General features: G+C 32.2%; 1 pseudogene; it reads left to right on the forward strand.

The window, feature by feature from the left end:
• The first annotated feature begins 3,866 nt into the window (after window positions 1-3,866).
• LOC138705731 (DNA-directed RNA polymerase I subunit RPA1-like) lies at window positions 3,867-109,654 on the forward strand (annotated as a pseudogene).
• The last annotated feature ends 34,525 nt before the right edge of the window (window positions 109,655-144,179 follow it).

Consider the following 144,179-nt stretch of genomic DNA (forward strand, 5'->3'; position numbering starts at 1 on the left):
ACTTACACATACACTCACCCAAGTACACGACATAACTCTGCACAGATACACATCAAGTACATTGTGGCCCGCCAAAGTGGTGTACAACTAGGGTAAATGGATCACAGTCCTGCCATCTATCCGCAACATGCGGAACCCATATCACGTAAAGTGAAGTGGATAGGCATTGGATACATACATACATACATACATACATACATACATACATACATACAATTTCTATCGCTAAACTGATGCGATAGCTTTACTGGTTCTTTAGGGCTAAAGATGCTTGGTGAGCTATAAAAATAATTTAATGAGTCATTAAAAACATAGTAAAGCTTGATGAAATCGGCTATAAGTCTTATATTCCCTATTTTTCCATTTTTGGCGTAAATTGTTCATGGTCATCAATTGCCTTTTTTACTTTGTGTACTTATTTGGAAAACACTTGTTGATAAATTGGGAACACTCAGTTATTGTGAAGTTGTGAAGAAATATAATTCTAGGATGACTCAGCTATAACCAGGGTGCGAATTAATAGGGGAGGGGGGGATGGTGGGGATTTCCGTCCCTGTTGGAAAGTTATCGCCCTCTCATAAATTTATATTTACATCCCTGCCAAAGATAACTTCTATCCCCCCCCTCACAGAATATAATTATTTTAATACGAGTATACTTTATAAAGTACAGTATAAAATAAGCAAAAAAATAATATTGATGTATTTATCATCACTTACAAGCTGACAACAATAAATAACTTAGGAATTACACATCTTATCTTAAACCTGCTCATGAATATAATTATTATTATTATTATTATTATTATTATTATTATTATTATTATTATTATTATTATTATTATTATTATTATTATTATTATTATGATCAAGATGCAAGACAAGCAACTCAGTGCGACCAAACGTTGAGCCATATCGAATGAGGATAATACTAATACTAGGATATTTTCTATCTAGGATTCTATCCCCCCCTCATTTGAAGTCTTAATTCGCACCCTGACTATAGTTGATGTCCATTTGGCTGCTTGCTTAATACCTGTAAGTTCCCCCATGTTGATAGCAAAGAATCCAGTAAATTATGCCTTACAGGAAAAAGCAAGGACAGGAATTAGTGTAAGGTTATTTTGGCTCTCAAATTTTCAATTTGATTTTAAAATTTCAAGCCAACCTACCACTTTTCAAGGGGCCACATAGCATTGAGTGTTTATGATTGGTGGAACTTATTTGTCACTATATTCACCAATGTGATAGAACAATCTGAAAAAGATGTAAGTTTTCAATTTTATTTGGTAACAATCATTGCATCATCAACAGTGTGGAATAGTACATTATGCAACGAGCCTATATTGGTAGTAATTAAGACGCGAGTATGTTTATGAAACAAGTGCAAGCGAGTTTCATAATTTTCATACGACCGTCTTAATTATCATTATAAGCAAGTTTCATACGACTTTTTATGCTCGACTATATTTCTAACTTGAAATTATTCATAAGTATTCATGTTATTCTTATCTGACTGGGGAGCAGAACCGACCTTGTGTAATATCTCGTAAATTGTGAGATGTGCGCAGACGTGAAAGTATTGATTTTTTCCGAGGAACAAATGTCATTGACCTTGATATAATCTAGAGAGTAAAATGAACATTAATCTTGATATAACCTTGAAATTGATTTAGACATTGAAAAACGAGATGACAAATTGAATTTATTTGAATATTATTTACAATTAACGCTAATTGTTATAGTAACAGAACATAACCTTCTGCGACAGTATTGGATTTCCAGCCTCCATAATGTTTCACTAGTTGTCTTTCGATTGCATATCCAAGAATAATCGATACTTGCACTTTCATATTGCTACAATGGTGTTTTCTGATTGGTGGAACACCTGAACTTTAATGAATAGGTGTACTTTAATGAGGTCCATTAAAGGGCTGCTACCAGGTGTATAATTACTACATTTCGGCCTGGTCGAGCATAAAGAATTTTACGACATTTTGAATAGTGCACTCAAAACTTAAACTAGGCCTAAATTAAGGACAGAAAAAGCATTCAGATTGGTAATTCTAAGGAAATGTTATACACAATGTGATATGCTCTTTTGATTAATTTTTTTGCAGTAGTAATAATAATAATAATAATAATAATAATAATGATAATGATAATAATCTATCTAAATAGTTTAATTTTTTTATAGAATAACAATTTAACTTTAGATAATATCTTGCTCAGAGCTAAGCTAATAACGTGATACAAGTATTAATGTATGAAGGATAGTTTATTATTGCTGTAACTTTAATTGTATATAAACATAGTGAAGACATATTTTAAGCAATGTTATTAGTCTGTGAAACTTTCTAGAGTTAAAACGTTAAAATTGTTACAATTTTTTTAAAAGGTAATGTACCTTTATGACAGACAGGCCCCATTTCAACACTGGTGTGGTGTCATCTTCAGTGTCCTGACACTGTTTTATTCAAGTGTTAAAGTGAATGATAAAAACAATGAACGTTGTTAGTATTTAAAATAGCACATTTAGAAATATAGGGATATGTACTACCTAATGCATATGTTAACTTCATTAGAAAAGTGCCAGAACATTTTTAATAATCAAATCTGTTTTAAATAAAAAATAATTTATTTAATTTTGTACAGGTTACCGATTCTGTTGTATTTGCTGCTTCAACAATAAAAGGTTCTTACTTGTTACTTTCAGCATGTTCCTCCTACAATAAAATTCAACCTATGGCAATAAAAATTAACTAGTTATTAATAGCTTTAAAATTCGCTGGCACTAATAGTGTGTGCTGTAGAAGGTTGTAAAATTTTAATGTTTTTTTTTTTTTTTTTTTTTTAAAGTGAAACCTGTTTTTTAGCCTCTAAACATTCGATGTCTAATTAACATAAGGCTGCACAAAACACAGTGTTCAGAAAATCTCAGGTTATTATTTTATATTCGTTTTTTGAAAGAAATTATATTAGCTGCTGTAATATGTATTAAAAAGCCTTTTTCCAGTAATGGTAGAGAGACATTTAAACGAAATATTGCTGAAATCCAATTTTGTGTCCAGGTGAATTTTATTAACAATAAGATAATAGAACATCCACAAAGTAAGACGCTCAAAGCCATTCTTCAAGATTCCATAATTGTCCAACATGTGATGAAGGCAGTGCGAGATGGCAACACAGAAAACTTAACAGGAGAAGGACAGGTAAAAGCTCTTTTTTCTCCTTTTGTTTTGCTACTGTTTTTCTCTTTTTTTTTTCCCTGCCTCCTTCCTCCTTCACTCAATTCCTTTTTCTATTCCTGCTGTTTCCTTCTTATTTTACTACCCTGTCTGCTCCCAGCACCACCCCCACCGCCACATTTGTTATGTGTCAAGTTTTTTTATAAAATTTTTATGGAGTCATGTACCATTGAGTTTATCCACATGGCATTGACTGATCACAAACTATTCCGACATAGAAGCCACTTGGTAGCTGAATATTCACTTCGCATTCTGTTAGGCAGAGTTCTTCTGAATCTGATTTTCTCTATATCACACTTTAAAATTCATTTTTCGTAATTGATTAACTAGTGGAACTTACTCGTGTTAATTATGGAAGTCTGTGCGGCTTACAGCTGTTTCAGTGTATCATCACACCATCTTACACGAGTAAGTTCCACTAGTTAATCAATTACTTATATGCAGGTGTTAAAAGTAGTATACGCAAGATTCAAAATGGATCATTTTTCGTATTTTTATATTGCACTTCTTCAGATATACAGTACATTTTATCGAATGTAATTGTATTTTTTTTTTTTTTTTTTTTTTTTTTTTACTGATATTCTGTTTGATTTGACTCAATACTTGATCAGAGCGGAGTGGAAGATCTCTGTGGCACCACCTTGCAAGAGAAGCTGCATTTTGCTTGGGATGTCTTACAAATTGATGTGAACAATCTTATGGATAATGACATGGATAAGGCAGCAAATAGATTGAAAATTCCTCCTGGTTTAAAACAGGTAAAACATTACAACAAGTTTGCTTTTATTATGCCCACACCCAGAAATCTGTGGTTCCAAGGCAAATATGTTAATTTTTGACGAAAATGATATTTTACGATATGTTGTGCATCCTGACGATAACTTTATTGTGACAGAAGATGGTATGCATATATCTATTATTTTTCTTTGTAACTCTTTGTTATGAAACATGATTACAATGATTTCATGCAGTTGTTCAAACTTTAAATGCTCGCTCCTGAAGAACTGCAAGAAATGATACCTGCATCACATTTTGCCTTACATCACATTTTGCCTTTGAGGCACAGAATTATTAATTAATTGACAAGAACTGTTATGACTCCATCAGTTCATTGCTGTTGCTGGCTGTAAGTTGTTGTTATTTAGATTTTTCAGTTATTTTATCTTAATTGAAATCATATTTGTAATCCTTTTCTAGTAAGCCTCTTTTGCATGACACATTTCATTTTCTTTTGTTGTGGGGTGCTTTTATCATATGTTTCATTGCTTTATTTTAGATAGCACAGCTTATTGTTGATGTTAGTATTGTAAATTTAGTCATTTATTGTAGTTCTCCATTGACTAATAGAGTCTTTTAAGTATAAATATTTTCATTAACAAATAATTGACTCTGGTGATAGAGTGCTCACTGGATTTGCACATAATCCAAGGTACAGCTGTCAAAAAAAAAGTGGCCGCACTCGTGAACAGCGAATATTTTCAAAGTCTACTTTGGGTCGCGGCGATGTTACACGATGCATGTGCTTGTACAAGCAGTTCCGGAACTATGGAAGTGTTCCATATCTGCTCCTCGCAGACCAGCGGTAGAGTGCTTGTTTAATGATTCAAAGGTTGTGGGTTCGCGCCTTCTTCAAGTTTTCATTTTATTTTTTAATCGTTCTTTAGCGATGTAAATGATATTCAAATTATCATTTATATCCAGTTATCGTTCTTGATGGATATCACGTTATTTATATTTTGTTATCGTTCTTTAGGGATATGAATAAAATTCAAGTCATCATTTGTATTCTGTTATCGTTTTATAACGATGTGAATAATAATAATAATAATTATTATTATTATTGTATCTCCAGTGGGGGTTAGCCCTATTTTACATATGTATGTTAGGGCTATAGTTTTATACACAAAACAGATAAGCATAAAGAGAAATGGAAAAGAAAATTAAATTAGCTTACGCGATGTAAACAAAACATAAACAATCTGTAAATTAGGCATTGCGATTGCAAAACAAATATCAGTTATCAATTTGAAACATACAAAAACATTAACAACACACATACGTAACACTTCTATAACACAAATATGCAGCTTTCCATACCATACATCATAAATTAATACACAATAGTCACACAAACACAATCAAACTATAATTACGACATTGCGACGACATCAAGCATCCCATAACTGACTCACATACATAACAAATCAAGCATCCCATAACTGACTCACATACATAACAAATCAAGCATCCGTTGCAACACATACACTTCAACATAGTAACCACACTTTTAAAAGTTACAAATTTGGCTCCAAGAAGAATAAATAGGACACTGTTACTAATTACTTTTCTTCTACAATTTCTTAAATACATCTGTAATAAATCTGTGAAATTCCGATATGAATAATATTCACGTTTTTTATATTGTTATCGTTCTTTAGCGATATAAACAATATTCAAGTTATCATTTACCCTATATTCTGTTTTCCTTCATTAGCATTATAAAATAATATTCAAGTTATTTATATTGTTATTGTCCTTTCGCAATATAAATAATCTGTATTTTATGTAGGTAATTATTATAACACAAACATCTTTCTTTGTAAAATAGGTTACTTTATTTAGATAATTAAACACGTATTATATAATATCTTATATTAATTAAACAAACCGATATTTATCATTTATATTGTGTTATCACTCTTTAGTGATACTGTATAAATAATATTCAAGTTATTTATATTGTAATCGTTCTTTAGCGATATAAATAACATAAATTTAATATTAGGTTTGGAAAAATCCAGTTGCATAATACTGCTATTAGTTTTTCTTTTTGTATTATTACATTATACTATCTTGAACCACAATAAAATGAAAAGGAGTAACGAGGAATTGAACCTGAGATCGCTAATATGTTTTCGCGGGATATCAGCCGAGTTAAGATTTTGGAATGCTCCAAGCTTTCGACTGCTATCTCTGCAGCCATCTTCAGGGAAGTGATGTCCGAACAGAAAGTCGAAAGGTTATATAGATGTGGCTGTCTCAGGTGAAACGGGATTGGTTGGCGGATCGGCCAATCCCGTTTCACCTGAGACAGCCACATCTATATAACCTTTCGACTTTCTGTTCGGACATCACTTCCCTGAAGATGGCTGCAGAGATAGCAGTCGAAAGCTTGGAGCATTCCAAAATCTTAACTCGGCTGATATCCCGCGAAAACATATTAGCGAACCAACGCCGAGAAAGCCTCAAATCATACATGAACCTGAGATGTTGACATCTAAATTCCGACGTTCGTCCGCTGAGCTACGAGGGCAAAAGTGTGGAAACATTTTCGGAAAAATTGGCCCAATCACACTCTAAGATTTTCTGATGATTCGTAGAAGCTAGTCCAGGATGCGGGGGGCAAAGGCTAATTGAGATTTCCCGATCTCTGATAGGGTCAAACATCCTGATAGAATTAATATTTAACCCTTGCCGTGACTTTTGGTGAAGTCCGGAGGGCCCAATTAGTCAAATCCACTCTCCTCATCTCCACGCTTGGGTCCCCTGGAATTTAATAAGATGCGAAAGAGATAGTGGTGTGCGGAAAGCAACGGGATGTTACCGCATTTAGGCCTATCCTTCCCAAGAATAACTGCAAACATGAACAAAGGAAGCTTTAAATAGAAGAAGAAGCATCTTCTGCGGACCTCTGGAAAAAGAACTAAGGAAGAGACTAGTGAAGTGCTTTGTGTGGAGTGTGGCATTGTATGGGGAAGGAACATGGACATTACGACGAAATGAAGAGAAACGAATTGAAGCATTTGAAATGCGGATGTGGAGAAGAACGGTGCATGTGAAGTGGACAGATAGAATAAGAAATAAAATTGTGTTTGAAAAAGTGAGTGAAGAAAGAATGATGCTGAAACTGATTAGAAAGATAAGAAGTAACTGGTTGGGTCTCTGGTTGAAAAGAATAATAGACGACATTAGGATATGTGGATCATATGCGGAGACCAAGAGGAAGGCAGAAAATAGGAAAGATTGGAGATTGCTGGGTTTGCAATGAAAGACCTGCCCATGGACAGAACACTTATGTATGTATGTTCAGAATGCCTGGAATATCGTGTCTAAAAACAGTCGCTATTTGCATAGACTAGTCAATTCCATGCCCACTCGACTGCAAGATGATCGAGATAAGAGGAAGATAGACTAAATATTGAATTGTGGCTTTTTGTTTTGTTTTTTGAACGCTTAATTGTTTGAATGTTTTAAGGCCGACACCAGTAAATTTGTTATGTTTATGCCACGAAAGATATTTTTATTGAGAATAAAATCTTTTTTCTTTCCATTTGCAGCCACAATATCATAATGATAAAGTCATGGCATAATATATTAATGAACCTGATGTTAATTACTAAAATAATCGTAAAAGAAAAAGGAGCCATTATGTATAGTTTGTCTCTCTCAAAAACAGAACAAAAAAGAACATAAAAAGCACGTGGTTGTAGTCGAACGCAAGACCTCATGAATAAGAGGCCTGAACGCTACCATTATGCTATCGATAACACACAGAATACTTCAATTATAACTGTAGATATCAGGCAACGTGGTCCAACAACATGTAACATCGCCTGTCTCCGAATTGTAGTGAAGATACCCGAAGGGAACTTTGTTCCAGGAGAGCGGCCACTTTTTCTTTTGACAGCTGTACATTGATTAAATATCAGTTGAGGGCCATAGAGCTTTAGGCAGAAAAATTCTTTTAAGTGCGACTTGACTTCCATCAAAGGAAAAATAAATAAATTTGTTGTAAAAGTACGGAATGAAATGTATGTGAGCTCAGCAGCTGGGTTGCCTTCTTGCATCCCAATAGTGTGTTGTCAATTGTTGATAGCTGCTTCCTTCTGTCTTCTTCATGGCTGGATATTGGAAGGGATATTTTTTATCCATTGTATGGTACTGATTGGTTCTTTACATCGATGCAGTCAGATGAATAGATGGATAGCCTTTGTAAATGTTTTGCATGATAGATATTACCTGTATGTAACCTGAAGAAAGTCACTGCTTGTGATCTTCGGAAGTCTGGGTGGAAACTTGTTGCTTTATGGCGCCCCCCCACTGTTTTTCCACACTGTTGACATTTAGATGTTGCCTGATTTCTTATTTTATATAATTCTTATCAATTTGAAAGATACGTACGAAAGTTTAGCATTTGATAACTGACAGATTTCTGTTCCTTTTTAGCCTGTTCATTTCCATTGATCCCACAATGTGAAGGTGTCACCTTCCAGTGGGTTTTATTGCTCATACTAAGAGTCCCAGTGCTTCATTTTGCACTATTCTGTCCAGTTGATAATCTGCTGAGATGCAGTTAACAAAATCCCACAGTTGTACAGTGAGATGGATTTAATAAATGTTTTGTAGGTTACATTGAGTGTACTTCCGGAGCTACCCCACTTGATGCTCGCTAATCTTTTAAGCATTGTGGGTCTTATCTTTGCCTTGTCAGTGATAACTTTAACGTGCTGGTTGCAGCCGAGTTCCCTATCAAAATGGATATTTCATACTTATTACATTCTAGCCAATGTTTAGTGTGATCTCAGGTGGCTTGTTACAACATAGTGTTAACCCGTACACCCTAGTCGTGAACACCCAGGCAGATATTACGGAGCTCGTAACTATATATTCTGTAAGCCTGTACAGTGAAACCTCTCATTTACGGACATCGAAGGGACGTAACAATCTGTCCACATTTGGGAGGCGTCCTTTAATGGGAGGGACGTTCCCCAATCTAACAGTAAACTTATAATATGCATTATGTATCCCTTCACACTTTAAATAAAATGTATTATTGTAGTTTAATTCTGAATACAGCATACTGCAGTAAATTCTTTATAACTTTGAACTACAGTAGATAAGGCCGAAAAAGGAAAATACAGTACTATATTATGCAATTTTATTCTAGGTCTACAGTTATGCGTACTGTAATTTACAGTTTTCAACTTAACCTTTACGTTCAGGTGCCATGTCTCTCGAAACAGAACAACTGATTGAAGTGAAGAGAATAATCCTACTAACCCTATTATGTGTCGAATACAATTTCACGATCGCGGAAACTTTGAACCCATCAGACAGGTTAAATTTTATGACTTTGTTTATCCACCCGCTTCCAGCTAACAAGGGGTAGCTGGCTGGGCTTGTGGTACCCTATCAGACCCTTATGTTATGTTTCATGTTAAGGTATTTCTGTACAGTTCTCAAAACTAAATTTTCCATTTTTGTAACACATTAGGTCTTGAAATCCAAGTTCTGTCCGCAGTCCGGAGGTAAAGCAAGCTTTAGGACTGTGAAACAGCTGTCCGTGTCTCAGAGTGTCCGTAAACGAGAGTTAAATTTATCATTATTTCTATATTATTTCAGTTGGGACATAAAATTCTGTCCGTATATGAGGAGTGTCCGTAAGGAGAGGTTTCACTGTACTTCTGAAACTTTCAGTACCTTTATTGGAATTGGTAAGGCAACAGTAACCATGAACATTTTTGAAATTGGAATCCGCATACTCGAGATAACAGTTTAAGTAGGTAGGCTGGTTAAGGGTTAGAGTCTGGTAGTTGAAGGACTTTATTTCCTTTTTTTATTTAGATTGTTGAGGTGGTTTTGTGGTGATGAAGTCCGCTCTCCGTATGTATGGGATTTCTTGAATTTTACTGGAAAGTAATTTTCCAGCATGTTAAACAAACAGTGCTTGAAACAGAGTTCTGGGATGAACCAATGTGGAATTGCCTGAATTTTGAGCAGGTTTCTCATACCTTATAGCAGAGAAACGTTATATGAGAAAGTTGTAGTACTATTTCAACATTTTGCTAGAGAATTGGAATCCTGTCTGCTTCAAATTGTTTGTTGTGTTCTCAAGAAGAAGAAATGGATATGAACCATTTAACACACTGTTCAACAAAATGGTAGCCTAAGTGCTGGGATGCAAATCTATTGAAATGAAGAGCATTAGGTACCTACCAACAACAGAATTATTTCAAATTTCATAAGATTTACTCACAACAAAAAGACCTAGCCATGGGAGATCCTCTATCAGGCTTACTGGCAGATATATTCTTACAGAATCTTGAAAAAATACATATTAGTTCTCTATCCAATAAATTCAATATTTCTACCTGCGTTCGATATGTAGATGACACCCTTATAATATACGAAAATAACACGCACTTTACCGAATCCATTACCAACGAATATAATAAATTACGTCTGAACATAAAATTCACACATGACTCTGGTATAGATGACACACTAAACTTTTTGGATTTAAAAATTACATTGACTCCCCCTTATATAACGTTTGATATATACAGAAAACCCACATCAGCAACCCATTCAATAACAAGACCTCAAGTCTATAAAACTGAATATTAGATTTTCATTCCTTGCAGACAGTACACTCTTATATCCCTTTGTCAAAGGATTTTTTGAATTAAGGACATCAAATAGCTTGTCAAAGAACAAACAGAATTCTGCAGTTGCTTGTCCCCTGAAATTCTTTAGTTTTAAGTCTGAACATAGGAGTAGCAGAGCATTTCCAACAGATGCACCTGGCACTTGTACTGCTAATTTCAGTTTCATTTTTTGGTTTTTGAAATGGACGTGACACTTTGAAAGTTTATTTGCAATAGTAATGGTTTAATTTGTTTGTATTTGTTCTAATTTGTCTATAAACTTCCACTCAATAACATTGTCATTTAGAACTTTTAAAACTTTCATGTCGCCAAACAAATTCTTCATTAATTTAATCATATGACATGCATCTAACACCAGTTGTATACCGTAGCCACCTATGTCGAAAGATGTGTCTAGGTCTTCTGCATTGAAATTGCAACCTAACTTGTTTCCCATAACAATATCATCACAGGTCACTGAAACAGCAGTTAGTTTGATACTTTGCAAGCGACTTACGCACTTTTTAATTAAATTGGCTGTCAAATCTGCTGTTAGACCATTAATTAAAAAATAGCCCACAGGAATTTTCCAGGCTACATTAATTCCCACTACCATTATTACAAAAACCTCTTTTGCCTCTTTCATTTCACTTTGACATACACCATTGCCTAAATCAACATAGCCTGTAAATGCACTACCATTCTATTCAATGCATTTTCGAGTAGACATCTCTTCAAAATTAAGTGCTACATAAAGAGGGTGAGATGAAAGTGCTACTCGATCTTCTAAAGCTAAGAAGGCTTCAGGTGTAAATCCAGGATTTTCATCTATTGTGTTCCGCCAATTTCTTAGTGTGTTAACATAGGGTAGAGCCCTATTTAAGCTGTCTAACATATTCGTTTGCAGCTGGTGAATAGAAATTAAGTGTTAATACAAATTTTTTTAAAGTATCTGAATGTTCTCCATTTTTTTTTCGCCCCAGATCTCTTAATTAAATCAAACTTTCAGAAAAATTGTTCTGTAGAACCCCTTGTGTATGGTCATTAATTAGATTCTTTTTCTTTAGATCTTTGATAAAGGTTTTAAGGGTGGATATCACTTCACTTTGCCTGTCACATTTTCTCTTGCAGTTAATATTTTTCTTTTTCAATGCTCGTAACTGTTCATTCTTCTTTTCTAACATATTTTCAAGTGATTTAATACGTTTTCTAAGACTCGATAATGCTATAATTGTGCTCCAAATATACATCATCATATGTTTAAAAGAATTACTGTCGGGATCAATTTATTTGTTTCATGTGGAATTGTTGCTTCCATTTTTCTTTTCAGAACTCTCCGAGATGCTTTTTCAATCTGCTAGAATAATATTATACTAAGTCTATTAAGAATTTATAAAAAGCGAAAATCATTTATTCATATTATAAAGCAAAGTTATTAAATTATAGATTAGAAATGTACATGTATGTATTTATTTACACTGCAAGTGGGCAAGCACCCGGTGGCAGTGGTATATACAATATTAACAATACACAATAAAATGATAACCAATACATAATAAAATTTACAATATACAATACAATTTTACAACACGTATACAATTTTACACACAATACAATAATAATACATAATACAATTTAACACAATAATAATAAAACATAAAATAAAATACCTCATTTTACAATACAACCTACGTAATTATCTATAGGTCCTACATAAGTTTCAATAGTCTTTCACTTTACTCTCATCTCATTCCCTGTAGTGGCACTATGACGCATTTCACTGACACTTTAGCACACATTTCACTGACACTATAGAACACATTTCATTGACGCTATAAATTATCACTGATCGGAACTGTTCACTGCACTGTAAAACCATAACTTCACTGACTCACCTCACTTCACTGATACAACAGTTCAAATAAGTCAAATAATTACACCCTTATGCATACTTATAAACAGAACTACATTTAAACTAAACATTTCTAGTCTAAGGCCCTAGTTTTAAATAATTTACAATTCAAACCAAGGAAGTAAACTCGTCAGCCTAGATAAATACATGTCACCTTAAAAAATTAAATGTTGAATGCCACCTTAATTTTAATTTTCACTTTATATACAACTTTTTAAATTATTCTTGAATCTCCTTAAGGAAGGACAGCCCTCAAAGACCGCTGCAGGTAGGTCATTCCAATCATTTATAGTTCTATTTAAAAATGAGAATTTACCTACATCCGTTTTCTGTAAGCTATTAATATAACAGTGTTCAGCAGTTTACCTTTTGTAGATGGCTTGGGAAGTTAAACAGAGACGGAACTACGTCATCTTTCAAAATTTGATTTCCTAAGGATATCCAGAAACAAGACTTCAAAATGGGCAGAACACAATTTGTGGTTCCGAGTTGGCACGAATTTATCCTGTTTAATTGTTGTCGGCCACTTAGCCAGAAAATCTATCTTATTTAATGGGAACCTGTGATTAATAGCATTAAGTTATAAGTTTAAACAAGTTTATTAGCGGTATTTTGGAAACCTAATATTGGAGAACAACACTTTTTTATGTTAGATATTCGTCTTCGTCTACAGATATTATTTCGGTACATCTCTAACTAGACTAAGCAAGCAAGAAAGAAGTTGTACAGTAATTATAGTATTGTACTTACTTCTGCAGAGAAATTCCAGATCCTTTCTTGTATGTGTATATACAATTAAACACTGCACACGAATTCACCATGGTGAATGGCATCAATCATTCAATTAAATTTGCACACGAATTCACCATGGTGAATGGCATCAATCATTCAATTAAATTTACTACTTAGGCATAGTACTTATTAAATAATAACAAACCTACACATTAGCAATGCGTATCTCTAACTTGTAGGAACACATTCATACTTCGAAGATATTACGCATTTTTGAAATACACTAATTTTATTATGAGAAACGACTATTAATGTACTCCATCAATGCTAAAGACTAAACTTCCAATTAACTTTAACTTTAATGCACTATTAAAAGTAGACAACACAAATCAACACTCTATTGAAAGTAAACAACATAAATGAACACGTGAATCTCCATATGTTGATGCTTGACAAAGTGCTTCTGCCCCCAAAACATGACGTCGCACAAACCTGCGTGAGAGGTTTCAGATTTGTAATGACACCAGCAATTGTGTGTCTAGATACATAACTACAACGTCTTTGATCCAGATAAATAAAACATAAATTTCGTCGTCCTTAGTGGTTTTGCAGTTGCCATAGTAGTAGTTGGATCCAAGATTCGTAGGTTCTAATCCAGCCAAGGGCAATGGATTTTAAAAGGCAATAAAATCCTTAGTGCAGCTTCCTCCTAGAGGAAATGGACTATGTCATAGATTTACGTACAACATACAAGAAAATTCTTTCCCTAATACAGGGTTCTGGCAAAATTTATAGGCTATTTCTCTCTCAATTGAACTTTAATGCTGAATAGTCTCTGGAATTGGAAGTATCGTTAAGTAAAATGCTACTACTCCTGTTGCTGCTGCTAATATCTCCATCGATGATGACAGTTTTCATGGATGAATTTGCTATGTGAATGATGACTTTATGAAAGTGTCAGAAGTGCTTATTGTGTCTGTTAGTCAGGCTTAGACAGTTAGCATTTATGGGACAGTCAAAAAACTGTTGACTATGAGGTGGCGAAATCAAGAGAGAAACTTCAATTTTTGTGTGTGGGCAGGTGTGCGTGTGTTTTTTTCTAACACATCAATTCAAAATAAAGTGTTCTACAGATATGTTGTTTATTTTTTTATACAGATTATTGAGAAAAAAAGAAGGTATTATTCGTATGCATATGATGGGGAAGCGAGTAAATTATGCGGCTCGCTCTGTTATAACTCCAGATCCATGTTTAAACATTGATAAAATTGGTCTCCCCGAGGAATTTGCTAAATGTCTGACATATCCTGTGCCTGTAACAGGATGGAATGTTGCAGAGTTGCAGAACATGGTGCTGAATGGGCCAAATAAGCATCCAGGGTAAGATAAATAACATGTCACAGGTAATTTTGTTTCTTTTGTATGGCCTTCAAAATTTTGTCTTTGTTAGAAGAGAACCAATTTTATTATTGTTTCATACATTTATGGCGGCTCAGTTGGTAGAGCAGCTGGCTACGAACTGAAAGGTCCGGGGTTCAATCCCAGGTGGTAACAGGATTTTTTCTCGTTGCCAAACTTTCAGAACGGCCCCGAGGTTCACTCAGCCTCCTATAAAATTGAGTACCGGGTCTTTCCTGGGGGTAAAAGGCGGTCAGAGCATGGTGCCGACCACACCACCTCATTCTAGTGCTGAGGTCATGGAAAGCATGGGGCTCTACCTCCATGCCCCCCAAGTGCCTTCATGGCATGTTACAGGGATACCATTACCTTTACCATACATTTATAAAATGAGAGTCGATTGAAGTAAAGATACTGGATAAAGGTACTGTTCGCAAAGGTCTTGGCTACAAATGCATTGCATGTTATGCAGTTTTATCAACTTACCACAGTAGCTAGGTATCCATTGAAATAATATTTCTTTTTGGAGATTCTTGAGTTTACTTACTTTTTCTTAATAAAGTAATGAGTTTGTGGAAAATCTGTTGTGAAGCAAATTGAAATACATATAATTAACTCAGTGTAATTATGAAAGAGTGCCTTACATGATGCTCCTTTTTAGAGCTGTGATGGTCCAAAATGAAGATGGTTCTGTGATAAGATTGTCTGCTTTCAACTCTAACCAGCGAGAAAGTGTTGCAAAACGCCTCTTGACACCGAGTGATTCAACTCACAACTCCCAGAGGTTGAAAGTGGTGTGTATAGTGTTCTGGAGCAAATTTACCTCTTCTCACACTTTAGAAATGTCACTTGTGGTTGCACGAAATTCATTAAATCCAATTTATAAACACTAAATTGTACAGGAAAACTCTTTTATACTTTTCATACTCAAATGTTTTTTATTCCTCAAGTCCCAGCAAAATTCCTATACTTTTCACGTTAATTTATTTTGGTTACACATTTCTTTTATACAGTTTTTACACTTAAAGTTCGTTCCAACAAGTAGTTTATGTATCAATTCATGTACGAACCTTGTATCACCTTATGCACGTGTGCTGGTTAGGTACCTACTATGGGATTGAAATAGAAATGAATGATGTTGAAACACTTTTTCAGATCATCACATACTAAAACCAGAGCTTCTGTAACTTTTGCCTGAGAATGGGTTGCCTAATTATTATCATGTTGCAGCTAATTCAAATTGCAAAAAATAAAATTTCGATAATTTTATATAAAAAGATAACAAAAAGTATGGAAGATAAGAATTCCGCAAATTGTACTGGGAGACTCTTTCATCTAAAAGAAAAAATAGTTTTTATTTTCCCAATTATTCATTTGTGTACTTTATTTATTATATTTTAAATCAAAGTTGCATGTTGAAAATGTAATTAGCTATTTCATTACCCAAATAACTTTCATTCTCTTTCTTTTTGGTGAAAATTTAAATTAAGTCTTTAATTTTTATTATTTGTTTGCAGTTCATTTTCCATCTTAACCTTTAAGTTGTGATGCGAAAGATATAAACAGTCGATCTTGTCTTTCTTCAGTATCCAGGAGACTTAGTGAGCATGTGCACATGTCCAAGACAGTACATGCCTCAGTGCACCAACTACTTCTGATCGCTCCAGATTCGTGTCAAAAGTTTGTTGGAATGTTCAACTGAAGTACATGTTTCCTGTTCAGAATTGGTTTGGAGTGTGTTGGAATGTCTTTTCTGTACTGCGCATGCTTACAATAGTTACGGATGGTTACTGACTGTTGTTGGAACGAATCTTTATACAACTTAATCGCATTTTAAACCCCAGAAGATAATGAACATCATTTAAACATTCTAAATGAATTTTGTTCGAAATTAGGTTTGCCATAAAAATACAGTGTGTGTTCATTGTTAAGATGCAGAAATTCGAAACTGCCCATGCTTTCCTCCCCCAGTCTTGTGCACCTATGTTACTGCTTTTGAAACAGTGAAATATTTTGTGAACACCATGATGTAATTGAACAAATTATGGAACAGTTATCAAAATTTGAGGATATGGTTTGTTCTTTAGGAGCTAGCAATCCAAAATGATTGACGTGTTTGTAAAATAATCACATGTTATTAAATGGAGATCACACTGGAAGAACGAGGTAAGTCAGTATTGTAAAATTGCCTGGATTGGAGTTGTGGCTCTGAGCAACTAAGATTTCCTACAAATAAATTTATATTATTCGAGAATCGTGTTATAAATTTGAGGATCGTATTATAGACTCAAAGATTTATTTATTTATTTATTTATTTATTTATGTATTTATTTATTTGTTTGTTTATTTATTTATTTATTTATTTATTCTGGTGTAGTAAAAAAATACACTATATACAAAGTAAAGCTACACAAGAAATAGAGAGAGAAAAAAAACACTATAAACAAAGTAAAGCCACACAAAAATATACACAGGTTGCAGTCACACAAACTTTAAATGAGTGATTAAGTATCATAATAAATTGTATCCTAACTAATTAACTAACATACACAAGAAACTTGCAATTTTAATCTAGGTTAAAAAAGAAAATGAAAAAAAAAACACAAATCAATACTTCTAGCAATACCTAAAAAACATTAACTAAGACAAAATTTTCCAATTTAATTTTGAATTGTGATAAAGTCCGGCAGTCCCTGACGTCATTAGGTAACGAATTCCAGAGGCGAGGTATTTCTACAGTATAGGAAGATGTATATAAAGACTTTCTATGATGAGGGATAGAAAGAAGTGCTTGATGTCGGTTTCGAAGAGTTGTAAGACAATGAAAGCATGATAACAGATAATTCAGAGTAGAAGTATGCATGATTCTAAACAGAAGAGACAAGGAATGTATTGTTCTTCGTTCCTTCAGACGCACCCATGAAAGTAACTGGAGGGAAGGTGTTATATGGTCAAATTTACGAGTATTGCAGATGAATCGTATGCACACATTATGAACACATTGTAGTCTCTCAGCTAAGAGTGAACTTACATTAGTTAGCAAGGAATCGCAATAATCAAAATGGGGCATTACAAGCCTCTGAATAAGATTCTTCTTTTAGACTAAGATGGCTTAATTGTGAAGTTCTAAATTCCTTTTATGGAAATTTTACTGAATTGTCTTAACTTGTTTTTCCCATAAAATCTTTAAATGTTATTTCATATGTTATTGAATGTCATTTTAATTATATGTTTTCCTCACATACATTTTTTTTTCTCCAGACCCCATAAAAATGTATAAATGAAGTTTTACTGTGTCAGGTTGTGAAAAATTTCTTAATTGTATACATTTGGTCCTTTATTTAATAGATCTTAATAATACTTTTGCAACTGACTATGGACTGGAAAGTTCTAGGTCCAATTCCAAGTGGTGGCGAGATTTTTCTCGTTGCCTAAACTTGCAGATCAGTCCTGAGGTTCATTCACCCTTCTATCAAATTGAGTACAAGATTTTTTCCAAAAGTGAAGGCAGTTGGAGCATGATTCTGATCACACCACCTCATTCCAGTACCAAGGTCATGAAAGCATCTCGACACGCCCCAAGTAACTTCATGACTGACATACAAAGGGGATACCTTTACCTTTTTACCTAATAATAATTTTAATTGTTGTAATTACTGGTTTGAACCAAAGTATGTTTGGCTTACAATGAGACTCGTTTACTTTATAGATTTCTAATTACTGATTTTATGACTTATTTCACAAAAATAAAAGCAAACAATATGAATTTGTTTTTTCAGAATATTTCTTTTTCTCGTTCTGTGAAGTGTTTCATAATGTTTGAAGAAGTTCAGGGAATAAAATTAAGTAGGTATGTTCCAAATACAAAAATTGAAACAGGTTGGTAATATATAATATAGGCTGTTTTTAACATTGATCTTACTCTTGTTTCCTGATAATAATGTGTTAAATTATCACATGAGGTGTTTGGATCAAAAATACTTATGTGTGCATGTTCCAAATACAAAAATTGAAACAGATTGGTAATATACAGAGCGTTTACCTACGGGTGGGGCCAGGAAAGCGGCCTGCCTGCGGTGTCGCTTGTTGGAATCGTCTATCCGTAAGCTTCCGCTTTCTATACTATAGTCTGTAGGGTTTTAATTTTAAAAGTTTAGCAGCAGTAAAGACTGATGTTTTTGAAACACTAACTTCCTGTGAAACACATCTTAGAGATTTATTAGGAGAGCGTGTAAATTATGCACTGATTTCATCAATTTTTTTCTCCCGTCAGTACTCTTTGTTTTCGCTTAGGAATTGTAGCATTTATCGACCCTGTTGTCCTTCATTTGTTAACAAGACGTCTAACAGTTTCTCTACCCTGAACTGGAGCACCCGGATATTTCACTTCAAATTGCCTACGCACCTCTCTACATGACTCTATTTTCACATATGCATCATACATAAAAACTCTTTGTTCAAGCGTTAATTTTGCGTTTTGCATTGTTAAGAAATTTTACACAATGCTGAATATTTAAGCAACTGTGTCAAGAAACTGCACTGTACGTGTTAAATACTGCAACATCTGGCTCACAACTGATAACTTGTCGACCTTGATGTCCTTGATTGTCGAGCGTGTCTCAACAACTGCGTGCACAAAGCGGCATATCAGTACATGCCGCTTTCCTGGCCTCACCCGTAGGCGAATGCTCTGTATAATATAGGCTATTTTTAACATTGATCTTACTCTCGTTTCCTGATAATAATGTGTTTAATAATGACATGAGGTGTTTGAATCTAAAATACTTTTGTGTGTTCTATAGCATTTGTTTGAACTATATAATCTATTACATTGTTTTTCTGTAGGTTCACAGACATCTGTGGAATGGAGACGTGTTACTTCTAAACAGGCAGCCTACTCTACATAGACCCAGCATCATGGCCCATACTGCACGAATCCTGAAAGGAGAGAAAACTAAACGGTTGCACTATGCAAACTGCAAAGCTTACAACGCTGATTTTGATGGCGATGAAATGAATGCTCATTTTCCCCAGAACGAAGTTGCTCGCAGTGAAGCCTACAATATTTGTATGTATTAATAATCTCATGATTAATTACAGCTTTCCTCTTCATTAATTTTAAATAGCACTGTAGCATTCTGTTATAGATTTAACACTTGCTACTGCCTGTCAAAAGGTGCCACTCTTTAATGCAGGAAATTTTCTTTGTGCTCCAAATAACTCCACTCAAATTTAAAATAATATGTTATCTAAGAAACACAGCTTTCTTGAGTCACATGCAGGCATGAGTAATATAATAGGAATCGTTTATTTGGATGTTCACTAACAGTTTGAGCTGATCCATTAGCTGTCAGTTTTTTCCGGAACACAGAAGTGCTTGTCCTTGACTCACATGGTATGTGTGGACGTCTATGAGTGCAGACATGTGTGACATGGAACCTTATTTGTGACATTTTTTCGGAATATCGGAACATTTTGTCTTTGTTATTTATTTAATTTTTTTGTGCTTGGCTGATTACCGAGTTATTATTCACTCGAATTCCATAAAAGCAAGTACAGGCAATGTGTTGTTGTTATCTATGTTGGCGGGACATAAGGAACCAATCCATGAGTCTTCGGCATGCCAGTACAGTTTTGAGAGGTTCTTCGTCTTCTGGAGAGTGGGATCCAGTTTTCGGCATTGAAGAGATGTTCTCCATTCATTTTAGTGCTCTGGTCCTTGCAGACGGTGCAGTGTTCAGAGTTATAAATTTCCATGCGATATAGATGTGATGCTAGACAGTCATGCTCAGTATAACAAGTTATATCATCATCATACGACTTAGAGGTGGTGGTTTCCCTCACATTTTTGTATACAGTTCACCACTACACTTGATTACATTCCATCATATATTCTAAAATATTTTTCCTCTCATCTATATCTCCCCATATCTTCCATTACCTAAAGTTAAACTCTATTTCAGTCTATTTTCTCCCTCCACCCTTTCTGATATGCTGTACAGTATTTTCAACTCTTCCCTTCTTTATCTTCCTCAGTCCCATTCCCGAATACTATGCAACACTGTCTACCTTACTCTTGTTTACAAACCTTCTATTCATCTGTGTCTATTATCATTGTCATCTTCCATTACTATTATCCCTAATTTTCTGTTTATCTTAAACCCTTTTTTCTCTGACTGATATTCACCAATTTTTCTACTTTCTCATCTACATTACCATATTATATTATTTGTTTAGTTTATTGTTTCAGTGTTCTACTGTTTATAATACTTCCATACTATTACTTGTTCAATGCACATAATTTTTTACGCAAATCAAGCTTTCAGGTATAACTCCCTGTAAAGTTGATTTGAATAATTTCGAGGGAAAAATTGTTCTGGGGCCGGATATCGAACCCGTGACCTTTGGTTAAATGTACCAGTGCTCTACCAACTGAGCTACCTAGGAACTCTACCAGACACCGATCCAACTTTTCCGTCTATATCCACAGACCTCAAAGTGGGCTGACAACCGTCAAGCAACCAAGACTGAGTGCACACTAACTCTGTGTGAGGAGGAGGGGAGGTTGTAAGCTGATTTGGATCAAAATTAACATTTTTTGGTTTTTAGCTGAACTAATAAATTAAGAAAAAGTCGGTAGGTTAAGGAAGATCACAACTACAAGTGTCCAAATTTTCATAGATGCAGATTGAATAGTTTCTGAGATAAGTGTACCTGAAGTTGCTAAATTTAACACAGCGAGGATAGCCCTAGTTCAGCTAAAAACCAAAAAATGTTAATTTTGATCCAAATCAGCTTACAACCTCCCCTTAAACGAACAGTGGCGTGTATTATGCAAATCAAGCTTTCAGGTGTAACTCCCTGTAAAGTTGATTTGAATAATTTCGAGGTTGTGAGCCCACTTTGAAGTCTGTGGATATAGAGGGAAAAGTTGGATCTGTGTCTGGTAGATTTTCCATGTAGCTCAGTTGGTAGAGCAATGGTACATTTAACCAAAGATCCCGGGTTCGATACCTGGCCCTGGAACAATTTTTCCCTCGAAATTAATCATTTTTTCCCCCTTTATTGGATAACTTTTTCCGTTCACTCTCACTACTTTTGCTCACTTTCTACATCCTCCACTCCCCATATTCTTCCTCCCTCAGTTACATGAAACACTCAGTATTATTTTTTCCTAACTCGTATTAGCCTCACTACCGTCATTACTTTTCTTCTCACTGTTTATTCTATTCATTTTCTCCTCAACACTTCACTACTTATTCCTCTATCTTATTCTCAGATCCACTTCAGTTACACTAATTGATCTAATCATCACATCTTTGATGGCATCAATACCTCAGACTAAGTCAGATTTCTCCTCTAGTTCACTTATTACACTTCACACATCCCTGTTTCTTTAACTAATATTCGCTGAACTGTTTTTACAAGTTTCCTCTAGTTTTTCGTACCTATCAATGTCTCCTATGGTCGCTGGACTTGGATCATCTCCGCTCTTCTTCTCTCTTATATTCTCGACTTCTTCTTTCTTCTCTTCATCTCAATCCCTTTCGTAACTTACACTTGGACTTGCACTGGTCAAGATTTCTTCCATTACACTCTACTTATTCTCCTATTATCCCAACCCTGCACTCCTCTCCCTCTCTTTCCTTCTTCTTTCCTCTATCATCCCCTCACTTGACTCATGTCAATCAATAGCTTCCCATTCTTCATACAGATTAAACATATTCCAGAAGTATATTTGGCATTTAATTTTAAAAGAAAACAATCAGATAATTTTTCGAAACACTTTATTTATACATTCAAATAATTTTTCCAAGCACTTTATTTATTATTTGTAATAAATAATATGGATATGGAGGGTAGCTGCGAATATATTGAATAAGCAGTCGTGGGTGGTCCTCCAGCTTGGGGGTTGGGCGAAGGGCTAACAACCCATCACCGTAAGAAACAGCTAGTTACGAAACCTAACAATAAGGTTGAGAAGCTTTTGTCATCTAGTCTGCTGTCAAAAAATCTGAAAGTTAGAATTTATAAAACAGTTATATTACCGGTTGTTCTGTATGGTTGTGAAACTTGGACTCTCACTTCGAGAGAGGAACATAGGTTAAGGGTGTTTGAGAATAAGGTGCTTAGGAAAATATTTGGGGCTAAGAGGGATGAAGTTACAGGAGAATGGAGAAAGTTATACAACACAGAACTACACACATTGTATTCTTCACCTGACATAATTAGAAACATTAAATCCAGACTTTGCGATGGGCAGGGCATGTAGCATGTATGGGCGAATCCAGAAATACATACAGAGTGTTAGTTGGGAGACCAGAGGGGAAAAGACCTTTGGGGAGGCCGAGACGTAGATGGGAAGATAATATTAAAATGGATTTGAGGGAGGTGGGATATGATGATAGAGACTGGATTAATCTTGCTCAGGATAGGGACCAATGGCGGGCTTATGTGAGGGCGGCAATGAGCCTCCGGGTTCCTTAAAAGCCAGTTAGTAAGTAAGTAATAAATAATATGAATCTTCCATAGCCAATAATTTGAGTATTAGAGCCACTACTATATTTCCTCGTGTATTAGACGCACTTTTTTCCATAATTCTTGGTTTAAAAATCCAGGCATAAGTATTATATGCCAGGAAAAAATTTTAGGCGAAAAAAAATCATAACTATCTGACATTCCACGTGATAATCACAGCTGTTTCGACATCGAACATCGAACTGATATTGAAAATCATTGACTTGTGCGACTTCGAAAGCATTGATATATCAAGGAGCAGTAATAATACGAAATGAATACAAAATATAACACCGTATAACGTAGAACTGAATACAAATAAAGGAATATAATGATGTTATAGTATGTACATTCAGACTTCGCGAATAAGTACATCAACACGAAAATATACCCACGCTGAAAAAATTGAACACTGCACAGTAGCCTTCTCCACTAATAGGAATGTAGCGTACTCTATCAACTGCTGCTGAACACTGCTGTGTTGTCAGTTTGCTTCATGTTGTGAAATCCTGCAAAAAAAAGATGTTGTTCAGAGAGTGATGACTCACAGACTAGAATCCTTTGCATAAAGGCAATAGCATCTTACATAGTAAGGCATCAGAATTGTGCAAAGGACTCTTCTGCTGTTGTATGGTGGTCATTGTGACAACGTCGGATCTCTCACTGTCTACATTACACAAAGCTGTCAGGTGCATAGTTACAATTGTATTGTATTTTTTTACATTCCATCGCTTCACAGCTAGAATATGGAATATGTCGAAAGAAAAGTCGTGATAGTACTACAAAGACTTACTCCATAGTGACAGTCTAGTGAAATACTAAGGCATTCAGTAATGGCAACAATGCTGTAAATCAGCACTCCTAGCAGTGAGCATCGGAATCTTTTAGTATGTAATAAAGGAGCGATTGTTGCATAAATGTGGAATATTAAAAGTCTATAAGTAACCATATTTTGTGAATACAGGGACTGTTTCTGATTTGTATTAAGTAATAACGCCCTAGAAATGTTAGTAAGGTATGAACAAAGTTGCATCATAAAAATACAAGTTACAAGAGGAAAACAATGCAACTCAGAAACTTGTGGGAGAAAAGTCCTACCATACCGAACTGTTGCAAAATGGGTGGAAGCGAGGCATTTGCTTTCAATCAAAAGTTGTCATCCGAACAGCTTTAGATTGATCAGTGAAAAAGAGATCCAGAAATGATGCTGCAGATGGAGTCCATCATCTTCCAAGGGTTTGTCAATGTACTGTTGACTGGCAGGGGTCTTTATTTGAAGTATGTAATGCCAAAAGCAACCTAAATAAATTTAGGGAGAAACACTAACTATGTTGCCATTATTTTTCGAATGCCCTTATATATACAGAAGGGTTTTACATTATACTAATACAACACAAGGGGTTAGTATCAATACTTAATACAAGATAAAAATATACATTCAGCATTGTTGAATGTCATGAATTCATCTACAGAATAGAAGGTGTGAGAATTTAGGTACCTGTTTAATTTGACCCTAAATATTCGTAAGTTATATTTTTTTATATCCACAGGAAGGCTATTAAACTGTTCACTGCCATGTCACATACTTGAATACTTGTATATTTGGCATGTTTGCTTCAACTGACAGTAATTTGCAATAACATTCTCTGTGTGCTAATGCAACATCTGTACAAATTCATTTTATATTACGTGTTATGCATTACATTGCTTGTGTCTATATGTGACATTAGATTTTTTTAAAACTTTCTATATTTAATTACCTAAGTATTCATTGAAATTGATCATAAAATGTATTTTAACACTTTTCTTGTTACCAGAATTACCTTTGGACCTATGTATCCTGAGTTCAAACCCATATATAGTAGTTTTTTAAGTGGATAAAATTGCAAAACATAAGTTACTTCCATTGATTAAGACAGTAGAGTTGTTGGTCCCATTTTAAAGATTAACTTATATTGGAGATTTAATTGTTCATAAATAATGACGAATAAAGACAAAATTCTGTATCCAGTTCTATTATTATGCTTCAGTCTCAACTCTTGGTAACATGTATCACCATGATAACTTAAAGATTTACTGTAGGAAAGAGTAAGAGTGTTTAAGATCTCATTAGTACACATCCTTGTGTATACCGATACACAAACTGAAAATACTGCAGATGACACCAGACAAGAGTACTCGTTGATTTAGTTCTCAATTGGATACCAACCAAACTATGCCATTGACTCTGTAGCATGTCCTTGAATGAATCAAGGAAACATGTTTAGTATATTTTGTAATGGTCAATTGAAAGATTAAAAAAGCAAAGTTTGTGCGCAGTAAATAATCTGACCCTGATTGTAAGAAATTATGTTCTTAAAATTTTGCTTGAATTGCACCTGCTCTTTCGTCTCAAACAGATACATTTGGCTTCCATTCCTGAATTTTGTTTCATTTTCAGTGAGTGTAAATAATCAGTACCTGGTTCCAAAAGATGGAACGCCATTGAGTGGCTTGATTCAAGACCATATTGTGGCAGGAGTACTGCTGTCTATTAGAGGACGATTTTTTGTAAAGTGAGTAAACTAATAATTCCCTAGAGTCAGTGTGAAACATATCACTTTTCTCGTTTTCATTTCAAGATCAGTGGCAAATATTCAGAGCATGCCCTATTATTATTTTTAAAAACACAGTACCTATAATTCGAATTATTATTATTATTATTATTATTATTATTATTATTATTATTATTATTATTATTATTATATTTATTTTTCTTGTTTTATTTTCCGCGCAAATATTAAATAATGCTGTATTCACTTTAAATCTAATCAGGTTAGACTGCATGCAATTTATATGGCCTATATCCAGCATTCGACAAAAATTCCTTCTGAAGCCTCAGGGTGTATTACTGTTCACAGATCTCATACAAGCGCTGAGCAGACAAAGAATGTGTTAGGGTGAAATACCTGTCAGTTCGGATGCCGTAAAAGTAGAGTGTAAGTCTGCATGCTATACGACAGTGACGGACTGACACACAGTTTTCTGCCTGCTTGACCATATGTTTTTGTGGTTATTCTGACAGTGATATTTTTCAGCATAACAGCAAATGGACATAGTTTATTCACCATTCAAAGATCCGCACCTTTTACAATTTAGCTTTCAGTGTAGCATGATTTCGTGACAGCTCAAGTGTTCAAGTTTCGTTCAGATCATCGAGAAGATAGAGTTGTATTTTGTTGTTTTGTTTAATGTCAACGTGGGTGACTGTGACAAAGTGTTGTTACATTGGAAAACATAAATTGAAACCTTTCCAACATATGAACTTTGAGGAAAAGCAAATTATAGCCTATTTTCTCAGGACAGACTAGTAGAGTGCTATTCATAGACATTTCGCAGCACGCGCTACGAGCGTACTAAGCTAGCCCCGGCTATCCACTGGTTACTAGTACAGAATTCAAATCATATCCTATCGCTAACACTGGTTTATGAATACGAAAAACGCTGATCATCCACTGGAAACCCGTGCTAAAAATGTCTGTGAATACGGCCCGTAGTGCCTAAATTAACAGCGGGTGGATTTCAAATATAAATATACTGGTAAATCTACAGAATTACATTTTGGAAGTTAAAGAGTAGAACTTTATGCTGTGTAATAATAATAATAATAATAATAATAATATAAGGAATAATGTCTAATCACACCAACTTTCTTGAGAGAAATTAAAACAATTGCATGGCGCATGCATGCTTCGCCACTGTTCAAGATGTCAAACTGTCCTAAACTTACTTTGACTAGGATGTTATCAGTGCATATAATTCATAGCTTTAAGCCTGTTTCTTCCTTCAAGAGAGGTTTAAGCCTGTATCCTATTTCAACAGAATTCAATTTCCATGTGGCCAGAAGGTGCCAGTATCATATGAGTTTGAAATCTAGTAATATTTTGGTGTATCTCTCTGTTGACATTTTTAAAATATTTGTGTACCAGTCTTGTTTCTGTTTGTTTATATACACTCAAGTAAATGGAAAATACGCAATTCTGTTTGTTTTGTATATATAAAAGCGTTATAGGCCTATTCTATCACCTAATTAGCTTTTTCCTTTCTTTGTGTTGCAGCTCACACAAGTCAGCATAGGTATAACATTCTCATTTGTGCTTTTCAAAATGTCTTTATATATTCTTCATATGTTCCACATATTCTTTGATGTATAATTAATTCCATATTAACATCTTGTTTGAGGTGCTGTGATATATTAAAAACCAGATGATGAACATTTGCTGCATGCTCTGTAATGTTATCTTCTATCTTACATGGAGTTTTGCTTCCTTAAAATGTCATTGTTTTCATTTTTTAATCTATATTCGTAAAGGTCTAATTTCTTTTATTCTACAATGCACAATTTCTCTTGCTAATGGTGGAATACTGTTTAATTCTCATATTGATAAAATGTTCATGTAATATAAATTAGTGCTTGGCAGTTGTAATTTTCACGAAAGATTAAATGTAAACCTAAGAACAGTTAAACTTACTGCTAGAGTGTTGTCTGGCGTGACTCCTTGAGATACAGTACAGTAGATAGTTACGTGTTTAAATTTTGTATAATGCGGAAAATAATTCCCCCCCCCCCCCCCTGCTTTGAACAAGTTTTATTGTATTTATTTTTGATGTTATTATTTCAGAAGTTCAACATTAATACGATTGTAGCCTACAGACTAGCAGGCGGAATGTACATTACATACAAACATTGAATCTGTGTTGCAGAGAAGAGTACCAGCAGCTTGTCTTCCAGGGACTGGGGCATCAGAAGGGCGAGATCAAGCTGTTGTCACCAGCCATATTGAAACCAGTTCTTCTTTGGTCTGGGAAACAAATAATTTCTACAATAATTATAAACAATGTGCCTAAGGGACAGCACCCACTGACTCTCACTTCCTCATCAAAAGTCTCAGACCAGGTACGTGTACTGTCCATTGTAAGTGCTCAGTGCACCATCATGTTCTAGTGGTTACTGTACTTGCCCCTGGTTGCCTTTTATTGCTTGACATCAGACGCTTCTGTCACTCCATTGGCCTCATCAAGATTACATTCCCGTATTGCCTTGGCAATTCCTTCTCTTCAGCTGATGCAGGTCTTCGTCTTTCCTGCATCCTTGCTGTGACCAAGACAAGATCTGCGTTGACCATTTCTCTTCTGGCATCCTTTGATACTACTGCAGTGCTTTTCCTTGCAATCATTTAGCTACTGATTCTTTTTGGTTAATTTTTTCTCTTATTACATAATTTCAAATTCATTGTAATGCAGAAACTAGGCAACTCCTTTGCAATCCATCCATTTCCATCAGATATAGTTTTTGCTTGTCTCTGATGTTCACTTTAACACTTATTATAAAATATAAAACTTTATTAAAACTTAAAACTTTAATAATATATCTTATTGACAGATGGTACTGTCACAGTCTACTATATACAGTCGCGAAGCTCAATATGTGGTAAAAATGCAAACACTAGGATCGCTACTATCGCCTCATCATCACAGATCTCTCCTATACTAAAAGCCAGGTTATGAACCGACGAAACAGGAAGTAGTTGGCAGGGCGAGAGGAAAGTGCGGGTTAGAGGAGTAGCCTGTGCAGCGATGACACGTTGAGTGTGGGAGATGGAGGGGAAAACGAGAACGGAGCTTTTCATTGGACCTCGCGTGAAAATGTCGTCTGCTAACGAAAATCTGGCAACAGAATCACGGAGACAGTGTAGCCAGTTCATTTGCAGTACCATGTGCATTACGAGTCGCATTTCGTACCAGCGTCATTAGCTCGTGCTTTCTTAAAACAGTAATTTTAATTACTAATATTGTAGATAGTGTTATCGAGAACTATATACAGTAGTTATTTTAAACATATTGGTGATAAACGCTGAACACGCTTTGAATCTCGCGCCACTATGTAGCAACAGAGCTCAGAAAGAGACCAACAGAACGTTGCTTCCGGTTTAGCTGGTTCATAACCTGGCTTTTAGTATAGCAGATGACAAAATGTTACACTTTCGTTGTCGTGTTCTTTTGGAAAAATTAACACCTTCCTTCCATTATTGAAATATTAAATGGATAAAGTTAATTTATTATTTTAATGAAGTATATTAAATTCCATCATAAACTCGATACCTGCAAGAAATAGGTTAAAATTATTTTTGGTTGTGCAAAACGAACTGAAATTTACTATAATCATTTCACTCATTTGACATTATAGCGATAATGAACTATGAAACCAATAAATATTAATTTGCTTTCCCCTTTACAACAATAATATAATAACAATAATAATGGAAATATGAATTAATGGAGTAACTTATGTGTACTGGTACTTGTAGTGTAGGCTTATGTAGTTAACAAAGTGGGATGAGGTTAAGCAATAATAATCACACCAGAATTGGAAATAAAACGTGATCAATAAATTTTATTGTAACAGACTTACTTTTTCTACGTCTCTAGTAAAATAACAAATAAAAATAACAACAAAATTAACAGCTATAATTAAAAACATATCCTTTGAAAAAAAAAGTAGGCCTAAGTTGTCTGAAAATGTACAATTCTGTGGTGTTCGGGTAAAGGAGTATAAGTTATTTTTTTTGTCCAGGTGGAATTTTGTTTGCCCAGATGAACACACAAGTTAAATTACACAAGTGAGTGTGCAAAAATCAAAGAATAGTAGCAGTTGATGTGTTTTATTTGTGTAGAAAAATTTTTGTAATAAGGGTTCCAAGTTTAATTTTCATTTATCTCCGAACTCATTTTTATGACTTATCTCCCTTTACCCAAACACCACAGAATTATTCAAGGAATCAGCTGATACAGACGTAGAATTAGTGCAAAGCTTTTGTTTCTCAGCTGCAGGTTTATTTGAAACATCAAATAAAGTTGGAACAGCATTCCAGATTAATTTATTTTTGTTTTCATTCATAAATTGTGTGTTTTCGAAATGAAGAGAGCAAAACTTTATATTATTATAAAGATATGCTTCATTCTTTGTCATTAGATCTTCCCTCCTGCTGTTTATTAACCACTTTTTGCATCCAGAAGTAAAATAAGAAATAGATGTTAGGATTTTTCTTCAGGAGCATCAATGCGAAATACGCAACGACCTAGCACTCGATGGAAATACGACTCAGTCCACTCTAAATCCAAAGTCGACCGTGGACAGTCTATTGTTTCTAGTTGCTAACCGCTTGGAGCGCTTTATAGCGAGATTTGCAAAAAATCACCTCAAGCTTCGCGACTGTATTTAGTAGACTGTGGTACTGTCATGTCTGAGACTTTAGCTGGTCTTGCTTTTTAGTGTTCACTGTCGTTTGTGGTTCTTATGGTGGTGGGGATTGTTTGTATTTTGTGTGTTATTAGATCAAATAATGTGTGTTTGTTGAATTGTAATTGCGTATTAAGTATATGTTGTGGATGTGCTATTGTGTGTTTGTAGACACACAAAATTGCAGCTTCATTCAAAAAACTAAAATACAAGATAGCATATAATTTAAAGATAAATAGGAAGATGTTTGGTGTAGAATTCTGTTTGGAAAATTTTAATCATGCAGAGATAGGGACAGATGTTGATGAAATGAAAGAAAGAGACCTGAAAGAGGAGATAAGGAACATTGCAGTAAAATATACGAAGGGAGAACTATTTGAAAAATTAGAAGATGGAGAGGTCATCACACAGGAAAGAATAGCAAGCAATGGAATGAAACAGTCCGTGAATTACAGCGACCAGGAAGAGAGGCCAGCGACCAGCACAGCTGCAGCGGCAAGCAAGGATGACGTCAATAAGCGATCGAGGAAGAAAGAAGAACTTGTACTAAAATAATGATGGTGGCACCAGGTAGACAATAAGGGGATAATCGAATGGCAGTAGGAAAAGGAAACAACTGATTTGTCATTAGAAGAAGAAATGGCCTAGGTAGAAAACCAGATATCTACACTATAGTCAACAATAGTTACTAAAAATACAGGGCAAGAGCTCCATATTAAGGCTACTTTTGCTGTGCAACTTTTGCACTGCAGCTGCAAAAGTTGCGTGTTGTGTTCACACATAAGCCAGAAGTAGCACGCTGCACGCTACTTTTTGTGCTGTGCAATCCGAATACTGCAAAAGTTGCAACTGGATGTTGCGAGTCTGTTCACACATAAGGCGCTACTTTTTCAGCCGCAGTCATGCTGCATGTTTCCATATCCATGTTGACTTTTCAATATGCATTTTGTGAGTATGTTCACATTAGAGTTTTGGATTATGAAACTCATGCAATAGCTTACTTATCTATTATTTGCTTTTCTGTCCTAATTAGTATTCAGAAATTAGCATTATTTTTACTATAAAGCTATTAAAAAAACGCCTATATACTTAAATGAGAACCAACATATTCACGTAATCAATGTTGGCAATCCTCTTGTTTGAAACTACGCTATGAAAAATAAGAAAAAAATTAATTATATCATCAGCAAATATACTCTGACTGTGTTGTACATTTAGTAACTGTTACAAATCATTTATTTACATCACATCTAACATTAAAATATATCCAAACAATAGAAGTATCATTGGCACATTTGGGTGGCAACACTGGTCGCAACCGCTGCAAAAGTTTCAAGAAAACCGATATCAAAAATGCTGCGGCTGCAACCCTGAGAACCCTGTTCACACGTCGCTACTTTTAAGCTATGTACATTATGAAAAAGTAACGAGCAGTAGGTTCGGCAGCCGCTACTTTTTGGGTTGCACCATTGTTTACACGTCACAGTATGAGAGTTGCGCATTTTTTTGTACTGCAGCGCTGCAAAAGTAGCGACGCGTGACTGTACCTTCAGACACATTCTTGTTATGATGATGATCAGTGTTAAGGCCTACAGTGCTATAAGCGATACCTCTTTGATAGAATCAGGTTACATCTGTGGAGCCAACCCTTGACAAATGAATAACTAGGAAAAATAGGTGAAAATGAAAACAAAAACTGCCAACCTGCTCTAATTCGGCCTGCCTACACTTAATGCGCGGATTAGACTTTTTAAATGTAAATCTATTCTTAATTTGTCGTCTTGATGTTAGGAAGTGGCAAATAAGATGGCAAGGAGACAAAAATAATATAGAAAACAGGAAAAACCCACATAAAGGTTGGATGAAGAGTTGAACTAGGCTTACTTGTGGACCAACCTGAAGTCTGGGATCATGAGGGAACAAGCTCGGTCATTTCTTACAGTGTAGATCGAGCTGCACAGGTTGTTGTGTGCCCAATTGAAAGATTTTCCACAAATTTTAGAACCTGCCATGTGGCTGTGATATCAATGAGGGAGATTATGAAGAATGTGCCATACAAACTGCGCACATTTTTGTAGAGAAGTACCTCTGGTACTACATGCCAGCATCATTGCACAAGGTGCTTGTACATGGATCAGCGGCCATTTCTGCTGCCCTTCTTCCAATTGATCAGATGATAAATGAAGCTCAAGATGCAACAAACAAAAATATAAAATCATACAAAGAACATCACTTCAAAAAAATTTCCATAACTGCTACAAATCAGAATATTTTTCGAAGGCTTCTGCTATCATCCGACCCCTTATGTCTTCTGTCAGACATTTTCCAAGGAAATTATGGGATCACTCTCTACTGATGTCGTTAATCTTATGAATGCACCAGAATCTCCTAGAATAGCAACAGAACTTCCATCTTCAGAGGAGGAGGACGATGAGGAAGAAGAAAATGCAGAAGCGGAGAAAACTGATCTATTCAAATTGCAAGGAATGTTTAAGCCACCCAAAAGCAGTCTCTGTATGTTAATGGATTGCAACATGCAATATGAAAATAATGTATACTAATATATAGATAATAATATGAAATTAATAAAATGTGGTACTAGCCTATAATTTACAGGACTTGTAGTCTAGTATGAAATGGTTTATATTGGTTATAAAACATGCAATACTCTTCACTTCTTTCTAAAAAATCGTTTTGAAGTGATTTTTGTAAATAATTTTGCCTCTCTGATTTTTGCCGGTTTTTTCGTCTTTTTGGATCACTGAGCAATGGTTTCCTATTTAATTCTGCTTTTCGGTGTTAGGACTTGGGGACACAGATTCTTCTAACTGTTTTCCAGGCATGTCTTGATTTTCCAAATCCCACAGTATGTTCTGTCTTGTAACATAATTTTCCTGTTTTTACCATTCTTTAGTAATTAATACACTTCCTGCAACAGCCCAGATCAGCTCCACATTTTGAGTTACAGGTTCATTGTTACGTTTCTGTTGCCTCTAGAATTTTCCATGTCATCCAATTAGATTTCTTTTACTTCTCACTCCCTGGTCCAGAGGCTTTTTATCAGCTTCGTGAATTCATGATTTTAAATTTTCATACATTGTAGCAGCAGGCCAGTCTTCATTACATTGATCTTCTGTTCTAATTGTTGATACTGCCATCCTGCAGGAGGTTCGGCATGTGCTCTGCTGCATGTACATAGGTGCTTACCAATGAAATACCTAAGGGAAGAATAGACTATGGGCTATACTTGATGTCAGTAGAAATATCTCTTTTCTTGAACACGAAGAAAGGGCCAATGTTGAATGATCCTATCATAGATCTCTTCTTACAGAAAAATCGTCGAATCGAACTTCAATACAAGTAGTCTATAATGTCACAGTAACTAAATAAAGTTATAGTAATATCGTACTTAGGGGTTAAATTGTATTGATTAATGTCCACCAGTAATACCATGTAATAATATTCACACCACGCCACCGATATATGTACAATATTTAAATCTAAAGTGTAAAATAATTGAAGTAGTTTTATATTATAGACTAGCAGTACCCGTGCGCTCCACTGCACCTGTTAGAAATAAATATAAAGTAATTACATAATTAAAATGGGAAGTTTGATCCAGGGAACAACTTTTACAACAGCGCAATAATCTGCTTCGCTCATTACCCAATTTTTTTTACATTGCATTTATTTCATATATATTTTATGTATTTTAACACGATTCAATTGAGCATAGTTAAAATTTGAATTATAAAATAATGGATTGCTAAGCTAACGTACTATTACTGCATACTAAATCAATACACTCTCGTTGTTCGTTAATTCTCTGAGATTAAAATGAGTATACATAAATATTATTTTAAGAAATACAGAAAACGAATGTACAAAATAGCCTATCAAATTTTCTGTGCATAAGAAGCTATTTTAATCTTGCCTGTCCTCGATTTACTCAGACGTTACTGTAATAACATTATAGCATTATGTCCATCTAGAGAAACTACACTTTCCAATGGTGAAATAATAATTAATTATACAAATCGGTTAATTTAGCTTCCGATATTACTTCATACAAACACAGAAACATTCTCTGTAGGCTATGTTTAATAGCTTTCGATTGTTGATGTCCAAGCCCCTGTTTCGATTGTTGTTGTCCAAGGCCCCTTATAGACGAAGTCATTTGTTCTTAATTCATTGCACCGTCTTAGATGGCGTTATTTTAATTTTAAAACTCATTTATCTCATTAAATATCAGTCCTATCAAAATTTTGTAAAGAATAAAACTTATCGGAAATCATTTTTAAAGAAACTTCTGTTATGTAATATTTTTCACAAAAATCAATAAAAAGCGAGAAATTTCGATTTATTTAATTCAGGCCCCCTTATAACCCCCCTTTTAAATAAGGTATTTTGAATGCCATATAGCCTAAAATCTAAGTTACAACGAACTTAATTTATATTCCAATTTTCATATAAATCGGTTCAGTCATTATCGCGCGAAAAGGTAACAAACATACAGACAGATATACAAACAAAAATTTCAAAAATGCGATTTTCGGTTTCAGGGTGGTTAATTATATATGTTAGGATCAATTATTTTTGGAAAATCGAAAATTACCAGAAAAATTTCTGCTACAGATTTATTATTAGTATAGATATACATGAAAGAAATATACTAGGGCATTCAATAAGTAATGGCAACAACACTGTAAATCAGCACTCCTAGCAGTGAGCATCGGAATTTTTAGTGCATAATGGAGGAGTGATTGTTATATAAATGTGAAATATTAAAAGTCTTTAAGTAACCATATTTTGTGAATACAGGGACTGTTTCTGATTTGTATTAAGTAATATCGTCCTAAAAATGTTCAATAAGATATGAACAAAGATGTATCATAAAAATATAAGTTGCAAGAGGGAAAAATGCAACTCAGCGCTTTATGGCATTACAAGAAGCTTGTGGGAGAGTAGTCCAACCACACTGAACTATTGCAAGTTGGGTGGAAGCGAGGCATTCGCGTTCAATCAACAGTTGACATCCGAAGAGCTTTAGATCGATCAGTGAGAGTGAGCTCCACAAAATGATGCTGCAGATGAAATCCATCGTCTTTCAAAGATTTGGCAACGTGGCAGGGGACCAGGGGCGATTTCTCAGGGCATGCTATGCTTGCTGCGCAAGCCCAATATTTTCGTAGAATGTGTATTTCTCAAAATGGGATTACTTACATTAAAATTTATTTTGATTTTTGGAATACTGTATAGGCGTAATACCATCCACAGGTTGCACACCGCAAGTATCGCAACGCTTGCTCGTTTCTTGGAGCTACAGGAAAGATGTGGAAATAGCGAGAATATGATGCGTGCACGAGTCCTTCCTCCTTGGTCCGTCCTAGGCGCACATGCTTCTGTTGTGTGTTGTTTGAAGCTCTGGTCCGAGAGCTACACCAACGCCTATTTAACGTTACACAGAGCAGTATTGACAGCGGGAATGTGCTGTGCAATGTAATTGTATGAGCGGAATGCATGTGTTAGCTGCTGCATGTATTATTAATTCTTAAACACTAATTTGAAGTATTGCAATGAGTTCGGAATTGTGTGTCATTGAAACCTTATTATTAAATCCATTTTCCCGAAGGACTATTCAAGAGAAGACAGACATTACAGAGAATATGTGCGCTCGTTCAGTGCAGCTCAATACAACAATGTGCATTGGTTGGCAGGTCGAAAAAACTAAATAAACTGTTTTGTTGGCCATGTTTGTTATATCATATCAAACTTCTACATCTGATAAGCGAATATGATCCATGACTCATAATGATTTCATAATTATAAAATAAATTATTTATGTCGGTCTGATTATTTTTATTACTTATGAATTATTATATCCTCCGATCTTCCTCTATGAATAAAAGAGCAAGCCTAACTTTCATGACTAGCATTCGCCCCTGCAGGGGACTGTATTTGAAGTGTGTAATGTCAAAAAAACCTAAATAAATGTAGTGTTGCCATTACTTTTCGAATCCCCTGGCTTGTTTTGTATGTCAAATTACCTTACCAATTCCGCATGCTGAGGTCTCCTGTACAGTCTGTGAAGTCTGTATACTTACGGTTTCCTTCATAGCGTCTTTGTTATGAAAACGATTTTGATAGGCAATACTTCTCTCATGGTTGATTGGTTTATATATGATTGACTTTTTTTCAATTGAGGATCTCGAAGTAGTATGTTCGAGAGAATCGTTATACAGCAAGATTATGAATTCATATGTACCCATTTTCTAGTAGAGTGCTCTCCAATGCGACATGTTATCTGTTACCAAGAGTTTAAATGTAGTACCAACGAGTCTGGGCAAAGAAATTCGCCTTTATTCATCTGCTATAATTATACTCTCCATCTTGCCTATAAATCCACTAAACTCAGGCATAATCAAATCTATATAGTTTGGAGCCAATGGTACGATAACTAGTAAATCACTGATTACATATTTCTCTTATATGAATTTCATATTCTCGTGATTATGTTTTGAAATCCGCGTTTTTTTTCGGAGGCCTTGATCTCAATTTTTTTATTCTAGTGTATGAGAGTATGGTAAGTTCTGTCATTTCAATTCTGTAACAATAAGAAGTTTTCATAATCTTGGTCTAGCAATAATTAAATTAATTGTAATTATAGTGAATGTAATGTATAAACTATGATCAATTCAATAGTCTATAATTAATTAGATCACCGTAGGTAATCGATTGATAATTGATTGATGCACCCTTGATGCAACTGGCAAACTACCTATTAAAAACAGTAAAATCGATGTTTACACAAAGTAAAACTCATACCGTACTTAATATCAGTGCAGAGCAAAAACAAAATAATCTGTAAAAAATTAAGGTGTGCAAAGTATGCAGGGACCCAAATTATGCGAGCAGATATAACTTCCTGCTGATGTAATGTTTAATAAATTATTGAAATGTTAATATTGTACGAACAGTAATTTTAAGTAATAAAATACAGAAGTAAAAAAATAAATAGTTTGTATACGAGTTTCTAAGATGTTATTGTTTAGTCAGCTGCCCAAAGACAGGTTTGAACCTCACAAGTGACACCAATAAAGCATCACTCATGAGGTAACTAAGCCAGGAGATAATGGGGTAGGGTGGTCAGTTCCTTTTCCCTTCCATTGCATACATCGCTGACTAGATACATATTACACTAATCAGACTTCAGATGCATATAATTGTTCTTTCTCTGACACATATCGTCACGTGAGATGTGCTGCCTGATAATAGAAGTACATATCAGCTAGGACCTTAATCAGAGGGTGTTTTTTTAAGATATTAGAAACAAATTGCTTCATATATGAGTAATTAGTTTTCCCCCATTAAAGATTATCTTTGTACTTTCATTTCACTATAGGCATGGGCAGTGAAGAGACCTCGATCGTGGAAAGCTGGAGGAACCCCGTTTACTGATCCGAAAACAATGTCAGAAGCAGAAGTCATAATTCGAGATGGTGAGCTTTTATGTGGGGTTCTGGACAAAGCTCATTATGGTGCCACTCCGTACAGTTTGATTCACTGCATGTTCGAGGTAAGCCAAATTATCAGAATGTGTAAGTCTTACAACATTTCTCCAACTCCAGTCTGAGGCTAAAATGAGTAAACTTGTAACGAATCCGAGCTGTTAGCTTATTGCTCTGGACAGGCATTCAATCGAGTGCTGTGAAGGACTGAACACTTGTCTGATATTTTATTAATAAGGCTGAATGTTGTTTCTTATTTCGATTTCAGGAACTGGATACAACATTATTTGAAGTCTGTTGCATTACAGATTGAGTGTCCACTGTTTCATACCGGCAAAAAAAAGTGGATCACTGTGTAAAAACCGATTCATCGTCAATAAACCACCAATTTAGAGAGAGTATTATTAAATTGAATATGTTTTATGAGTAAGGAAAGATGCATCCAACATTTTTGGAGATGAATATGATGATAAGATGTCTCGGTATGAGCCACTTTCTACCAGACTGGTGCTTCATGGTTTTACAACAGAGACCAGCAATAAAACAATGGTGCAGTAACCCCTATTGATGAATTATCATTGTGTGTCAGGCACATTTTCTGTCATAAGTCAATATTTTTCTTTAGTTACTGTTTCGAATTTGATAAGTTAAGATGCCTCTTATTCGAAAAGATTTTGCTGGATCTGTTGCTTTGGTTGTGGGTAGATGAATCATTCGTTTTGAAGCTAATGCCATCGGTGTGTCTTTCAATGTGCCCTGTGGCGATTCTGTGAACTGGGTACTTACCATAGACGACTGGAATCAGGCTGTAGTAGGTTTATGTCCACCAGGGATAACAGTTACTGATTCTCTGTGTCTTGCGACATCTCCACACGACTGTGGTCTAGGCCAGAAATCATCGTCATTGTGATTGAGAATAATGTTAGACAAAGACTCCGGGAAGCCAATTTGACCTCAAGAAGAGCTATGTTAGAAATTTATTTTTTTCAGTCGTTGACTTTACTACTTTATATATTTTGTTAGGTGTTAACCTTTACATAAGTTGTGTGATGTATGAATGTTTTCGTTGAGCATTTCAACATCATCAGATACAAACTGTCATTTTACAATATCAATACTCTCAGTATTATCTACACAATCTACACATACAATACATGTTTACTATCATATGGGGATAAAACCTATTAAAAATTATATGAATTAGTTTTATAATGAATAATTTCAAGGGAAAAATTGTTCCGGGGCCAGGTATCGATCCCGGGACCTCTGGTTGAATGTAGCAGCGCTCTGCCAACTGAGCTACCCTGGAACTCCACCTGACATCGTCTCAACTTTTCCCTTTATATCCACACAGCTCGCGTGGGCTGACGAAACGCCAGAGCCCCACATCGAGTGCACACAAACTCTGTGTGAGCTCCTCGCTGTGTGACATCAGGATACTAACTCTGGACTGGGCAGCACTCAGTGAACACTTAAATCCTATTATAACACTTGTGGGATAAGCTCGACCAACACCCTGAACGAAATGTAGGCAGCATTGTTGGAGAAGTGGGCTTTCAACCATCAGGAAATGTGGTCAGCATCGCATTATGAATGGAGAACGTCATCACCACTAGAGCTTGTAACACACAAGGTGCGCGCACAGTGGCATAACCATATGTTATAATGTGAGCCATTGCCTCTAACTTAATGAAATGCATTATTTGAAATTTTGCATAAATTAACCAAGAAATGGATTCGGAACACCTCAAAATCTGTGCTTCATTGGCTAGTCATGATAATATCTTTGAAAAATATTGGAGTGCAAGAGGTCAAATGACTTTATTGTCAAACGCCTGGCATTAGAAAACAACATATTTACTTCAATTTACAATATGTCTTTTTCAGGATGTAGTAAAAATAAAGCATGAGCTATAAAATTATAGTTCTTAAAAAAATTAAGTGATCCATTTTTTTGGCCGCTCAGTGTAGATAGAATTGTGCTGTGTTATTTTGAATTATGAACCTTGCTCCGATTTTTCATATCATTGGCAGAATGATGTTTTTATATGCTAGGAATATTACTTTTTTTTTCTCGAAAGAGGGCCTGCAGACAAGCACCGCAGCCTTGGGCTTATTGTGCAACTTCCTTATGTTGGAATGATAGTTGAATCCATTAAGGATCGCTTTTCAAACGTGTGATTCACTGCATGATTCATCATATCAATTCATCCACAGCATCCAGTCCTGACTGGAGACTGATCCTCCGCCTTCCTGTGATGTTATCCTGCGGTCTCCTCAGATCGATGGCATCTGTTTCGCAATTCATGTGCTTGAATCTGCTGCATCCTTAACCAGAGGAACATGTAGCAGTCGATTCCATAACTTACCAAGGTGCGTGCTACACTACCCCAGTTGCCCACAGTCTGCTTACAAGTCCCTGTAGCTTCACTGGATATGTGCAGCTCCCGCAGACAGATGCCTCCTATAGGCAGATCCTGGACCACATCCGCCATGTCCTCCTTGTCGACCTGTAAACTATTAAGATGATTAGTGAAATGATACTAATGAAGGCAAAATGAGTCCGAGGTTCAACGTCGAAAGTTACCCAGCAGTTCGGCTTCGAGTGATTGAGGAAAAACCTCGGAAAAAAATCCGAACCAGGTAACTTGTCCCAACCAGAATTTGAACCCAGGCCCGCTCGTTTCATCGCCAAGAAGGCTAACTGTTACTCCACAGGAATATTATTTATGTATTTTTTTCTTGTTTGAGTAAGTGCAGTACCCAGTCTACAACACAGCGCTATACTGGAGAATTACCACGGTCGCTTTGAACCGTGCCGTTACGTTTACCACCAAATTTAAGTAAATACACAATGTCACCAACATAAGAACATGACATTGGTGTGTGGCTTAGTTGGCGGGAGAAATTTTTTTTCTCTCTCTCTGCCTCCTTCGTTCTGAACATTACTGAGAGATAGCACCAGTGTTAGCTACAAAGTGTGTTTGCGCAAATATATTGCAAGTAGATTACGTGACTTATTACGTGTCTTAGATGAGAGTCTCGAGACAAAACAGTTTTGTGCTATATTTCTTTTTTTCTCTCTCTCTGTCTACCTCCTTCGTTCTGAACATTATTGAGAGATAGCACCACTGTTAGCGATAATGTGTATTTGCGTAAATATTGCGAGTAAATTATGACGAGTGTCTTAGATGAGAGGCTCGGGACAAACAGTTTTTCTGCAGCGCATGCGCGGACCTCTCATGCAGTGGGAGCGTGATCCTTACTTGAATTTATTTTTACGTGTACATTGCAGATTAAATGATTGAGATCCCTTCTTGCTCCGGTTACAGACCTTGCATTTACGAAGGTTAGCTTTGGTTAGGTTAGCTTAGCTTTGGTTAGCTTAGCTTATCTTAGGTTAAGTTAAGTTAGCTTTGGTTAGGTTAGCTTTGGTTAGGTTGGGTTAGCTTTGGTTAGGTTAGGTTAGGTTAGGCTAGGCTAGCTTTGCTTGATTTCATTCGTCCATGTAGTAGTTAAAATTATATAATATGACAGATTTTGATTCGTAATATTGATAAAAAATAATAGGCCTGTAACGAAAGTGGTGGATAATTTCATGTTCCCTAAAATTTTTTTTCGTAAAAGGCTAGGTAGTTTTCTATAGGCCAGAAATAAAACAGCAACGCCATCATAATTACATACTTTACGCTATGGCTAACATTAACCGGAAATTTGCTTTCCGTCATTTTAATGGTATTCCGTGAAATACACCTTTTTTCCTGTTAATTTCCTTGTGATAACCTAGTTTTTGATCTTATTACATCTTCATTTTCCTTTAATGAATTAAAAAAACCGCCATTGTACTACATAAAACCTTGAACTTGACTAATGGAGTGAATTATTTAAGAATATAGTCGCGAATTTGACTACCACCATTTCGATTATATTTTGTTTGATACGGCTCGGTGCAGCCCAGTGACTAGTGGCCAGCGAGTAGCGTCGACTATCGATATTGGTCTGCCGTGGGTATTATCCAGTTGTTCCCAACACAGTATTTGTACAGCATTGAAAATTGTTTTTGGCATTGGCCTCCACTGTTCATGCATAGAAAAGAGTCTGTAAAGTTGATTCAATATAAAAGGTATAAATTACCTGTGCATTTACCAGCAAGTGGAGTAATAACCATGCGAATGTTGTCTTCCAGCCACTAGTCTGAATTTTACATGTAAATATGGCTGAAAAGTGTTTCAAGTTTGAAGTTACCAGATTTAGCAAGCAGAATGATAAAATCAGAGTGACAATTAGTGGCGAATTTACAATTCTGTTACCTGTAGGAACCCAAAAATATCCTGCCCCCATTTTCCTTAATATTTGCCCCTTCACTTTCACCCTCATTAAAAGTTGAAATAAAAAAATTCTGCACTGTGTTGGCAGGGTTGTGCCAGCACACAGAATATGTCGCCCATTATCTGGAAAGAAATTACAATTGAGGCATCAGAAGCAAAGAAGTATAAGTGCACTTACGTTATTTTCTAGAAATGTGATTAAAAGTTACTAAGCTTTCATAAATTCTGTGAAGTTTTAATTTTAAATGTTAATGTGCAATGTGGATAAAAGACATCCCTTTACCACCGAAATTTTAAATGCTTTAGTTTACCCTGGAGGCACGTAAATAATTTTTTTTTAAATGTCACTTTGCTTCTATCCACCTCAGTTGTGTTGGTTTGAATGTTTTATTTTCGTGTCGGTTTTCTAATGGAAGATGCTATAACAGAAGTAATGAATGTAAAGCATGCAACATATTTTTGCTTCACTCTTCCTTTTGTATGTTGTGCAATACAAAAAGAAGATTCTATACCTCAGAAATATTGGAGTGCAAGAGGACTAAGGGCTTCATTGCCAAACATCTAGGCATTTCAACAACAATATATTGTCACTTCATATAAGGAAACATTCTGAAAGTAGTCCCAGTTCACAACAAATTTTCCACTGTAGTTCTCTCAAAGTGTATCGTACATGTCTATTATCACTTTAATATTGCAGAACTCGCAATTACAAATCAAACCAGCGGTTGCACACATCTGTAGCTGCCCTCAGTGTTGAGATAGACTGTGTGGCACTGTTAATTTTACACACAACTTTTGTGCTCTCATGCTCGTAACAAGGGAAGATGGCAACATTGGTTGTGATCACACAAGTTACATTGCTGCGTGGCCTAACTACTAATAACGTTAGCATTTGGCTGTGGCACATAGTCTTGTTAGAGGAAGCATTTTAAATTCTGTCATTTTTTGTTTCGCCATGGATACTGGAACAGGTTCCCATACCCATTGCGGGGAAAGACATATTCTGTGTCAAACCCTATGAGTTCTGTATGACTATATACAGCTTTCTAACATCTTCTGCTGAGCAGACTGATCATTGAATTTGGACAAGCTCATTTTCTCCAAAATGTTGTCCTCTATGGAGATGATAGCTAGTGAGGTAGTTCTGAGTTATGTTTGTGCGCAAATCATTTTTTTATCTTCTCAGCCGTGAGAAGGTGTGCTCTGCTGAGCACTTGGCGCAGTGGAGAGCTGAAAGATGTAAACATGCCGCAGTCTGATCTCTCCCACATGTGACCTAGTGTGAGTGTTCAACTATCCACTGTCCCAAGTGTACAAAAGAACAGCTGCCACTATCATTTATAAACACAGTTATCTGCAAATTACAGTTATCTTAAAATTATCTGAAAATTCCCACATCTACATTTTATTTTTGTAGATAATTGAATAACTACACGCTGTTCATATAGTACTACAAATGAATAATAGGTGTTATTTGCACTGAAAATTGTCGAAAAACACAAGTTTCCATAGTCGACTATTGGAAACTCTTCTTGTAGTCTAGATATCACGTTAATTCAGCATATATTAAGAAACGAATAATAGTGGTCTTCCAACTTAAGACATAGATTTGTTATTTAAAAATTTGCTGCCCCTGAAAATTTTTCACCATAGCATCTGCTCTCTATCTATACACAAATTTATAATATCATCGCAGGTTAGTGACTTTTATGGGCAAGACATTTTATGTTGAAAAGAAATAAGTACGTGTGTGTTTGCAACAAATTTCAAGATGATCAAATGAAACTGAATGATGGTCCAGAGCAACAGAGGGGCAGGCCAGGAACCTTGCATACAGATGACAAGTGTGCTGTTGTCGAAGGTTTGATAAGGGACATTTGAAGAATCGAAGTCCGTGAAATTGAAGCAATGATGAACATTCCAAAGGGCATTCTTCATGAAATAATCTCAGGCTTAAATTTATGTGAAGTATCCGCATGCTGGGTTCTGAAATTGCTGACTGAGGAACACAAAAGCAAAAGAAAGGTTGCGTCACTGCAAAATCTCTACCATTACTACTGAGAGGAAGAGAATCCTTTTTTGGAAAGCAGCATTATGGGAGATGAAACATGGGTTTAGAGTTCGCTTCAGTGATGTAAGAAATTCGAAGTTCAGTCATCTGAAAAAAAAAAAAAAAAGTTGTTGTTTTCTAATGCCAGGCATTTGACAATAAAGTCATTTGACCTCTTGCACTCCAATATTTTTCAAAGATATTATCATGGCCAGCCACAGAAGCACAGATTTTGAGGTGTTCCGAATCCATTTCTTGGTTTGAGTTGCACAATGGGCAGTTAGGGGACTGATATATTCCAATTCTATACAGGTGTTTGGCCAAACAATCATGGCCTGTTGCCAATCTAAATGCAGCTACAGACGATTTTCGTGGCAAATCGGGAATTAACTGTGGATTTTGATGCAGAGAGTTCCATTTTTTCCCCTTGGGATTGAGTTATCAAATTTTGTTTATTGAAGTCTAAGTATGTAGATTTAATAAATCTCTTCACAGAGTAATACGTAGATTTAGTAACAGGTCTGTAAGTAGCAGTGCTGCCCTTCTTTGCTAAAGCATCCGCATTCTCGTTTCCCAGGATTCCACAATGGGATGGTATCCATTGGAATACAATTCTTTTATTGAGTGATATTAATTGAGAGAGCATTTTAGTTATTTCTGCTGTTTGAGATGAAGGTGTGTGTCTAGAGACTATTGATAGAATAGCTGCTTTGGAGTCTGACAATATAACTGCATTCCTAAATTTATTGATGTGGCATAGAAGATTCCTGAGACTTTCACTTATTGCAATGATTTCACCATCAAAACTTGTTGTTCCATACCCAAGAGATCTATAAAGTGAGAAGAGACAGCACGTAACACCTGCACCGGCACCTTGTTCTCTGGAGATCAAGGATCCGTCATTGTATAAATGAAGCCAGTTTTGTGGAGGGTACCTAATATTAATTGTCTCTAGAGACAATTGTTTCATTATTTCAGTGTTTACTTCTGTGATAATAATTGCGATTACTCTAGGATTTTTAAGGCCTTCAATGGTGACATACTGTGACACTCTCAACATATTGATTGAATAAGCCAGGGTTACATGCTCGTGAGAGATTTCTGCATGGTGGTGCACTACCTCACATCAAACCAGGCAAAAGCTTGGAAAAGTGCAAGTGGGAATTTCTGCTGCATCCACCTCGTAGTCCTGATCTGGCACCATCGGATTTTCACCTCTTTGGTCCATTCAAGAACTTCTTATCCAGAAAATTATTTAAGGATTAAAACACATTGAAAACTGGAGTTTTGCATTATTTAATTTTCCTTGGACAGGAAAACCCTATGAAGGAATGTTTGAACTTGTTTGAATCTTAATGGTGACTGTGTGGAATGTTTGTTTTATTTCCCCTCTCCCTGCCCCAGATTTTGTGAAATACGTTGATATAAGTCGGATCTGTGCCTTACATATCGAACCACCCTCGTATGATTACAACAAAAGCATGCAATTCAAATTGTTGTATAATTAATTTTCAAATTGTGCGATAATATGAAAATAGTTGACTGAATTCGTTTTACAAATCAGAAGGAAGGGCGAAAACTATCAATGAATTATCTAGTAACGGTATTGAATACATCCAACTAGTTAATGGTGTCCATGCTAATAAAAACTGTGCTGTTAGGAGATTTGAAGATACACAGCAAGTTTAGGTGTATAATGCTACTTTACAACTTTTTGAATGGTGAAAAATGACTGTTCTTGCTTTATATTTGACTGATCATTTTTGTTAATAGAAACTTGTTTATATTTCATTGTGTTTTCCAGCTGTATGGTGGAACATATTCTGGTGCATTGTTGAATTCGTTTGCAAAGCTTTTCAATGCTTTTCTAAAAATTGAAGGTTTCTCACTTGGTGTTGAAGACATTCTTGTTGTGGATGCTGCAGAAAAGTGGAGGTCCAATATCATTAGAGATGCTAGAAATGTAAGTTTTACTTTACTTTGTGACAGTATTCCTTTCAACTAAAAGTGGAAAATGATGCAGAAACAAGGATCAGATTTCATCAGTAGAGCTATAAATTAACTTTTTTTTATATAATGTAAATATGAAAAATTTTGCAAATATAACAGTTAAAATAAATATAAAATTTGACATAGCTTTTTAAAGATGTTTTCTTGCATCCTCTTGTTTCATCATCCTTATATTTGAGGATTTTTAGAATTTGTACAGAGTCGTCTCCATAAATGAATGTTAAAATCCTTCACTCTTGCATTTGATGCTATAGTATAAAAGATTTTTTTTCAAAGATTGTATAATCTTTTTATATATAAATAATTTTTATTTAATGAACTTATGTCTCACAATTTTCAGATAGGTGACACTGCTGTGAAAACTGCACTTAACCTTCCAGAAACAACATCACGAGAAGAGATGAATCAGAAAATGGATGAAGTGTATCAGGACAAAGCCATAGGAAGAGCAATTATTGATGGCTCATATAAGAATTTGCTTGATGACTACACAAATAAAGTAAACAGGTATGTTTCAGTGAGATATTTCTGAAACACTGTAGCTTTGGTTTATTAATAGTGTGACTTTTAATTCAAACAATAATGTAACTTTTATTCACAACAATAATGACTTTCTATAACTGAATTTAAACACTCCCGTCAACAATGGGTATTTCACTCCACACAGCAACACAGTATTCGTTATTGCACTCCACAGACGACAGTGACAATTCACTTGGATTATTGAGAACAACAATGTACTGCTAATCACAACTAATGTTCACAAAGCACTATTTACAACACAAAACTGTCAGTTCTCAGTTCACATTTCGTTGCCTTAGCTAGTTCTTCTAGCTCATTCACTCAAGTTCACAGTATATCGAACCCAAGACTTCCAGAGACAGTCCACTGCACTCGAACTCCAGACTTCCGGATATGCCGCACTCCCTAGTCACTGTTACAGTTGCAGTCCTCCTCAAGTCGAACCCAGGTCTCAGAGGCTGGCTTCCTTGACGTTCACTGCTGCCTCACAAGACTGACTCTCTGTTCTAAACTGAATTGGCTCTCTTCGAAGGCTGCTCGCTTTTTATTAGTTAAACCACACTTCGCGAACCTTCGACCCTGGAAGTTTCTGTTTCTGGACGATTCTCGGTCTCTCCATCACTCAGACTCCAGACTTCCTTTACGTCCGTCGCAGTCGGTTTTCTCCCCCTCTCCCTTCGCCACGTGCCGCGCCGCCTCATCGCGCCCCCTCCCTTCTGCCGGATGCGCACGAAGTTCCCCGAAGCAACCAGGAACGACTAGAATATTCGGCCTGCCGTCACAATAGATTTGAAGGCTTGTGTGTACACATTACCACCATCACTATTGCTGTCATTATAGTTGCCACTGACATAAACACCAGTGACTGTGTGCATAACAAATTAACAAATATGGTTAGGTGAAAAAAAATTCGTAACAGTATCTGAAGAACAAATAAGCAAACACGAGGTAAATGGAAAAGGGATGGAACAAGTTATTCTCAGGTACAGCTGGAGGCAGACGTGTTGAGTAATAGGACTCGAAGAACAAGTCTGAGCGAGAGGTGCTGGAGTATCTGGATATCTTGGAGGAACAAGTACAGTGAAAATCTGATGGGAAAGTATGGCTTGAAACATGAAGGCCATTGTAACATCGTTGTGCTTTTGTCCCATCAAATTGGCTGTAATAAATATGCTGAAAATACTGTAAATAGTAAATGCTTTTAATGAGTGAAGGCCAAATTCGCATATAATTAAATTTTAATAATCTGTAATACAGCCATTTTCATTGTATTTTTTTTGTCACAGAGGAGTGTCTGATGGCTTGCATCTCAGCCTGAGTGTTATTGTGCTTACCTCCTTTGATAGGGATGATTGTTTAAGGCCCGGTTTTGTAAATATGGTTAATATAAAGATTATGTTAAACCTAACCGTGAGTTTAACTCTATGTGCTGTATTACAGAGTCTCGGTTAAGTTAAACCATAGTGGAATACAATTGGTATTACTGCTAGAAAAGAAAAGAAGACGATCGCAATTGCTTAATTATATTATTGATTTAAAATAGCTGATGCTCGTGGAGAATCTTCATTAAGAAATATCTTCGTTCTTCGATATCAGAGAGAGTATCATAATAAAACCTAAAGAAGACCAATACCGCATACTTCAGTATGCTTGTCAAGCAAGTGAATAGTAAATTGAAATCAATATTTTGGTGTTTAGTATAGCTCTCAGTTGCAATACAGCAAAATTAGCAGAACAAGGTTTTTAGCAATAAAATCAGAATGCTCATTCCAAGTCAATAGATTATCCATAATTATGCCAAGAAATTTAGTACTGTGTTGGCTTCGGGTCGATATATCCCCCAACTGACATGGAAAATTTATATTCATGGGTCTATTAACAAATTTTAAACATACAGTCTTATTAATATTAACAATTAATTTGTTATAATCACACCACGTTTTGAACTGAGATATAGCCAACTTTACTTATCAAATCATTACAAGACTCCGAATAAACAGTAATAGAAGTATCGTCTGCGTATAATAAAACTTTACCTTCCTTTATATAATTAGTCAAATCATTTACGTAAAGTAAAAATATAAGAGGTCCAAGTACAGAACCCTGAGGGACTCCCATATTTATATAAAACTCATTAGAAAGAATACCATTAATATTTACACATATTTTTCAATCAGACAAGTATGATTTTAAAAATGCTAAAAATGTACCTCTAAAACCTAAGGCTTTTAATTTTATACATATATAATTAAAATCCAAATTATCAAATGCCTTAGCTACATGTTTACCTTCACCAAGGTTTTCATAAATATAGTTATTAAATTCGTAAAGAGCAGTTTCTGTTGATTCACCAGGGAGAAAACCATGTAGATCAGGAGTAATTAAATTAAATTTTAATAAAAATTGTAACATTCTATTATATATTAACTGTTCAAATATTTTAGAAATCGTGCTTAACAATGATATAGGTCTATAGTTTCTTACATCAGTAGAATCACCTTTCTTATGAACTGGTTTAACAAGAGCAGTTTTTAATAATGATGGAAAAACTCCATTATTAATGCAGTGATTAAATACGAAGGCTAGAGGAGATGCAATAATGTCACTGATCACTCTTAATAGTTTCAAGGAAATATCGTCAATACCAGTGCTATTAGTATTTTTTAACGATTGAATTGTTTTAACAATCTCATTAGCATCAGTATCATAGAAAACAAAACTATTATTAATTCCTAAAGATTTGGTGCATAACGTAGATTTGCTTGGACCAAAATATTCATTCAGTGCATCCTCCACATTGGTTGAAAAATACAATCAAAATGCATTGGCAACATCAGTCTTATTTGATACCCTGTCATTATTATGTACAATAGTAATACATTCTGCAGGCTTCTTTCTGTTTAATTTACTATTTACCAGATTCCAAATTTGTTTTGGTTTGTTAGAAGAATTACAAATAAGTTGATCAAAGATTTATTTTTTTCACTAAAGATTAATTTCTTGTAAGCCTTCTTTTTGTTTCTATATAATTGAAGTAAATCAAGATCTTGATGGAAATTTTTTGTTAACAAAAATATATTCCTAAGTTCATCATTCAATTTTAAAACCTCAGGAGTAATCCAATGGTTATACTTTTTGGTATTTGTTTTTTGTATAAGTTTCAGTCAACATAGGTAAATTTATATCAATAGCACCAGTAATCATATTCATTAATTTAGTAAACAAGTTGTCTGCATTAATATTCAATTCATACATCGTATCAAAATCTAAAGCATCAACAGTAGACCTTAGACCAGTTAAACCATCATTTGTTATTTTCCTAAAACTTTTCACTTCCGATTCTACAGGAATCATTTGACTAGCTAGATTGATATTATAAATTAAAGCCAGATGGTCATCGAGATTAGGTTGAACAATTGTGTAGTGCAAGAGCTATCAAAAGCATTAGTAATTATATAATCAATCTTAGACGATGACATATGACCGTTCTTATTTACAAAAATTCGAGTAGGTTCTGAAAATGTACATCTTAATTCAAAATATTGCAATAAATCATCTAATAATTGTTTATATATCTTATTGTCTAAGGAACTATAAATTAGGCACCTAAAGGAGATAAATGCTGAATAATTTCGAGGGAAAAATTGTTCCGGGGCTTGTTATCGAGATAAATGCTGTCCCTGACAGGGATAAATTATTGTCATTTCAGCAACAGACACCAAATTCTCCCAGAAGAAACAGTCCCTGGCATCCTCCCTATCAATTTGCACCATGGTCTTCTGTGCCATCAGGAAACAGAGATGGATATGTACCATATAGACATCTGTAACACTCATAGACTCAAAATATTGAAAAGTACAACTTTATTGCGAAGTCAAGAGAATTAGATGCATACATTATTACAAATAATAGTGATTAGAAAAAGTTAAAACTTCATTAATTGCCTAATACACTTTTGGAATAATCATGGAAATAAATTGTTTTGATATTCTAGAGATGGTTCATAAATAAGGTTTGCATTTATACATGTTTGAATGTACTGTATTATGAATGCCTTTGTATTCATAGGAAAAACTAACAGGTGATGAATCATCTTGAACATTACGCATAATGATTGCAGTATCATCAGATGAATGATTCCCATTACTTTTCACATTATATTCTGCGTTACATTACTCATAACTGTATGCAGTCAGACTTACATACTGAATACAAAGTATAAAATTCCACTCAAATGAGATTTTTACAACCATTATAAGACTTCACTACATAGTGACTATTGTCATATCTGTGAATGGTCCATCACCTTTCAGTAGTTCCAGGTTGACCAAAGGTGCAGCAGATGTAGTGCTTTTATTTCCACACAGATGGCATCTATCTGAGGGAGCTGCATAAGTCCCGGGAGATGGAGAGGCTTTCATAACAGACTGTTGGACATGAGTGATGTGCAACTGAATCGATAGATGGCACCAAATGGTGAATCACGATACCTACAGTAACATGATCTTTAGGTCAATATATAGGATGCAGCAGGGAGGCAGTACCACAGTCTAGTATATACAGTCTCGAAGCTCGATACGTAGGGAACATCCATCCATAGATAGTTGCTAACCAGTAGGATCGCTACTATCGCCTTATTACAGACAATGCGAAATAGTACTGGCACAGTCTATTGTTCCTAGTAACCTCAACAACTCAAGCTTCGTGACTGTATATACTAGACTGTGGTAGTACCATTATTTGCATACAGATAACATCTAGCAAAGGAAACTACTGAAGTCACAAAGGGACAGAAGTTTCTGATTCCATCAGAGTGGGTGTTGTAGCTAAATTGATGGCTCCAAACAGTGAATCGCGATACTCACAGCAATGTAGTCTGAGGACTTCAATAATGAGTGGCACAATATGCCTCAGGTTGAGGTGCAGACCTTCGTGCCCTCTTCAGAAAAGGGGGAAAAGATGCTAGGAAGGAAAAGGGAATAAAGATGACCAAAGAGAATATATTAGAATGCTTTGGATATTATCAATATGTACATTATGTACATAAGTTGAAAAGAAAAGCATGCTTATGCCTATATCGAAGAAGGAGATGTGGGCAAGGATTACAGTTTAGACTGCCATCCTACCAATTCATCATTTTATCATGACCTTTCCAGCAACACATAAAGGGACTACATATTATCATTACAGCAGAATCCCTCATATCCAGCACCAGGCTAGTTCCGGATGCAAGATTTTGCTGGATAATTGAATAAATACCAATATGTACGTATTTCATTGTGCCAGATGTTGAAACTGGAGCCATGTGAAGCTTATTTCTCTGTCACTTGCTCATAACTGAATAAACATAGAAACTGTATGGAATTTCCTTATTAAAACACATGACACAACACAAATAATGCACTAATTGTAGGTTTCAATATGAAAGTTCGTGCGAACTTCCTAATGTGGCAACACTGATGGCCTGAACATAATTAATAAACATAAAAGCTGTGTGGATTTTCTTTATAACACATCACACAACACAAATAATATACTAATTTCAGGTTCGAATATTTACTGAAAACAAAAGTTCGTGTGAACTTCCTAATGTGGCAACACTGACAGCCCAAACATAATTAAATAAACATAAAAACTGTGTAGATGTTCTTTATTAAAACACATCACACAACACATATAATAAACAAATTTTAGGTTCGAATATTCACTAAAAACGAAAGTTTGTGCGAACTTCCTAATGTGGCAAAACTGACAGTTCAGACTGTAGTTATGTGGCAGATTTGAACTTTTTTTGTCCTGCCAAAAGTGCCATTATTTTGGTATTGCTGGATATTTGGGTGCCGGTTACGAGGTATTTTACAGTATCTGTCATATAGATGCCTGGTAATGTGTATAGCTTTATTCCATTTTTATAACTTCTTCCATTGGGCTTGTATTTTAAAATTTGTTTTGAAATTGTGCTGACATATACGTATTCTGTGATTGACCATTATAGTTGATATGTTAATTACATACAAATTGTGTAATGCAACGTTAATTTGTCTAAAATGTCTTCATGTCTTGCCTGATACAAGATACTTTAACATAGTACAGAATAAGAAACGGCAGAAAAATCATCATATACAGCAATGGCGTCCATTCAGGGTAGGCTATGTATGCTGCACCTAACCTGGCTTTTTTAATATTAACAATAAATTGTATTTAAAGATATTACTAGTTTCAGAAGCTAATAAATATCCATTTTTTTTACACAAATTACTTTTTCTTTCAAATCTAGTCTAACTTTGCGCTGTCTTGCAGGCAATGCAACGAGCTCTACTGTACAGCCATGATCATGTGTGCCGCAACGAGTTTTCTCTTGTCTTCTATCTTGCCTCGTTGGCTTGCTTGCTCTCTGTATGCAACCATTTGGTTTGTTATGTCGGTCCAGTAGGCGCTAAGCAGATGTGCTTTGGCGGTGATTTCTAATTCCAAGAGTATTGGTATGTAAAAATTGAAGTGAATAGTGTTTCATTATTGATGCAAAAGTGTAAATTGAAGGGTGAGTGTCATATAATGACTTAAAATTAGTGCACAATATAAGAAATTCTGAAAAAGTCATTTGATTGCCGTTCTTTCAATGAAAAAGCGAAATTGTAACTGTGGGAAAGCCTGTGTCAGAACTCGTGGATGTGAAATTAAAACATAAAAAAGTAGGTGGCATATTTTCAATATTTTAATATAAATCAATATGAAAAAATTATTCGTGGTAAATATCCTCATGAACTGAAATTTAAGCGACTACACACAGCAGTCCGAACTGTACGAGTTGACATCATTTGTTTTGTTCATAACCAACACATTAGCATCAGTCGACAGCATATAACTATTGTATGTTAATGAAATTACAATTTGAAATTAAATACAGGTTAAAAAAACTTTAAAATGTGCTAACATCATTTAATCTGTTCTGGCTATAGGGCGTGCATTCCAAGTGGGCTTTTGAAGAGATTTCCCCGCAATAACTTGCAGCTTATGATTCAGACTGGTGCCAAGGGTTCAGCTGTGAATGCTATGCAGATCTCCTGCCTGCTGGGTCAGATTGAACTGGAAGGGAAGAGACCTCCACACATGGTGTCAGGCAAGGCACTCCCAAGCTTTCCCCGCTACGACACATCGCCAAGAGCCGGAGGCTTTGTGGATGGAAGGTTCATGACTGGTATCAAGCCACAGGAATTTTTTTTCCATTGTATGGCTGGAAGAGAGGTATGAATAAAAAAATTGGTATTATAAACGTGACACATTTTTTTCTTATTCATTTTACGCCTTTTTCAACAGTTCAGGTATTACTGGACACTTACAGTGACCAAAAATGATCAATTTTGTCACTTTTAAATTTGACTTCATTTTGTACTTTAATTCTTTAGGTTTTTAGGTTAAGAATGTGTTTATTTTATGTAAAACTGATACATGGTTTTCGAGAAATAAGCATTTTAGTGCAACACTGCAGATTTAAAGAGGCCCCAGGTATGCTCAAACGTCATTCCTTACATTTTACTACAGGCCATGCACTAACTTAAATTCAGCAGTTTAAAAAAAAGAATCATGGATCTGTCATGGCTACAACAGAAATTAGAGCAGTTTGAAAGAATCGTTACAGAATTTAGAAATCTCACTATTCGTGAGCTGCCACAAGGGACAAAGAGTACTGATACTTGTTTTCATGTATGTATTTAACCACAATATTTCACAGTATTCATGAGAATACTGATACTTGTTTTCATGTATGTATTTAAACACAATATTTCACAGTATTCATGAGAATACTGATAATTGTTTTCATGTATGTATTTAAACACAATATTTCACAGTATTCATGAGAATACTGATACTTGTTTTCATGTATGTATTTAACCACAATATTTCACAGTATTCATGAGAATACTGATACTTGTTTTCATGTATGTATTTAACCACAATATTTCACAGTATTCATGAGAATACTGATACTTCTTTTCATGTATGTATTTAACCACAATATTTCACAGTATTCATGAGAATACTGATACTTCTTTTCATGTATGTATTTAAACACAATATTTCACAGTATTCATGAGAATACTGATACTTGTTTTCATGTATGTATTTAACCACAATAATTTCTTATTTTCAGGGTTTAATTGATACAGCTGTGAAAACCAGTAGGAGTGGATATCTCCAAAGATGCTTAGTTAAACATTTGGAAGGTTTAGTAGTTCATTACGACATGACAGTTAGAGACAGTGATGGCACTGTAGTGCAGGTATGGTAATGAGAAGCACTCACCATTCATTTCTTCAAATGTAAAATGATATCGGTAATGATGATTACAATATGGGTCCAAATCTATTACGATGTTTTTGCATAGAAACAGCTGTGTGAAAACCATTCTTATAATATTATAATCGCAGCCTAGCATTTTTGAGTGATAAAAGAAGTCTACTTTATAGGACGTGCAGACCATACTAACTTATCATATACTCTGCGCATGTTGTCCTTAAAGGCTTTATTTACAACAAACCTAAAGCAGTCAACCATAAATTCCTCAGTCATGCAACCATTTTGTGCTTGAAATAGAACACCAGGGTGTTTAGGAAGGTTGAAGACTATTGCTTAAACGGACCATGCTCTGACACCCATAGCCAATACCAAATTGGAAAAAACGAAGTGCACAGTACTGATCCAATACATATTTACAGCATGGATCAGTATTGGCTGTGAAGCGCTTCAAAAAGTGCTATGTTCCTAAGAACATGGATAGCAGTAAGGATGACATTTTGTAGCAGGTTTACTTACTTACAGTGTCGCCCTGAGTAGCACAGTTCATATAGCGCAGGCTTCTGTGCCTGAGGTTGCGGGTGCTATGCCGGCCAGGTCGATGGCATTAAGTGTGCTTAAATGCGACAGGCTCATGTCCCTAGATTTACTGGCATGTAAAAGAACTCCTGTGGGACAAAATTCTGGCACACCAGTGATGCTGATATAACCTCGGCAGTTGCGAGTGTCGTTAAATAAATCATAATTTATAATTTTTATTTTACTTACGGCATTTAAGGAACCCAGAGGTTCATTGTTGCCCTATCCTGAGCAAGATTAATCCAGTCTCTATAATCATATCCCACCTCTCTCAAATCAATTTTAATATATCCTCCCATCTGTGTCTCGGCCTTCCCAAAGGTCTTTTTCCCTCCAGCCTCCCAACTAACACACTATGTACATTTCTGGATTCACCCATACGTGCTACATGCCCTACCCATCTCAAACGTCTGGATTTAATGTTCCTAATTATGTCAGGTGAAAAATACAATGTGTCTAGTTCTGTGTTGTGTAACTTTTTCCATTCTCCTGTAACTTCATCCTTCTTTGTCCCAAATATTTTCTAAGCACCTTATTCTCAAGCACCCTTAATCTCTGTTCATATCTCAAAGTGAGAGTCCAAGTTTCACAACCATACAGAATAATCGGTAATATAATTGTTTTATAAATTCTGTCAGTTTTTTTGAGAGCAGACTGGTTGTTCTCAACTGAATAATAACAGGCATTTCCCATATTTATTCTGCATTTAATTTCCTCCCGAGTGTCATTTATATTTGTTACTTTTACTCCAAGATATTTGAATTTTTCCACCTCTTCAGAGGATAAATTTTCAATTTTTATATTTGCATTTCGTACAATATTCTGGTCACGAGCAGTGGTGTAGCCAGACTAATTATTTTGGGTGGGTCAGATATGCAGGGTTTAGAAAGTGCCTGACCCATCCCCTGACAATGCCGCTGCCGTCAACTCTCTTGAAACTCATTCTCAGAAGTCTCATTTAATACATGCAAAATTATGATAAACAATCATGCAAGGCATACCTATACAAACGCTTCATAAGGTGAACTGGAGCTGTCGAGATTTCCTAGGAACGAATCTGTTGATCGCTGATGATGGATCCTTCAACAAATCCCAACTTTTCTCCCTCTCAATGGATAGAATTGCTAGATTACAAAGTGTATTGCTTGACATGATTGTCGAATTTTTCTTCGTTTCAGAGCTTTGAAAAGTTTTATATCATTGCCTTAATGAAGGACGAACATTTACTAATATCCATTTTTGGAGACTGAGGTGCTTCCAATAATGAATTTGCAAGAGCAAAAATATCGTTTAAAAATACCAAATAAAATAAGGTGTCAAATTTTTCTAGCTGATGTAACAATTCAGTAGCCTCCACGGCTTCCTTCTTTTTATCGCTGCCAGACAATTTTTTAGGCCCAACCCAACACAGTTAAATTGGCTCTTGAAGAAATGAACGCATTTTTTACTTCTTACCTTAATGCTATCGACTGTAACTATTGCTCTGGAGCCATGGTTTAGTTTTAATGTTGAGTATTTTCTATTAGATTTTTGCCATTATGGTACTTATTGGAAGAGTGTGGTCTCTAGAGTTAAGATTTAAATATGCATGTATTGTCATGTTAAGTGTATTGAATGTATATACAGTGAAACATGTTCAAATCGGAACCTGAATAATCCGGAATCCTGTCTATTTCGGAACAATTTATTGGTCCCGGCGAAATTTGTATGTATTATGTGTAATTTTTCCTGAATAAAATGGAAACTGTCCAATGCGGAAACGGAAACTATCTGCTACTGTTCAGAACGGAAACAATATTTTGGACACACTATATTTTGTAACTATATTTCGAAACAGCGAGTAATTTCAAGGATTATACGAAATATGTAGGTCACTAAGATAAAAACAAGTTTTCTTTGTAAAATTCTAGAGGGTATAATATGAGGGTGTGTTGGCCTGTCAGTGATAAATTTTATTACTCTGTTGACTAGGCAGACGAGTCCCTTCAAAGATTTTCAATGCTTCACACCCGTATACTGTCGTAGCTAAACAGAACGCAAGTATAGTAATTTCCAGGTAAAAAAAAAAGTTGCATAAAATGTGGCATTAACATTAAGTGATGAAGTAAAAGTTATCGAGATAAAGGAAAATTAGAAACAAAGTCTACGTGAAATAATATTGAAGTACAGTTGTGGAAAACTCAGGTGTGACACTTTAAAAAATAAAGATCATAATGAGTGAGTGGCGTGCGGCCAATATTGGTGACACAAAAGGAACCAGAAAGCAACTGTTTATGTGGAAATAAATGAACTGTTGTGAGAGTGGGTTCTTCATGACCTTTCAAAGAACAAGCCAATTTCTGGATCTATTCTGCAAAGCAAGCTATTGAACTGGGAAAGAAATTAAATAAACCAGAATTCAAGGCTTCTAATAGATGGCTCCTAATCCAATTAATTAATAATGTGCAGTGATATGCAGTACAGTATTTCTGCACACAGTATTAGATATTAAATAGAATGAGATTAGTAAACTTTAGTAATGTTTAATGACTAATGAGGGAGTTACGATAATATTTATACAGAAAATGAGATTTTAATCAAGATGATTCACCAACGGAATAAGTGACACAAAGCTGATTTAATGTGATGAGTGTTAAATGGAATATTTTGTACTTCTTACAGTTGCGGTATGCCATTTTGTTTTTCGTGTAAATGAATGACAAAATATTCCATTTTAATGTCACACCTGAATAATACGGAAACCTGTCCACAACGGAAAAAAAATTAGGACCATGTCACTTCCGTCTTGAACAGGTGGAAGTGAAATAACCTTGCAGATTGAAAGGGACGATAGGGTATGCTGAATGAATAGAAAACCTATATTACGCTCCCTTCTCTAGCTACAATGTTGCGATGCATCGATCAGTGGTTTTTTAATTAAATTTACACGAAAAGCGCCCACATTATTGAAATAGGACAGAGGGATAAATGATTATTTATTAAATTTTCTATCAGTATGGACAAGAATTACAATCCAATTCGCAATAGTTACCAAATAAGAGGGTGTTAAACATTTAGGAAAAAACATTTTTTTCTGAGAAAACTGTGAACTCTCCACCAATCTGGTATTACAGTTTTTTGTTACATGCAACATGAGCTATTCACTCTAAAAATCTGCAGGGTTATTTCACTCCCACCATATATATGTATATATATATTTTTTTTTTGGGGGGGGGGGGAGGTTATCTTGATGAAATAACTTACAACTTGTTTTTGAATGAAGTGTGTATTTAATGTTGGTTCCTCTGAATTTTTTTTTTCGCAGTATTTTTCAAAGAAATTCCGAAATGCATTTTTTGAAATCATGTCCTTGCACATGTCTTTCCAGAGCTCATGTACTTGGGGTTAGCTTTGATGCAAAAGTTTTCGAAGTCATTGCTTCCTTGTAATCTTCTTCATAACAAATTGGTCTGAATGTGTTGCCTGCCTACTAGGAAAGGGGCATCTTTTATTGAAGATTGTGTAATGTATACAAAACTTAAGTTACGCATAAAAATTGCACTTAGATGTTTGCTGCATGCTTGACAAACCATTACTTTTTTCCATTAGTTCTTGGGGCATATTCGCCAGTGAATTTAGGAATTGTTTATTTTGCTTTAATAACAGAGCTTTTGTACATTTCAACATAACATGATCCACATATATATATATATATATATATATATATATATATATATATATATGCAGATGTATGTTTCACTGAGTCACAATGACTGTTAACTCGGTAGTGCTGTTAACAGTATTTTCGCGTATAAATATGAATATATAAGATATTTTTTTCTTCTGTTTCTATCAAACACAGACTAATGTCCTATACACCGTGTGATAAACAAATGTTGAGTTGTGAGCTGGCCACAGAAACAAATTATCTTTCATTGTTTTAATATAGACATGGCAGAAAGAAAAGTGTGTTGGAAAAGAAAATTTGCGATTGTCAACAGTTAGGAACATCTGTTACAAAAATTTTTAATCTCACATTTTTCAAAAGTTTCGCCCTTTGTCAAAAGCATATTATTTGAAAAAATGAGGGAAATAAAAACAGTACTTCTTCAATTACACAAGCACAATGTGACAAATGTCCATAAGTTTATTTTGTTCTATAAAAATATGATGTGTCTCTCCACATTTTCACTACTTGAATTAAATATTTTAAAATAGCAGTCCATTTATTTTGAAGAAGTATATAGTTTAAATTAGCATACAAAATTTCAGCCCTTTATCTTAAGTAGTTTCTGAGTAAATGGTTCCTGAATTTAGAACAACATTTTTTTTTTCTCTTAATTATTCACCTGCATATATTGTATATGTGTGGATGGCAGTTTTTATCTTTGCATACATTTTTTTTAGTTTTTCATTCAACTCACCTATGTGCTGTATATTGTACGTGTGTGTACAGTTTTTATGTCAACATGTCATACATAAGTACTAAATAATAACTGCTGTTTATGAAGTTCAAACATAATGTGAAGATTTGAAAAAAGCATGTCCATGTTCAGCCAGTTTTTTGTTTTATCATTATTCTTGTCTGTTTTCCAATTGCATTGAAAGTGCAACATGGAATACAAGAATTTACATAGATATTACGTTTCTGTTTTTAGTTTGCTTATGGTGAAGATGGGAAAGATGTCATGAAAGCCCAGTTTCTGAAGAAGAAACAAATCCCATTTCTTGCAGACAATTATAAAGTGATTAAGAATTTTTCGTCAGAAATGTTGGATGATGAACAAACTACTGCTGACATAGCACAGCGAAAAAAACAGGTAATTTTGATTTTCATATACAGACTTAATTATATCATATAACTAATTAATTATATACAACAATATATAATAACACCTTCACATGTTGGACTATTTGACAATGAAATGGCAGATCAACTTTTCAAAAAAGGCACTAAAATCCAAACAATAATCCACTCCAAATCAAACCTCTGCAGGAAGATTGAAGAAATCAAGAAAGCATTTCAAATGGAAAACATGCAAGAAAATATTACAGCTGCCAGAGGGAAGTCATGAGAAAAAATTGATGAACTATCAATGGAAGTAAAATATGAAGGCCGCAAGGAAGCTGTAGCAAAATTTAGGTTGATGTCAAGACCTGACTGCCTGGCTCACCGTAGGCATATACCACTCCAACAGATGTGTTGTGCAACAACCCTGACCAAATCATGGACAAACAACACCTCCTGTCCTGCCCAGCCTGAAACCCAACTGCACAACAGACTGGGGACCTTGTTAGCTTGTACTGGGAAGCTAGAGGGAAAATGACTTGATTGTCAATTCTAGCCATTGGAAAATAAATAAACTTACTTTCAGATGTCAGTGTTATGATTGGGTTTAGGATTTTTAGGTGATAAAAATTGAGAATTACTAATTTTTTTATGTGTTAAAAAATTAAAAAATATTTGCTAAACCTTAAAAATATTTTCATCTTTCGCATAATAATGTTCAATATCCTAACACCTAAAAATCCTAACCTAGTCAAATACGAGTAAAAGCCTGTGTACTCACTAACCATGCCTCATCAGTCTATTGCTGAAATGTCTTTGGAGTTCCAGTTCACAATACATGACATCTCCGAATTATCCATTAAAAATCTCTGTTGATTGTCACAGAACACAGTCGGTACTGGGAAAACGACTGTTCTATATCAAATGAAGTCAGTCTAACGTACTTCAGAAGAGGGATGTCAGACATTAACTCTCAGGTTCTCGTTGTCTACTTGTTGATATTCTAGAGCTTGGGCAACTTTGCTCATAATTTCAAATTCAATATTTTTTCTAAACACAAGTTTGGATTATTTTTTAAAACTTTTCCGTTTTGTTTTTAAACTTGCCATTTTTTAATCTCTAAGCAAATATTTTTCTTTCAGTATCGTGTACTTTTTTAACAGTTTCTTTCAGGAGGTTTGTTATTTCTTCTAGTTTTTAATGGAGTTGGACAAGACACTCAAATTAGCAGAAACATATGGAGATTTATTTCTTCAATACATTTTGAACGAAGTTTTTGTCCATTTCATCTACTACCAATTTAACACTATTAAAATGATATGCTGAAGACATCACTGCAGAAAATATTTTGTTGCATATTTTTATCCTGAAAATTTGTATTTTTATGCGATACAAAATTTGGATATACTCTTTTAGACCGAAAAAGGAATGAAGAAATTTTAGAACAATTGGAAGTAGACTCAGTAGAAGAAAAAATCAGCAGATACAAATTAAATTGGCTAGATCATGTAAGAAGAATGGAAAATTCAAGAATCCCAAAAATTATGATGCAGTATAAACCTAGAGGACATCGTCGACCAGGAAGACCTTTTAGAAGACTGCTAGATGGGGCTGAAACAGGTCTACAAAGGCCTAATTCGTGAAGGATGATGATGATGATGATGATGATGATGATGATGATGATGATGATGATGATGATAAAATTTGATATTTTTGCTGGAGACATCATGTCTAAAATTTTTAACTTAATTGACAAGTAATCACGAACAAAAAAACATTTATTCACCTAAATGATGATGATGATGATGATAAAATTTGATATTTTTGCTGGAGACATCATGTCTAAAATTTTTAACTTAATTGACAAGTAATCACGAACAAAAAAACATTTATTCACCTAAAAAATCCTAAATCTATTTTATCACAGTATCCAGATATTAACCTGAGAATCTCGAATTTCTTAACTAAATACAGCTAGTTTTACTATAGTTACTGTATGTCAGTTCATCAGCAACATATTAGGTTTGATTCCATTCATGCAGAGGTTTTGTAGAGCGTTAAGGAGTTAATATTGTGAATAGAAATAAACTGGAAAAAATATGTTTTCTAAGATGTTGAAGTTAGTTTTGAGAGCATTAAAATCTGTGATTATTTGAAACGGTTTTATCCTGATTTAGCAATAATTTTATTTGTAATATAGCACTTTGCAAAATATCTCAGAAGAAGCAAGAGGCACGATACTTAAATAAATTGGCAAACTTAAATACATTTATAATCTTATTTGTAGCTATGAGACATTTGAGTGTGAAAGAAATGTTGCTGCTACTGCTGTTGTTGCTCATGTTACACTTTAGTCTATGGGATCAGATTCATAAGCTTCGACATTTTTAGTCCATTATTTATTTTGAGAAGATTCTGTATTTTTTTATTGTAAGCAGTCCAATATGTATTGGGGTTGGCATCTGTTTTTATCACAATTAAAAGGGATGGAAAAAAATTACTGGACATCCACTCTATCATGTGATTCTTTGGCAAAAATCAAGACTCTCTTCTACTAACATATATAGGGTGAGTCTTAATATGTGGGACCCACGTCACCAGGGGGGAGGACACACTAAAACAGTGAAAAATGCTATATGAACAGTGTCCATTTGTACCGCATTTCCAAGTTATCAGTACAGTTCTGTTGCAGCAATGATAGGCGTAACATTACAAGAAATGCTCAAAATGACTCCCTGTGGCTTGAATGCAAGCATACAGTCGTTGTGTAGAATGCCATACTCTTTCAAATGAAAATTCAGTGGGTTTAAGTCTGGGGAACACACAGGCCATCGAGTGGGTCCTGCACGTCCTATCCATTTGTTAGGATATAGTTCATTGAACACGTTTCTGGAATTTTGTTTGTGGAACTGTCTGAAAGAAATTGTGTACTCAGAACCCATTCCCACTGTTGAAATACTTCGTCAACATATACAAGATTGATGTCAACAAATCTAACGAACACACATGGTACAGTTGGGTTGGCAATCCTTCCCATGAAAAAATTGAATGCTATGCAGTAGCCTTCTGAACCAATCAGAACGTAGCATTTTCTATCAGCTGCTCATGTTGCCACATGGAGCACTGCTGTGTTGTCGATTTGCTTATGTTACATAGTGTTAGTATCATGTGCGTGATTTGTTTGTTAGTTATAAATAATTTGTAGCACTGGTGTGAAATGTTGCAAAGAAAAAAGGTGTTCAAAAAATGGTAACCCACGTAGTGAGAATCCATCCATAGTCAGGCGTCAGAATGGTGCACATGATTCTTCAATTTTATGAGCAGGAGATGGGATTTGTCCGTATATATGGGCAACCCTCCATTTGTGCAGATAATTTAATACAGTGGACATAAAAAAAAACTTCAGGTCTCTCCAAGATAACAATAATAAAGAATGAGTTACATAATAATTACCATTTAATTTAATGGAGCAAAATAGCAAACTCCACATAATTTAAGTCAGCTGTTGTGTAGTGAGTGCTCACTGTGGCAAGGTCACGTCTCTCGTTATCAACATAACACTAAACTGCCAAGTGCAATGTTGCAGTGGCCTGGGTATAGGTTGTTACAAGGCCATCATGGAAACACTACTCTCTTGTAGAGAAAATTGATTTTAATTATTCCTATAAAAGTAACATGAACTAATATTTTATAGACATCAGTCATTACTCCTCTGATTTTCTTTTACTCGCTCATGATTTTTTTTCTTCACTTTGTGCCGCTTTCTTTTTTTCAGATTCGTAAATGGAAGAAAAAGAATGGAAATCCTTTCCAAAAACATAGAATTAGTCCATTTTTATTGTTTTCTGCTGATATGAAAGATCATAAAGTATACAAAGGAAGGAAGTTGAACAAGGAAACAGGAAGACCAAGATTTGCTGAAACTATGTGCAAGCTTTGGAGGGAGAGCGATACTGACACAATTGAGACGTGAGTATTGTGAACCATTTAAAATGTAACTTTCTTTCAGTCCTGTAAGGTTTATTATGTATTCGGAAGTGATTTTTACAAATTTGAGATGTGGAGTAGAGTGCTTTAATATGAATGCACATCCAATGGCAATAGGGAAATGCAGACCAGTGCCAGTAGTATGGAGTGGACCAGCCTGCATAGGGAAGTGTGTATGGACTTGTCCATGTATTGGCATTCGACCACTTGCTGCCTACCAACAGATTTTGTTGAAGTGGGAGCGGTAGGTGGTAGATAAATCAGTATGAATTGAAAATTTTCTGCAACTTATTCCTTATTCTAATTGTTTGTCCAGAATTTTAGCAGTATATCAAGTTAGCATGGTTTTCGAATCAATTAATGTTATCGTCAAGTGACTTCATCACCCTTATTTCTGGTAGTAAGAAGGATAATTTGAAATGCATCAGTAGGCTAGACATGCAGAGTGTGTATGTTGCTGCATTTGCACGTAAAGTACGAGTAGCTATTTGCTTGAACGTTTCTAAAAATGTTCTCATTGTTTTCTATCTATTTAGCAGTTGCAAATACCATATTTACTCATGTAATAGGGTGCTGTTGCATAATGTACGCATCCCAATTTTTTACAGTAATATGTAGGGAAAATAAATCCGCATTACATTTTATACCTAGTTTCTGCTTTATTTGTATTCAGTTTTAGGTTATACCAGCGAATAGGGATTATAAAGAATGGACACTTCGCGTTGGTACCTTTGATGTAGCCGGACCGATTTCAGTGACCTTCAAGCCAGCTAAGCGTCAGATTCTGCTTTCTCCCTAGAGTTGGCGCTGACATCACACCAGCTAGCAGTCGACACAGCGGAAATATAACACACATAATTAATACATCTAGGTACATTATGTACTCAAATAAAATAAATTGGATCCATGGAATAATAAATCCTTCATTAACTGCAATGTCTAGACTCTAGAGTTCCTTTATAATGAGAGTTGAGACGTTGACCCCAACAACAATTAACATATGTAATGATTTGATAGCGCTGAAAATGGAAAAACAAAACTCTTACGAGAAGTAAAACCATATACCTATATTATATTATTATACAAATATTAAACGAATTCGATACTTAATTTTATAATGTATTATATTATTTTATAATATAATGTATTATATCTGAAATATAAAATATTATTATTACAACTAGTTTGTCACTGAGAAATAAGGAAAAGCTGTTAACTTGAATTTATTTGAAGCAAAGCGTTACTGGATTATGCAATGAGGTAGGCGATTTTTGGATCCTGTGTCTCAACTCTATACTCAATTATTATCTTAGCATATGCTCAATTACACTGACCTCTTGCGCTTGAAAGTGGAACTAGCCACTGGCGCACAGAGAAATAAAACACAGGAAAATTCGCTCAGTGTCCATTCTTTATAATCCCTCTTCGCTGGTTATACTGTGCTACATTTGTTATTCATTTCGTACGTTACGCACTTCACATTATTATTGCTCATAAGCATTCGATATGTCGGTGCTCACCAAGTCATACAGACCCAGATACAAAATTTGGGCCACCTGAATTTTGTTCTGGGCCTATGAAATCAATCATTTTCAATATTACTTAAATGTCTGATGTCGAAATCTGCTGTGATTATCACGTGGGCTGTCAGGTAGTTAGTCAGAATTTTTCCTTTCATATAATACGCACCTGGATTTTTAATCCAAAAATTATGGAACAAAGTGCGTCTATTACGCGAATATATACGGTAATATTAGATTATACAATTATGCGTGCTTCCAAACATGGCCTATGCAAATATGATTTTTGTCTGCTGTAAGGATTGAAATGGAATTGAAGCTTGTTGTATTTCAATCTCAGGTATAACTACAAGGCGCTGAGATGTGCTGATCCTGTGAGTGCAGAGTTCCAAGGAGACCGTGACTTCGGTGCTATAACAGAGAAGCTAGACAGTCTCATGGATGATTATTTGAAAGAAAGGCACAGTTGTAGGAAATCTGAGTTCCGACATCTGATGTCTGTGAAATCCATGCTTTCTCACGTACATCCAGGGGAACCCGTCGGACTTCTGGCTGCTCAAGTAAGTTGTTTCTTGTATAAAAATATAGCATTCATCATCATTCACCGAACACAAATTCAGGCCATAAGTTGACCTATTTCGCTCTCACCTAGACAGGATCTACAGTCTATACAAACTAGAAAGGTATTGACAGTTCTCGCTTGCGCATGCAGAAAGGGAGCGACGTTGTGAAGTTGTGCTGTAGTCAGTGCGGCTCTTTGCGCCTCCTATCTGCCGTGTCGGAACTAAGCAGCTGACATGAAATCATAAACTCATAAATTTGTATCATATGGTAGTCTTTGACCAGACTAATATAATAATAATAATAATAGTAATAATAATAATAATAATAATAATAATAATAATAATAACAATAATAATAATAAACATATGAATGAATGTGATTATGGTATATGTGTGTGTGTAAGCGATAAGGTCTCTCCACTAATACCTTACGACCATTGATTTTTTTATACTTGAAACCTAAATTCTTTAAGACAGTGTGCAGGGAAGAAACACTGCCATGAAAAACATCCGCATCTCGAAGCAAAATTTGCAGCTTTTGTAATTTAGGTTGCCCCTCCCGTCGGTAATATAAATATACATGCCACCAGATTGCATTCTCCTGAAAGACATCTAAAGGTATGGTCACACGTCGCTACGTTTGCAGCGATGCAGTACAAAAAACTGCGCAACTCTTGTACTGTGACGTGTGAACAATGGTGCAACCTGAAAAGTAGCGGCTGCCGAACCTGCTGCCCGCTAATTTTCCATGCTGCATGCAGCTTAAAAGTAGCGACGTGTGAACAGGGTTCTCAGGGTTGCAGCCGCAGCATTTTTGATATCGGTTTTGTTGAAACTTTTGCTGCGGTTGCAACCAGTGTTACCACCCAAATGTGCCAGTGATACTTTTATTGTTTGGATGTATTTTAATGTTAGATGTAGTGAAAATAAATTATTTGTAACAATTATTAAATACACAACACAGTCTGAGCATATTTGCTGACGATATAATTCACTTTTTTAATTTTCTGTAGTGAGTTTCAAACAGGAGGGTTGCCAACATTGATTACGTGAATATGCTGTTGGTTATCATTTAAGTATATAGGCGTTTTTAAAAGATTTATAGTAAAAATAATGCCAATTTCTGAATATTAGTTAGGACAGAAAAGCAAATAATAGATAAGGAAGCTTTCGCATGAGTTTCTTAATAATGCGAACATAACCACAAAATGTATATTGAGAAGTCAACACGGAGATGGAAACCTGCAGCATGACTGCGGCTGCAAAAGTAGCGCCTTGTGTGTGAACAGACTCGCAACCTCCAGTTGCAACTTTTGCAGCACTCGGGTTGTGCAGCACGAAAAGTAGCGTGCAGCGTGCTACTTTTGGCTTATGTGTGAACATGACACACAACTATTGCAGCTGCAGTAAAAAAGTTGCGCTGCAAAAGTAGCAATGTGTGACCGTACCTTTAATTTGTTATCCGCTTTTCCACTTTCATTTTCTTTCCCAGAGTTTCAAGTCGGGAAGGTCCATCCTCTTGCTCATTCAATTTAATCTTTCCTTTCCTATTGTAACGATGATGTTCTTTCCTATTTTGAGAGCCTCTGCAGTACTATTTACCACCTGTTGTACAGGATAAGAGGCCCGCCATTGTCTCTTCTTTCTCGAAATAATCTTGCACATTACAAACCATTTCTCTCACCTGACTTGTAAGAGGAGCACTTTTTCCGTTATTTCTAGACCACTTGCTGTACCTTGTAGCACTCCTTTCTCCCTCTGAGCCCGTGGTTTGTTTTGTGCCGCTAACTGCAGGAGTGATGTCTTGCAGTATTGTATAAGTGGAACACACTGACACTATAAGTCATATTACAAATACACTCACAGCTAAATTAAATTTAAAACTAAATTCAAACTAACTGTACCTTCATCAGCAACAAAATATCTACGAAAACAATAGCCACGACAGAACACTAATACTTGCTGTAACACAGTAACGAAGATTCATCACTTCCAAACAAAACACGTACTCGCTGCGAAACAGTTGGCAACGTTGGCCTGTTGTCATGGTCTCTGATTGGCTAGTTTGGGGCGGTTGCCATGGTGACACTTAGAAGCCACTGAACTATCTGTATAGACTGTAAGAGTTGTTTTCGTGGATGGCCAATTCGACGTCTTCTTCATTAATGGTAGTGTAATAGGTATCCTAGTTGGTGACACATGTTGGAGCCATCTTTTCCTGTAATTGAAAGTTTTTCTTCTAATGGCTGCATGTAGAGTATATCCAGCTGTTCGGTGCATACTGTATATCCCATTTCTGCAGCTCTTGATCTACTGATGTCTTTCTTCTTCAAAACCCAAGTTTCACTTCCATATAGGATAGTCAGAGAGGCTAGTGATTTATACAATTTTAATCCCGGGTTTTCAGCCCTATGTGCTGATGCTTTATCCACTAAGCCACACCAGATTCCAGTTTCAGTGCCGGATCGAATCCCCTCAGTTTAAGTTCTACCTCTCAGTTTTCCTTTTGGTGGCGTACCCTCATGTACTGTATGACAGAAAATGTGACAGTGGCAAGATGTCCAATGCACTATGTACAGAGGCGCACTCATTATGAGTGACTAAGTGGCTGGAATCCGACAGGATGAGCATCATCTTGAATCACAAAGTGATTACTTACGCATATCATATTAGTATATCATTATATATATATATATATTATAGTCATCTTGAGATTTTTTTTATCAAAATGTTTGTGGACTTAATATGAAAAGTGATTAAATTTTCCAAAATATAGTGATTAATAATGATATCACAATCTGTCTCACTGAAACATGGTTATCCGAATCTGTTGTTAATACAAATTTGTTTCCTAACAATTATACTGTGTTTCGTGCTGATAGATTATTTGAAGTTACCAACAAAGTAAAAGGTGGGGGTGTCTTAATGGATACCTTTTATACGTCGGAGATATGATTTAGAATTCGTTAATGAATGCGTTTGGATTGAAATTAAAATGCTAATTGGAAATCATTATTTCCCACCCGATACAGATCATAAACATGTAAAGTCTTATCTAAATTTTATAGAAAACAATCTTGATACCCACAACTTTAGAATTGTTATCCTCGGGGATTTCAATGCTCCTGGCATGGTTGCATTCTTAATGATATTCATTATTATGCTAAAATTAAGTTTCAGGATTTATACCGGCATTCCTTTTCTTGTCTTCTTGGACTAAACCAATTAATCTTATGAGAAATAGTAAAACTCTTCTTGATCTTGTTTTTACAAATGTCTGTAACTGTTCAGTTAATCTTGCTAATCATTCACTAGTTTTGGAAGATGTTCATCACCCATTAAACTATTCTCAAGGTGATTATCACTGTATTTATCCACTCTCCACAATTTTGTTTGGGATTGTATACGGTATATCTTACTACCGATGTCAATGTTGCTACTAATTCTCTGACTAAAATTGTAAATGATGCTATATCTAAAGCTGTCCCTGTTACCTTTGTGAAAATGTCGCACTATCCTAAATGGTTTTCAAACAGTCTACATCAACTCATTAAGAAAAAGAACAAAGCACATAGAAATTTTAAAAAATATAAATCTGATCAACACTATCAAATTTTCTCTTACTGTAGAAAACAAGTCAAGGGTTTGATTAATTCTGATAAACGTAATTGGTTACAATCCATTGATGACAGTTTAAAAAAGAGCCTAATAAATTTTGGAAATATGTAGAATCTTTTCAGAAATCGAGAAACATTCCTAATGAATTTATTATTAATGGGGTTCACATCGCTGATCAAAGAGTCATTGCAAATGCATTTGCTAGTCAATTTAAATCATTTCAGATCAGTCATAACTCCAATTTTCTCAGTTGTTATTCTAACATTAATGACTTTTTACCCCTATCTGTAATCTCTAGTGAGAATGTCAGGAAGGCCATAAAAAATGTCAAGCCGAATGAATCTATGGGTCGGATGGCATCCCTAATTTTATTATTAAAGGATGCTCTGAAATTCTTATAGGCTTACCTGTTTTAACCTACATTTTCAATTTGAGTTTGAAAACAGGGAAATATCCTTCTCTTTGGAAGAAAGCATCTATTATTTCCATATTTGAGAATGGTAATAAAACTATTGTAAGTAATTATAGACCTATTTCCATTCTTGATAACTTCTCAAAATTAAAAAAAAAAAAAAAAAATTAAGACATATTTCTTTTTACGTGAAAAACAAAATGAATTCGGCCCAACATGGTTTTAGAAACGGGAAATCTACGACTACTAATTTAGTATCATATCTCAATTTTGCTATGCCTATATTTGAAACTCAAAGTCAAATTGATTCCATATATTTTGACTTTAGCAAAGCATTTGGTGTTGTTTCCCGTAATATGTTACTGAGTAAATTAAACTCTTTTGATCTTACCACTAACTACCTGAACTGGTTTGAAAATTTTTTAAAAGATAGACAATCCTGTGTTAGACTTCGAAATTCTTACTCTGATCCATATATTAGTTTATGCGGAGTTCCCTAGAGTTCCACTTTGAGGTCTCTGTTAGTTTTATTATTTATAGATGATATCAGTGCTAGACTAAGTTCTAACTGCCTTTTATTTGCCGATGACCTGAAAATATTTCGCAAAATTAATAGTCTGGCAGACTGCGTAACTTTGCAGAATGATATAAACGCTGTTGAGCTATGGCCTGCTGGTAATGGAATGAAAATTAATGAATCGAAAATTTCAGTCATTTCCTTCTCTAGAAAAACCACTTCTCTCAAATTTAATAATTGAGGACCGTTTTTACAAAACTTGCTAACTGAAAAAAACTGAATTTTACAGGAGAGACAAAACATTATAGTAAGCAAGTTTTGCTGTATGTCTCACTTATAGCAGAAAGCAAGTTTGGAAAAAACGACCACATTTTGACACACTACAATGAAGAGAAATAACCCAATTTTACTAAGACTCTTTGAACATCATGTAGAGGCCTGCCTTATGTTAATGAATCCATCAAAATCTCAATTTTGCAAATTTTGCAGTTAGCAAGTTCTGCAAAAACGTTCCTCAATTATACTCTTAATAATATCAACATAATAAGGAAAGACGGTATTAGAGACCTGGGAGTTATACTCGATACCAAATTACATTTTCATAATCATGTCCAATATATTTATAATCATTCCATTAGAATGCTCGGACTTATAAGGTCTTTTTCTACTCCAGCTACTCTTGTAATTTTATACTATACATTAATCAGATCGAAACTCGAATATGCATCTGTTGTCTGAAATTCTATTACTTCTACTGATTTGGTTAAACTGGAAATCATTCAAAGAATTTTTTATGTCCCTACTTGCTTTCAAGTTTTTATCAAATTCATCTATTTTCAATTATGAGAGTACTTGTAAATATTTTAAGTTTTCTAGCCTTTATGTTAGACATCTTGAATTTGACTATTTATTCTTTTCTGAGGCTGTAAAGGGTGATATTGATTGTGAATCCTTCATAAGCAATATCTACCTTCGGGCCCCTTCGAATGGTGTAAGATTTCAAAAAATTGTTTTTACCTATAAGCCGAAATCTCTCCAGTTGTCAGATGCATGAAAGCTGCCGATTTATATTGCATTAATTCGGATCCGTTTAATGTGTAGCTTGCTGTTTGGTTATTTTTATATTGAGTATACACATCAAAATCACACTCATTTCAGTTTCATTCGTTTGTGTTGTTTTTTAGCTATTCTGTATCATGTATTTTGCAGTTATCTATTAATTTTGTCATTATTGGTTATTTTATTTGTCTCTAATTTTAATAATTATTTTTATGCACTGTTTATGTAATTCCTTGTGCATTGTAAATCTTGTGCTAACTTTTATCTTGTGCTAAACTGTTGTTGGCTCTAGGCTGTTGTACAGCACAATAAATATTAGTAAATAAATTATTATTATTATTATTATTATTATTATTATTATTATTATTATTATTATTATTATTTATAAATTACACTTGTGAGGAAGTTAAACGCAGAATAAATATGGGAAATGCATGCTATTATTCTGTTGAGAAGATTTTGTCGTCCAGCCTACTTTAAAAAATATTGAAAGTTAGAATTTATAAAACAGTTATATTACAGTCGTTCCATATGGTTGTGAAACTTGAACTCTCATTTCGAGAGAGGAGCAGAGGTTAAGAGTGTTCGAGAATAAGGTGTTTAGGAAAATATTTGGGGGTAAAAGGGTTGAAGTTACAGGAGAATGGAGAAAATTACGTAACACAGAACTGTACTCACTGTCTTCTTCACCTAACATAATTAGGAACATTAAATCCAGACATTTGAGATGGACAGGACATGTAGCACGTATGGGTGAATCCAGAAATTCATATAGAGTGTTAGTTGAAAGACCTGAGGGAAAAAGACCTTTGGGGAGGCCAAGCCGTAGATGGAAGGATAATATTAAAATGGATTTGAGGAGGTGAGATATGATGGTAAAGATCGGATTAATCTTGCTCAAGATAGGGACCGATGGCGGTCTTATGTGAGGGCGGCAATGAACCTCTGTGTTCTCTAAAAGCCATTTGTAAGTAAGTTATTTTAAATATACAATCTTTCTGCATAAGGAGTCTACAAATACACATGGTTTTTCTATTTCAGCCCATCGGAGAGCCATCCACTTAAATGACTCTGAACACATTTCACTTTGCTGGTCGTGGTGAGATGAATGTGACATTGGGTATACCTCGATTGCGAGACAGCATCACATAATATGAAGACTCCAAATATGGACATACCATTCCTTCCTGACATACGTAAACTAGAGAAAAAAGCAAATAATTTGAAATTGAAATTGTGTAGAGTTACAATGTCTGACGTATTGCAGTACATTGATGTAAAGGACAAAATTGAACTTTTTCCTGAAAGGTAAGAAGTGAAAATGTATATAACATTTATGCTGAACAAATTACTGTATGTGAAAATTAAAGCTGTTTTCAATTTTTTTGCATAGTACTTTCTTTCACCAAGTACGCAATGTTTATAAAATACTACGTACAAATGTATGACCACGTTTTTAGAGATATCAGCAAATACGTTAGAAACGTTGATTAATACTTTATTTTGGTATTCTCGTTAGTCTGTAATCGTTGTAAACTTCTTCACCAATTTATGATTATACTTATTCTCAAGGTATCAGATAGACTCTCAGTAATCATCTGATAAAACTTTGCGTTTACTTGTGTTATAACCTCTCTCTATCAAGTCTATAAATACAGGTTCGAAACTTACTGTTTTCCGTTAGAAATCTGGCACTGGTTCTTATTAAATTACTACTTGGCTTTATTTCCAAGCTTGTGTATTCAGAGCTTTCAGATGATTAAGATTTGGTTGAACTGTGTTTCATAAATGCTGATGTTACATTTCTTTGAGCATCTGTAATGTGAAGGCATTTTAAACGGGATAATTCTATTACTGTGTGTTCCATTTTTATTCTTGCTCCAGATGTTTGAATTTTACATGGACTATGTAAATATAAGTGTTTGGGATTTTCTTAGGAGTTTTAATATGATGTTTTTTTTTTCAAAAATAGGATTTTGTCATTGAGAGAAAAGTCTTAAAGGGGTACTGAATTCAAAATCACATTCTGGGATGATATATTCTAAACAACATGCAATGAAGCAAACTAGACCTTTCTACGATTAATGGTTTCCAAGCAACATACTTCTGAACGTGGACATTGGCAATGCGTGTGACATCATACTGCTATGCAAGTCCATCGTTGCTTTAGTTACATTACATTCACTATAATTCATGTCCAATACCGTTCTTCTTTCCATAACAAAGCGTTACGCAGCTGTGAACTTGTACAACGCAAACCACGGTTGCAGTTGTGACTAACAAGAAAGACAGACTATGATGTGACGTCACATTCTTAATCATAACTATGGACCTCAAATTTCTTGAATAAAATCCCTTAAATTTCTTGAGTGACAAAGGTAAAAATTCTTGAGTAAAATAATTAAATTCTTGGGTGAAAAAGGAAAACTCTTGAGTTCTGTGATCATCTATACTTGAATAAACAGCTCAGTATGGCACCAGGTACTGTTTACAGTTTTATTAGTATGCAAGGGAAAATAGAAATAGTAGCTTCGCGCACAACTTGCTTATTGCAGAAACTGCACAGCATTATATTATCTCCAAACTTGTTCATTCCATCTTGGGAGAATTGTTTGATCCGTTTATCTAACCTGAGTTTCGGCAGCATAATGAATAATATCATATAAATCAGTTTTTATTTTCACTCAATCACTTATCATGTTAAGATGGCAGAAATGAATTCTGTTACATCAGGATACAATATTAATATAAGTCACGAATATTTTCGACTTACTTTCAAGTCATCTTCAGGTGATAGTTTACTAACAAACAAACATTTGAACATGGTGAAAAATATTATTTAAACACATTTATAAAACACTAATAAATAGTCTAACCATGCATACTTTTTCTTAAAGTGGTTAAATGGCGTACATGGTATTAAATTAACATTCAGATAGAAAGCCTTCCAGTGGATATAATTATAATTTATGCAATATATTAAAAAGCAGGCTCCCCTCTAGCTGAGTTGGCAATAATAATATAACTTCAGATAGGATGTTTACTGTTTCTTAAGGTATTAATCATTTGTCTTCGAATGTAGGCTTTCATGGCTCCCACCAATGAGGTGAGTGTTTTCCAAGCTAAGAAGCAATGATCTACTTTGTAGAGGCGCAGACAGTTATTATACGCAACTTAATTTCGTAAAATTTTCTGTGGCCAGTCTTTTCGCATACACATGTATGAAAATAATTCCATAGTGGTGTATTGTGAGCGCGTGCATCCAGAAAATAAATTGTTGCAAATGTATGTATGCATATCCCACACTTTTGATGCTCTTGTTACAGATAATACATCAGGGAATAGGTTTGTATTTTTTTTAACTATGCTATTTAATGTAATCATTTTAATTTGAAAGAAAAATAATTTAAAAATTAGGCCAAATTGTGTAAAGTAGTAAAAAGTATTGCATTTAATATTTCAAATGCACTGAACCCAAAATCTCAACTATATATAGACTCAAGAGTACTAAGCAATCTTATTACAGTGCACACATACTTCACGTAGTTTCAAATAGTCATAACTACACAAATGATAAATAACTGTGGAAATAAACGATATGGATCTCTTTATTTGATGCCTGGAATTCATAAAAAAAAATTCGCCCATTTATGAAAAGATCATACTTTGTCAGTTTGCGATTTGATGTGGAATGACTGTTAAATAAAAATTCAGTGGTTTGAGGTAAGGAGGAATAGACCAGAATGTTGGTCCCCATGATCTTTTCATTTCTTAGAGAATCATTACCTAGAATCGTTACAACAGCAAAAGAAAAAAAATGAGGCAGTGCCCACCATGCATGAAAACCCCAGTTCTTACACCTGCTACTGGTGAATTAATGTGACTAAATTTCTGAAACTGAAGTGTCAAGAGAATGAATACAGTATTGTAATTTGTTCATTTTCTTATTTCAGGAACCAAGTATATATGATACATATGCAGTTTCTTCCACGTGAAGTATACAAGTCCAAATTTTCTGTGAAACCAGCAGAAATTCTGAAGCATGTCGAGAAAAAGTTTCTGAAGGAGATCTTCTATGCCATGAAGAAAATATTGAAAATAAAAGCTACATTGTAAGCACTAATTTAATTTATTTTTATACTCGTTCACTTAGATCTTTTATTTCCTGCTTCACACTTTTCTGCATTTTTTACCAAATATTTTCACTCGGTAAAAAAGAAAGAGAATTCAATATCCTATACAATGGCCAACACCTTCCTAGGACTTATGAATCCAAATATCTTGGAGTTATTTTCGATAGTAAGTTAACATGGAGCAACCATTTGAAATACATTTCTGAAAAAGCTCGTAAAAGATTCTCCCTTTTAAAAAGACTAGCAGGAAAGAAATGGGGATGCTCTAGGAATACTTTGAACACCACATACAAAATGTTTATACAGCCAGTGCTGACATACTGCGGAGAAATTTTAATTACTTCACCTTCCATAAACGACATAGAATATGTTCAAAAGCAAGCTCTCAGGCTCATTACTGGTGGAATCAAAACAACGCCAATAGATTCTATGAGATTCCTCACTAATATTAACAGCATCAAAATGACAATAGAAGAAAAAGCACTGATTCAATATGAAAAACTTATCAGATTACCAGGAAACAATTGGCATTCATACAGTCCTCTTTGTAGATTGAAAACTCAAAAAAGTTTCATATCCATTGTTCAAGAATTAAAACAGAAAATCAATATCCCGAATTTAAAAGAAAACTTACAAATTAAACCAAACCCTTTAACTCTATTAAATATAGAATATAATCTAAATTTAACAGAAGAAATACTGAAATCAGATGTAAACACTGAAATACTGAAACAATTGTCTTTAGAGACAATTAATATTAGGTACCCTCCACAAAACTGGCTTCATTTATACACCGACAGATCCTTGATCTCCAGAGAACAAGGTGCCGATGCAGGTGTTACGTGCTGTCTCTTTCACTTTATAGATCTCTTGGATATGGAACAACAAGTTTTGATGGTGAAATCATTGCAATGAGTGAATGTCTCAGGAATCTTCTATGCCACATCAATAAATTTAGGAATGCAGTTATATTGTCAGACTCCAAAGCAGCTATTCTATCAATCGTCTCTAAACACACACCTTCATCTGAAACAGCAGAAATAACTAAAATGCTCTGTCAATTAATATCACTCAATAAAAGAATTGTATTCCAATGGATACCATCCCATTGTGGAATCCTGGGAAACGAGAATGCGGATGCTTTAGCAAAGGAGGGCAGCACTGCTACTTACAGACCTATTACTAAATCTACGTATTACTCTGTGAATAGATTTATGAAATCTACATACTTAGACTTCAACAAACAAAATTTGCTAACTCAATCCCAAGGGAAAAAATGGAACTCTCTGCATCAAAATCCACAGTTAATTCCCGATTTACCACGAAAATCGTCTGTAGCTGCATTTAGATTGGCAACAGGCCATGACTGTTTGGCCAAACACCTGCATAGAATTGGAATATATCAGTCCCCTAACTGCCCATTGTGCAACTCAAACCAAGAAATGGATTCGGAACACCTCAAAATCTGTGCTTCAGTGGCTAGTCATGATAATATCTTTGAAAAATATTGGAGTGTAAGAGGTGAAATGACTTTATTGTCAAACGCCTGGTATTAGAAAACAACAACAACAACTTTTCTGCATTTGGCATGAGTCACTACGTACTAGTGGACTGGTGAATGTTCACTGTATCGTCATTTCTGATGATGGATTGAAGTATGCAGTATTTAAGAAGTAAATTAGAGCTGTCATGTCAGCTGTTAATCTTATAAAATAAATATTATGATGATGTACCGAAGTACATGTGATATTTCCTGCAGGAATTCTGCATACCACGTGATGAAGGCTGGGTAGGCACCGGGACTTGAACTCGAGTTTTCAGCTCTACGTGCTGATGCTTTATCCACTGAGCCACACCGGATTCCAGTTCCGGTGTCAGATTGAATCCCCTCAATTTAAGTTCTTCCTCCCAGTTTTCCCTTTGGTGGCCTGCCCTCATGTACTGTGTCACGGAGTATGTGACGTGGCACAATGTCCAATGCACTGTGTACAGAGGTGCACTCATTACGAGTGACTTAAGTGGCCGGGAAAATGTATGCTATGTTACCAAAGTGCAAATAGCAGTTAGCAAAGCTTTCTCGTTTTCCATGGTCGTCCATCATGCGAGTAGAATGAAACTAGAAATGTGTTCGAGGCTTGTGCGTCCTACTCAGGTGGTTCGTATCATGTGCAACGCTTGCACAATTCACTCCATGCATTACATGCAGCGCCACTTCACTGCTGTTGCGCGCCCATGTATATGCGGCCTAGCAAGCATTGAGTCAGAAGCTAAGGACTGTTAATTCTTAACCGATGTTGATGCACCCAACCATAAGTATTATATGTACACTGTTGTTGTTGTTGTTGTTATTATTATTATTATTATTATTATTATTATTATTATTATTATTATTATTATTCATCCAAAGGAAATTCATATCGTTATGTTGATTCAGATTTCTGCCCACTAACTCTGGGTATAGCTACGAGATAATATGCGTTTACCTTAATTGTCGAAGCCTATATGCTAGACGCCATGAGCTCGATTATCTATTCTGCAAGGTCCTCAAAGGTGATATATCCTGTAACTCCTTAAGAAACGTTATCTTACGTATTCTGCAAAAGATATGAGAGCTCACAAACTTTTCTATAATAGAAATTCAAAATTTCTTTCACCAGTCTCCAGATGCATTAAAAATACGAACATGCATGGCTGCGAATTCGATCCTTTCACTGTATGGACTTAGTTTGTTCCTGACAATTACATAATCTTTTATTTATTCTCGTAAACAATTGTCTTCAATTTTTTATTGTAATATTTATGGTATTTTCATGCTACAACATATCATTCATTAGCGACTCATTTTTTTATTTGCCATTGTTTTACTTGTATCTATTAATTAACAATATAATATTAATCCAGTGTATAAAATTTTTTATTATTGTCATCAATGTAAATATTGTTTTCAATTTATTCTGTATTATTGCATTATTATCATCTTAGTTGTGCTAGATTATCATTGGCCAACCGCTGATGACTAACAAATTAATATTAATAATGATTAATGAAATAAATGTATTATTATTATTATTATTATTATTATTATTATTATTATTATTATTATTATTATTATTATTTTAGAATTGAAAGTGCAGCTGAAACAGCAGAAAAGTCCTTTAAGAATGAAGATGACGAAACTGAAATAAAATTGGAAGATGAAGTGGACCCTGACTTTACGAGGAAAATTAAGAATGCTGGAATAGGAGAAGAGCATGAAAGTTCTGACGAAGATGAAGGGGTAAGATACAAACAGTTTTGTACATGGAAAAAGTACAGTATAAATTAATTTCATTGAGAGTTGTAAATGTTGACATTACATATTATCACACTGATAAACTTCACAGTTGTCTAAATTAGGGGCAATGAGTACCGGTAATATTTAATTATGTAATCTCTCACATTTCACTTCTTTATCAGCTGTGGTCACTGAATGGCCACCGTGCTTGCCATTGAATCTGAGTCCTGTGTGTTCAATCTCAGTCCAGAGCATTTCATTTTAAAGATGATGATAAAATCCTTTAAATGGCTTCAGAAGAAAACTAAATTGGAATCCTTTGTCATATGTTTAGGACCCTGTCTCTGAATCAAACTGCTTCATACAAATTATTTCCACATGTTCTTTACAAGTTGTTAGGGATAATGAATATTAGATGCACACCTCAGAAATTTATTTTTATACTGCTGTGGAAATAGGATCCAGGAAGTTCTTCACTGATGATGTGGGTTGTAGCTACTAACATTTTTCATGTGCTTGAAAGATTATATGTTAATGATAGAGCCCAAATTTGTATATGAAATTCTTGCAATATTTTGATATACAAGATCTATTCCAAAAGTATTTTTGATCTTTGGCCGGGAAAAATATAATTATTACTCACCAGAAGGTCTGAAATGATAGCATCAGACCCCTCAGGTACTGTACATGCCTTTTCTTGCCCGCCAATATTAGTTACAGTATTATAACGGAAACAAACAGTTTCTTATTTAGAAAGTTTCAAAGTACGAGTACAGTGTGAGACATGAGAGCAAGGTGGCTAATAGGGTATGCTAATGTGTTATAATAAAGTGATAGCCCTAAGTGATAATTTTGCTTTATATAGGCATAGTGAATAATTACTGATAAAATATAAAGTGTAATTCTTGTTTTCTCGTGTGGCAATCTGTGTGTTTATTCAGGATATAGGCTAATGACTTCTGAATTTAACAGTCCTGACTTCGATTCAGTTGTGCATTTACTTAACAATGATATTTCCTCCTTGTTGTTAGAACAAAAGGTAACAAGAAAAACGTTAGAGAAACGGCAGACCTAACGTTATCGCAAGAGGACGGAAAATTTGTTCGAAAATTTCAGAAAAGCTGGTATAATAAATATCAGTGGTTGTGTGGAACTGATAAAGGTCATGAACAAAAGCTAATGTGTTTTTATTGTTTGATATTTGGCATTGATGGGTAAGATTCTTGGCGCAGAACAGGTGTAAACACCATAAACAATTTCGAAAAAAAAAAGCTAAAGAACACGCAGCATCTGGGAGTCATATAAAGTGCGCCGAGAAATTTCATATGTTAGGGTGGTGCCTTATCGACCATGCCACTTCAGAGGTCATTGAACGCAATGAAATGGTTTAAAAAAAGTAGGAAAATTGTCAGCAGATTAGTAGACGTTGCTTGTCATTGAAGTATTCAGGAATTGCCATTCAGAGGTCATCAGAAAAGTCAATGTTCATGTAATAAAGGGAACTACTTGGCTACTCTTGATTTACTGGCTTTGGTGGAATCTTTCATGAAGCAGGAGCCATTAATATAATATTTAACACAGATCTGTATGCGTTGAAAACAAAAATTCCATGCATAATAATATGATTAATATCGGTTAAATAAAAAAATAAATATCTATCTACCCCCTTACTTAGCTACTGACCAGACGTTTGAGACTTCTTAATGTACTATATCAGTAACAAAATGGCGGCCACAGTTATTAATAGTTTCGAATAAACTTATTAATGCTATCATGAGATTTCGTAGTTTAAATTTGAAGAAAATCGTAATTCATGTAAAGAGTTAATTGGAAAAACAGAACAAACATGAAGTATGTTTCTTAGGATGTCATTGAACTTGTCCTTGTAAACAACCCCTTCAATAAGAAATTGTTGACTGACGTCAGCATAGCACAGTTCTGCTACTGTTATTATTCAAAATATATGACTCATATTTTGTTGCAACATAATACATTTCTAAATTTTTTGTTAAAATCTCAGAAAAAAACATTTTTGAGATGCCAGCCTGAGAGAGTGTCCTGCTGTGACTAAATAATTGCTTTGTTAGTCTCTCTAATTTGAATTGAGATCTCGTCAGCTATTTAACAAGGAAGGTCGTCCTAACCATGGGTTGTCTTCTATCCACATTTGTAGCACTGATACATCTGATGCAGCACTAAACATTAGTAACCACCATGGTGATCTAGTGGCTAGAGTGCTGGACCTGGGTTCGATCCCCAGTGTACGCACTGATTTATAGCTTGTGTTGGTCAAACCCGTGTTTGAGGTGATGGAGAAGTTTTCTCTGGGAGCTCCAGTTCCTCTTGTGCACGCCAACAAGTCTCCGCATCACTGGTGTAGCGTAGGACACTCTGGACAATGATTCTCTCTGTAAATGGTTTACACAACTGGCTTCATATGGGCGAATGACGAACAGTCAAGTACCTGCCAAAAAAAAAATCGCATTCATGCACTACCCTACATCAGACATTTTTAAATAGCAGAAAAGTCACTATAAGTTAAATCTGCACCCACTACAATGGCTTGGTGTAAAAACAAAAAAAGATATGTACTGTAATTTCTCACAACTGTAGTCCACGATACAACCATTCAAAGATCATTGTAGACCATTCATAGATAGCTGCAGTGACTTAACTTCAAACTTCAGTATAGCAAAAATGTGGATAAACGAGATACTATGGGCTGTTCCATATGAAATGGGAGAAAATTTCAGAAAATTTGACCTCACATTTAAAGAAAAGTAAGGTGCTTCTGTCATTGAAAGGCCTTCACTGGACAAGCTTAATGGTGGGTTAAAATATCCCCAACTAGTATCACTTTTCATTTTATAGAGCATCAAATTTATCGTACTTTCATAAAATTCTTAGTTTTGGAAGAACATTGCTCAGAGACATTTAGTGGTAGGATTTTCAACAACATCTCTTTTTAAAGCAGACTCAGAGAGTAATATAATGACTTTGGAGGAATTTTTTTTTTAATTCTTATTCACTTGACTAGGCAGATTTATTTATATTACTTTTTTTCTTGACGAATTAGCTAAAAACTAAAAATACGACAATATGGGCGACTTAATATAGAATGAAACACAGTTTACAGATTCTAACAAGTCTCCATCATCACTGGTGTAGCGTAGGACACTCTGGACAATGATTCTCTCTGTAAATGGTTTACACAACTGGCTTCATATGGGTGAATGACGAACAGTCAAGTACCTGCCAAAAAAAAAAAAAAAAAAAAAAAAAACAGATTCATGTACTACCCTACATCAGACATTTTTAAATAGCAGAAAAGTCACTATATGTTAAATCTGGACTCACTAAAATGGCTTGGTGTAAAAACAAAGAAAGATATGTACTGTAATTTCTCACAACTATGGTCCACGATACAACCATTCAAAGATCATTGTAGAAGTATCATAGACCAGTCATAGATAGCTGCAGTGACTTAACTTCAAATTCAGTATAGCAAAAATATGGATAAATGAGGTACTAGTTTTAGAGTGCAAAATTTGAATGACTGTATCGTGGACCATAGTTGCAGGAAATTACGGTACATAATATAGCAGCTCATGAAAGTTATTGCTAGAATGTACCACTTGCTAGACACTGCAAAGTTTTGGATTTTTTTGGATAGATCTTTAGACTATAGTTATCATATCATTTCTAATGCTGTCATGTCTAATGCACGAGATGTAAATAGAAGTTCACGTAAATCACTCACTTAAAATATTTGATAACTAATATTGTGACATTTGATTTCTTGCATTAGTCTGCATTTCCTGAAAGGTAATTATTCGCCCAAAGCATTCCTTCCAGAGTAATTAGTACTGTTTCATTTCTTTAAGTACACCAAGTTCTTAAACACCTTTCTTTTCCTAAAATGAATCCATAAGAATATCATCTTCTAATATTTCTGAATCACAGCGCTGTAATTTTAATGGAGCAGTTGAATGAATACGTCATAGCTGCTGAGTGATGAAGATAAGGATGTGTTCTAATTTTTTTCAGGGTGATGATGATGCAACAATGGCTCGCACTAGACAGAGACATACAGAAAACCAAGAGTATGAAGAACCAGAAGAAGAAGAAGAAGAAGAAGAAGAAGAAGAAGAAGGTTAGTTTCTCAGTTTTCAAAAACTTAATACAGATTTCATTTATACATTTTTTGGGGAGGGGGGGGGGGAATGTTTTGAAAAAAATACATAAGTTAAAAAAAAAACTTATAAATGAAATGATATTTAATAACAACTGAAATAGCATTTGAAGACTATATGGGCAAAACGAGTTAAATCAATTTAGCAAAATTTTCACAAGACAAATTTATAATTTTAGAGCTACGCCATCTTTGAGTCTATCATAGTGCTACTCAAATTTATAACACATGTTCTTGAAGAATGTAAGGTTATTTGTAGGAAATCTTAGCTGATTAGAGCCAAAACTGGCTGATAATTTACATTTCTAACTGCAGTCCAGAAAATTTTACGAAATTGATTTACCCTGTTCTTCCCATGTGACTATTTTACCTATAAAAAAGTCAATTGTTTTTGGACTGCTTGCCCACAGGGAATAAGCCATGCTCTCAAATTGTGATAACTGCTTCATAACTTGTTCATTTACATCATACATTTCTATGCTAACTCTGTGACGTCACATGTCTCTGCTCTCGAGCGTCTTAGGAGGGGAAGCACAGGTAAAAGAGCAAAGTAAGGGGAGTGGCAGTGGAAGGGATGAAAATGTTTAAATAGCAGAGACACAACATTACCCTCTCTCACGTGCTCTACCAGCTCTGCTCAGAGAGGGGAAATGCACTCCGACATCACAGATTAGCCAATGGGAAATGACTAGTCATAGTGCAATACGAAATGTAACAGTAGATTAAGCATGGGCAGCTTCGAATGTTCATGAATTGCAAAGTGGGTTGCATCTTAAGTGGGTTGCTGTATTTTCACATTCTTACGTTTTCACAGCAAATCTAATTTCGAACAAAATTGATTTAGGATGTATAAATCAAGTTCCGCATCTCTTGAGATTTAAAATATGATCGTGTAAGAAAAAGACACAAACAAAAATGTATAACCGAACTAAATTAACATAGAAAGTATAGGAATTTTGCCAGGACTTCAGAAGGAAACAGAAGTGCGAAACATACAGACATTTTGCTGTATTATTGAGAAACTATAGTGAGTCTAAATGAGTTGAAGTATTCAAAATAAATAGCAAGTATTGTTACTGGTAATGACTTTTTCTACTTGCTTACAAATAGCCATTGTGGAGCTTCTTTCTCATCAAAGCCATAAAACAACTAGAGGGCCTTTAAAAGATCATTCATTTGCAATGCATTCCATCACATTACAGGAGACAGAGTAACGAGAAAATTAATTCTCTTGCAAAGAAAGACTCAACAGTTCTTCACAATAGCTCCAAAGAAATATGTTCTATCTGCACTAAATAATCTGTTCGTTATGAGTTAAATTAAAATTATGGTTTATTTAATGGCGCTCGCAACTGCCGAGGTTATATCAGCATCGCCGGTGTGCCGGAATAATGTCCCACAGGAGTTCTTTTACATGCCACTAAATCTAGTGACATGAGCCTGTCGCATTTAAGCACAGATGTGTTGCTAAACAGTCATGGCCAGTTAGCATTCGAAATTTTGCTACTGCATCATGTTGAGGAGAATCAGGTATAAATGTTCTTTCTCAGTAAGCGATACTGAACAAGATTTATTATTACTGTTTTCTTGAAATTTCTTTAGAATTTTGTTTTGAAATTGTGTGTATGAAGAATTTGACACTGTGATAAGTGTATATGAGTTAAGAACGACGCCGAGTATTGTTGAGTCAATGTGATGCCGGTTAAGAAGGTTTTAAACCTGGTTGACAAGACTGGATTTGCAAGAAGAGTCACAAGGACTAGACAATGCAGCTTTTAAACCCGAGCTGTTTTGAAAGAGGATTAAAGACCCTTAGCGCTAACTAATGGAAGTACTGAATGACGAGAATGGCAAGTATGAGGAGTGGGGGCATGGCTTGCATGTTTATATTAGCTTTACTACATGCGAATCCTAGCTCTAGTGATAAGATATCTTTTTCAAGGGTACTTGTAATATTTTAGTTCCTTTCTTTGCCAAACAATCTGCAATCTCATTGCCCATAATACCACAATGGGCAGGAATCCATTGCAGATACAGTTTTTATTTTGTTTTGCCTGTATGTGTATGAATGATTGAATTTCTGCGATTTTGGAATTTATAGGAATATTGATTGAAGCTATGACTTGGATTGCAGACATTGAGTCGCTAAATATAACAGCATTTTTGAACATATTAATTTGATAAATAAGTTGTGTTAATGCCCTGTTGATTTCTGCAATTTCTCATCAAAGTGAGTAGAAGGACTCCCTGTAAACAAATAAAAATTGAATAATTTGGAATATATCCCAGCCTTGGCTGGTTCATCATTTAGATATTTGCAGCCATCTGGAATGTATTTATATTTTCAAGAGCAACTTGTTTTATTTATTAAAGTGTAGACGATTCTTCTTCTTCTTCAAATCCTTAAATAAATTTGTATTATAATTTATACTGTCACATTGTAATGGTGATTTATGTAATAGGGACTTTTCTGGTTTTAAATTAAAATTAAATATAAGTATAAGTTTCTGGATTGCCTCTACAAACCCATTTCGCGTTTTCAATTTTCTGAACCTGAATTGGTAGCTTGTCGAGTATGTGTCATGTGGTAACCTTACCATTCTTTCATGTTGCAACAGTGATCTTTTATGTATCTTCTCTTTTATGGGATAGTGCTTTGTTATTATTTGCATTGCTGTTACTGAGGTAGATTTAACTGCACCAGTAATTAATATCATAGCATTATCTTATGTCACTTCTAATTTGTCAATGTTTTTGTTGATGCTGTAAGTTAGTTTTCACGTTCATAAAGAATGTGTGGTTTTATATATGTTTTATAAGTTGTATTCAATACTGGTCGTGAACATCCCCACCTCACTCGCTGCCCAAGGGTGACTCTCTCTCACTACTGACTAACTGCTCTGAAGACTAACTCGAACTCAGGTCCACCTCACTCGCTGCCCTAGGCTGGCTCTCTCTCACTACTGACTAACTGCTGCGAAGACTAACTCGAACTCAGGTCCACCTCACTCGCTGCCCAAGGCTGACTCTCTCTCACTACTGACTAACTGCTGCGAAGACTAACTCGAACTCAGGTTCACCTCACTCACTGGCCAAGGCTGACTCTCTCTCACTACTGACTAACTGCTGCGAAGACTAACTCGAACTCAGGTCCACCTCACTCGCTGGCCAAGGCTGACTCTCTCTCACTACTGACTAACTGCTCCGAAGACTAACTCGAACTCAGGTCCACCTCACTCACTGCCCAAGGCTGGCTCTCTCTCTACTACTGACTAACTGCTCCGAAGACTAACTCGAACTCAGGTCCACCTCACTCGCTGGCCAAGGCTGACTCTCTCTACTACTGACTAACTGCTCCGAAGACTAACTCGAACTCAGGTCCACCTCACTCGCTGCCAAGGCTGACTCCCCTCTCGCTACTGATTCACACACACTGGCTTCCGTCGGCACCCGCGGTTTTATTTATTTATCACGATTTTCTGGAATGTTGTGTGTCGCGTGTTCCACTTTCCCACGCCTTCCTTCTCCCGAGATGCGGCCAGACACAACTAGAATGTTCGGCCTGCCACCACAATAAATTAAAATCAATAGTGTTGAAACTAATCAAATCTTTGATAATTTTACCAGTATCATTCCAGTCATTATATTCTACAGTATCAAAATTGGTATTAAAGTCTCCTAATAAGACAGTCTTGTTATGGATATCGAGTGATTCTTTCTGTAATTTCTTCTGCGGGGGTTATATACACAGAACACCTTTATATGGTTGTTATGTTTCCAAACATCTATTTTAACTATTTCACTTTTATCTTTTTCTTAGATATTCTTTACAATATTTAGAGGTAATTTTTTGTGTGTTTCAACTAATATCCCACTGGCCACTTGTCTAGATTTTGGAAGCATATTAATTGTGTAATCTTTTATCTCATAGTGTTTTATATTATTTTCTGATAATATATTAGCCTCTACTATACAAAAGAGTCGAGTTTTTCATCATTTAATATTTTCGACAATTCTGTTTTCTTCATCTAACTTAGGCCACCCGCATTCCATTGCAATATATTAAGGCTTCTTCCAGCTCCCAACCGGAGATCTGGCCCAAATACAGAAATGCAAAGGGCCAGCAGGACCAGAGAAATTAATGTGAGAATAAACCATATCGTATCATATATCACGTTATATCATATCATAATAATATGCATAATACGTAGTTCCACAACTATTTTACAGTTGAAAATGAAGAGGCTGAAAATGATGAAAATGAAGATGAAATTAAGATAAAGAGAGAATATTCAAATGAATGGGAACATGGAAGTGATAATGAACAAGAAGATCATGAATTGTTCTCCGATGCAGTAAGTATAATTAATTTCCATATACATATGTGGGTATTTATGTCTATGCTCAGTGCAAGCTCCATAACTGAAGTTTTCTGCATATAGAAGCAATTTTCATTTTGTGCTTATGTTGTACATACTTCAAATTAATTTGCTCTGTAGCTGAGAATATCGGTAATTGAGATTTCATGTTATCTCAAAGCATTTTACATTAAATCTTGAAATGTGTGAATATTGTATCAAGCAGAAGTACAGAATAATTGTACAGGTATGTCCGTCAAAATCACAATACTATAATTAGCAAAATATTACAACATTTACAGTTATAAACATTTTCGGCATAAGCTGCCATCTTCAGAACACCTAACAATACAAGAATATGAATACTTCGTGTGGAAACATTATACATGTTGATTACATATTAAAATATTTAAAACTAGATTGTATATGAACATGGACACATAAAATGAATGTTGCTGAATGATAAAATAAAATTACATGATTCAAATATACAGGGCATATCAAAAGTCCGGTAGCACTTTCAGTATTTTATTACACAAAAACTACTTATGATAGCACTTTCAAACACACGTAATTTTAAAGTCAAACTCTCAAAGTTCTGTTTACACCTTACAGAGATTCAATGTGTGAACCACGAGTGACTCGGCAGATGTCCAAACGATAATGAAACTCTTCCAATACCCTTTTCAACATATCCTCTGTGACCGTGGCAGCAGCTTCTCGAATTCTGGTTTTTAGTTCCTCTAAATCACATGGCAAAGGCGGTACAAACACAGTTTAAAGTCAAACTCTCAAAGTTCTGTTTACACCTTACAGAGATTCAATGTGTGAACCACGAGTGACTCGGCAGATGTCCAAACGATAATCAAACTCTTCCCATGCCCTTTTCAACATATCCTCTGTGGCAGCAGCTTCTCGAATTCTGGTTTTTAGTTCCTCTAAATCACGTGGCAAAGGCGGTACAAACGCACTGTCCTTTAGTTACCCCCATAGAAAAAAGTCACATGCAGTCATATCGGGTGACTTTGGTGGCCATGTCATGAAACATCTGTCCCTTACTCCAGCACGTCCTATCCAACGATCAGACATCTCCGTATTCAGGTAAGCACGAACTGCATTGTGGAAATGTGGCGGAGCCCCATCTTGCTGAAAGATAAAATCGTCATCGAGATCTTGTCTAAGTTGAGGCACCAACCATTGCTCCAACATGTCCAGATATGAATGTCCAGTCACAGTAGCCTCAATGAAGAAAAAAGGTCCTTACAGTTTTCATTGTGACAACGCGCAGAAAACATTCACCTTTGGTGAATCATGCTCATGTTCAATGATTCTGTGTACCCCAAACACGACAGTTGTGCTTGTTAATTTTCCCACTTGTATGGAATATTGCTTCGTCGCTGAAAATTAAGCGGCTGAATAAGTCATCGTCGTCTGCTGCCTGTTGTTGTAGCTGGCAAGAAAACTTGTAGCACTTGCGTTTGTCATCCTCATTTAGCACATGCAGAAGCTGCAGTGTGTATGCTTTCATAGCCAGCCTCCACACAGTCATTGAAGGAAGTTGAAGCTCAAGGGATGCTCTATGCACTGATTTCCTTGGGCTCCTTACGAATGCTTCTCTGACTTGCTCAATGTTCGCTTCACTCACCCTGGGACAGCCACTCCTCTTTTGCAGACACAAGCAACCCATGGTTTCAAATTTACGATACCAGTGGTAAATTACCTTCCTACTTGGTGCTTCTTTTCCATACTTGGTCCGGAATTTTCGTTGCACATCGGTAGCACTCTTGTTTGTATGAAATTGTAACACACAGAAAGCTCACTCAGCGCCAGTATTCGCCATTGTTGTAACTAACGCCAACTGTCGGTAAATTATGCAACTATGTGGTAGTATTTGAGAGTTTGACTTTAAACTGACATGTGTTTGAAAGTGCTATCATTTGTAGTTTTTGTGTAATAAAATATTGAAAGTGTTACCGGACTTTTGATATGCCCTGTTCTGTAGCAGATATCTGGTAACTCGAGTTCTCGACCACTGGTGTTATATGAGTCACTGCTGGGTGACACTTCAACACAGTGTGAAATAAATATTTGAATTATCATAAAATATAAAAATATATACCTGCTTTCAAAGTTTCAAACAATGAACAGTTAAGTTAAATGATTTCAATAATATGTGACTTCAAAATTTTTGGATCAGTGACCCATTTTCTGTTGACGACACCTTGCCAGAATCCTTATTTGGTTGGCAACAGGAAATTAATATTCTGTCATCTCAGAAAAGGCTGTAAACCTTTTTATGGTGTTCACAACTGCTTACTTTTGTGAATGTGGTTTTTTTCCTCTAATTTATTTTAAAAGTAATTACAGGAATAAGCCGAATGTTGAACCTGATTTAAGACTGAAATTAACTCAATTGAAACCTGGCATAAGAAGTTCTGTTTTGCTAACAAGCACGACCTTCACACTGAAACTGTGTTTATTTATTTTAGTTACAAATTTTAGCATCAGCAGAGATACTACGTGTTTATGATATAATTTTTTAGTATTTAATCATTTACCATTATGTAACAAATAGAGCTAGACCTATATGTATTTTTCTGTGTATTTTATAGAGCATTCCATTGATTAAGTTCGAAGAGGGACTGTTTCTTAATTAAACATGCCTGAATAAAGCAATTATTGGTATAGTAGCATAGGAAATGAAAATTATGACCCTGAGAACAATACATGACATTTTCCCATAATAAATTTGGTTGGTGGTAGAGCTAATATCCTAAATTGAAAATAGTGATACGTGATTGGAAAAGGTTGGGAACCACTGCACTAGAAGATATCAAGGTTTGAACAGTTGAGTCTTGTGACATAGATGAATAATACTAGTATACTTCCTGGAAAAATAAGAAATAGAACATATGAGAATCAAAATCTTTGTGATAATAATCCTCTTATTATGCATATAACTTTAATATATTATATTAAACCAAACATATTGTGGCCTTGTGTCTTCCACTGTAGCAAGCCGATTACGATCCCATCTGAGATGTAAAGAAATTTGTGGTGGACAAAGCAGGTGCAAGGGGGTTCCCCCCATTTTCCCTCATAATTATCACCATTCCACCAATACTCAACAGTCACCCTCACTCTGCGAGGTCCAAAACAAGACCTCCAGAGCAAATAAAAAACAGCTGAAAGTTGTATAGATCCAGAAATAAAATTTGGGCCATCTAATTTTACCAAGTTCCAGATGTGCAGTAAACAAGAGCGCCTAAATGTATGCTACTTGTGGACAGTGTTGCGAAGCTTGTTGTCTACATAGAGGAGGACAGCTACCAAGACTCGGCCCAGTTTTTAATTCCGTATCTGTACACATTCACCTCTGCTGAGGCAGCCAGCATTTGGCTGGCAGGCCTTTGCCCTCATAGGCTGTCACATCTATGTTATACTGCACGATATTATACAGTGTGTATGCAAATTGGTGTCAAATATTTTGGGGACATATTATATTATATAGATGCTCAGGAATTCCTTTCTTTTTTAATATCATCCACAATTTTGATATGATTAGCAGAACAAAATTGTGGATGATGTTAAAAAAGAAAGGAATTCCTGAGCATCTAATAAGGGTGATACAAAGTATGTACAAAAATACAAAAATCAAAATGAATATCAACAAGATTACCACCAACTTGCGAGAAGTTAACCAAGGGGTCAGACAAAGGTGTCCCTTATCACCTACTCTTTTTAATTTGTACCTAGACGAAGCCGTAAGAGAATGGCAAAACAATTTAAAAACACATTATTTTATAGATATTATCATTTTAGATTACTTACTTTTCGCAGACAACCAGTTGGTGTTGGCTGATTCTGAAGACAATCTACAGAGAGCAGTCCATCTGTTAAGAATTGTTGCAATAACTACAATCTAAAAATATCACACAGGAAAACTAAAGTATTTGGCTTCTGTGGAAATAATACAATAAGAACTAAAATTGTAATAGAGGATAAGATGATTGAACAAGTAAATTCTTTTACTTACCTTGGATGCGATATCTCTTACATATCCTCCACAGACGTAGAAAACAAGTTAAATAAATTTTTAAGACTTATTGGTACAATTAAACGTACACTCATAAATAAAGTCGACAGAAAAACTGTACTCAAATTTTACAAGACACTGGCAATTCCGACATTGTTATGTGGTTCAGAAACGTGGATTCTGACTACAGCCCAACAGAGAAGAATTGAGCCTCTTAAGGCCACTAGCAGGATTTAGACTGCAGGACCATAAGAGAAACGAAGATATACGTCGAGAACTGAATATCGAGAGTGTAATAACTATAATTGAAAAATATAGAAATAATTGTACGACCATATAACAAGAATGCCCAACGACAGGATACCTTTCAGAACATGGTGTTATAGACCTACACGAAGAAGACGAGTGGGAAGACCAAAGAGACGTTGGAGAGACCAGTTTGATGGATAAAATTCTGGAGGCGGAACAGGCTATCGGCCTAAACCTTGAAGTTATTGATGATGATGATTATATTCCTAACAACAAAATATTGAAAAACTTTCATATAAACATAGTCCTGAAAATGCTTAATTTCAGACTTAATGCTAACAAACTCACAGTAAAAGTGATACTATTAAGCAACTTGTTTAAAAAATACTTATTACGAAAATTGCTCAAAGTGGCCTCATCCTGCATTCCATGCTTTGAAAACATCTGGAGTGTTTCTTATTTGTTCAAATGTATTTAGCATTAGGTACAGGAGTTGCACAGACTATGGATTTCAAATGTCCCTAGAGATAGAAAAGCATTGGATTTGAATCTGGTGACATCCCAACAATTCACCAATGTGGACCCACCACTCTGGATAGTCTCTGATGAGCTAAGTGGTCTATGCTTTTCGGCACTAGCGACATCTATGAGCACACTTGTAAAGTCAGGACAAATAACGACATGTTAACCCATTTATGCCCATAATTTTTTCTTGTTGAATATTTTCATAATTTTCGCACCGCCACATGAAACTGAAATGGAAGTTAATTATTGTGCTGCAGGCTCCTTTGATTCTTCTAGTATACACAGCAATGAAATAAAAGTTAATTTTGTAATTCATTCCTTTGCATTTTTGCAGAACAATAATTAATGCAGATATGGCCCTGCCATTGGACAAAAAAGAAATTCTTTGTGTTTTTATATTAAAAATTTAAATGTTGTTGTTGTTTTCTAATGCCAGACGTTTGACAATAAAGTCATTTGACCTCTTGCACTCCAATATTTTTCAAAGATATTATCATGGTCAGCCACTGAAGCACAGATTTTGAGGTGTTCCGAATCCATTTCTTGGTTTGAGTTGCACAATGGGCAATTAGGGGACTGATATATTCCTAATTCTATGCAGGTGTTTGGCCAAACAATCATGGCCTGTTGCCAATCTAAATGCAGCTACAGACGATTTTCGTGGTAAATCGGGAATTAACTGTGGATTATGATGCAGAGAGTTCCATTTTTTCCCTTGGGATTGTGTTATCAAATTTTGTTTGTTGAAGTCTAAGTATGTAGATTTAATAAATCTTTTCACAGAGTAATACGTAGATTTAGTAACAGGTCTGTAAGTAGCAGTGCTGCCCTTCTTTGCTAAAGCATCCACATTCTCGTTTCCCAGGATTCCACAATGGGATGGTATCCATTGGAATACAATTCTTTTATTGAGTGATATTAATTGAGAGAGCATTTTAGTTATTTAAATGTAAAATACCATCAGAGCAAGACATTCATTAATGTTAATATATATTACATTACATTACATTATAACTTGGTTTTGATGCATGTATTTTTTCGTATGTTTATTGTTTTCTTAGAAATTAGTGTTTTATATTTGCATGTGACACTTTCATTCTTTAAACATAAACAATAGATTATATAAGAAAGACTATTAAAAAACAAATTACAATATATCTTTACAAGCAATATGAAAATAGCATTTCATGTCTCTTTGCTCAAGTTTAGAGAGAGAGAGGCCAAAGCATCAGCTGAATATGAGGCCAGACGAAAGGCAGTAGTCTGCTCAATAGCTACTATGACTGACTATGATTATGACTCTGAAGAGGAACTCTGGTGTAAAGTGAAGTTTGCTGTAAGTATTACATTTGTTTTATTCAATTAATATTGCTATTGTCATTATTCTGACACCTCTGAATAATATCTGTTTTTGAAAAGGGACTTTAAAATAAAGAATTATCTATCATATAAAAAAATGTAACAGAAAAATTGTTTGAAAATTTTCTATATGAATACCGGAATGGAAAAACATTGCGACTTTTTTTCCTAATACAATATTTAATAGAAACAAGTTTCACGTACTCTGTTTTATACTGTAGTGAACTCTGTTGCTTGAAAATGGAAGTACAACCTGCAGTATAGGCAGTAGAATCTAGGAGGTTGTTGAAAAAACGCATGAAGTGTTTTTTATGTTCCTGTAAAACTTCAAATTTGGTGCTTGCAAGTTTTTTCCACTCAGCTGTTCATATGTAATTCTTAGATAATAATGTAAATTTTATTTCAGCCAATTGTAATGAATTTATTCTTTGCAGTTACCAGTGAAATACAAAAGAATTGATTTAACAAACCTGTTGACTGAAGTTTCTGAGAAGTCCGTCATATGGGAAGTGCCCCTAATTAAGCGTGCAATCACATATGTGACTCAAGAAACTCAACGGCTTACTTTGAAGACTGAGGGAATAAATTTTCAGGTACTGTAAAAATTGTAGTGATGTTTATGAGATATGCTTAAATTAGGAAATTTGTGTGTTTTTCAAATGACATATTGAGTTAAAGATAGAATTGACGTATTTTCCTTTAATAATCGTGCTTCTCCTGGTTGAGTGTTAGAGGAGGCCGTCTGGCCTTAACTCTACCAGGTTAAATAAATTATTATTATTATTATTATTATTATTATTATTATTATTATTATTATTATTATTACTGTTATGTGTCCGACTTCTCCCCTTTCCAGCTATGCAGTAAAGTGCATTCAAATGCTTCCAAGAGGCCTTATCGTTGTTTAGATGTCTTATTGTTAACATCACGAGACTGGAGATCAATCCATTCTTCTCGAAATGTAACATCAAAGGTTCATACGTTTTATAACAGGCACTAATTTCTTCGAATTGGTCATTATTTTTACTCATATACGATTTATTTTAGACATCTTGATACTAGTTTTATTTACCTATTTAATTTTTTTATAGTGTAAATTCTTCGTTAACTTTCTTCTATTATTTCTTTAATTGCCTTCACATCCTGGCATTGTTTTAAAGACCACTTGATGTCTGTCCTGCTTTAAGGTTTATGTGATAGTGCTTTTTCATTGTTCTTCTTAATTGTAATTTTTTTTTCACATGAGACAACCGCTAGTCTTGTATTGGATTCTCTTTTCATTCAAGGGTTCTCTTTCAGGAAAGGAATACAAGTAAAAATAAATAATATATCTTACTTAAATAATATATTAGATGCTGCAATGAAATAATACTGACAACATCAGACAACACATTTTACACATACTTGATAAAATACGAGGCGCGTCCATAAAGTAACTTTCCCACTCGTACCACAGCTGACAAACCATATGTTGCACGAAGTGCTCTCAGTAGCTTCGTTGCATTGCTTGAAGATGGACGTTCCTATTCCAACCCCTCCGCGTGAAGTGCGGTCAGTGGTAAAGTTTTTGAATGCACAGGGCATAGCGCCGATTGAAATTGATCGTCAGCTGTGCCAGGTCTATGGGCAAGCAGATGGTGCGTTGCTGCTGTAGACAATTTTCAGCAGGGCGCCAAAATGTGCATGACGAGGAGCGCAGCGGGAGGCCAACCATCATCACAGACGACCTTGTGGAGCAACGCACCATCTGCTTGCTCATGACGTTAGGCCCATAGACCTGGCACAGCTGACAATCAATTTCAATCGGCGCTATGCCCTGTGCATTCAAAACTTTATCACTGACCGCACTTAACATGCGGTGGGAGCTGGAATAGGAATGTCCATCTTCAACCAATGCAACGAAGCTGCTAAGAGCACTCGGGAAGTTCCGCTAGCGCATACGCCATGCCAGGACATTACTCTATCACGTACACGCAGTCGCTTCGCGCAACATATGGTTTGCTAGCTGTGGGCCGAGTGGGAAAGTTACTTTATGGACGCGCCTCGTAGTACTGAAATACAAATTTAAAATCTCAACTGAAAAACAAATGTAATAGTTTTCAGTGGCAATTATCTAGTTAGTAGTAATAAATTATGACATAGTGAAACAAGTAGCAAATTTAAATTCCTTGGAAAAAAAGAAATCCTTTAATTATTATAAACATAATTTTTTTTTAAATTTTGGCCCTCCAGGTTGGGGGTTGAGGCGATAGGCCAGCTTGCTATTCATTGTAAAATAATATTCTGCTAAGAAGCCCAAAGTGAGTATAATTACTTGCGGAGCAGAAGTTTAGCCACTAACGGAAAGAACAAAATTAAAATTACTTGCTACAGAGCATTAGAGCAGTTCATTTAGCAAGAAGAGATAAAATTAGAAGTACAATCATCAAACAAAAAATGAATATTTATTTGTCTAATGGCTAGTACATTATATTTACTATCATTGACAGCGAAAAACAAAGTGGTGAACAAAACTACGGATTAAGTAATTAAAAACATTCGGGCTCTGGCTTCCCAGTAGCGGTCGACTTCCTTGGAGGATTTCAGAGCAGGGCATTGTGCAAGATGATGTCTGTCCATGTCTTCCTGTTGATGGCACAAAATGCACCCTGGACAACGCTTTGCGGCAAAATGGTCTATAATAAGGCAAAGAAAAATGAGAAAGCCAACCAATTGTCCTTTTAAGGATTACTCTGAGCAAAAAATGAATATAGATGATACAATTTTGGACTACATTAAAATGAAACAATTACAATGTCCACCTAAAAGGGATGAAAGAGCAACAACTACAGAGAAGCATACTGGAATGGATAACTCAAGGAAAGCACAAGAGAGAAAGACCAAAAACAACTTGGAGGGATGGTATAAGGCAACATTTCCCAACGACCCCCTGTAGGGTCGTGTAAAGAGTTGAGGGGGTCGCGAGATGTTTTAGAAAATAAAGCAGAAATGCCTTATTAACACATTTATGTTGTATTCAGAAACAAAATTATCATAAAAATAAAGTTAAAAAATCCATGTTGAATCTTTCGTACACTACTTTTAACACTTGAATATAAATAATTGATTAAATGGCGATCTTACTCGTGTTAATTGTGTAAGCATGTGCGGCTTACAGCTGTTTCGGTGTTTCTTCACACCATCCTCAGAGCCTAAAAGTTAAAAAAGTTTCAGTAGTTAAGTATAGCTAAAGTAAAAAATAATTAATGCTGTAAGTGTGTCTGTTTTTGAGAAAGTAGCTTCTCAAATCTTTGCTCTGTATTCAATATTCACCCAATTGTATCATTTCCAATTTCAAGGAGATTTCTCACTTTTGTTTTGATGGAAATCATAGACTGGAAACTTATTGTGCATAAATACGAGTTTGCAAATTTATAAAAAAAAAAATTGTACTTTTAACCTTCCATCAGTAAGCACATATTTTAATAAGTTTTTTCTTCCCCCCCCCCCCAATTGAATGCAACTGTTAGAAACGGATTCAGTATCTATCTGTCACTGTCATGATTGTTTTGAGTTTCTTCCGGAAGATATTAAAAGAACTGTTGTTTAAAATTGTGCAAAGTCAGTTATATATCCACAAAAACTAACTAAGAATTTGTCGTGTCATACGATATATAGCTAAATTTTTCTCTAGTTCTTTTCTTTAATGCACTGGAATGAATAAATGTTCTTTTTGTCCAATAATGTCTACCAGGAAACAAGTTTCCTTATAAATCCGTCGATTTTATCTCTGGCTGTTAATGCTAACATCTTGGCTTTGCAAACTACTATTTCAAGTGTTCTGAGTGTATCAGTGTATCAGCCAAAAGAACTGAAATAGTACATTATGATACAGGTTTGGGAAGTGCTTTTTACAAAATCGAGGCAAAGTCTGAAAAACGAGCAGAGCGAGTTTGCGAGTTTTTCAGTTTCCGAGATTTTGTAATGCACTTCACAGACGTGTGTTGTTCAACATTTTTTGCACGTTCAGATTTTTAAAATTGCAAATACAATATATTTATATTTTGCATTGAAAATTTAGAGCATTATTATTCCAAAGTCTTCACAAAACTGCACTGTAATTGCAACTAAGTAACGAAAAGTGCACTGTAATGGGTCTATTTCAGTATAGTTTTGTTATGAAGAATGGTTTCCCTAGCAACAAGTTTTTGTGTGAGAATTCTAACTTTCAAGGCCTGACAACAATAGCTGTAAATACAGCAAAAAACACGATCATGCAAAAAATAGGTTTGCATATTGCAATTTCTCGTCTTGCAGGTATTGACACATTAAAAGTTGGGTGTATTTCTGGTTTTGAGTCATTATCGTTGTTCGTGATCTTACTGGCATTTGTATTTTTCAAATGGGTTAATTACTGGTATGATAAAGGTGGGATGGGGGTCGCAAAAGAATGTCTCACCCAAAAGTAGGTCGCACCTTTAAAAGGTTTGGGAACCACTGGTATAAGGTGTGCTATGCTAGAACTATATCTGGAGGAGGATCAGTGGAACAGCAGATGTGATTAACATTGTAACAACCAGTATATGTGAGTATATATAATTTTGAAAATAAACTCTCAGAATTCCAGTTCATCTGTGGAACAATAAAAGCATTATCTAAGAAAATACAAAAACAGACTATTAAAATGTTATAAAATCACAGCTATACTAGTTCTACATTGCATCTGTGATAGCTGGGTGTTGAGAATTAAAGGTTGAAAACAACTACAATCAGCAGAAAAGAAGTTGAAAGATGTATGTGCATTGCTGGACCGAATATTAAAAAAATAAATAAATGGGGACTTTCAATAACTGTCCTTCAGAATCAAGTACAGAGCTGCACGAAAGAATGGAATGGTCATATCTTAAAGATGAACAAGACAAGAATCCCAAGAGCAGTCTTGGACTACATCCCCAGAGAAGAGATCAGGGCGCAGAAAAAAAAAAAGAGAGAGAGAGGACTGTCATCCCGACTGTTCTAAATCTGGACAGACATATTGTCTGTTCTGTGTAGATGATGATGGTTATAAATAGAGTTGGGATTTTTATGTAGTATCACTTAGCAAAATATGTACGTAAATATGTAGTGAAAAACAGTGAAATGTGTTGTAAAATATGAAAATGAGAAAAATATGTAATATCACATATTTAATACAAACTTATTATTTTGTTAGTTACAACACTCAAAACACGTTTATACATTAAATGTTGTAGCACAGTGAACAATAATGTATTCTTCTATGTTCTCTGGGGTCATTGAAAGACATTAGTCACTCAGAATGTTCTTATATGCAGAGAAAGATCTTTCTACGTCACATGATGTAGCTGGGGCAAATTTTAGGAGAGGAATTTTACCTGGAGAAATGTCCTTGGGTGGATCAACATCATCTCCATTTGGAATTTGACACACACTGTAAAATGTTAAATACGCGGGGTTTCTTTTCAAAACTTTGCAATTTACTCAATACACTTGCAACAGTTTCTTCATGCACAGCACTTAGCATCCTCTATGACACCAATAGAATCTTGCAGAGTAAGTCCTGATGTTTCTAGACATTTGATTCTTTCTGGAAGCCAGCTGAAGTTGCCCCTGATGTAGGCAATTGAGGAGACCACTTTGGAGTCACTGAAGGCAGTCTGGGATTCACAAATAGATGCGGCACTTTCAGGATCAAAAGAATCTACATCAGTCTTAACACTGGTTCCAGGGGCTGTAGTATCTGTGGCAATTGCTGTTTGTAAGGTAGCACTTGTTGTGGGGCTTTTAGAAAAACTTTTTTTGTCACTGAAATTAATCTGTGTAAATTTAGCTCTAATATCTTCAGCAACACGTTGCAGTCTATGGGCCAAGCACATTGGGGTAAACACTTTAAGAGCAGTTGCAGCTTTAAGCATATCAGAATACATCTTATTTCCGGCAGCCAATCACGTTGCAGGTCGGCTACATTTAAATGTGTGCGTCTTATTATTCGCTGATGATGACGTTATGCATTTCCTAAGGCTCGATAAATACTTAATATAATCGCCCCCCATTTCGGCTCTTTTGTTGGCGTTTGCAGAGAGCACATGAGGACATTATTTGCCACTCAATTATTTGCTGAATTACATTGTGTTTGATTTATTATCATAGGAGCTACAACATGATAATGTTTAACTGTGTGGCAAATAGATTCCTCGTCTGGTAGTTCGGTAGGACGTGGAAAGAACAAAAGTGGCAAATGATGCTACCTGCCTAGCCTTCACTTCCAAAGACGTAAGGAAAGAGGAGGAGTCATGCTGGGAATAACAGCGTCGCGACTATAGTACCTTCTCCTCTTGCATTCCAGTCGGCCACAGAACTTTTAATCCATTATTCGCAAATCTCGCAATAGTTGAATGATTTGTATAGTCCAGCTCTCTACACTAGATCTAACAGCTTTGAGGCACTGTCAGGTTCTAGCTTCCCCACCACAAGATTCACAATAAATCGACCCTTAGAATTTATTGTTTCATCAACAGCAACCAGTCGGCGCCAGTAGCATAGTCGGTATAGCACTAGCCTTCTCTGCTCGAGGTTGCGGGTTCGATTCCAGCCCAGGTCGATGGCACTTAAAGAGTGTTTAACCCAGATATGCCTACTGTCCTATTAAAAGGACAGTTGTCAATGTTTCAAATTACCCTCTCTACAGTTAACGCATTTGATTTTCCACAGGTGTCACTATTACTGGTCTTAATTAAAGGCTTGCTAGGTGTGGTAAGACTGGTAATGAGAGTTCTGGTCATCGTTGAGTTTGAGATGTGGACGTGAGAATTGTTTGTTTATTTCAGCTATGGCATCCAAGACGCAAATCAGATAAGAATGTTAAATATTTTTACAGTTCGGAATTATTTTACAAATTGTTGTAGATGAAATGACTCCTAATAAACATAAATATAAAGTGAAACCACAATGCGTTCGAAATATCTATTCATTGCGACATGACAATGACGAAAACTTATGTGTCCTTTTAAAAGGACAGTAGGCATAATCCTCATATATTTTTAAATTGTTTCGCTTTTTCAATTTTAGTGGATTTTCCCTGCATAAAATGCTATCTACGTTTGACAACTATGCTATGGACGAAATTTCATCTCAAATACAGACATATCACTATAATGCAGCCTACAAATGCCACACAGAGTTCGTGTGCACTCAAAATTGGGTTTCTGGCGTCTTGTCAGCCCACTGAGGTGTGTGGATATGAAGGGAAAAGTTGAGACAGTGTCGGGTGTAGTTGCTGTGTAGCTAGTCAGCAGAGCGTTGGTGCGCTAAGCCAAAGATCCTGGGATTGATACCCGGCTCCGGAACAGAAAGCAAAATTCAGGGACTGTCTCTGGGAAACGGGGACGTCTGGCAACCTTACTTTAAATCTAAGGGCCCTTGTTACGTGATCCCATGACCGGGATAACAAGGGCGAAGCCCTCAATGGCTCTATGATTAAACTGAGGTGAAAGAGGCAATCCTCTGATTAGGGTTAATAATTCGGCAGCTGGCTGCAAGCAGAGAGGAGGCAGTCCTTCCTGCGGACTATCCCTGCAACAGGTTGATAACCTAGCTAGTGGACGATATATGCAATGGAGGGTGAAAGGAACGGCTATCCTACCCCATTATCTTCTGGCCTAGTTGCCTCATAAGTGGTGCTTTCTTGGTATCATTTGTGAGGTTCAGACAGTTGACCAAACAACATCAATACTCCAAAAAGGTAATGGATGAACCACATATCTGTATAAAAGATGACAGACTACAAGACAAACCAAGAGGACATAGACATGTGGGCTGTGGAGATGCAACGGACTGAGGCTCATCAAAGATTTATGATGTGGGGCCCACAGCTTTACTTTCCTTCTGAAGGAAGCCATAGTAGAGATTTTTACCATCCTTAAATATCCATTATTCTCAGCTGGATTTGAACCTACAAACCTCGGTTCCAGTGGCAAGCATGTTACTCACTTGACCACTGAGGACGACTATTGGAGGGTAATACTCGTATAATGATAGATTTTAATTTTACATCTTGAATCTTCTATGCAAACTTTAATCATACATAATTGTTAGGGATCCTCAGATTTCTTGAATAAAATCACCTAAATTTCTTGGGTGGAAAGGAAAATTCTTGGGTTCTGTGATCATCTATACCTGAATTAAAAGAGCTCAGTATGGCAGCAGGTATTGTTTACTGTTCTAATAGTATGCAAGGGGAAAAAGAAATAGTAGCTTTCCATGCACTCGCTTATTGCACAGCATTATAATATTATTTCCAGACCTCTTCATTCCATCTTGGGAGAATTGTTTGATCCGTTCATCTAAACTGAGTTTCGGTGGCATAATGAATGTACTACATCAATCTTCTCCTTATACTGTTGGAATGGAACTGGAGTGTGTGGAGATAGGGAGATAATGGGCGTGCGAGCCGAGATGTAGTTTTATACATTCGGGTATTTTCGTATATTTTCGTTATACCATCATGAAAATAGCGCTCACGTTCAGGTATTCACAGATATCGTCGTTACATCACCAACGGAACGGTCAGCGCTAATTTGCTTGGGTCATTGTGGCATTTTATCTATATTGGCGTGATACTTTGTTAATAGCGGCAACATATTTGTTTTGGTACTTCCAGATTCCAGAACATAGCATACAAATTCCAGGAAATCATTCCAAAAATGATCCTCCATACATTCTTAAGTTAGATTCCATCAAACTACTCTGCAGCACATAAATAAGTATCACCTTCAAATTTATACAGATGGATCTCTAAATCCTAATAATGGGACATCAGGAGCAGGGTATTATATTCCAAAATATCAAGAAAGTTATTTCATACCATGTTCATCCTCCTCCAGTCTTGACACTGAATTGCTAGCTATTGATGCTGCTCTTCAGTGTGTTACTCAAATTTCTGAAATATCTATTTGCATACTTACCGACTCCAAGGGGGCTATATTTAATATAATTAAATATGTACCAAACCTATACGCACATAGAATTATTCCAATTCAGAAACAACTAAGTAAACTAAAAGAACTCCAAAAGGAAATAACACTTCAATGGATACCTAGTAATTGTGGTATACCTGGAAACGAGAAAGTCGATAATATTGCAAAACAGGCAACATATTTGCAACCAAGACCTCTTCAAGTGATATCTCTATCCAGTGCTTTTGCTTCAGTAAAGTATCATTTTACAAACCTATGGATCAACAATTGGCTCTCTTCTGATAAAGGAAAAATTTTACATTCTGTACAAAAGAAACCAAATGACCTGGAAATGTACAAAAACTTGCCCAGACATGTTCAAACATTTTTAACGAGAGCCAGAACAGGTCACATTGTCACTCAATTGTACCTACACCGATTTCACATTTCTGATAATCCTACTTGTCTGTGATGTAATAATAAAAATGAAGATCTGGAACACATTCTTCTATACTTCCATTCATAAACCCCTGCAGTATATATTGACAGTATATATTGACTACACTCCAACTCTGGCTACTAGCAACAGGCATCTATAATGAACACCAATCAAAATACCCCTCATTTCTCGTGAAAACAACAACTGAATAGACTACAGTGAACTATATTGGACTTTATGTTGTCAGCAAACAGCTGGATACATTAAGAAGATTGATTGATTGATTGATTTGTTAATAAATTGCTGAATGTGGGGGGGAGGAAGAAAAAATGCAGGGGAATAACGACTTTAATTTACGATTTTTTGCTAGTGCTATTCAATTTCTTGAGTAAAAGTAGAAATTTGCTGATAGAGACAAATTTAAAAAAAATCGCGGATGTGTCGAAATACATGTAAATATATTACAAATTACTTAAAAATACGTTTCCCATCATTTTGAAATGTTTTTAAATTTTCGAGAGTCGCGAAATTTGAGTGTCTCTAATAACAATTATTGTGAGAGGCACCATATTCGTACAGGCTATCCAAATAAAATTTATTTAATGCTGCTGTAAGCTCTACCAAAGTCAGTAAATACACTACTAGAAAATTTTATTGTAAAATATTTTGAATCATGTTTCAAAGTGCATGTAAGAAAGACAATATGTCCACCACTGTGGAGTAATGGATGGGCAGATATTAAAAAATTCTATGGCTTTCTTCATATTATCTTTTTTATGATACTTCATCACCTGCTATGGTTATCTAGCATCTGGGTGAAGTGAAGATGATAATGCCAGCGAAATGAATCCAAGGTTACCCAACATTTGCTCTTAATGGGTTGAGGGAAAACCCTGGAAAAAACGAGTGGGCCCTGGTTCAAATCCCAGTTGGAACAAGTTACCTAACTGAGGTTTTTTCCAGAGTTTTCCCTCAACCCATTAAGAGCAAATGCTGGGTAACCTTGGATTCATTTCTCTGGCATTATCATCTTCACCTCACTCAGATGCTAGATAACCATAGAAGATGATGAAGCATGGTAAAAAATGATAATATGAAGAAAGCCATCGAATTTTTTAATATTTGCCCATCTATTTCAACATGTATTCCTGCAAGAGGAAGGCTGGTCATATAGGTAAATATTTAACAAAAAAATGACATGTGAGATTACAGTTCACTACAGCAAACCTGAATGACACAAATTAGCAACTCTGTGAATTTGTATGGAACATTTAGATTTACTATAGGATTGATGTTTCGTGAAAGTAATATAGTATACTAATTTCATTTTATTTTTCACACTGATATTAATGATAATTTTATCGAGAGATTATGAAATGATGGCAGGGAGATGAGAAATATTTCGAGAAAACCTGCCCCAACACTGCTTTTATCTACCGTAAGTTCTGCTGGGATTTGTGCTCAGGTTTCCAGTACAAAAATCTGACGGTCTTAACCATCTGTTAACGTTTTATCAGATATTTCAGATTGGTACCGTAATACGAGTATTGTAATGTACTGAGGTTATATTTATTACAAGCAAAAAAGTCTTATTTTTTCTAACTGATTACTGATTTTGTATGATAATGTTTTTAATTTTCAGGAAATGTATAAATTTCATAAACTTCTTGATCTCAACCGACTCTATACAAATGATGTCCACAAAATGGCAGAGACTTTCGGAATAGAAGCAGCTAGAAGAGTAATAGTGAAGGTACGCAAATTGAAATAGCTTAGTTTATTTTTCTGTATTTTTTTTTTCCAAAAAATAACTAATGTTGTTATACTCAATTGTTAAATTGTATATTTATTTTAAGGAAATCCAAGATGTGTTCCAAGTGTATGGCATCACTGTTGATCCACGACACTTACTTCTGGTGGCAGACTACATGACTGTCAGTGGGAAATATGATCCATTCAGCAGAAAAGAAATGGAACATAATGTGTCTCCTCTGCAGCAAATGTCTTTTGAGGCGTCGGTGAACTTTCTGAGAAGGGCTGTGACACGAGGCAAGCCAGTATTTTAATACCCATTACAGTTCACACATTGAATTCATCTATACATTCCTACACTTTTGGATTGAAATAATGTAACGTCTGAGTTATTTCTGTGGGTCATTATTTCATTGTTCTTACGCTTTCCTGCAATATTTGCTGCTTTAAATCGTATTCTATGGTGAATAGACTGTAAAACTTCACTTTAATATTTCCCCTTTTAGCTTTCCTTCCCTTAAACCTTTCCCTGACACCCCTCACCCCTCCTGATTCCCTGAAAAGTGTTAAAGGGATTTGGGTATATGTATATTATTATTATTATTTTTTTTTACAAAGTCATAGTTTTCTTATTCATAAAATTTACTTCGGACCTAATCAAGAGCAAGAAATAAATTTTCAAGAACCACATGAAAAAGAAGCGTGTTACAATGCTCAGAAGTACAGTAATTAGCTCATGTTTACAGTATAACCTCGATTATTCGTCACCCTATTAACTGATCAGCGGATTATCCAACACACACTCTCTCTCCCTCGCACCCTATCCCCTCCCCCTATAGCTTCCCCTCTCCCCTCTTCCCATCTCCCCCTATATCTTCCCCTCCCCACCCTCCCTGTTCCCCTCCCCACCCTCCCTGTTCCCCTCCCCACCCTCCCTGTTCCCCTCTCCCACGCTCTCCCTTCCCTCCCCTTACCTCTCCCCATTCCCTCCCTCTCCCCTCCCCCTCCATCCCCCTCTCTCTTTCCCCCTACTACCAAAAAAAAAAGAATGGGTTAGTATGACATATTTCGGTAAAGTTTCTAACCAACTCAGTAATTTAAAAAAAAAAACACGGCATTGGCATAGCTTTCTGCTCAAACAACAAATGAAATAACATCATTCCAAATAAGCTCAACACCAGTGATAGACGTCAAAGTGGAGGCATATACATGTTGCAATGCAAGAACTGCCCACTTAAATATATTGGCCAGACTCGTAGAAACTTTAGAACAAAGTGCAGTGAACATGTTGCCGACTTTAAGCATAACAGGAGAAAGTCTAAGTTCGCCAACCATCTGATCGAGCAAGGCCATGAATTAACCAATATAAATGAGCCTTTGCACATTATTCTCCCTAGCACATACATCAACGCAGCCGAACACATTCATATAGCCTGGGCAAATATCGCTTTTGAATTAACAACTTCCCAATCTGCGCAACCCACTTTTCACTCTGAATACACAACCCACGTGCCTGCTTGTCAGCCTATAACCAACCTCCCCCCTCCCTTCCACCGTCAGCTGCTACCTAAGCTTAGTAATACCTGTAAACGAAGCGCGCCCAACAGTTGGCTCTCTACCATCATAGACTTCGGAAGCACCGTTACTACACACACGATTGTAAGTTTGTTCATTCATTATACCCCAAGATAACGCTGTTTAGACATATTAATAATTATTTTATAACTTATTAAACCCCACTTAAACCATTTCATAACATTACTCAGATTAATAGCAACTGTTCCATCCATAATTCGGTACGCGAAGCTTGTAACCAGATATTATATTAAGCTGGTATACGATTCAACATTGTTAAGCTTTACATAAGTACATTTCATTGTTATTAGTTTGTAATTTCCTATTATGCATATATTATTTTGGTCCACATTTTATTCCATATTACAGTTGAATTGTCTCCATTCAAGACAACATACTGGAGCCTTTGTCTGAGATGGTTCAGCAAATTATAATCAGAACAACATTTTCTATTTTAATATTTTATTGATCATAGCTTATATAAGCTTTTATCCTATTTTAACTACTTTTTAATCACTTTGGAGTTCATAATTGTTTATAGCAGAGGCTCATAACTTGCTTATTGCTCACATTGTATCACATAACACGTATGTACCAACCCTTATTTATATATATTATTTTAATGTATCGAAGTACATATGATATTTCCATGCAGATATTCTGCGTCATCATACGATGAAAGAGTAATGGAACGGAGAAAAATTTTCTCTGGCGCCGGGATTTGAACCCGGGTTTTCAGCTCTACGTGCTGATGCTTTATCCACTAAGCCACACTGGATACAACCCCGACGCCGGTTAGAATCGTCTCAGATTAAGCTCCATCTCTTGGGTTCCCTCTAGTGGCCGCCCTCTGCACTACGTCATAGATGTCTATGAACGCAGGACCGAAGTCCACACATGTGCTGAGGTGCACTCGATATGAGTGACTAGTTGGCCGGGATCCGACAGAATAAGCGCCGTCCTAAATCACAAAGTGATTTACGCATATCATATATATTATTTTAATGTACCGAAGTACATATGATATTTCCATGCAGATATTCTGCGTCATCATACGATGAAAGAGTAATGGAACGGAGAAAAATTTTCTCTGGCGCCGGGATTTGAACCCAGGTTTTCAGCTCTACGTGCTGATGCTTTATCCACTAAGCCACACTGGATACAACCCCGACGCCGGTTAGAATCGTCTCAGATTAAGCTCCATCTCTTGGGTTCCCTCTAGTGGCCGCCCTCTGCACTACGTCATAGATGTCTATGAACGCAGGACCGAAGTCCACACATGTGCTGAGGTGCACTCGATATGAGTGACTAGTTGGCCGGGATCCGACAGAATAAGCGCCGTCCTAAATCACAAAGTGATTTACGCATATCATATATATTATTTTAATGTACCGAAGTACATATGATATTTCCATGCAGATATTCTGCGTCATCATACGATGAAAGAGTAATGGAACGGAGAAAAATTCTCTCCGGCGCCGGGATTTGAACCTGGGTTTTCAGCTCTACGTGCTGATGCTTTATCCACTAAGCCACACCGGACGGCGCTTATTCGTCGGATCCCGGCCAACTAGTCACTCATATCGAGTGCACCTCAGCACATGTGTGCACTTCGGTCCTGCGTTCATAGACATCTATGACGTAGTGCAGAGGGTGGCCACTAGAGGGAACCCAAGAGTTGGAGCTTAATCTGAGATGATTCTAACCGACGTCGGAGTTGTATCCAGTGTGGCTTAGTGGATAAAGCATCAGCACGTAGAGCTGAAAACCCGGGTTCAAATCCCGGCGCCGGAGAGAATTTTTCTCCGTTCCATTACTCTTTCATCGTCCTTATTTATATGTTTTCTCAGGCATAATTTTCTGAAGATGGCTCCTTGGAGCCAAACGTTCAAGCTAATAAAATGTGACAAATAACTTTATTATTTGGTGTGTGGATAAACTTCGGGGCTTCCACCGCGTTGTTTTGGTGTTGGTGGCAGTAGAAGCCCCGAAGCTTATCCACACACCATGTACACCAGCCGCAGAAGCCTGCGCGAAGACTTTATTATTTGTTATGTAGATAAGCATAGACGGATCCAATTCAATGTATTAGCTTATTGGTTCTCATCATGGTATGGATTAACCATTGAGTCACTCCCTTCATTAGCACGGATAATAGAGGTTCTGCTGTATCTCTGTCTGAAGTACAAAGTGGGCCTACCAATTAATAACCATCATAATCTGTTAATAGTTACTACAATTAATTATTTCCTTGATTATCATCAGTACTAGAAGTTACTGTATTGTACTGCTGTTTTTACCACATACAGTATATTAATGTTAGTTGTATAATTATGAATACTTTCATTTTTGCAGGGAAACGAGATGACTTGCAGTCGCCTACAAGCCGTCTAATGGTTGGACAGCCAGTGATGGGGGGAACAGGGATGTTCAATCTGTTTCTGAAGTATTCCTTTTCACAGTTTTGAAGAGGATTGAAATGTGTAATTAAAGTAAAAGAATGGAACTTTGTATTCAACAGAATACTGTAATTGTAATAAATAAAAACAAAGTACAGCTGCAATTTTATAATGTCTTACTTCCGATTATCCAAGACGATAAATGAGCTGCATAATTATTGACAAATCGTGAGGAATTCATTAAGACACGTGGAAAGTTATAAGAATGATTACACCACTCTGCATTTCAGAACTTATTTTCTGTTGTTTTCAATCTGATAGGCGATTCTAAACGGATTTTTTGTGCTGAATTCGAAAATAATCTCCATTTTTCCCCATCACGTCAGGTTTTCAGACAATTCATGAATAACTAGAAATGAAATTATAGCTTTGTGAAACGTCATAAAAATTATTTTCAACAAGACTTTTGTGAGAAAAACTAGGCCACAATTTGCTATTTGTCACTAATTTATCATTAATTAATATTAATTATTAATTATAAGCACTTTCATAACCTTACCTCAATATTGCACTTCAAATTTTCTCCTCCTTGACCTCCTTGCATGTTGTTCAGAGCAGTCCCTTTTTAACACCCAGCAATAGTCCGCAATGTTTCCATTATGAAGCAAAACACGTTTAAGACTTTTCTGAGAAGAATCTATGAAGAACCTCCACTCTTTGGAATTATAGTTTATGTTATAAAATTTTAAGATGGCAAGGGTGTCTTGTAAATACACTAAATTTTCTTCTTCAGCAAAAAAAAAAGGGACAAGTTCCTTCTGACGATGCCAGTACCATGAAAAATATGTACCTTCAGCCAATACTTTCTTTTCTTTTAACTCAGAACCTAATAGTTCTGCTGATTCTTTAGGCAAATTTAAATCCCTCACTAAATCATTAAGCTCACTTTGATTAAAACATCTATCATCACCAGTATTGCCTGGTTCATAAGTATGATCCACTGGAGATTCAGTTTCAGTGCTTCTGGAACCAGATGGCAATGTATCTGATTCAGGGGGTAGCGGAACGGGAATATCAGGACCATGAGGTACAGGCCGAATGGCAGAGGGAATGTTAGGATATAGAATATCTTTCTTGTTTTTAGCAGTATATCCAGCTACCTTAACTGTACAAAAATAACAGTCATCTCCATGATTTGTAGGTTCCCTCCAAATCATAGGGCAATGACTTCCTTTTTCCATTTTTCCAACTTCTCAACTCTTCAACACAACTACGACATACTTTATGGGGGCACCAGGATTTGTCCTGGTCTCCTAACTTAATGCCAAAATATTGAAAGTAAGTATTCTTTACAAAAGCTGTTATATTCTGTCTCTGTTTTACTAACGTATATGACCCACATATATAGCAAAACAAATTTGGATCATTTACACAACCACATTTCGACATTTCTATGAAACAACACTATTATGTCGTACTCTCGCAGAAAAATGAGAACTCACACACTATACTTTTACACGACAACCAACAACACAAAATTGAACTTCTAATTTTGAAACTTTTAAAACGGGATAGGTTTATTATCTCAGTAAGGAAATCTGTAGCCTCATAAGCTGGATTGCACTTCCATAAATAAATATATATACAGGGACCCTATGTCATTTCTCTAATTCATTGTTAGTTTCAATAGCAATCTCTAAGAGTAAATATTTCCTTCATAATTTTTTATGACCTGAGACACTTAAACATTTCAACATCCTGTCTATAGGTAACGTTGGGTGCAGACAGATAAAAATCTCCAAGAATAAACAACGGATGTCTTAACTTCGGTTCATTTTAAGGGAAAAGGGTACAATTTTGTACATCCCCTAAGGGCAGGTACAGTCGGTAGATTTTAATAAATATCAAATACAAACATAATAAAATATATTATGTCACATTTTAAGTAATAAAGTTTAAATTATAAGCTGTCGTGCCTTTTTAACAAACGACAAGCACACTGTAATATTACTATATTACGAAAAATATTGAAAACATAAAATTTTGAATTGTAAAATATTCTGACGTGGTACACGAAAATGGATTTCATTTTTGCAATCAGTGTGAAATTGTGAATCAGAAACGTTCATTTATTTCAAAACAACAAAATCCATGCAGAACGGTGTTATGAATAAAACTAAATATTGCAACATAATGTATCTTTTAGATATTAACTAAACTTAGTATAGAACTCTTCACTGACTTTCTCCTCCCTCTTGCTGTATCACTTCCCCTCTCTCTTGTTATCTGCCTGCCCGTCCGCCTATATCTGTATCTATATCTGCTTGTCTGTCTGATATATCCAATCCATCCCATCTATCCTAATGTAATCTAAGCTTGTATCTATATACAGTAAAATCCCTCATATCCAGCACCCAAATAACCGGCACTACCAAAACAACGGCACTTTTGGCTAGGGGTGAAGCCAGTCAGAAGAGACCAGACATAAAGTGAGTGAAAGACAATTGTGCAATACATCATTTTGAAGCTTGAAATCTCTTTCACTTAGATCCGTGGATAATTTTGCAAAACTGTACAGAATTTTGAAAGGGAGCTTGAAAAATGTTTCCAATGGTGTAATTTTGTGTTACCACAAACTCATAATGGGTTAAAATAAAATCTGTGAAGGACAAAGACAGTGTTGGAAAAGTTGGTCCTACGGTTCTCAATAAAATTGTCCATCATCATTTTGTGAAAAAAGTGTTTGTTCTTGTCAGCCAAATTGTAACATATCCCCTAGCACAAAGAATAACTTTCACATCTGAACAGCCGAAAAGAGATTCAGAGGGTAAAGTTTATTTTGAAATAAGGTTCCTCAAATTCATTCATACATACACTTCTGTATAAGACTGATAACATTAGGGGCTACTCCCATTCATAAATTTTGACATTTTTTTCCTGAAGCAATTTCCTCATTAAAGCTTCATATTCATTATGTTTAACGTATTTCTGGAACATTTCACATTCATATGGAATCTCTTGTCATTATCGTATATCATAATATATAGCATCTTATGGAATTTTAGAAATTGATAGTACCTGTAATGGGTTTCTTAAATTGTGTTTATTGCTATGATAAATTCTTTGTCAGTGGCATCTTGTGGTCAGAAATTCGGTAGTGCATCAATAATAATTTTATTTATTTATTTATTTATTTTATTTATTTAATGTGCTGTACAACAGCCAGTGGCCAATTACAGTTCAGCACAAATATAACAAAAACATAAAACAAAAATAATTATTACACATAAATATAATTACAATTAATTACAATAATGACGATGAATGGATAACTAAGAATACTATGAGACAATGTTAATTGAGTATAATGCCTAAAATAATACATAAATGATAAATCGTTGCCAAGAGCAAACAAAGTCTATACATTGAAGGGATCGAATTCGCAGCCATGCATGTTGGCATTTTTAATGCATCTGGAGACTGGTGAAAGAAATTTCGAATTTCTAATATAGAAAAGTTTGTGGGCTCTCATATCTTTTGTTGGAATACGTAAGGTAATATTGTTTAAGAAAGAGTTACAGGATATATCACCTTTGAGGACTTTACAAAAGAACAGATAATCTAGCTCATGGCGTCTAGCATATAGATTTTGACAATTAAAATATTCACATTTTCTCTCATAACTATACCCGGAATTAATGGGCAAAAATCTGAATGAACATAAGGATATAAATTTTCTTTGTATATTTTCTAATTTAGCCGAGTCCGTAGTTGTAATCGAGTTCCAAACTACAGATGCATATTCTAGTTTCGATCGCACCAATGTATAGTATAGCATTAAGAGAGAATCGGGCGTGGAAAAAGAATAAGTTATTGACCGTATTATTCCTAGCATTCTGATTGCGTGATTGTAAATGTAATCAACGTGACTATGAAAATACAATTTACTGTCAAAGAATATTCCCAAATCTTTTACGCAATCCGTTCTGTTAATTAGTACATTATTTAGATAATAATTAAATTTCAGTGAAGAAGTTTTTCTAGAAAAGGTTATTACATTAGTTTTGGATACGTTAATTTTCATACCATTGTCTTCCGACCATTTAGCGACTGAATTAATGTCACATTGAAGTGATTGACAGTCAGTACTACTTTTGATTGTACGAAAAATTTTTAAATCGTCTGCAAATAATAAACAGTCAGAACTTATTCTTTTACATATATCATCTATGAATATAATAAATAGGAGAGGTCCTAAAGTAGATCCCTGCGGGACTCCGCAATTTATATTATAAGAATAAGAGTGTATATTAAACAGTCTTACACATGAAACTCTATTACTTAAATAATTTTCGAACCACTTTACGTAGCTTACAGAAAGGCCAATATTTCCTAACTTATGAAGAAGGATATAGTGCGGAACTACATCAAAAGCTTTGCTGAAATCAAAATATATTGAATCAGTTTGTCCCTGCGTTTCAATTATTGGTACAATTTTATTTAGATATGTGACCAGGTTAGTGACGGTGGATTTAGTTTTAGTAAATCCATGTTGTGAAGAATTGAGCTTGAATAATAATAATAATAATAATAATAATAATAATAATAATAATAATAATAATCTATTACTAATAATAAATCTGTAGCCGAAATTTTTCTGGTAATTTTCGATTTTCCAAAAATAATTGGTTCTAACATATATAATTAACCACCCTGAAACCGAAAATCGCTTTTTTGACATTTTTGTTTGTATGTGTCTGTATGTTTGTTACCTTTTCACGCGATAATGGCTGAACGGATTTCGATGAAAATTGGAATATAAATTAAGTTCGTTGTAACTTAGATTTTAGACTATATGGCATTCAAAATACATTATTTAAAAGGGGGGTTATAAGGGGGCCTGAATTAAATCTAAATATCTCGCTTATTATTGATTTTTGTGAAAAATGTTACATAACAAAAGTTTCTTTAAAAATAATTTGCGATAAGTTTTATTCCTTGAAAAAATTTGATAGGACTGATATTTAATGAGATAAATGAGTTTTAAAATTAAAATAACTGCCATCTAAGGCCGTGTAATGAATTAAAAAACAAATGGTTTCGTCTATAAGGGGCCTTGGACAGCAACAATCGAAAGGTATGAAAGATAGCCTACAGAGAATGTTTCTGTGTTTGTATGAAGTAATATCGGAAGCTAAATTAACCGATTTGTATAATTAATTATTATTTCACCACTGGAAAGTGTAGTTTCTCTAGATGGACATAATGCTATAATGTTATTACAGTAACTTCTGATATAATATAATATGTAATATTATATAATATAATTTAAGTTATTTGAAGGGTTCAGTACCATTGTGGGCCAAGCGCCATTTACTGAATACGTAGAAAACAAGGGTTAAAATTAAGTTATTACCATAATTCAATGGAAACCTATAACAAGTAAAATAAAATATACACATTAAATCTAAATGATGTCAATCTTCATTAAACTATGGTTGCATGTAATAAAAATTAAGAAACATGTTAAAGGAATTGTCATTGCACCAAATGAGTGTCTCTGGACCAAAATGATCGCATTTTAATTATTTGGATGCAATTTAAATTAAGTAACATATTAAACGATTTATCCTTCTATCAAACACGAATGTTCCCTGGATCAAATGTCCTGTTTTAATTGTGTAATTACTTTATATTTATTTCTAACGGGTGCAGCGGAGCGCATGGGTACGGCTAGTAATAATAATAATAATAATAATAATAATAGAAAAACGACAATTTGTATATATCCAATTCATAATTTCAATAGTTTGGATTGTTTTGCGAACTCTTGTTGAACAATTAGAAATTTTAAAACTCAAACAGCTGCAATCCTTATTCAGGAACCTGTTGTACTCAATGCCTGTGTACCATATCAGCGACAAAAATAAATTCATATTATTATTATCATTATTATTGTGTTTGTTTTTTTCGCTGTATCTGGGGAATATCACTATGGATATCAACTCTGAACTAGTTGCACAATAACCTGGAATGTATTCTTTATCTTATGTTGGTCTGGTGCCATCCTAACATGACCAAGGAATTAAATGTCTGGTGTTGAATCATCATCCGCTTAATGTCAGTAGGTAACATTCATTCTGTTCTGCTTAGGGACTGGAATAGAAGAATATGGCACATTTGAACTGAGCCTCTGAGAGAACTACACAATTGCACTTGCTCTTCTAGTGTCTTTCAAAGACTTACGTAATGTGTAGCATAAATTGGTGTGTATTCTATTAACATTAGTAAGATTGATTCGATTTAAGGAGATGATGCTCTGCTATATGTTCAATAAAGCAAGTCGCCACTGACTATACATTATTAATTTCATTCACATCAGTTCTCATTATAACTGTTACCATAATATTTTTAGATTTCATATCATTTGATCATTCCGTCTGTATGTCGTGACCAGACAGCGGATTTTCGGTCCCTACACAGTGACAAGACGTCATGTTCCTCGGCATGCAGAGGGAGAGACCCCCTGCAACTGACATATGCTTAACGTTCAGTAAAATGCTCTGCGCTGTCTGATTAATACATTATCTCAGTAATATAGTGATTCATAGTTTTCTTCACACACATTCCTCTTTTTGAAAATATTATATTTTTGGAAAAGATGCACTAAATTTCATACCAGTAAGAGAAACGTTGAATTCGCTTAGATAAAGACTGGAAAAGGTATTGCTAATGTACATCATATTGTAATTCACACATGTAGTGAAATATTGTCGTGTGTCGAAAATCACATATTAGTTTTGTAAATTATTTCCAACGCTGTTTTACTAGTTGGAAGTATGAAATTCTAATAACGAAATAGTACATTATCAAAGGTTTTGGCGCCTGTTTGTTCAAGTATTTTACAGCAGTATTTTACTAGGAAATACACAAATCACAATTTTCGAGGTACTGGAAGTGCGAACTGAAATGTCTGCATCACAATACCAGTAAGTATTGAAGCATGCAGTGATTTAGTTGAAAGGAATATTTGCAGGAACTATGCTGATCAATTTTGCAATCGCCAAATGAACTTGTACTGGGTGTCAAGTTTGGCATCCTCACGTTCCGATATGCATACACTTTTATTTTTCGGAATGGCATTGTGATGCGTTCACGTGCAACTAAACCAGTGGATGTATGATGTATGATCTTGATTATATAACAATGCAGACTGCTTTATTAAGAATAATGTACATATGGACTGTAACAGTAATATGCGTTACAAGAGCGGTATGTTGAAGTTTTCATGTTCGAGGAAAAGTTTCCGAGAATTTCCGAGAATTGAAAGAAAACATACCGCTCGTGTATCGTACATTATTTTGTGCGAAGATCGTTTATTACATACCTGAAAGAGGAATTTCTAATTAGTTGCAATGAAATCTCCATCTTGGTTTCTGTTCAATGACGGCAAATTTACAAAACAAAAATATCTATCGTCAACATTGTTGCTTTAAAATGTTTTCTGTGTTTACTATACTCCAGCAGGCCGTGATATACATCTGTCTTTTTTTTTTCCCCAGTCTATGATGAGTCTGGAATCTTGTTGATTTTTTCACTGCTTCCTTAATGCATCACGAATGCAGTAACTTTAGTGGAGTTGTAGAGTTTACTTAATTTTTGTAAATATTTAAAAAAATAATTAACAGTGCAATTTAGGTGAAATTGCAGTGGTAAGTTTCCAATTTATAATTATGACTATATTGAACGTCTCTAAAAATAATATGTTAAAAGCCTAAGCAGTAAAATCAATATGTCACTTAAGCGGTAAGAAGAGGGAAATTGTTATGTGTGTTAGGTTGGGAATACTGAATGTGGAATTTTAGACTTTCCGTGGATTGGTTTTGTGCGGAAACCAAGCAAATACGCACGATCTCGCACAAAAATTATTATTGTACTTTCATCATATTTACTTGTAAACTTTTCATTTTAATTCAGATTAATTTGGATGACTAATGTAACTAGAAATGCGAACTAATAAATCGATTACTGATTATTTTATGTGACTTTGCTAGAGTTTTGTTAGAATTCAACAGATTTATAACTAAATTTCCAAAGTTTATTACTTTTTCAGCTTTTTTACTGCTATAAAATCACATTATGCATAACAGTGAGTAGAAGCAATGTAATGTCATATAATTAAGGATTTACAATTTCTAGTCATAGAAATTTGGATCTGTAGTCCCACGAGTACAGTGCTGGTATTTCGTCTTTAAATTGTATTCTTTCGTTAATTTTAATTTCTTCTGCTACAGTACGTAAATTTAATCAGACTCGCTTAATTTATTCTTCCACATTACATCATACATTCTTCTTTCAGAATTATGCTTTTTAAAAATATTCTTTAATTTTTACTCTTGTAGAAGGGATCAAAATTCATTGTTTTGGGATACAGAAACATGTTTAGTATTAAAATGTACTTATACAGGGTGATTGAGATCACCCGTAACAGTCATTTATTTTGAAAACTAGTGCATTAAAATTTTCCGAGACAAAAATATTTAAACTAAACCACATGTGAACTTTCACTTGAGCTTGATTTCAGCAATCAGCCCTAACAGGAAGTAGGGTCAGTGGCGTATCACTTTATAATTTCAAATGGGAGTCGGGTGAAATAGCATAGCATTTGATAGAGCTCTTGAAAACAAACAGCTTTCGTACGTAAGAAACGTTTTTACCAATTCCTGATCTTCCCATAAGGAAACGTACGAGAAGCTAATCGTTAATATTGAGAAATGTTACAAGAAGAAAATATAAACAAGATTATTTCATTTAATGTTAACACAGTAGGCCTACACACGCACAATTACCTGGCTGAGTATAGACCTGGTGGCCGGCAGCACCGTCGAGGGGTGAATACAAGTAAACTACCCCTTCTCTTTGCTCGCACAGCAGCATTTCCTTTAGTCACCACAATACAGTACGGCCAGTGCACTTAGCCAGGTAATAAGCTCAGATGGAATTGCCCAACAATGTAGGCCTACATTAAGAAGAAAGTATTTTGTTTTCTCTGTACCTACGTAAGTACATTTTTCAAGTTATGCAATTACTTTTGTGACTAATAAAATAAATATCTAAAAGTTAAGAATGATTACAAATACCTACTACGTACTACAAACAGTAGTGGTTTACACAACTCAAGAAGGTTTTGTTATGTTGGTGATAGTGGGCGAATCTCGTAGAAGCTTCCGGGCTGCCCAGTGTTTATAACCGCAAAGTGCTCGTCAGTCTTGTGCTCGTTCATTCATTCATTCATTCATTCAATCATTCATTTATTTTATTCCATAGATCTTACATGAGCAATGAAGCTTTAAGATGTGGATCAAGTCAACATTTTACAATATTACAATTACAATTTCTACAAATTTTTATAGTTTTACAATTTAGTAATTTTCTACAATTTTTACAATTGTGTGCAATTTTTTACATTTTTTTTTACATTTTTTTTTTTTACATTTACATTTTGGCGAGATGTAGTGAGATGAGATGAGGTCCGAGGACTCGCCAAAATATTACCTGGCATTTGCCTTTTGGTGGGGGAAACCTCGGAAAAAGCCAACCAGGTAATCAAATCAAAGGGGTTGATGCCAAGGACTCGCCATAGACCATCCGGCTTCAGTCCCACCGCTGGGGAAAACCTCGGAAGAAACCAAAGACCAAAGGGGGATCCAACCCAAGCCCGAACGCAGCTCCGGATCAGCAGCCCAGCGAGTCTGCCGACTGAGCTACATCGATGGCTCTACTAAAAGTATACAATACAAAGCCAATCAGATTATTAAATTTACAAACGCAAATGATCATTCATAAGTTGAGCTATATGTATAATACAAAACAAGTTAATTAAATTTAAGGCATAAACAATTCAACCAGTTGTGATATACAGAAATTGATAATACATATCATGCAAACTACTTCAAATTACAAATACAAACAATTTATCAGTAGAACTATATAGATTACTATTCAATTTAAAGCATATACAATTCATCGGCCAAAACTATACAAATATATACAATACAAAGTAGCATACTTTCATGTACAGCAACTGGACAGCTGCAGCCTAACCAGTCAAAATAGATGTGACAGACGAGAGATCTGCTGATGTCATTGCTGCCGTTCTTGTCAATCCTCACGACTCGACCAGGAGAATTGCTAGGGAATCTGATATTAGTCAGACAACGGTGTGGAGGGTTCCTTACCACATCAACATGCACCAGCAGCTTGAAGGAGATGATGTTCAGAGTCTGTCACATAAAAGCCGTCGGTTTCATCACAGTATTCTTTGCACACATGAAGCAACATTCAAGAGCAATGTTCCAGTTTTCTAAATCCGTACTTATTTTGGTGCTGTAACAAGTTAAAGTCCCCCGAAACCAATTGAAAGGGACCAGCACGTGCGTGAAGCTGCAGACACTGATTCTAACTAATTTTATTTTTCATTATATAAAATGTTAATATCACAGAGAGAAATATCACAATATGCAGTGTGAAAAGGGACATAATGAACTCACTCTTTATAGTCTTGTAAATAATTACAATAAAAAATAATAAATAACTTTTAATTGAAGATGCTTTATCAGCTGCGATCGTTATCTAGCATCTGAGTGAGATGAAGGTGATAATGCCAGCGAAATGAGTAGGCTACAAGTCCAGCGCCAAAAGCTACCCAGCTTTTGCTCTTATTGGGTTGAGAGAAAACCCTGTAAAAAATTTCAAACAGTTAACTTGTCCCAAACAGGATTTGAACCCGGGACCTCTCGTTTCAAGGTCAGACATCCTATTCACTATTGCTGTAAATGACACTCCTCTTGGTACATAAGTAAGAATCTGTTTAGGCCATCTAGTGCGATCCATCCTTTCGACATGTTTTTTCCACTGAAGTCGATATTGTTGAACAATATTAACTATAGGATCCATTTTTAGTTCCTGCAATATGTCCACATTTTTAAAGTGTTCTAAATAAATAAAATGACATTAATTAATAAAATTAAAAAAAATAAAAAATATTAATTAATGTATTGAATTAAAAATTTGAATTAAATAAATTAAATAAATTAAATAAGTAACTAAATAAAATTAAATAAATTAAATAAATTAATTAAAAATTATTAAATAGATAAAATAAATACATTAAATAAAATAAAATTAATAAATATGTAAATAAATTAAATAAAATAATTAGATAAATTAAATTAAATAAATAAATTAAACTAATAAAATAAATAACATTAAATAAATAAAATGAATAAAATTAAAAAATAGATAAATAAAATAAATTAAATTAAATCAATAAAGTAAATCAATTAAATAAATGAAATAAATAAATAAAATAAATTAATAATTAAATAATTTAAATTAAATAGATTAAATAAATAAATTGGATAAAGAATAAAATAAATAAATAATTAAATTAATTAAATAAACTAAATAAATTTAATTACATTAATTAAATAAATGAATAAAATAAAATAATTAAATACATTAATTAAAATAAAATAAACTATCTATCTATGTGTCTGTCTGTCTGTCTCTCGTGGTACTCTTTGTCGATGGCAACCTGTAGTGGTTACGGGAAGAAATTAAATCAAATCAATAAATCAATTAAATAAAATTAAATATAAATAAATAAATTTAACACAATTACATATAAACAAATAGGTTATTAAGATAAAATTGAATATAAATAAATGCAAAAATAGATAAATTAGTTGAAAGTAAATATAAATAAATAAATCAATTAATCAATAAATAAAATAAAAACAATTAAATATAAATAAATAAACAAAATTAAATATAAATAAATAAATAAAATTAAATGTAAATAAATTAGTTAAATTAAATTAAATATAAATCAATAAATAAAATTGAATGAAATTAAATATAAATAAATATATAAATGAATAAGTAAATAAATAAATAATTAAAATGAAATAAATATATTAAATTAAATATATTAAATAACTTAAAAGAAATAAATAAAATTAAATAAATAAATTAAATAACTGAATAAATAAGTAAATAAATGAAATAAACTAAATAAATTAAATTAAATAAATAAATATAATAAATAAATGAATAAAATAAATAAAATAAAATAATTTAAATAAATAAATAAAATTGAATGAATTAAAATAAAAAAATTAATAAATAAAATAAATAGATAAATAAATAAAATAAAGTAAATAAATTAAATTAAATAAATAAACTAAATAAATGAAATAAGTAAATTAAATAAATAAAATAAATTAAGTTAATTAAATTAAATAAATAAACAAATAAGTAAATCAATAAAATAAACTAAATAAATTATATTAAATAAATACAATGCAATAAATAATAAATAAATTAATAAAATAAAATAAAAAAATTATGTAAATTAACTTAAATAATTTAAATATATATATATATATATATATATATAATTAATGAATTAAAATAAAAAATAATAAACTAAATCAAATAAATAAATCAATAAAGTAAAATAAGTAGATTAAAAAATAAAATAAATGAATAAATAAATAAAATGAAATTAATTAATAAAAATCAATAAATAAATAAGTAAAAGTAAATAAATTAAATTAATTAATTAATAAATCAATTGATTGAATAAATTAAATAAATAAGTAAATAAAGAAATTAATTAAATAAATTATTAAATAGATAAAATAAATACATTAAAAAAAATAAATAAATAAAAATAAAATAAACAAATAAATGAATAAATAAATTATATTAATTAAATTAAAGTAAATAAATAACATTAAATAAATAAAATAAATAAAATTAAAAAATGGATAAAGAAAATAAATTAAATTAAATCAATAAAGTAAATCAATTAAATAAATGAAATAAATAAATAAAATAAAATAAATTAAATAATTAAATAAATTAAATAATTTGAATAAAAAATAAAGTAAATATATAATTAAATTACTTAAATAAACAAAATAAATTTAATTAAATTAATTAAATGAATGAATAAACTAAAATAATTAAATAAATTAAAATAAAATAAATATATTACTTAATTAAATTCAGTTAATTAACTAAATTAAATAAATCAAGAAATAAAATGAATAAATAAAATAAATACATGAATAAATTAATTAAATTAATTAATTGAATTAAATTAAATAAATTAAATAGATTATGAGAAAGTAAATTAAAATAAATATATATATATATATATATATAAATCAAATAAAAAAAATAAATAAATTAAGTAGTCGAACATGCTGTTTTAGCACAATAAAGAAAAAAAAATAACTTAAGAAAATAAAAATAAAATAAATGAATAAAATAAGTAAATAAATTAAATTAAAATAAATAAAATATAAATAATTAAATTAAAATAAATAAATAAATAAAAATAAATTAATTAATTAAAATAAATAAATATATTAAATAAATAAAACATAAATTAGATTAAAATATTGAATAAAATAAATAAATTAAATTAAAATGAATAAATAAAATAAAATAAGTGAAATAAAATGAAATAAAAAGTAAATAAAATAAATGAAATGAAATAAATAAACTAAAATGAAATAAAAAATACATTAAAGTAAATAGAATAAATAAATTAATTAAATATATTAAATTAAAGATATTAAGACAAAAAATTAAATATGTAAATAAAATAAGAAAATTAATAACATAAATAAAATAAATAAATAGAATAAACAAAATTAAATAAAGCATATTAAATAAAATAAAATAAATAAAATTAAGAACTTAAAATAAAATAAATTGAAATAAAAATGAAACTTAAAAAAATAAGATAAATAAATAAAATTAAAATAAATGAATTAAATAAAACAAAATAAATTGAAATGAAGTAAATTAAAATAAATGAATAAATTAAAAATTAAAATAAATAAAATGAATAAATAAATGAAGTAAATTAATAAAATGAAAAGTAAAATAAGTAAATGAATTTAATTAAAATAAAGAAATAAACTAAAATAAATAAATTAAATAAATAAAAATAAATAAACTAAAATGATTTAATTAAAAAATAATTAGAATAAATGATATAAATTAAATATAATCAATAAAATAAATTAAAATAAATAAAATAGAATAAATAAATATATTAATTAATAAAATAGAAGAATAAATAAATAAAAATGAATAAATAAGATAAATTAAAGAAAGAAATAAAATAAGAATATAAATTAAATTAAAATAAATAAATTAAATTGAATAAAATAAATGATTAAATTATCTAGATAAATATAATAAAATAAATTGAAATAAAATTAATGTTTATATAGATTTACATAAATAAATTAAATCAAATAAATAATACAAAGGAATTAAATACGTAAATTAAATTAAATAATATTGAAATTGAAATAAGTTAAATAAAAAAATAAATATATAAAAATAAATAAATAAGTAAGCATAAATAGAATACAATAAATTAAAATAAAGTAAATTAAATAAATTAAGTTGTAATAAATAAAATAAGATAAATGAATAAGAAGTAATAAAATAGATAAATTTTAAGTAATAATAAATAAATAAAAATAAAGTAAATAAATGAATAAAATAAAATAAATACACAAATTAAGTAAATATAATAAATAAAAAATAAATTAAATATAATTATTTAAATAAAATATATTAAAATAAAATAACTTAAAATAAAAGAAATTAGAGTAAATAAAATTAATAAATATATAAATAATTAAAAAAATTAATTAATTAAATTAAAATAAATACATTAAATAACTTAAATTAATAATTATTATTATTCATATCGTTATAAAACGATAACAGAATACAAATGATGACTTGAATTTTATTCATATCTCTAAAGAACGATAACAAAATATAAATAACATGATATCCATAAAGAACGATAACTGGATATAAATGATAATTTGAATATCATTTACATCGCTAAAGAACGATTAAAAAATAAAATGAAAACTTGAAGAAGGCCCGAACCCAGAACCTTTGAATCATTAAACAAGCACTCTACCGCTGATCTGCGAGGAGCAGATATGGAACACTTTCATAGTTCCGGAACTGCTTGTACAAGCACATGCATCGTGTAACATCGCCGCGACCCGAAGTGGACTTTGAAAATATTCGCTGTTCACGAGTGCGGCCACTTTTTTTTTGACAGCTGTACATCCACATCTTTCGTTAATTCTTCAAACATAATAAAGTGTACCATTTGTAATAAACATTTTACAAAAAGAGGTATTCACATACCTTAACTTAAGTCCATCGGAAGATCAATTAACTGTAATGGGCTTCGCAGATGATATTGTTATCATTGGTAAAGACAAAAAATCCTCTTTAACAGTCTTCAATCACGCAGTTCAACAATTTCATGAAATCGGACTAGATATTAACATTAACAAGTGTAAAGGCATGTGTATTAAAAAGGGTCAGCTGTTTGAAGGAAATTTCCACATCTCGTCTGGAAATGAAATAGCTGGTTTGCAAAGAGGTGACTTCATTCGCTATCTAGGAGTCAATTTCTATGACGAGATTAATTTTGATCCTCTTTCAACATTGTCTAAACTAAGAATAAAATGTAGAATTGCTTATTTCTTCACCACACTTACAAGCGGATCAAAAATACATCATTAACACCTCAATCTGTCCTAGTCTAATATATCCATTTCAGACAGTGCCTCCAAACAAAATTCTAATAAATTCATAGTGGATGCAGATATTATGATAAGGGGTGTGCTGAAAGAAATACTGCAACTGCCTAATGACCTTCCTACAGATATGTTGTATACAGACACGAAATTCAAGGGATTAGGTTTATTCTGTTCAGAATTATACTTACAAAATATAAACGCATGTAAGATATTGCTTAAATCCAATAATTTCTTCCTACATGCTACAAGGGAATTATCCCAAGAAATCCAGTCTCACAGCACTCAATATCACCGAATCAGCAAATATTTTGGACAAGTACGGCACTGTAGATACGCGAAAAGTACGGCAAGTATTAAGAGAAAAAGCGTTTGAGAACTGGAGCCAGAAAAAACATAAAGGCACAGGCGTGCTCTGATACCAACAATATACCCGGCCAATAAGTGGATCGGGAATCACAAGGGTCTTTCCTGTAGTGAGTGGAGGGAAGCAATCAAGATGAATGCGAACGTATCAGCTGTGCGTAGTGTACCTGGCAGGTCTTCGGACAGTAACCTCTGTCGACGTTGCGACAGGGAGGTTGAAACCCTTGCCCATGTCCTGGGGGCCTGTCCACACGGTGAACTTCTACGAAATACGCGGCATCATACAGTAAGATCTATAATAGCAACTGCCTTAAGGAACAAAGGCTATTCAGTATATGAAGAAGTACACGGCATATCCAGTGAGGGCAGTAATCGAAGAATCGACATAATTGCATTTAAACCCCCTCTCTTGAAGGTTACATCATAGACCCTACTGTGAGATTCGAATCGCACGAACACCAGCCAGAAGAAGTACACGAGGAAAAAAGGAATATATATGAACCTTCCATCAGTTTTTATAAGGACAAATACCATCTGGAAACCCTCGTCATTACGGGACTAATGATAGGAGCCCGTGGGACCATACCCCGGTTCCTAGTCGACTTCTGTAAATCTTTTGGCCTGCATAAAAGTATTTTAAGAGATCTAACAATTGCAGCACTCAAAGGCTCAATAGCTACTTTCAGGCATCATACATATGGACCATGACTAATTCGCATCTCCTTGACGTTACTTCGTTTAACATCATGTGTTTCAATATAATTCAAATTGTTTATTTTTCACTCTAACAACAATTTATCACTAAGCCTCAAGGCATTGTATCATGGTACTCTTTGTCGATGGCAACCTGTAGTGGTTTACTGGAAGGAATTAAATCAATCAAGTAAATAAATAATGTAATTGATCAAAATAAGTAAATAACTATATAAGCGAATTAATTAAATTTAAATAACTTACCACATTTTGCCCCAATTGTCACCAACTCACCCTAAGTTCCGCTAAAGTACCCCAAGTTACCCTAAATTATCCTGAATTACCCAATTTCCCAATATTACATTATGTACCTCAAAATTATCTTATGTTAACCTAAGTTCCCCTAAATTACACAAAGTAACTGTAAGTTACAATAAATTTAAAAAAATTAGCTTAACTTACCATAAATTCCCCTGAATTACCCCAAATTAAATATGGTTCTTATAAATTACGTCAAATTATCCCAAGGTACTCCAAGTTACCCCCAAGTTACCCCATAATACTCCACATTACCCCATTTTACCACAAATGACCCCAGTTACCCTAAGTGTCCCCAGATTAACCGAAATTACCCCAAGTAATCCAAATTACACAAAGTTCCCCAAATTACCACAAATTACCCCCAGTTACCCCAAATTACTCCAAGTTACAATACATTACTCCAAATTATCCTACATTACTCCAAGTTAACCCAGGTTACCCCATATTACATCAACTTTCTCCAAATTAACCCAAGTTACCCCAAGTTACCTCAAATTACCCCATGTTACTCCAAATTACCCCCAAGTTACACCAAATTAACCCACGTTACCGCAGATTACACTGGTACCCCAGTTATCTCAAATTACTACAAATTACCACAAGTTACACCAAATTACCCCAAGTTACCCCAAATTACAGCTTGTTACCCCAAATTACACCAAGTTAACCCAAATTACACAAAATTATACCAAGTAACTGCAAATTACCCTCAAGTTAAGCCCAAATTAACCCAAATTACCCCAAGTTATTACAAATTACACCAAGTAACCCAAAATTACCCCAAGTTACCCTAAGTTACCTCAAATTATCTCAAGTTAACCCAAATTACTCCAAGTTATCCCATATTACCCCACGTTACCCAAATTACCCCAAGATGCCCCATGTTACCCCAAGTCACAACAACTTACCCAAAGCTACCCTAAATTACCCCATGTTACTCCAAATTTCACCAAGTTACCCCAAATTACAAGTTAAGCTCAAATTTCCCAAAGTTACCACAAATTACACAAAGTTACCTAAATTTCCCCAAATTATAAAAAATTACACCAAGTTACCCCAAATTACCCAAAGTTACCCCAAATTACACCAAGTTACCCAAAGTTACCCCAATATACTCCAAGTTACCCCAAATTACCCCAAGTCAAAACATATTACCCAAAGTTACCCCAAATTACCCCAAAATACTCAAAGCTACCCCAAATTATCCAACGTTACCCAAATTTACTCCAAATTACTCCAAGATGACCCATGCGACCCCAAATTATCCCAAGTCACAACAACTTACCCAAAGTTACCGTAAATTACCCCATGTTACTCCAAATTTCACCAAGTTACCCCAAATTACAATTTACGCCCAAATTTCCCCAAGTTACCACAAATTACACAAAAATTTACCACAAATTATACAAAGTTATCCAAATTTCCCCAAATTATAAAAATTACACCAAGTTACCCCACATTATCCCGAGTTACCCAAAGTTACCCCACAACCCCAAGATGCCCTAAGTTACCCCATATTACCCAATTCAACATATGACCCAAAGTTACCCCAAATTACCCCAAAATACTCCAAATTACCCCAAATTACCCCAAGTCACAACAAAATACACAAAGATACCCCAAATTAACCCATGTTACCCCAAGTTACCTCATGTTTCCCCATGTTTCTCCAAATTACCCCCAAGTTACCCCATTTTACCACAAATGACCCCAGTTACCCTAACTTTCCCCAGATTAACCGAAATTACCCCAAGTTACCCCAAATGACACAAAGTTCCCCAAATTACCACAAATTACCCTGTAAACCAAAATCACTCCAAGTTACCCTACATTACTCCAAGATACAAGTTACCCCAGGTTACCCCAAATTTTACCAACTTAAAATTATCCCAAGTTACCCCAAATTATCCCAAGATACCCCAAATTACCCCAAGTTACCTCAAATTACCCTATGTTACTCCAAATTACCCCAAGTTACACCAAATTACCCCACGTTACCACAAATTACACTGTTACCCCAGTTATACCAAATTACTACAAATTACCACAAGCTACACCAAATTACCCCAAGTTACCCCAAATTACAGCATGTTACCCCAAATCACACCAAGTTAACCCAAATTACCCAAAATTATACCAAGTAACTGCAAATTACCCACAAGTTACGCCCAAATTAACCCAAATTACACCAAGTTATCACAAATTACACCAAGTAACCCAAAATTACTCCAAATTACCCCAAGTTACTCTAAGTTACCCCAAGTTACCCCAAATTATCCCAAGTTAACCAAAATTACTCCAAGTTATCCCATATTACCCCACGTTACCCAAATTACCCCAAGATGCCCCATGTTACTCCAAGTCACAATAACTTACCCAAAGCTACCCTAAATTACCCCTTGTTACGCCAAATTTCACCAAGTTACCCCAAATTACAAGTTACGCTCAAATTTCCCAAAAGTTACCACAAATTACACAAAGTTACCCAAATTTCCCCAAATTATAAACAATTACACCAAGTTACCCCAAATTACCCAAAGTTACCCCAAATTACCCCGAGTTACCCAAAGTTACCTCAAGATACTCAAAGTTACCCCAAATTACCCCAAGTCACAACATATTACCCAAAGTTACCCCAAATTACCCCAAAATACTCCAAGTTACCCCAAATTATCCAACGTTACCCAAATTTACTCCAAATTACCCCAAGATGACCCATGCGACCCCAAATTACCCCAAGTCACAACAAATTACCCAAAGTTACCGTAAATTACCCCATGTTACTCCAAATTTCACCAAGTTACCCCAAATTAAAATTTACGCCCAAATTTCCCCAAGTTACCACAAATTACACAAAAATTTACCACAAATTATACAAAGTTACCCAAATTTCCCCAAATTATAAAAAATTACACCAAGTTACCCCAAATTACCCAAAGTTACCCCACATTACTCCAAGATACCCTAAGTTACCCCATATTACCCCAAGTCACAACATATTACCCAAAGTTACACCAAATTACCCCAAAATACTCCAAATTACCCCAAATTACCCTAAGTCACAACAAAATACACAAAGATACCCCAAGTTACCCCATGTTACCCCAAATTACCCCAAGTAACCTCATGTTACCCCAAATTACCCCCAAGTTACCCCATTTTACTACAAATGACCCCAGTTACCCTAAGTTTCCCCAGATTAACCGAAATTACCCAAAGTTACCCCAAATTACCACAAATTACCCTGTAAACCAAAATCATTCCAAGTTACCCTACATTACTCCAAGATACAAGTTACCCCAGGTTACCCCAAATTTCACCAACTTACTCCAAATTATCGCAAGTTACCACAAATTGTCCCAAGATACCCAAAATTACCCCAAGATACCTGAAATAACCCCAAATTACCCCATGCTATTCCAAATTACCCCCAAGTTACGCCAAATTACCCCAAGTTACCACAAATTACACCAAGTTACCCCAAATTAACACAAATTACCCCAAATTACAAAAAGTTACCCTAAGTTACCTCAAATTACATTACGTTACCCGAATTACACCCAAGTTACCTCAAATTTACTCGACGTTACCCCACCCCAAACTACCCCACACTAAACGTTCCCCGAAGTTAGTTCACGTTACAACCCCAGCTCAAATCACGTAACTCAGATCACCATAAAAACTATAAATAGGCCTACCCTTAATTTTTTCAAGTATTAACTTTTGAAAGTAAAAGACAAAAAAAAACCTTTGCTTTTGAACAAAAAATTAATTTAATAAACAAATTATTGAAAAGTTTAAAAAAAGTATGTAAAAATAAGAAAAATTGTAAAAAATTGCAAAAATTGATAGGTTAAAAGAATAAAAAAAACGGAAAAATGAAAATAAAGAATTGTTTTCAATAAAAATTTTGAAAAAAAAAAAAAAAATAAAAAAAATGAAAAAAAGGAAAAAATCAACAAAGAAATTTTTAAAAAATAATTCTTTAAAAAAGAAAAGTAAAAAAAAATTTAAAAAATGTAATACTTCTGAAACAAATTTCTGACAAGAAGTAAAAACAATAAAAGAGAGAATTGAGAGTATAAAAAAATTGAAAAATAAAAAAAGAGCATAGAAGAAAACAAAAATAAGGAAAAAAAAATTGAAAAATATTTTAAAAACAATGTTTAAAAAAAAAAAGTTGAAAATAGGAACCGAAAAAAAATTAAAAGAAATCCTGAAAAAAATAAGAAGAAACAGATTTTAAAAAAAGGTCTGCCAAAAATAAGAAAAAAAATTGAAAATAAGAAAAAAATAAAAAAAAATACTTTGAAAAGTTATACAAAAATTGAAAAAAAAATGAAAACAAACCAAAAAATGAAAAAAAAAAAAGTTTCACAAAATGAAACGAAAAAAATCTATAAATTAAAAAAAATTAAAAGAAGTTTTGAAAAATGAAAAGAATAAGAAAAATTGAAATCAAATAAAAAATGTTTGATTTTAAATGTTAAAAATATTTATCTATAATTTTTCATTTTTTTATTTATTTTTTATCCTATTGTTAATTTTTTTTCTTTTTCTGATAGACATTTTTTTTCAATTTTGTTCCTTTTTTATTTTTTTTCATGATTTCTTTTAAATTTTTTTTGTTTCTTTTTTTCATCTTTTTTTAAACATTTCTTTTCGAGAGTTTTTTTCAATTTTTATTATATTTGTTTTCTTGAGGTATCTTGGGGTAATTTGTGGTAATTTGGAGTAACATGGTGTAATTTGGGATAACATTGGGTAATTTGTTGTGACTTGGGGTAATTTGTTGTGACTTGGGGTAATTTCAGGGACTTGGAGTATCTTGGAGTAATTCGGTGTAACTTTGGATAATTTGTAGTGAAATGGGGTAATTTGGGATAACTTGGAGCATCTTGGTGTAATTTGGGGTAACTTTGGGTAACTTGGGGTAATTTGGAGCAACTTGTAATTATTTATAATTTCTGGGTAATATGGGGTAATTCTGGTTAATTTGGGGTAACTTGTAGTAATTTGGAGTAACATGGGGTAATTTGGGGTAACTATGTGCAAGTTGTGTCTTGGGTAATTTGGGCTAACTTGGGGCATCTTGGGATAATTCTGGGTAAATTTGGGTAACGTGGGGTTATTTGGGGTAAATTAGAGTAATTTGGGGTAACGTGTGATAATTTGGGGTAACTTTGGGGTAATTTGGGGTAACTTTGGGGTAATTTGGGGTATGTGGGGTAACTTATGGTAACTTGGGATAATTTGGTGTAATTTTGGTTAACATTGTTTAATTTGTGATAACATGGAGTAATTTGGTGTAATTTGGGGGTAGCCTATGTGTAATTTGGAGTTACTTGGGGTAATTTGGGGTAACTTGGGGTAATTTGTAGTAATTTGGGATAACTTGGGGGTAATATGGGGTAACGTGCGGTAATTTGGGGTAACTTCGGGGAATTGGAGGTAATTTGGTGTAATTTGGGGTAACTTAGGGTAATTTGGGATAACTTGGGTTAATTTTGGCATAACCTAGGGTAATTTGGGGTAACTTAGTGTAATTTGGAGTAACTTAGCGTCAATTTCCGTAAATTTATATATTTATTTATTTATATTTAATTTTTTTAATTAATTAGTTTATTTTATTAATTAACTTTATATTAATTGTTTTTATTCATATGTATTTATTCTCAATTACTCTATTTTAATTAATTCATTTATTTTAATTTTATTGTTTATTTTATTTTTTTATTAAATATTTTATTTATTTATTCTATTTTATTTATTTTAATTTATTTTATTTTATTTATTTTAATTAATTCATTTAATTTATTTGTTTGTTTTAATTCAATATATTTACTTATTTTCATCTATTTCATTAATCCATATTTAGTTTATTTCACTTTATTTATATCCCTTAATTAATTTTATATATATTAATTTATTTTGTTTTAATTAATTTTATTTATTTATTTTAACTTACTTTGTTTAATTAATTAATTTTAATTTTATTTATACAGTTATTTTATTTATTTAATTAATTTTATTCAATTTATTGTATTCAGTAATTTTTTTATTTTTTAGTATATTTATTTATTTCATTCATTTTATTCAACTTATTTCATTTATTTTATTTGTTTATTTTTTTATTTCATTTAATTTGATTAATTTGTTTATTCTATTTATTAATTTAATGTAATTTGTTTATTTTATTTAACTTCTTTAATTCAATGTATTTTTAATTTATTTATCTTATTTGATTGATTTATTTTACTAATTTTTTATATTATTTAATAATCTATTTTATTTATTTAATTTATATTACTTAATATATTGAATTTAATTTATTTAATTACTGTATCCATTTTATTTACTGTAATTTATTTTTATGTTATATTTTTATTTATTAATTTTAATTTATTTTAAATTATTTTATTATTTATTTATTTTATTTATTTTTTTACTTTATTTTATTGATTATATTTTACATTATTTTGATTTATTTTATTTATTCTAATTTATTCTATTTTAATTTATGTTATTTATTTTATTTATTTTCTTAATTTTATTTATTTCAATTGAATTTATTTATACATATTATTTTTTTAATTCATTTTATTCAATTTCTTTAAATTAATTAATTGATTTATTTATTTATCTATTTTAATTTATTTATTATGTTTATTTTATTTTTATTTATTAATTTAAGTAATTAATTTATTTATCTATTTTAATTAATTAATTAATTTAGTTTTGTTTATTTTATTTTAATTAATTTAATTTATTTATTTATTTATTGTAAATTAATTAATTTATTTTAATATAATTAATATGAATTATTTAATTAATTTAATTTAATTTAATTTAATGTATTTAATTATTTTATTTATTCAAATCATTTTAATTAATTACTTAATTAATTTATTAATAATTTAATTTATTTTAAATTATTTTATTTTAATTTTTATTTATTTATTTATTTTATTTTTATATTTATTTAATTTAATTTAAATATTTTATTAATTTCCTTATATTATTTCATTTATGTATTTTATTTTATTTACATATTTTATTAATTAATTTATTTGTATTATTTACTTTAATTTATTTCATTTACGTTAATTTAATTAATTTTAATTTATTTTATTTTATTTTATTTTATTTATTTATATAATTTATTTTATTTTATTAATTTTTTATTTTATTTTATTTAACTTATTTAATTTAATTTATTTATTGTAATTCAAATATTTATATTCAATTTTTAATTTAATTTATTTTATTTCTTTGTTTATTTTAGATTATTTATTTTAATTTAATTATTTATTAATTTATTTATTTAATTTATTATATTTATTTCATTTTGTTTCACTTTAATTTATTTTCATTTATTTATTTAATTTGTTTATTTAGTCTATTTTATTTATTTACTTATTTTAAGTGATTAATTTTAATTTATTTATTTTATTTTAATGTATTGTATTTAATTTTTTTATTTTAATTTATTTCATGTGTTATTTATTTATTTATATTATTTATTTGATTTAATTTATTTTATATAATTTATTTAGGTTATTTGTTTTTTATTTTATTTTATTTATTAATTTTTATTAAATTTATTTATTTATATGATTTCATATATTTTATTCAATATCTTTAAGTAATTAATTATTTAATTTATTTTATTTTATTGATTTTAATTTATTTTATTTTCATTTATATATTTTTATTTTTTTATTTCTTTATTTAGTTACTTTAATTTGTGTTATTTTAATTTATTTAATCTATTTTATTATTTATTAATTTGATTACAAAATTAATTAACTTATTTATTTCAGTTAATAAATTTATTTATTTATGTTTATTGATTTACTTAATTTCAATATAGTTAATTTAATTTTCTTACTTTAATTTAATATATTTAATTTTAATTAATACATTTATTAAAATGGACTTAATTGATTTAGTTGTTTTATTTATTCAATTTATTTTATTTTATTAATGAATTTATTAATTTTTTAATTATTTTACTTTAAATTATTTTATTCTAATTTTTATTTACTTATTTATTTTATTCTATTTATTTATTTAAATTATTTATTTTATTTCAGTTATTTATTTTATTTAGTTATTAATATATTTTATTGAATTTCTTTAAATAAATAAATAATTTAATTATGTTATTTATCTTGACTTATTTTATTTTAATTAATTAATTCGTTTATTAAATGTATTTTAATTTTATTTATACATTTCTTTTAATTAATTAATTAATTTTTTAATTCATTTCTTTTAATTAATGAATTAATTTATTAACTTTAGTTCATTTTATTTATTTATTTCAATTTATTTATTTATCTTATTTAATTTATTTTATTCAATTTCTTTAAATAAATAGTTGATTAATTAATTCATTTATTTTATTTTATTTATTTTTTCAATTAATCTATTTTACTTTTATTTATTTATATAATTTATTTTATACCTCATAATTTATTATAATTAATGTATCTATTCATTTTTATTTATTTACTTATTTGTGTATTTTATTTTGATTTATTTTATTTTATTTCATTTAATTTCCTTCAATAAATAATTAATTAATTTACATATTTATTTAATTAATTTTAATTTATTTTACTCCAATTCATTTCATTTCATTTAAGTTATTTATTTATATTAACTTATTTTATTTTAATTAATTAATTAATTAATTTAATTTAATTCATTTAAGCAATTATATTGCATTTATTTTTTATTTTTACATAATTTATATTATTTTAATTTATCGATTTAGTTATTTATTTCATTTAATATATTTATTTTATGTAATTTATTTATATTCATAGATTTCATTTAATTAATTTTTTATTCAATTAATTAATTTTATTTTATTTATTTTTTCAATTAATATATTTATTTATTTATTATAATTGAATATAATTAATGTATTTATTTTTGTTTCTTTATTGCCTTATGTATTTTATTTCAATTAATTTAATTTATTTATTCATTTTAATTTATTTATTTTAGTTAAATTATTTAGAAATTTATTTAATTTATTTTATTTTATTTATTCTATTTTATTTATTTTAATTTATCTTTTTCAATTCATTTTATTCGATTTATTGATTTATTTCATTTTCTTTTATTATAATTTATTTATTTGCTTATTTTATTTTTAATTATGTCATTTAATTTATTCATTAATTTAATTAATTTATTTTATTTAATTAATCTATTTTACTAATTTATTTTGCTGATTTAGTCATTTATTTATTTAATTTATTCATTTTAATTGAATTTATTTAATTATTTTATTTATTTATTTTATTTTAATGTCTTTATTTATTTTATTGATTTATTTAATCGTTTAATTCAACAATTAATTTATTTTATTTATTTGATATATTCTTTTACTTACTTCAAATTATATAATTTTAATTAATTAATTTATTTATATAATTTAATTTATTTTTATTTAATTCATTTATTTTAATTTTATTTACTTAGTTATTCTTATTATTCATTTCAATAATTTTATTAAATTTATTGTATTTATTTATTTTTCTTATTTTTTGTTTATTAATTTAGATTACTTTATTTTACTTTAATTTATTTATTTACGTTATTTAATTCATTTATTTTTTATTTAATATGATTTATTTAATTAATTAATTTTATTTATTTATTTAACTGAATACATTTATTTTATTTTATTGAATATATTTTATCTAATTTGCTTATTTAATTTAATTACTTGGTTTCATTTATTTTATTTCATTTATTTTATATATTCTTATAGTTATTTATTTTAATTAATTTATTTATATAATTTATTTTATTCTTATTTTATTTATTTATTTATTATATTTAACTTATTTTATGTTATGTTATTTATTTATTTCTATTTAATTTAATTATTTTATTTAATTTTTTAACATAATTTATTTTATTTTTTTCTAATGTATCTTTTTCAATTTATTTTTTACTTAATTTAAATGGAATTTTTTTAATTTATTTAATATATTTCATTTATTTATGTACTTCATTTATTTTATTCATTTTACTTAATATATTTAATTCAATTTATTTAATTTATTTATTTACTGTATTTACTTTAATTTATTTTATTTCGTTTTATTTTATTTTATTTGTCTTATTTATTTATTTAATTTAAATAATCTATTTTAATTATCTGATATATTCCTTTAGTTATTTATTTTAATTTATTGATGTATATAATTTAGTTTATTTTATGTTATTTATTTCAAATCAATTTATTTGTTTTATTTAATTTTTTAATTTAATTTATTTGATTTATTCTAATTTATTTTATTTTACATTATTTTATTTTAAGTATGTAGTTAATTTTATATTTAAGTAATTAATTTATTTTAACTTCTTTATTTCAATTTAATTATTTATTAATTGATTAAAATAATTTTATTTTATTTTATCTATTATAATTTCTGTTATTTTACTTTTTTTAATTTATTGGTTTTTTTTATTTTAATTTTGTTTTGTTATAATTTAGTTACTTAATTGATTTTTATTTTCTTATTTAATTTAATTTATTCATTTATTTATTTTAATTAATTAATTTATATTCATTAATTTTATTTTAATTTATTTATTTTGTGTTATTAATTTATTTTATTAATTTTTTTAGCTGATTTATTTATATATTTTATTTATTTATCATGACTTATTTTATTTCAATTTTTTAGTTTATTTTATTTTTATTTATTCATTTAATTAATTTATTTATTTTAATACATTTCTTTTAATTTATTTATTTTAATTCATTTGTTTCAATTAATGAATTAATTTATTTTAATTCATTTAATTTAACTTAATTATTTATTTATTTAATTTATTTCATTCAATTTATTTAACTAAATATTTATTTATACAATTTATTATAATTAATGCATTTATTCATTTCTATTTATTGACTTATTTATGTATTTTATTGTAATTAATTTAATTTCATTATTTTATTTATTAATTTAATTTTATTTCATTTAATTTCCTTAAATAAATAATTCATTAATTTACCTATTTACTTAATTAATTTTAATTAATTTTATTCTAATTTACTTGATTTAATTTAAGTTATTTATTTATTTATTTCAACTTATTTTATTTTAATTGATTAATTAATTTAATTTAATTTATTTAAACAATTTTATTGCATTTATTTTTTATTTTCACTTCATTTATTTTAATTTATTTAATTTTAATTTATTGATTTAGTTATTTATTTAACTATATTTATTTATTTTATGTAATTTATTTAAGTCAATAGATTTCATTTAATTTATTTTTTATTTAATTAATATATTTTATTTTATTTATTTTTATTCAGTTTTTTTACTTATTTTATGTATTCTTTTAGTTATATATTATTAATTAATTTTCTTATAAAATTTATTTTAATTAACTTATTTTATGTCATGTTATTTTTATATATTATATTGAATTTCTTTTATAATTATTTAATTTTTATTATTTATTTTTTATTTTTTTATTCAATTTATGTACTTGGATTAAATTTATTTATTTTATTTATATATTTAATTAATTTAATTTAATATATTAATTCCTTTATTTTAATTAATTAATTTATTTTTATTTACTTATTTTATTTTAATTAATTTAATTTATCTCATATATTTTATATAATTTATTTTAAGAATTTATTGACCTTATTTATTTATATATTTATTTAACTTATTAATTTTAATATAATGCATATATTTTATTTATTCATTTAACTTATTTTATTCAATTTCTTTATATAAATAACTAATTAATTTACTTATTTATTTAATTTATTTTGTTTTAATTAATTAATTACTTAATTTATTCGTTTTATTTATTTGTATTTATTTATTATAATTTAATTTATTTAGTCTAATTTATTTATTTTAATTTTATTTATTTAATTACTTTAATTTATTCAGTCTTAATTAATTAATTAAATGTAATTTAATTATTTTATTAATGTTTTTTTATTTAATAATTTATGTTATTTAATTTCTTTAAATAATTTTATTCAATTTACTAGATTTATTTATTTTTCTTATTTTTTGTTTATTTATTTATTTTAATTTATTCTATTTTAATGAATTAATTAATTTATGTTATTTATTTAATTGAATACATATTATTTTATATATTTTTATTTAATTAATCTATTTTATTTGATAATGTATTTTATTTTTTTAATTTATATTGCTTAATATATTTAATTTAATTTAATTTATTAATTTTATTCACTTTAGTTTATTTTATTTTATTTCATTTATTTTATTTTATTTATTATATATATATTCTTTTAGTTTATGTTATTTGTTTATTTTAATTTAATTTAATTATGTAATTAATTAATTTATTTCATTTATTTATTTTATTTCATTTTTATTTAATTTAATTTATTTAATTCATTTATTTACTTTATTTATGAATATAATTTACTTTATTTTATTTTATTTATTTTATTTTATTAATTTTATTAATTGATTTATTTAATTTATTTACTTATTGCCTTCAATTTATTTTATTTTATTTTATTTTATTTTATTTACTTATTTTTTTAACTAAATTAATTTCTTTTATTTATTTGATATATTCTTTTGGTTATTTATTTTAATTAATTTATTTACATAATTTATTTTATTTATATTTCATTTATTTATTTCAATTAATTATTTTATTATTTATTTTAATTCAATTTATTTTATTTATTCTAATTTATTTTATTTCATTTTATATATGTATTTAATTTTTGTATTTAATTTATTTATTCATTTTTATTTATTTAATTTAATTTAATTATTAATTAATTAATTTAATTTATTTTATTTTATTTATTCCATTTTATTTATTTTAACTTATATTATTTTAATTCATTTTATTAGATTTATTTTATTTAATTATTTATTTTCATTTCCTTTATTAGAATTTATTTATTTCATTTAATTTATTTATTAATTTAATTTAATTAATTCATTTATTTTATTTAATTAATTTATTATTTATTTTAATTTATTAAATTAAATTAATTAATTTTATTTAATTAATCTATTTTATTCATTTATTTTGCTGGTTTAGTTTTTTATTTGTTTAGTTTATTCATTTTAATTGAATGTATTTAATTATTTTATTTCTTTATTTTAATTTAATTAATTTATTTATTTTATTGATTTAATTAATCAATTAATTTATTTGATTTCTTTAAGTATTTAATTTATTTTATTTATTTTTCTGATTTATTTATGTAATTGAATTAATTTTATTTGAAGTATTCTTTTAATTATTTCAATTTATTTAATTTTAATTAATTTATTTATTTATCTATTTATGTAATTGATTTCATTTAATTAATGAATTAATTTTTATTTAATTCGATTTATTTAATTAATTAATTCTATTGATTTATTTAACTTAATATATTCATTTTGTTTTATTTAACATTTTTTATCTAATTTGCTTATTTAATTTAATTTCTTTCATTTACATGAGTTTAAATATTTAATTAACCAATTTATTTATTTTAATTACTTTATTTTATTTTATTTCATTTATTTATTTTATTTTATTTATTTGATTTATTTTATTTTACTTATTTTATATATTCTTATAGTTATTTATATTATTTTTATTTTATTTATTTATTTATTATATTTAACTTATTTTATTTTATGTTTTTTATTTATTTTAATTTAATCATTTTATTCAATTTTTTATATAATTTATGTTATTTATTCTAATGTACCATATTGAATTTATTTTAATTTAATTTAATTTATTTAATTATTTTATTTAGTAATATAATGTATTTTATTTTATTTCATATATTATATTTAATTAATTTATTTTATTTATTTATGTATTTCATTTATTTAGTTTATTTTACCTAATATATTTAATATAATTTATTTATTTTCTTTAATTTATTTTATTTCATTTGACTTATTTATTTATATAATTTAATTAATCTTTGTTTTTATCTGATATATTTTTTCAGATATTTATTTTAATTTATTGATTTATATAATTTAATTTATTTAACTTATTATATTTTATATATTACAATTTATGTTATTTTACTTTATTTAAATTTGTTGATTTTATTTATTTTAATTTTGTTTTATTATTATTTAGTTATTTAATTAATTTTTATTTTCTTCTTTAATTTAACTTATTCATTTATTTATTTTACTTTATTTATTTATATTTATTTATTCATGTTATTTTAATTATTTTAATTTATTCATTTTAAGTTATTAAATTATTTAGCTGATTTATTTATTTATTTTATTTATCTCAATTTATTTATCTTGACCTATTTTATTTTAATTTATTTATTTATTAAATGTATTTTATTTTTATTTATTCATTTAATTGATTTATTTCAATTCATTTCTTTTAATTTATTTACTTTAATTCATATCTTTTAATTAACGAATTAATGAATTTATTTGTTTTAATTAATTTTATTTAACATATTTATTTCAATTTAATTAATTAATTATCTTATTTATTTATTCAATTTATTTTATTCAATTTCTTTAAATAAATAGTTGATTAATTCATTCATTCCTTTTATTTCATTTATTTATATCATTTATTTTATATCTCATAATTTATTATATTTAATGTATTTATTCATTTATATTTATGGAATTATTTTTTTGTATTTATTTATTTTACGAATTTATTGAGCTTATTAATTTATTTATTTAATTTACTAATCTTAATTTAATGTATTTATTTTATTTATTGATTTAATTTATTTTAATAATTTTGTTTAAAAAATCACTAAATAAGTTACTTATTTATTTAATTTATATTGATTTATTTTGTTTTAATTAATTACTTAATTTATCCATTTTTTTATTATAATTTAATGTATTGAATCTAATTTATTTAATTTTATTCAATTGCTTTAATTTATTTAGTCTTAATTTATTAATTTAATTTAATTTAATTATTTTATTGATTAATTAATTTGATTTAATAATGTATTTTATTTTATTTATTTAAATAATTTTATTCAATTTTTGCATTTATTTATTTTTCTTTTTTTTTTCTTTCTTTATTTATTTTATTTTATTTTGTATTACTGAATGAATTTATATAATTTTTTATTTAATTAATTTAATTTATATATGTTATTTATTTAATTCAATACATTTTATTTTATTTATTTTTTATTTAATTAATCTATTTTATTTGATAATGTATTTTATTTTTTTAATTTATATTCCTTAATATATTTAATTAAATTAATTAATTAATTTTATTCACTTTAGTTTATTTTATTTTATTTCAGTTATTTTATTTATTTTATGTATTCTTTTAGTTTTTTGTTTTAATTAATTAATTTTTTGTAATTTATTTTATATTTATTTTATTTATTTATTATGTTTAACATATTTTTTATGTTATTTATTTATTTTAATTTAATTTATTCATTTAATTTAATTAATTTATTTTATTTTTTATTCAATTTAAATTATTTAATTCATTTATTTATTTTTATTTATTTTATTAAATTTATTAATTGATTTATTTAATTTATTTACTTATATTATTTATTTATGTATTTTATTAATTTCATTTATTTTACTTAATATATTTAATTTAATTGATATAATTAATTCATTTAGTTACTTTATTGCCTTCAATTTATTTTATTTCATTTTATTTATTTTATTTCATTTATTTATTTATTTAACTAAATTAATTTCTTTTATTTATTTGATATAATCTTTTATTTATTTATTTTAATTTAGTTAGTTATATAATTTACTTTATATTTTATTTATTTATTTCAATTAACTTATTTTATTTTATGTTATTTATTTATTTTAATTCAATTTATTTTACTTATTCCAATTTATTTTATTTTAATTTATTTTATTATATTTATGTATTTCATTTTTGTATTTAATTTATTTATTTTAATTTAATTATTTATTAATTTTATTTTATTTATTCTATTTTAATTATTTTATTTTATGTTATTTTAATTCATTTTATTCGATTTATTTTATTTATTTACTTATTTTAATATCTTATATTATAATTTATTTAACTTATTTTATTTTTATTTATTTATTTCATTAAATTTATTCATTTATTTAATTTAATTAATTTATTTATTTTAATTAATTAAATTTAACTTAATTAATTAATTTTATTTAATTAATATCTTTTATTAATTTATGTTGCTGATTTAGTTATTAATTTATTTTATTCGTTTTAATTGAAATTAGTTTATTATTTTATTTCTTTATTTTAATTTAATTTCTTTATTCATTTTATTGATTTATTTAATCGTTTAATTAATCAATTAATTTATTTTACTGATTATACTTAATTTAATATATTTAATTTATTTATTGCCTTTATTTTATATTATTTCATTTTTTATTTATGTAATTGAATTGATTTTATTTTATTTACTTGATATATTCTTTTACTTATTTAATTCAATTTATTTAATTTTAATTTATTAATTTATTTATATATTTTATTTTATTTTTATTTAATTCATTTATTTTAATTTTACTTACATAGTTATTCTTATTATTCATTTAAATAATTTTATTCAATTTATTGTATTTTATTTTTTGTTTAGTAATTTAGTTTAATTTATTTTACTTTATTTAATTTATTTATTTTATTTATCCATTTATTTAATTGATTTTATTTAAATAATTAATTTACTTTTTATTTAATTTGATTTATACGACTAATTAATTTTATTTATTTATTTAAGTTAATATATTTATTTTATTTTATATAATATATTTTATCTAATTTGCTTATTTAATTTAATTTATTTAATTTATATTAGTTTAAATATTTAATTAATTTATTTATTTTAATTACTTGATTTTATTTTATTTCATTTATATATATTATTTTATTTATTTGATTTATTTTATTTAATTTATTTTATATATTATTATACCTATTTTTTTAATTAATTAATTTATATAATTTATGTTATTTTTATTTATTTATTTATTATATTTAACTTATTTTATTTTACGTTAGGAATTTATTTTAATTTAATTTAATTATTTTATTCAATTTTTTATATTATTTATTTCATTTATTGTAATGTATCTTATTGAATTTATTTTTAATTTAATTTAATTTATTTAATTATTTTATTTAGTAATATAATGTATTTTATTTATTTATGTATTTCATTTATTTAATTTATTTTGCTTAATATATCTAATTTTATTAGTTACTTACTGTACTTACTTTAATTTATTTTATTCCATTTTAATTTATTTTATTTCACTTATTTATTTATTTATTTAATTTAATTAATGTATTTATTTATAATATATTCTTTTAGTTATTTATTTTAATTTATTGATTTATATAATTTATTTTATTTAACTTATTTTATTTTGATATTTATTTCAATTCAATTTATTTGTTTTAATTAATTGTTTAATTTAATTTGACTTATTCTAATTTATTTCATTTTATATATTTAGTTAATTTTATATTTAATTAACTGATTTATTTTAACTTATTTATTTCAATTTAATTATTTATTAATTGATTAAATTAATTTTATTTTATTTATTATAATTTATGTTACTTTACTTTATTTTAATTCATT

Source organism: Periplaneta americana, chromosome 9 (assembly GCF_040183065.1).
Source record: "Periplaneta americana isolate PAMFEO1 chromosome 9, P.americana_PAMFEO1_priV1, whole genome shotgun sequence".
In the NCBI taxonomy this organism is placed as follows: domain Eukaryota; kingdom Metazoa; phylum Arthropoda; class Insecta; order Blattodea; family Blattidae; genus Periplaneta; species Periplaneta americana.